Source organism: Anomaloglossus baeobatrachus, chromosome 8 (genome assembly GCF_048569485.1).
Source record: "Anomaloglossus baeobatrachus isolate aAnoBae1 chromosome 8, aAnoBae1.hap1, whole genome shotgun sequence".
NCBI lineage: Eukaryota > Metazoa > Chordata > Amphibia > Anura > Aromobatidae > Anomaloglossus > Anomaloglossus baeobatrachus.
The window spans coordinates 59,407,430-59,541,039 of NC_134360.1; the positions used below are offsets into that span (position 1 = coordinate 59,407,430).

General features: G+C 50.2%; 6 protein-coding genes across 8 annotated transcripts in view; 3 read left to right on the forward strand and 3 right to left on the reverse strand.

The window, feature by feature from the left end:
- Positions 1-9,453: 9,453 nt before the first annotated feature.
- On the forward strand, positions 9,454-18,603 carry GMPPB (GDP-mannose pyrophosphorylase B). Its single transcript, XM_075320811.1, has 10 exons — positions 9,454-9,779; positions 11,578-11,711; positions 11,785-11,865; positions 11,939-11,987; positions 12,121-12,263; positions 13,968-14,126; positions 14,603-14,681; positions 14,762-14,889; positions 16,525-16,707; positions 18,083-18,603. Exons 2-10 carry the CDS (start codon positions 11,583-11,585, stop codon positions 18,212-18,214), a joined length of 1,083 nt encoding a protein of 360 aa, XP_075176926.1. The 5' UTR covers positions 9,454-9,779; positions 11,578-11,582; the 3' UTR covers positions 18,215-18,603.
- Positions 18,604-22,122: 3,519 nt separating this feature from the next.
- On the reverse strand, positions 22,123-64,980 carry RNF123 (ring finger protein 123). Its single transcript, XM_075321698.1, has 39 exons — positions 64,893-64,980; positions 64,114-64,199; positions 62,598-62,682; positions 61,940-62,016; positions 49,725-49,822; positions 49,591-49,645; positions 49,366-49,451; positions 49,196-49,282; positions 49,049-49,116; positions 48,844-48,976; positions 48,017-48,124; positions 46,887-46,991; positions 46,661-46,786; positions 46,503-46,595; positions 46,169-46,242; positions 45,914-46,031; positions 45,700-45,799; positions 45,544-45,605; positions 45,303-45,374; positions 45,065-45,185; positions 44,880-44,981; positions 44,699-44,805; positions 44,425-44,617; positions 43,808-43,953; positions 43,629-43,712; positions 43,446-43,553; positions 42,974-43,151; positions 32,210-32,284; positions 32,048-32,135; positions 31,847-31,934; positions 31,687-31,771; positions 31,462-31,601; positions 31,170-31,358; positions 28,607-28,682; positions 28,447-28,531; positions 24,014-24,147; positions 23,269-23,363; positions 22,885-22,970; positions 22,123-22,413 (listed from the first exon to the last, which is right to left on the reverse strand). The coding sequence occupies exons 2-39, from the start codon at positions 64,193-64,195 to the stop codon at positions 22,314-22,316; spliced, it is 3,909 nt and encodes a 1,302-aa protein (XP_075177813.1). The 5' UTR covers positions 64,196-64,199; positions 64,893-64,980; the 3' UTR covers positions 22,123-22,313.
- AMIGO3 (adhesion molecule with Ig like domain 3) lies at positions 24,568-26,769 on the forward strand. The gene has a single exon (XM_075321699.1). The coding sequence runs from the start codon at positions 25,128-25,130 to the stop codon at positions 26,586-26,588; it is 1,461 nt and encodes a 486-aa protein (XP_075177814.1). The 5' UTR covers positions 24,568-25,127; the 3' UTR covers positions 26,589-26,769.
- A 7,085-nt stretch (positions 64,981-72,065) lies between the features above and the next one.
- Positions 72,066-91,305, reverse strand: TERF2IP (TERF2 interacting protein). The gene is made up of 3 exons (XM_075321700.1): positions 89,863-91,305; positions 89,394-89,506; positions 72,066-72,769 (listed from the first exon to the last, which is right to left on the reverse strand). The coding sequence occupies exons 1-3, from the start codon at positions 91,211-91,213 to the stop codon at positions 72,368-72,370; spliced, it is 1,866 nt and encodes a 621-aa protein (XP_075177815.1). The 5' UTR covers positions 91,214-91,305; the 3' UTR covers positions 72,066-72,367.
- A 29,059-nt stretch (positions 91,306-120,364) lies between these two features.
- MST1 (macrophage stimulating 1) lies at positions 120,365-128,604 on the forward strand. Of its 3 annotated transcripts, none has more exons than XM_075321701.1 (19): positions 120,365-120,641; positions 121,703-121,850; positions 122,081-122,219; positions 122,689-122,801; positions 123,150-123,264; positions 123,344-123,480; positions 124,171-124,291; positions 124,845-124,963; positions 125,386-125,554; positions 125,638-125,768; positions 126,147-126,246; positions 126,325-126,449; positions 126,905-126,937; positions 127,031-127,142; positions 127,222-127,296; positions 127,421-127,567; positions 127,652-127,758; positions 127,974-128,119; positions 128,204-128,604. In XM_075321701.1, the coding sequence occupies exons 2-19, from the start codon at positions 121,796-121,798 to the stop codon at positions 128,363-128,365; spliced, it is 2,106 nt and encodes a 701-aa protein (XP_075177816.1). In that variant the 5' UTR covers positions 120,365-120,641; positions 121,703-121,795; the 3' UTR covers positions 128,366-128,604. The 3 variants fall into 3 exon arrangements, with proteins under 3 accessions (XP_075177816.1, XP_075177818.1, XP_075177817.1); XM_075321703.1 differs by having other exon boundaries at positions 125,389-125,554; XM_075321702.1 differs by lacking the exon at positions 120,365-120,641 and adding an exon at positions 120,645-120,695.
- Positions 128,605-128,609: 5 nt separating this feature from the next.
- The window catches only part of APEH (acylaminoacyl-peptide hydrolase), a 7,898-nt gene continuing 2,897 nt past the window's right edge, over positions 128,610-133,610 (reverse strand). Inside the window, 12 exon segments of the mRNA XM_075322080.1 lie at positions 128,610-129,216; positions 129,290-129,396; positions 130,808-130,910; positions 130,986-131,176; positions 131,251-131,339; positions 131,429-131,509; positions 131,762-131,845; positions 132,214-132,352; positions 132,429-132,517; positions 132,594-132,648; positions 132,749-132,846; positions 132,924-133,012. Of these exon segments, the coding sequence (XP_075178195.1) occupies positions 129,114-129,216; positions 129,290-129,396; positions 130,808-130,910; positions 130,986-131,176; positions 131,251-131,339; positions 131,429-131,509; positions 131,762-131,845; positions 132,214-132,352; positions 132,429-132,517; positions 132,594-132,648; positions 132,749-132,846; positions 132,924-133,012 (1,228 nt within the window). The 3' untranslated portion in view covers positions 128,610-129,113.

The window sequence follows — 133,610 nt, forward strand, 5'->3', positions numbered from 1 at the left end:
GGCTTTTTCATCCTATGCCATGTCTGCCATTCTGGAGGCTTCTCACCGCACGGTGGTGGCTTTCGCTAATTCCCTCGCGATCCGCAGGATCTTGTGGCTTCGAGAGTGGAAAGCAGACGCTTCTTCCAAGAAGTACCTTGCTGGGCTCCCCTTTGCTGGGTCCCGGCTGTTCGGTGAACAACTGGATGAAATTTTTAAGGAAGCTACTGGCGGGAAGAGTACTTCCTTGCCACAAACTAAAACCAGGAAACCTGTCCAGGGCAGGAACCAGTCGAGGTTTCGTTCCTTTTCGTTCCTCTAACTGGTCATCCTCTAAGCCCTCAGCCTCGTCCACTAACTCAGCCAAGGATCGAAAACCCAGCGGGCGCACGAAGCCGCGTCCTCAGAAGAACGGAGGAGCCGCTGCCACTAAGGCAGCCTCCTCTTGACTATCTGGCTGCGCCAGCAACGTCCTTGGTCGGTGGCAGGCTCTCCCACTTTGGTGACGTGTGGTTTCAACACGTCTCCGATCAGTGGGTGCGGGATATCATCTCCCACGGCTACAGGATAGAATTTTCTTCCAGCCCGCCAAACAGATTTTTTCTGTCCACTCCCCCCTGTTCCAAAGCCGCCGCCTTCTCTCAGGCCGTGGCATCCTTGCAGGCCAACGGAGTAATTGTACCGGTTCCCGCCCGGGAACAGTTCAGAGGTTTCTATTCAAACCTCTTTCTAGTCCCCAAGAAGGACGGTTCCTTCCGGTCCATTCTGGATCTCAAGCTTCTCAACAAGCATGTTCAGGTGCGGCACTTTCGCATGGAATCTCTGCGATCGGTCATTGCCTCAATGACCCAAGGAGATTTTCTAGCATCCATCGACATCAGAGATGCCTATCTGCATGTGCCAATTGCAGTTTCTCACCAGCGTTGGCTACATTTTGCAATCGGAGAGGAACATTTCCAATTTGTGGCTCTCCCCTTCGGGTTAGCCACGGCCCCTCGTGTATTCACCAAGGTCATGGCAGCAGTGGTTGCGGTTCTGCACCTCCAGGGGTTGGCAGTGATTCCTTACCTGGACGACCTTCTAGTCAAGGCTTCATCCAGTGCAGACTGTCAGCGGAGTGTCTCACTCACTCTCGCTACGCTTGTTCAATTCGGGTGGCTTGTCAATCTGCCCAAGTCCACTCTGTCCCCGACCCAGAAACTTACGTACCTGGGGATGCAATTCGAGACTCTGCCGGCACTTGTGAAGCTGCCCTTCGTCAAACAGCAGTCCCTTCATCTGGCGGTGCGTTCCCTGTTGAAGCCCAGTCGTCATTCCATCAGGCACCTCATGCAGGTGCTGGGTCAGATGGTGGCGTCAATGGAAGCGGTTCCCTTTGCCCAGTTCCATCTGCGTCCTCTGCAGCTGGACATTATCCGCTTTTGGGACAAGCGGACCTCTTCCTTGCACAGGCTAGTGGCTCTGTCGCCACAGACCAGGAGCTCTCTTCAGTGGTGGCTTCGGCCCCTCTCTCTGTCTCAGGGACGCTCCTTCCTGACTCCGTCCTGGGTGATCCTCACCACGGATGCCAGTCTCTCCGGTTGGGGAGCAGTATTTCTCCACCACCGAGCACAGGGCACTTGGTCCGAATCAGCCCTCTCGCTCAATGTGCTGGAAATCAGAGCTGTGCTCCTAGCTCTCGTAGCCTTTCACCACCTGTTGGCGGGCAAGCACATTCGAGTCCAGTCGGACAACGCGACAGCAGTTGCCTACATCAATCACCAGGGCGGGACTCGCAGCTACCTAGCAATGTTGGAAGTTCAACGTATCCTTCAGTGGACGGAGGACTCCAATTCCACCATATCCGCAGTCCACATCCCAGGCGTAGAAAACTGGGAGGCAGACTATCTCAGCCGTCAAACCGTGGACAGCAGCGAGTGGGCCCTGCATCCGGCAGTGTTCCGGTCAATCTGCCGCAAGTGGGGCACTCCGGAAGTGGATCTAATGGCATCCCGGCACAACAGCAAGGTCCCGGTTTACGTGGCTCGCTCCCACGATCCTCAGGCCTTGGCAGCGGACGCGCTGGTTCAGGATTGGTCCCAGTTCCGTCTGGCCTACGTGTTTCCCCCTCTAGCTCTCTTGCCCAGAGTCCTGCGCAAGATCAGAATGGAGGGCCGTCGGGTCATAATCATTGCTCCAGACTGGCCCAGGCGAGCTTGGTACCCAGACCTGCTCCGCCTGTCCGTAGAGGTGCCGTGGCATCTCCCGGACCGCCCAGACCTTCTCTCTCAAGGTCCGTTTTTCCGCCAGAATTCTGCGGCTCTCAGATTGACGGCGTGGCTCTTGAGTCCTGGATCCTGACGGCTTCAGGCATTCCTTCCGAGGTCATCTCCACTATGACTCAGGCTCGGAAGTCTTCCTCGGCCAGGATTTACCACAGGACTTGGAGAATTTTCCTGTCCTGGTGTCGCTCTTCCGGCCATGCTCCTTGGCCGTTTTCTTTGCCGACCATCCTGTCCTTTCTACAGTCCGGTCTTCAGCTGGGACTATCCCTCAATTCCCTCAAGGGACAGGTCTCGGCTCTGTCAGTGTTGTTCCAGCGGCGTATCGCCCGACTGGCCCAGGTGCGCACCTTCATGCAGGGCGCATCTCACATCATTCCTCCTTACCGGCGGCCTTTGGATCCCTGGGACCTTAATCTGGTCCTCACGGCCTTACAGAAGCCCCCCTTTGAGCCTCTTAGGGAGGTTCCTTTGTTTCGACTTTCACAGAAAGTGGTCTTTCTGGTGGCCATAACTTCTCTCAGGAGAGTCTCTGATTTGGCTGCGCTCTCTTCGGAGTCACCCTTTTTGGTTTTTCACCAAGACAAGGTGGTTCTCCGTCCGACTCCGGACTTTCTCCCTAAGGTGGTGTCTCCTTTCCACCTTAACCAGGACATTTCATTGCCTTCCCTTTGTATCGCTTTGAGAAAGCGTTGCATACTTTAGATCCGGTGCGGGCGCTCCGGATCTATGTGTCACGCACCGCCGCTCTTAGGCGGTGCACCTCTCTTTTTGTGCTAACCACGGGTCAGCGCAAGGGTCTCTCGGCTTCTAAACCGACCCTAGCTCGTTGGATTAGGTCGGCCATATCCGATGCCTACCAATGTTCTCAGGTGCCTCCACCGCCGGGGCTTAAGGCGCACTCGACCAGAGCTGTCGGTGCCTCTTGGGCTTTCAGGCACCAGGCTACGGCTCAGATCTGTCAGGCTGCCACTTGGTCTAGTCTGCACACCTTTTCGAAGCACTACCAAGTGCATGCTCATGCTTCGGCAGATGCGAGTTTGGGCAGACACATCCTTCAGGCGGCTGTCGCCCATTTGTGAAGTTAGGTTTTGCCTACTTCTCTGTTTCTGTTTATTTCCCACCCATGGACTGCTTTGAGACGTCCCATGGTCTGGGTCTCCCATAAGGAACGATGAAGAAAAAGAGAATTTTGTTTACTTACCGTAAATTCTTTTTCTTATAGTTCCGACATGGGAGACCCAGCACCCTCCCTGTTGCCTGTTGGCAGTTCTTGTTCCGTGTGTTTTCACCGGCTGTTGTTGTAGACAGAGATTCCGGTTTTTCCGGGTTTTACTCTATCTCTACTTGTGGGTGGATGTCCTCCTTCAGCTTTTGCACTAAACTGGTTGGATTTGTCATCCAGGGGGTGTATATGCTTGGAGGGAGGAGCTACACTTTTGGTGTAGTACTTTGTGTGTCCTCCGGAGGCAGAAGCTATACACCCATGGTCTGGGTCTCCCATGTCGGAACTATAAGAAAAAGAATTTACGGTAAGTAAACAAAATTCTCTTTTTTCCTTCCACTCAACTTCCCATTACTATGCTTGGATACAGCACTCTGAACAGCCAGCTTCTTTAGCAATGACCTTTTGTGGCTTAGCCTCCTTGTGGAGTGTGTCAATGACTTGGCATTTGTCAAGTCAGCATTCTTCCCCATGATTGTGTAACCTACTGAACCAGACTAAAGGACCATTTTGAATGCTTCGGAAACCTTTGCAGGTGTTCTGTGGTAATTATTCTAATTTTCTGAGATGACTGTGGTGTTTTCATTGGCTGTAAGCCATAATCATCAACATTAACAGAAGTAAACACTTGAAATAGATCCCTCTGTGTGTAATGACTCTATATAATATATGCATGTTAGTTTTTGTATTGTGTGGTGTCTAAGGGGAAAACTTTTCTCCTTGTGGAGACTGACAAACCAATCTGGCTGCCAGTGAGGAGTCTTATAGCTGCAATGCTCCTCTGGGAAATATTCAAATGGTCTCTTCAAGGAGGAAGGAGATGAACTCCCCACTATAGCTTCTCACACAGCCAGACAGATCTCATACTTTTGCACTGACGAGGGGCAATCACCTCGAAACACAGTATCTCCAAATTGGAGGTTCTTATATGGCATAAATCCTATGTCATATGAAAAGGCTTGTTAAAGGGATAGTTTTGACTTGTAGAATTAATACTTCCAATAGGTGGCACTAGAGTTAGTCTCCCTCCCTTTTCGTATTGAATTACTGAAATAAATTAACTTTTTGATGATATTCTAATTTATTGACATGCACCTGTATGTACACAGTGACTGCCCCAGTTTAACTCCAGATCAGTACAAAATAAGCAATGTATATACGCAGTGACTGCACCAGCAGAATCGAGAGTGCAGCTCTGGGGTATAATACAGGATGTGACTCGGGATCAGTACAGGATAATCATGAACTACGTTGAGTAGTTGCTGTATCATACAAGCAGGAGCTGTCACTCCAGAGAAGAGGTTTTGTGGGATTTGTGGAGCGTTTAATGCAGAATCTGAAGCGTATCAGCGTTATTTATTGAATTCCTGATGGAGGAGGCCATTACCTCTGAAATGCGCAGAATCACTCGCAACTTGTTTTTACCTACAGCGAACATTGGAGCAGGTGACTTCATATTTGGTGTTAGCTGCAGTCCCCCCCCCTTTTTTTTTCTTTTGTGTCCGCATTACCGGCCGGACCACTGAAAACGCTACACCACAAATCTCTGCACTACCCGATCTATCCTGGACTGCACAGCATCGTATTCGACAGTATTTTGGGCCTACCTCGGATCTGCGTGGGTTTCTTTTTACTGATAAAGGTTTTTTCTCATTTTGGCGGTTTGACACCTAGCCGCCAGTGCCACGTCTCATTCACACAGATAGGCATCCGTCAGCTGTGACCGTAAAAGCGCTTGTGCACAGTATATATTTATTGTGCTTGCTTATATAGCGCTATCATGTTCTGTAGCACTTTACAGGCCTCATCTCTGTCCCCATCAGGGATCACAATCTACATTCCCTATCAGTTTGTCTTTGACGTGTGGGAGGAAGTAGGGAGAACATACTAACTACTTGCAGATGGTGGGATTTCATCTGTATTGCTACACTCCTAAATACTGAGCACCTTGCCTAGCATTAGGTACCATCTTCTAGGAGAATCGGTCCTGGTTTCGGATATTGGAGTGATGTCACTGGTTGTGAGCAGGAGGCTCTAATTCACACACAGCAAGCAGAGATCTTGACAGGAGCAAAAGTGCAGAGTTTAAGGTAGAATTTCACTGATATGTTTGTAATCGTGAACTGGAAAGACGACAACTGAAACTACACCAAAGTGTGTGGTTGTCGGCCGACTCGCTGCCAATGCTAGCTGCTAGTTCGGATTAGTGATGTGTTGGTCGCGAACGATCCGACACAAAGATCCAGCTCCCTGCTGTGACTGACAGGAGCCGGATCACCAGTGTGAGCCACTCAAATCTCTAAACTGCTCTTTTCGCCGCCAAAACCCCGCCCACCCTCGGCTAAACTCCGCCTACTCAGCAATCTAATTGGCCGCTTGTAAGTGGGCAGGGTTTAGCTGGTGGGCGGGGCTTTGGCGGCGTTACTATAATCTTAAATATGTGTTCACTTGGGGTGAACACATATTTAATAAGGAGCCGAGAACGATCTGAAAGATCCGGGTCTTTTTGGTGAGTGGCGCCATGGGAACCGGATCACCAAAAAGAGCCAGACTGCCCATCACTAGTCCGGATGTGGAATCACAGTTCACACGCAGGAGAACATAGTATTTCAGGTAAAGTCCTCACGTCCTGATATAGAAACCCAAGCCATCTGCAGTTAGTCAATGTGAACCCAAGCAACTTGGTTAAGAGTTAGGCTATGTGCCCACGAGACTCTGTACCCGCGGATTTTGCCACGAAAAACCTGCGGATTTATCTGGATTTTCTAGATAAATCCGCAGGTTTGAGCAAGTACAAGCACACCCCATGTTATCCTATGGGACATCGGGAGTGTCTGTGTCCACACTGCGGTATGTGCGGCTGAAGAATATGCTGCGGATGTCCCACAGCCGCATATAACTGCATGTTCATTATTCATGCGGAATTACCTGTGGAAATCTTGCCTCTCCACTATGGAGATAGAGGCTGGGACTTCCGCTGGTAAGTCGCACGAATGTCCGGAGGTTTCCGCAGCCATTTTGCTGGAATCCTGAAGCAATGTATAGCTGCGGATTCCGGGGATCTGCTGAGGGAAACCTGTGTAGACTTAGGCTATGTGCGCACTAGGCCGTTTTACCCGCGGATTTGCTGCGGAAATTTCTTGAGTAATGTCTGCAATCTTTGTGCAGACATTTCTCAGCAAATCCTATGAGAAAAAAATAGCTGTGCGCACGCTGCGGATTTTTCTCAAGAAATTTCCTTGAGAAGATTTTCTTGAGAAAATTTCTTGAGAAAATGAGCATGTCAATTCTTTTCCGCAGGTAGCTGCGGATTTCGGCAGTACAGCCTGCAAAATCCGCAGGGAACAACCTGCGGGAAAATCGAGGCAAATTCGCATGCGGATTTACCGCAGATATGGTGCGGATTTTTTCCGGAGGTCCGGAAATCTTCCACTCCCAGAAGTTTCTCAAGAAATTTTCTTGAGAAACTTTACATTTCTAGTGCGCAAAGCCTGAATGCGGATATATCCACGGGTACATAGTCCCGTGGGCATATAGCCTTAGGAATTTTATCAACCATCAGCCAGATGGCGACCTTTTCTCTTGGTGTGCAGCCGGATGATTGAGGTCTATAACAGGAGAAATGTGGGAGTCTGCTAACCCAAAGGTTGGATTAATGGTGACAGATGAGCTCACGTCTTCATGTCGTCTACCTGCCGCCACCATGGAGCCCTCTTCTAGTTCTCATGTTTTACATTCATGGCCCCACAGTCGATATTACAGGTAACGGTGATCATAAATGCTGCGGACAAGTGCATATATCATTAGTACGAGTACTGGCGCCACATCCTCTGGCCTCCCAGCGGTCTACAGCATCGAGGACTGGCTGAGACGCTGGATGTGGGTGGAGGGATGAGCGTCTCACACATGAACAACATTTCAGGATCTGGGCATCAGAACTAGCATTAGAGTGGGCAGACAGATCACTTTCACAGATTCAAATAGGTAAGCAGTGTTTCATAGAGTTAAATGACCACTGATATCACACCACAAGGTTAGGATGTGGAGGGTATTACATTGGGCAAACAATGTTTCCAAATAAATAACTGGTGTCTAAGGCCCTTCTTTCACATAGGCAATAACACAATGTTCACTGGTCCCGTCTGAGCTTCCGACCGACCCCCCCCACCCCCTCCCCTTCGCAAAACGGGTTTCGGACACATGCACCGATGGGGCCATTGACTGTAATGGAGCAGATAGTCACCGTGTGCTTTGCCTTGCACCATTTTCGGGCGGGAGCGCTTTCTGCAGGCGAACACCCAGATGCAGTCTACAACGTCTGGATGTCCGCCTGCAGAAAGCGTATACACCCGAAAATGGTGCAAGACAGAGCACACGCTGACTGCGTCTGCTGCATTATAGTCAATGGCCCCGACAGTGCTGTGTTCAAAACCCGTTTTGTGGGGTGGGGGGGGGGGAGGTTGGACGGAAGCACCGACAGGACCAGTGAACATAGGCCCCTTCCACATTGCGTTTTTACCTAAGACCACTGGTACAACACAGACAGCGAGGCCCGGTACTAGGTCACCCCAACCCAGCCCAAACGGGATTGTGGCTTCAAGAACGGCAAGCGGCCATGGTTTCATGATTGGAATAATTAGCGTTTTGTTTTTTTTTAAAGGACTTCAAATCTATTCCCAAAATATTAAGGTATCCCCTATTTATAGAATAAGGAGTCAACTGTTGTCACTGGGGGTCCCACTGCTGGGACCTCTTCCCCCTCCCCCAACAGCGGGGTGCTATAGAGGCTATTAGGTTGACCTATGGGTCACAACTGTTGCCAGTGATGTCCGAATGCGGAGGGAGTCCCGGTCACCCCCCCCCCCGGCCTTAATGAGATTCAGACAAGAGACTGATATCTGCACATAAAGCGAGAGTGTGTGCTCTGGAACAACTAATTTGTTTTCACACATACAGGGTTTATCAAGCTAATTTGGGCGAAGGTATGTCGTATGCATAATCATTAGTTTCGATTCTCGTCACAAGCATGGATTTAACTTCTCAGCAAAAAACAAAACTTTCATTGTCCTTAGCTAGGCGCAAGTCTTATCTCTGTCCTTGGGAAGACATAACTTGATTCTTCTCAGCATTTGAAACGTAGCTGGGCCTGTATGTGCTTATTTTGCAAGCAGCATGAATTTCTGTGATTTTTCTATCCAACTAAAGTTAACTCTTTCCTCACAAGGCTGAACACTTCGATGTGAGGGCTCGCTCCCTGCTCCGTACCACCTGCGGAGCGCACAGGAAAGCCTGATGGGCCGACCAAGGCTCCGCCATGTTGGTTGGTTCTCTGTACATTGATGCCCAGCGCTCTGCATGTCTGACGGTGGTGGTGACAACATTACAGACCTCACATGGCCCTCGGGGGGCGGCTGACCACCGGTTACACCCCAGCGGATGCGCCTTCTGTATATATGGGCCATCAGGCCAATGCCGGCTCTGGTGCCCAGCATGTTTGGTGCCAGTCATCCCATCTTGTTTGTCCTGGGCTCAGGCTGCGGTGCCCACTGTGGCGCCATCTTGTGCCAGTTCTCGCTGTTATCAGTCGCCTCTGCGGCCGCCCCTTGTTGTTTCCATCATTTCTGCTTCTTATTGAACTTTGGGGTAAAAATGGAAATGTAAATAAACTGCGGACAAGAACTGACATCTGTCTCTTGAAAAAGACGAGCTCCCTGGACACTGTCACCTCTGCAGCCTCCTCCTCCCAGGCCGCCATTGCTGGCCCTAGGGGCTATGGCAGCTCCCGGGACTGACCCGCTGGGCACAGAATCACAGCTGCACGCTCATAAGCCTCATATGGATGATGAACTCTGATTCGAGGGTTTAGGTCATGTGATGCCACATGACGTAAACGGAGCGTGCCACGCTGCAAGTCGGTCACTGGCCACGCCCTTTGTTATCATTTCCGCGTTGCTGGAAGTGTCTCCATGGCAGCGAATCCCGGAAGTCCTATACAGTTTCAGCAGTGCGTCACTTGCTGATTGGCTCATAGGAGCTCAGCAGCTATTGGTTTAATCTGTTTCCATAGTAACTGAGATGCGGCCTATGGCCTAGCCGTAGCGCAGAGCGGAGCCTCAGGCGGCGGGGCGGTCAGTGGGTTCCCCTGAGAGTAGCGGCGACACTCGCCGAGGGCAGGAAACAGCGGGAGAGAGACACCCGGGCTCCACCGACAAGCTGAACGGGAGCTGGGGCCCCGCCCCCCGCCTTGGATGCTTCGCCTCTGACGTCAGAGGTTTGAATGGACTGAGAGGCAGGAAGTGAAGAGCCCGAATCTGGTGAGTCCGGGATTGTCAGTGTCCGCAGGTGACCCCCAACCCTCCCCCGTGCCTCAGCCTTCATCGCCCCCCGATGCCTGGGTCTCGGATTCCTCCTTCCCTCCAATCCCGGGGTCTCCTTTTTCTCCCCACCCTCTGAGTGTCAGCCCCCCCCCCCCCCAATCCTGCGATCTCAGCTGTTTCCTAATCCCCCTGGAGTCACGTTTGCCTCAGCCTTCACCTCACTCCCCCCCCAGGACCCAGGGGCCTCAGCCTTCACCTCACTCCCCCCCCCCAGGACCCAGGGGCCTCAGCCTTCACCTCACTCCCCCCCCAGGACCCAGGGGCCTCAGCCTTTTCCTCACTTCCCCCCCAGGACCCAGGGGCCTCAGCCTTCACCTCACACCCCCCCAGGACCCAGGGGCCTCAGCCTTCACCTCACTCCCCCCCAGGACCCAGGGGCCTCAGCCTTCACCTCACTCCCCCCCCAGGACCCAGGGGCCTCAGCCTTCTCCTCACTTCCCCCCAGGACCCAGGGGCCTCAGCCTTCACCTCACTCCCCCCCCAGGACCCAGGGGCCTCAGCCTTCACCTCACTCCCCCCCAGGACCCAGGGGCCTCAGCCTTTTCCTCACTTCCCCCCCAGGACCCAGGGGCCTCAGCCTTCACCTCACACCCCCCCAGGACCCAGGGGCCCCAGCCTTCACCTCACTCCCCCCCCCAGGACCCAGGGGCCTCAGCCTTCACCTCACTCCCCCCCCCCCCAGGACCCAGGGGCCTCAGCCTTCACCTCACTCCCCCCCCCCCAGGACCCAGGGGCCTCAGCCTTCACCTCACACCCCCCCAGGACCCAGGGGCCTCAGCCTTCACCTCACACCCCCCCAGGACCCAGGGGCCTCAGCCTTCACCTCACTCCCCCCCAGGACCCAGGGGCCTCAGCCTTCACCTCACACCCCCCCAGGACCCAGGGGCCTCAGCCTTCACCTCACACCCCCCCAGGACCCAGGGGCCTCAGCCTTCACCTCACACCCCCCCAGGACCCAGGGGCCTCAGCCTTCACCTCACACCCCCCCAGGACCCAGGGGCCTCAGCCTTCACCTCACTCCCCCCCCCCCCCCCAGGACCCAGGGGCCTCAGCCTTTCCCTCACTTCCCCCCAGGACCCAGGGGCCTCAGCCTTTTCCTCACTTCCCCCCAGGGGCCTCAGCCTTTTCCTCACTTTCCCCCCAGGACCCAGGGGCCTCAGCCTTCACCTCACTCCCCCCCAGGACCCAGGGGCCTCAGCCTTCACCTCACTCCCCCCCAGGACCCAGGGGCCTCAGCCTTCACCTCACTTCCCCCCCCAGGGGCCTCAGCCTTCACCTCACCCCCCCCCCCCAGGACCCAGGGGCCTCAGCCTTTTCCTCACTTCCCCCAGGATCCAGGGGCCTCAGCCTTTTCCTCACTCCCCCCCCAGGATCCAGGGGCCTCAGCCTTTTCCTCACTCCCCCCCCAGGATCCAGGGGCCTCAGCCTTTTCCTCACTCCCCCCCCAGGATCCAGGGGCCTCAGCCTTTTCCTCACTCCCCCCCCAGGATCCAGGGGCCTCAGCCTTTTCCTCACTCCCCCCCCAGGACCCAGGGGCCTCAGCCTTTTCCTCACTCCCCCCCCAGGACCCAGGGGCCTCAGCCTTTTCCTCACTCCCCCCCCAGGACCCAGGGGCCTCAGCCTTCACCTCCTCCCTTGTTTTGGGGTTTCAGTTCCCTCCACTTGTTCTGGGTCTCCTTTGGTCCTGAGTTTTGGAATACTCCGACCCTGGTGTGATTTTATGTCTCTCCCTCAGGGAACATGAAGGCCTTGATCCTGGTTGGCGGTTACGGTACGAGGTTACGACCTCTGACACTCAGTGTCCCTAAACCCATGGTGGATTTCTGCAATAAGCCCATTCTGCTGCACCAGGTGGAGGCGCTGGTGAAGGTAAGGAGCACAGCCGTGTGCCGTATATGACTGGTATACAGCGTAACAACAGTATCTTCTCTCCTGTGGATAGGCGGGGGTTAATCATGTCATTCTGGCCGTCAGCTACATGTCAGACATGTTAGAGAAGGAGATGAAGGAGCAGGAGAAACGGGTAAGAGCGCCTCATGTCTCATCATCATGTGTCACACCAGCTGCCATCTTACTATCCATTTATTTTTTGGCAGTTGGGAATCCGCATCTCCATGTCTCACGAGAAGGAGCCGCTGGGAACAGGTGAGCAGGTTGGGGGTCTGCCGGGGACAATATCATTATTGGGGACTGGAGAGCTAGAATGAGTCTGCAGGATCTGGGGTGTATGGTCAGCGTTCGGGGCCTGGTGACCTATAACCTTTCTTCTGATCGGCAGCGGGCCCCTTGGCTCTCGCCCGGCAGCTGCTAACAGAGAACCCAGAGCCGTTCTTCGTACTGAACAGTGACGTTATCTGTGACTTTCCCTTCGAAGACATGGTCCGATTCCATCAGCACCACGGCAAGGAGGGCACCATCGTGGTGAGACATGGCTCGTTGTTGGAGTGACGGGAGGATAGATGGGGAGTGATGCTGTTGTGTCACACCCAGGGTTGTATACCCTCAGATGTCTTAGGCAGGTATGAAAAACTGCTGCAGAGTAAGATGCTTCAGACACAGATGGGTTAATCATTTATTTTTAGCAATTGACAAGATGCAAAGTGACTGAAAAAAAGAGATGTAAATCTCCTCAGTATTTGGTGACTGCCCATCGCCTCCATCACTTCTTGCCCTCAAATGTACTTAGGTTATGAAGGAATCCAGCAAGAGATTGTCCCAAACATCTTGGAGAGCTGATCCCCGATGCTCTGTGTATGAGGCTTGTGTGGATCCTTCTGTCTCTTGATCCCAAACAGATGGATGATTTGAGATCAGGGCTCCGTGGGGTTCGGCTCAGCACCTCCAGGACTCCTTGTTCCTAATGACCTTGGCTGGATGTTTGTGGTCGTTCTCCAGCTGCAGATGAAATTTTGAGCCAAGAAGTCGACTCCCTGATGGTCTTACATGATGGATAAGTATCTGCCTGGATTTCTCAGCAGTGAGGACATCCTTAATCCTGACCAAATCCTCAACTCCATCTGCTGGAATGGAGTCACAAACCTGCCGGACCCTCCACCACACGTCCTTGCTCTTGCAGACCCTCATTGTTGGTCCGCTCTTCTGACCTTCAGGGACAATCTGCGTCTGTTACAGCTGAATATTTCACACTTTACTCTTCAGACCAAAGACCTTCGGACTTCTTCTATTCCTAGTTCCTGTTTTCCTGCATAGTTGCATGCTCGTTTCCATTTAGAAGGTCTGGGGTTTTCGCCATCTATGAAGATGAGTTTTGGATGGACTCCTCTGAACAGTAGAGGGGTGTAGCTGGTCCCACTGGTTGCTGCCATCTGGAAGCTGATGACAACGCTGGAATGCCTCTGAACAGTAGATGGGTGTAACTGGTCCCACTGGTTGCTGTCAGTTCTGGGCTGATAACAATGCTGGATATCTAGTAATATCAAAGGGAAGTAACCTGATCATCTGCAGCACTATTTCATTGGCCGATCACTCCATCTATGGTCCTCAGCATTGCCAAATTCTTGATGTTTCTTCAGAAGATCTTGGGCAGCACATCTGGAAACCTCAGTCTGCTGTGAAATCTTTGTCTTTTAGGAGAGATCTTAGCAGTGCACGTGACCTGTTTCTTCTTGCTGTCTTGCCTTGGTGTATAACTCTGGTATGAAAATGACTTCCACCATCTCACCTTTGTGGCAGAGTTTGGTTGTTCCTCACCAAGTTTAGCTTCCAACACAGCTGTTTCTGTTTCAGTTAATGACTGTTTCCACCTCCATATGAAAACTTTGATCATTTTCACCTGTCTGTTTAGACTTGGTTACTCATACACCAAAGGATAATCTACAAGATCCCTGACTGTACAAGTGATGAGAAGAAGTGATGGAGATGATGGGCGGTCATCAAATACTGAGAGGGTTTATATTTCTCTTTTCTTCACTTAGTTTGGATTTTTTTCATTTGATAATAGATTATTTTTATCACTTCTATGTATGAAGCTTCTTACTTTGCCGCAGTTCTTCCACACATGCCTAAAATTATGGCACTGTGCTGTATATGGGGGAGTGATACTGTTAGATTATACATAAACCAATTGACATAAATTATAATCTGTAATCTCTGCTTCTTGTGTAGGTCACAAAGGTGGAGGAGCCCTCTAAATATGGGGTAGTCGTGTATGATGCAGAGTCCAGTCAGATCCAGAGGTTTGTGGAGAAACCTCAAGTGTTTGTATCCAACAAGATAAATTCTGGATTATACATCTTTTGCCCGTCCATGCTGGACCGAATTCAGGTGCCTACATTGATATGACCTGTACGATGCCCCGCGCCGTGGTCACACGATGTGTGTACGATGCCCCGCGCCGTGGTCACACGATGTGTGTACGATGCCCCGCGCCGTGGTCACACGATGTGTGTACGATGCCCCGCGCCGTGGTCACACGATGTGTGTACGATGCCCCGCACCGTGGTCACACGATGTGTGTACGATGCCCCGCGCCGTGGTCACACGATGTGTGTACGATGCCCCGCGCCGTGGTCACACGATGTGTGTACGATGCCCCGCACCGTGGTCACACGATGTGTGTACGATGCCCCGCGCCGTGGTCACACGATGTGTGTACGATGCCCCGCGCCGTGGTCACACGATGTGTGTACGATGCCACATTTTACATATTACCAGTCTGAGCTTGGTCCGATTCTGAGAGTTTTGGGGTGGGTGGACTTTGCCGCCAGTCTGTGCTGATTCTCTTCTGCTTCTCTTCACAGTTGCGCCCAACATCTATAGAGAAGGAGATCTTCCCGGTGATGGCACAAGATGGGCAGCTTTTCGCCATGGAGCTGCAGGGTGAGGACTCTTCTTCTAGGTATTGATGCCAAAATCAGTGTTTCCTCCTCTTCCCGTCCTTCATGTCTGTTGTCTTTCAGGGTTCTGGATGGACATCGGGCAGCCCAAGGACTTCCTCACCGGGATGTGCCTGTACCTGCAGTCCGTGAAGATGAAGTACCCGGAGTGGCTGCACGCAGGACCTGGCATCGTGGGTAATGTGCTGGTGGTGAGTAAAGGGATAGATGATTGCATATCCATCATGTATCCCAGACACATGTATATTCCCTGGTAAAAATGAGATACCCCACACATAGAGGAGGTCACCCCATTAAAAAAAAAAAAAAATGAAATCTTTATTTTTATATAGCGCTAACATATTCCGCAGCGCTTTACATACATCAGGAACACTGTCCCCATTGGGGCTCATAATCTATATTCCCTATCTGTATGTCTTTGGAGTGTGGGAGGAAACCAGAGAACCTGAAGGAAACCCACGTAAACACGGGGAGAACATAACCACTGAGCCACCGTGCTGCCCTGTTACATTACAGTACTCTCCTGCAGCAGATTGAACCTGTAATTTGCCTTCATTCTGTTGAGATTTTCTTACCTCACAGTGGATACAAGGGAAGATCCGGTGTCCATCTTTTCTTAGTCTTTACATGATGCTTCAACGCAGGGAAGGTTTTCAGCACAAATCTAGCTACCTGCTCCGTGCCACAGAAACCCTTCTTGCCTCTCACTAGACAGTGTTGAAAAGTCACAATAAGGGGCATGTAGTCTCAGCCCTAGTGGCTTTTGGGCACTGTCCAGATGTAGTCCCTGAGCCAGATGCCTTGGGGTGCTGTCCACATGTAGTCGCCATCCTAGTCATCTTGGGGCACCATCCATATGCTGTCGCCGCTCTGGACTCTTTGGGACACCGTCAACATGTAATCGCCAATCCAGAGGCCTTGGGGCACCATCCACAGGTGGTCACCGTGCCAGATTCCTTGGGGCACCATCCACAGTTGGTCACCGCGCCAGATGCCTTGGGGCACCATCCACAGGTGGTCACCGCGCCAGATGCCTTGGGGCACCATCCACAGGTGGTCACCGCGCCAGATGCCTTGGGGCACCATCCACAGGTGGTCACCGCGCCAGATGCCTTGGGGCACCATCCACAGGTGGTCACCGCGCCAGATGCCTTGGGGCACCATCCACAGGTGGTCACTGCGCCAGATGCCTTGGGGCACCATCCACAGGTGGTCACTGCGCCAGATGCCTTGGGGCACCATCCACAGGTGGTCACTGCGCCAGATGCCTTGGGGCACCATCCACAGGTGGTCACTGCGCCAGATGCCTTGGGGCACCATCCACAGGTGGTCACTGCGCCAGATGCCTTGGGGCACCATCCACAGGTGGTCACTGCGCCAGATGCCTTGGGGCACCATCCACAGGTGGTCACTGCGCCAGATGCCTTGGGGCACCATCCACAGGTGGTCACTGCGCCAGATGCCTTGGGGCACCATCCACAGGTGGTCACTGCGCCAGATGCCTTGGGGCACCATCCACAGGTGGTCACTGCGCCAGATGCCTTGGGGCACCATCCACAGGTGGTCACTGCGCCAGATGCCTTGGGGCACCATCCACAGGTGGTCACCGCGCCAGATGCCTTGGGGCACCATCCACAGGTGGTCACCGCATCAAATTCCTTGGGGCACCTTAAACATGTGGTCACCACGCCAGATGTCTTGGGGCACCATCCACATGTTGTTGCTGCGCTTGACGCCTTAGGATATTATATATGAGATCAGGGTACAGTCGCCCTCAGGGTTCACCTGCTTTACATCCTCCTATTTTTTTTTTTTTTGTTTTTTAGGATCCATCGGCCAAGATCGGTGACAACTGCTGCATTGGCCCTAATGTGATTATCGGCCCAGGGGTGACAGTGGAGGACGGAGCGCGAATAAAGCGCTGCACAGTCATGAAGGGTTCTAGAATTCGCTCCCATTCGTGGCTGGAGTCCTCAATAGTCGGCTGGAGCTCAACTGTTGGACAGTGGGTGAGGAGAACGTGGAGGTCGGGAATAATGCACCCGCAATAGACCGATCGACAACAGGGCACTGAACCCTCCTGAAAGTAGGACTGTCGTTGTGCAGTTAGACTGAGAGTCAACATTTATTAGGAAGCAAAAATTCTTTTTACTCAGTACACAGTTAGTTGTCGGGGGGGGTCATTGAAATTCCTTCCTGTTGGTGGGTGGTTAGTTGATATTCTGGGGGTACTTGGGATTCTACTATGTCAGTGCGCAGTTAGTTTGAGGGATAGGTTTATGCTCTGTCTGAGAGGGATGTTGGGAATGGGGCAGGGGATTGTGTGTGTTGTTGCTGTTGTTGTGTGTCTTTTTTTGTTTTCTTTTTTTCTGCCAGAGTGGGAGGAGTGGATTTTTTACTGTTGGTGCACGGTTAGTCCAAGGAATAAGTGATGGGCAGGATTCTTTCCTGCTTGGTTGGGATTATTTCCTATTGGTGCATGGTTAGACCAGGGGAGGGGTTGTAATGCTTTCTTGTCTGTGTGCAGTTCATCCAGAGAGGCATTATTTTCCTACTGGTACATGGTTAGATCAGGGGAGAGGGTGGGCTTCTTTTCGGTTAGTGCACAATTTGTCAGGAGCTGGGATTCTTCCTTGAGGGAGCTCAGTTAGTTGGAGAGGGGAGAGGGGGGAGGGGGGGGGGAAGGGGGGGAATTGATTCTTTCATATCAGTGCGTGACTAGTCTGGGTTGGGGGGTGCTTTGGTGCGTATTTTCTGTTACTCTGCTAGGGGGATGGGGTATTCGTGACTGCTGGAGGGGGGGGGGTGTCAGAATTATCCCCTGTCTGAAATTAGGCTAGGATTTGGGGATTTTTTTCCTGTTGGTGTATATATAGTCCATTCTTTAACGCCCGTGTATGATTGGCTGGGTGGGAAGGTTGAGGGGGGAGGAAATAGAACATGTACAAATGGCCGTCTTCCCCCATTTCTGCCCGCTGCCCCTCTTCCGGCCTGTGTGACCTAACCTCGGTGTTGTGTGTGGCGCAGAAGTTGCTTTCCCTGTGTAAGTCTATAGAGCCTTGTTTGAACTCTGACTTACACTGGGAAAGCTGTAGAGCGGTCACGTAGCTAGAGGAGGTCTGGAGCGGTGTTGGAGGGGGTGATCCTAAGTATTTTCTGCACTTACATCATTTGGCCAGGGTGCAGAATACTTTGAGGCTTCCTCAGCTGTTCGATGACAGATCAGGGCAGAAGCAATTTTGGGCTTTTCCAAGGCATCTTGAGTCAGGTCTCATAGCTTCTCACTCTGTTGGTGCCTCCATCTACGTTTTGCTTAGTACTGGAGGGGTGAGGACTTGTTACAGTGCGTCAGTGTGTGATGTTCCTGGCTCTTTTTCATCGCAGGTGCGGATGGAGAACGTGACTGTTCTGGGAGAAGATGTCATTGTGAACGATGAGCTTTACCTCAATGGAGCCAATGTCTTACCCCACAAATGTATTGCCGAGTCAGTGCCGGAGCCGCGGATCATCATGTAGAGGACACGACGGCTGCTGTGTCGGGACTGTGGACTGAGATTGTTCCTGTGCTCGTCCTGAGGAAGGAGTGAAATCTCCCCCCGATGCCAAACTGTGTGGTCTCCAGTGGTGCCATGTGCGTACCAATCCCGTGCCTTCTCTCCTGGTGACGTCATGAAGGTCTGGTGGGTCACCCATGCTGCTTTGTGATAATAAATGGGGCATTTTCTCCTCCGAACGGGGGAGGACAAAAGACTGCAGTAAATAATCGGGAACCTGTTGCGCCAGCATGCGGAGGGTTAATCACACTACTGATGCCTGGCTGGAGGAGCCACTCCGGCCCTTCTGTTACTGAAGTCCTGTGCGTTTACTGATGGGAATTTTCTTATAAAGAATTTTTTTTCTGGGTATCTCTGCTGTTTAATCTGGGCCCTTGACCTCCGCCGAGTAATCTGTGGCCTGCCCTGCCAGTTCGTCTGTAGGTGATGGGGGCTCCTATCCCTTGGTGGTGGGAAGGGGGAGAGGTGCCTCTACTGTTCCATCTGTGATGACCACCCCTGCCCCCCACAGGTTCTGTCTGAGTTACCCCCCCCCCCCTCCCTCCCTCAATTCGTTTGAGGGAAGGGGTGGGGAGGGGACCACCTGTTCCAGACTTTGTTCGGTCTAGGGTATAGCTCAGTTGCCAGTCATTTCACCAAAACTACACGGATAATTCATTTTATTCATTGCCCTGCAGGAGAAGTCTTGACTGCTGATCTATCAGGAAAATGCCTCGCAAGAAAATGAGGTGTGAGAGATTACCCAGACATCTAGTTTTCTACAGGGCACCGTGATGTAAAATCAGTAATTGCCCATAGCGACCAATCAGCACTCAGCTGTCAATGCCAATAACCAATCAGAGCTCTAGTTTTGCTTTACCTCAGCAGTGCAATAAGGCTTTTTTGAATAGGGCGGTAGTGATGTGTGTGATAGGCGGTCTATGTGATAGGTGAGGCTGACAGTGATATGTGCTGTAAGCGCTAGTGCTTGTGTGATATGTGCTGTAGGTGGTAGCAATGCGTTTGATAGGCGGTGAACGTGATAGTGGAGGGGGTAGCGATGGGACTGATATGGTGTATTTGATAGAGGGCGGTAGTACGGTGCGTGATACGCGGTGAATATGATAGTGGAGCGTGGTAGTGATGTATATTACACAATGTATGCTGTGGTGATACGCAGTGTAGGGAGGTAATGATATATGTGATAGTGGAGGGTGGTAGTGATATGCGGTGTAAGCACTAGGGATGGTTGTGATTCGTGGGGTATGTGATAGTGTTGTATGTTACACCGCATTTCATTATCATACACTATATGTGATAGTGGAGGGCGGTAGTGATGGATGTGATATGCTGTGTATATGATTGTGGAGGGTGGTAGTTATATGTATATATCTGCAGTGTATGATAGTGGATGGAGGTGATGATATGCATGATACGCGGTGCATGTGATAGTGGAGGGTAGTAGTGATATATGCATGATATGCGGTGGCAGAGGCACCGTATTCACGTGGTCAGACTCAGATACATCATAGGCAGTATATCCTGAGGTAACAACACAGGACCTTGTCCAACTTTTTCTAGAGGATTATGAGCAAGTGGATGTGGAATAAGCAGAGGAGCCACAGAACGTAGTCACCATGCTGTGAACTCGCCTCACCTCGGAGTGCCAGCAATGCAGGGGATAACTGAAGTGCTTGGTACATTGTGCTCCATATACCCCAGAATGGAAAAAAAAAAGTCATCCTCCGAGAGCCAAGATGGACGTGTGCAGTGACCTTCTGCCATTATTCTGTAAGGACAGGGCTCCCAGGAGTGACCACCAGAGGGCACTACTCCAGAAGGATGAACCCTATGTGTCATGTGCTGCCTCTGACCACCTATAATCCACGGTGTGGCAGTGACAGTCTGGTGATTTATCACTGTTGGATACACGGTATTTCTGGTGACTATTTGGAGGGAAACTTTACCTCCACAATGTGTATTTGCTGACACAGAGTACAGGTGCCATCTTCCATCGTTTCACCCCTCAGATAATAAATGGTGCGTTTAAAGGGAACCAATCATCAGGATTTTTGTGTATAAGCTGCAGCCAGTGCAGTACTGGCACTATCAGGCACAGTGTGTACATACCATTGGGGTGCAGCTCGGGTGTTTAGGCAGTGAAATTCATCTTTATAAAGTTTGAAATTTCGTGCACTTTTTGATTGACGTGTGCACCTCTGCAGATAATGTCCGGGCGGGTTATGCAGGAGTTCCCCGCCCCCCCTCCAGCCTGTTCCTCCCTCTCTCATGATGCCCGGGCGGGTTATGCAGGAGTTCCCCGCCCCCCCGCGCTGCCTGTTCCTCCCTCCCTTCCTCTGGCTGTATGTAAATATCTAATCTTCAGAAACATGGCGCATAGCGCTTATCTCAGGCGCCATGTTTCTGAAGCCCCCACATTACACAACTTGGTGTCTGAGAGGGCGGCGCCACAGCGATGTCACCGGCTGGTGTGTTGGCCCGGTGTCCTGGGGCGGCACGATACAGGAGCAGCAGGTGATCGCGTCCTCCGATCACCTGTTCTGCAGTCCTGTTGTGATCGCGCTCGCTCCTGCGGTCACAACGGGATCTGAAGGAGCGAGGGCGCATGCGCCACCCTCTAACACCAAGCTGTGTGATGCGGGCTTCAGAAACACGGCGCCGGAGATAAGCGCTGTGCGCAGAGGCCCACTCCGGCGCCATGTTTCTGAAGATTAGATATTTACATACAGCCAGAGGGAGGGAGGGAGGAACAGGCAGCGCGGGGGGGCGGGGAACACGTGCATAACCCGCCCGGGCATCATGAGAGAGGGAGGAACAGGCTGGAGGGGGGGCGGGGAACTCCTGCATAACACGCCCAGATATTATCTGCAGAGGTGCACACGTCAATCAAAAAGTGCACGAAATTTAAAACTTTATAAAGATGAATTTCACTGCCTAAACACCCGAGCTGCACCCTAATGGTATGTACACAATGTGCCTGATAGTGCCAGTACTGCACTGGCTGCAGCTTATACACAAAAATCCTGATGATTGGTTCCCTTTAAGGCTTTGCTTATTGATTTATACATAGGGTCCGGATGTATTGCGAACCATCTCTGCTGTACTGTCACCTCTGCAGTCTGTGCTTAGGCCTCATCCCCGGGGCCCTGTACTACTCCGTTCTGGGAGTGTGCTCGTAAACCAAGTTACTTGTCTAGCAAAGCAAAATTTCCTATAGGAAATAATGGAAGCTCAGACAATTCGTTCCACAACTTGTGCAATGTCACATCCTAGTCCCCTATTGTACCATTCCAGACACACGCACAAACACATATTATGCTCACCATACCCTCGGCTGCCTCCTGGTTTTTGTAGTCCGAAGGTATGTGTATGCAGTAACCATCGCGACGATGCAGGAGCTTCCGCTGTCAACGTCATTCGCAAGAGCCGCTTGCCTCTGATTGGTCAGCGTGCTGCGTTTAAGCACTGAAAGCGAAAGTTCCTCCATCGTCACGATGGTTACCCGATACACATACTGTACCTGCGGACTACAAGTACCAGGAAGCTGCCGAGGTAACGGAGGGTAAGGTGAGCATAATATGTGTGTGCGCGTGTGTTTGTGCGGACTGCAAGAGCGGGTCAGAGCACGGTGAAAGTAAGGAACCGGAAGTGTGTGCGGTGAGTATTTGCTCGTACGGCAAAGCTTGCTCGTAAACAAAGTTACAAGTTTACAGCAAGTTTTGCTCGTATAGCGAAATTCTCGCACTCGTAAACCGAGGTTCCACTGTACTTTTACTTTTCTTTTTTTTCCCTATGGAGAATATTCATTGTGAAGCGCTCCTGCCACATGTGATATACGCCAAATACAAGTATGACGCAGCAGACACAATGGGTGGATAAATAATTTACTCTTCAGGTTTGTGTCACTTTACACAGAATTCATAAAAACATATGGCGCAAATCTCCCAGCATCCCCCTCGGGAGGGACAGCGGGGTCTGTGCTAGATGATACTGCATGGCACGCCTCGCCACAAAGAAGACAGCTGTAAACTCATTCCCCCATCTGAGGGGCTTTACAGGTGCTATGTGGTGGGGGGCTTCTCGTAGTCCTCCACCCCCGTGATGGTAGCTTTACAGAAGAAACAGTCCTTGTTATTCATCAGATGCTGATTTATGCAGGCCCTACAAAGGGTTAAACCAATACCACATTAAAGGGAGTCAGCAGGGTTTTGTGGCGCCATCTAAAAAACAGCATGATGTAGGGGCAGAGGGCCTGATTCCAGCGATGTCTCTTACTGGGCTGCTGGTTATAGTTTTGATAAAATCCATTTTATCTGCTGCAGAGCTACAGTTTCTCTGAATGCTGAGCTCCGTATAACCCTGCCCCATCACTGATTGGCCGTTCTCTGCATATGCACAGTGCACATAGCTGTCACTCAGTGGTGGGGCTCATGAATATGGAGGACTACACGAGCAGCAAATTTACTAGTCCTCTAGTGGTAATCTGCTGAATAAACTACAGCAGGCAGCCCAGTGACACAGAGCAGCATGATGTAGGCGCAGAAACCCTGATCCCAGCGCTCAGATGAGATGGCAAAAGCCTGGTGACAAATTCCCTTAGACTGGGGGAGGCGGGGGAGGAATCATACTCACTTGCAGGACTTGTGGGAGCAGGGTCTGAATAGGGCAGAGATGGGGTGAGCGTAGCAGATGGGGCACAGGTCCTCCTCGCTGGTCGGCTGCAACATATAAGAAAAACAAAAGGCTAGGTCTGCGCTTTAGGGGTGCCAAAGTTTAGGGGCGCAGCCAGTCACAGGCTCGGTACAGGCAGAGGCAGGGAGCAATGCAGATGGACATTAATAATGCAGCAGTCGCTCCCATGTGAGGATCACATTCTGGACAGAAAACTATTTTTATGTCGATCTGCAGTAAACTGATCGCTTCATCAGCAAGAAAGGTCAGTGTGTCTCCGAGACGCATCCGCCCCTGACACGTTACATAAGAAGAGCGCCCGGTGGTGGGGCCCGGGGCACTGACCTGAGAGCTCGCTGCGGCCTGCTTGGACTCCTCGTTCAGGTGGCTCAGCATCTTCTCCACTTTCCCCAGCTCTTCTGCATTAATGTAATCAGTGTCTGTAAAACAGGGAGCGTCTGATAACCAGTATACAAGCGGGCCCACACCTTGTGGGGGGGCGGGAGGCTTTGAGCTGCCTATCGGTCCAGGGATTGCTCTGCATAGTCAGGTCATTCACTCTCCAAAAAAACAGTTCTAGAAATCCCCCCCCCCACATTAATAACACCTGAGCAAATCACAATGTATTCAATATGGATACCAAGGCAAGAAGGTGCCCCCCAATCTAAGAAATCAATGGCCAAGTAACAGACTTGAAAATCAGATACCCCTTTGTACATAATTACTGCCCCCCTCCATTCTATATTACCCCAGGTAAATACTCTGCACCTCAACATTCCGTATTCTCCCCCCCCTCGTATATCTCTACATCCAATAAACCCCCCCCCCCAGTGTATTTAATATTCTGCACCCCTACTTTATCTTCTGTCCTGATTACCATCTGCATCACCCCACAGCCCCGCTCCTGACCCCCTTCCACCCGTCCGTATTTGTAGCTGACACCTTCACGCTCATGTCCTGCAGATTACTTTGGTATCAACTCTTGATTCCTGTGTTGCTTGGGTATTTGACCTGCACCCCATCCTTCATGTTTGGGAGAAGGGGGGGGGGGGGGGCACAACTATAGGTAATATAGTGGCCGGCTACGTACAAGCCTGCAGGGAGAAATGCTTCTTGTCAGCCGCAGGCAACGGCGCGCTGCCTTCACTCTGTCCCAGAAGGTAGTGGATGGAGCGCAGCTGGAAGCAGGGATCGGCCAGTAAGACGCTCGTTGCTCGCTGGATCCTGAGGAAAACAAAGTGATGGGATAAGAATGAGGAGGATGGGAGTAGCAGTACTTACAGGATGGAGTGCTCAACAGGAGGGTCGGATGCTGCAGAGAGGGAATGCTGAAATTACAGAACGGCAGCGAGGAGCCGGCGCCGAGAGATTGGATCAGATTTCCTGCTCTGGGTCTTTCTCCTGCAGCAGAAGTGAAGAAAATGGCGCCCTGGGGACCACGGCTCCGATCTCCGTCCATTATCTGCTGTGAGAGTCCGTGACTCGCATTACAGCACAGCGCCTTAACCCCTTGCATGCTGCAGCCCTTATACAAATGGGTAGTTTTAACATACTATACCACACCGTCTCATCATTAACACCTCCCCCACTAGCAGCTCTGGTTCATCCTCATAGATCAGTTTTCCACCTGAATGACTAGTTTCTGCTGGACCCAGGAGCGGCGGCGGCGGCTCGGACTAATAATCTTTATTACATCTGTAATTGCTACAGGAAGAGATTCCACTCAGCAAACGTCCCAGGGCAGGAGATAACTGTCCGCAGCTGGGGCCAGCCTTCAGACCTGGGTAGCGTCCCTTGCCTCTGGCTTCATTCCCGCCCTGGACCCTGGCTTCTGGAAGAGATGAAGTAGCCATTAAGAGCAGTGATCAGAGAGCAACTCCTCCCGGACATCAGAGATGCAGCCAATGAGCGGCAGTGAGGGCGGCAGAGACACGAGAGCTGCCGGCAGCATCACAACTCTCCACAAAGTCCTTAGCTTCAGCAGCCGCCAGCACATCCTCAGCGCGTCTGACAACTTCATGTTCTCCATGGGAATCGGGAGAATCTCAGGAAGCCGCCGCTGCTGCCTCTGATCACGACTTCATCAGAGCTGTGGAGAACCCTGGAGCAGTCTTCTTGCCCAAGACATGACCACCAGTGCGGCCGCAGCTCCTCCAGCACGGGAGTGACCATCCCTGCTGGCCACATTAAGGTAACCGGACACCATGGTAACGAACTGCTGCCTGTGGGGATGGGTACTGATCCTGGTGACTCTGCTGCTCCAAAGACCCTTTACTTCTGGCTGCCCCTCCGGATGTATCTGTGCATCGGACCTCCTGAGCTGCAGCAGGTCGGCTCTGACCCAGGTGCCTGACAACCTGCCTCCCTCATCTGTATCTTTGGACTTGAGTCACAACAGCCTCAGCATTCTGCCTAGTAACTGGCTGTCGGGGGTCCCCTATATCGTCATTTTACGTCTTAATCACAACGAGCTGAAACGGCTGCAGGTGGGCTCCCTCCACAATGCCACCAACCTGAGGCACCTGGACCTCTCCTCCAACAAGCTGCAGAGCATCCAGGGGGCACCTTTCCATCACCTCCCCAGCCTGGAAGAACTCCTGCTCTACAACAACCACATCTCAAGGGTAGAGGAGGTGGCATTTACCAGACTCAGCAACATCCAGAAGATCTACTTGAGCTGGAACCACCTGAGCAGCTTCTCCTTCACCTCCCTCCACAACCTGACGCTGCCCAACCTCCGCACCCTGGACCTGTCCTCCAACAGGTTCCCAGAACTGCCACTGGAGGAGATGGCCACCTTACCCGCCTTCATCAAGAATGGCCTGTACCTACACAACAACCCGCTGACCTGCAGTTGTGCCCTCTACACCCTTTTCACCCACTGGAGGCAACGCGGCTTCCTGTCTGTCCTCCATTTCTCCGGGAACCACACCTGCCGGTTCATGGGGCAGCCTCGGGGTGTGGTGCTGATACTGGAGTCCCAGAAAGCACTTGACAATTGCTCTATGGGACTTGGGCAGGAACTTGCAGACACTGGACTGAAAGTTCTTGTAGGACGGAAGCTCCTGGTGACCTGTAATACAAGCCTACCCCGGGAGAACACTACCTACCTCTGGATCTCGCCTGCCTACGACTTTATCCTCCCACCAGGAACCAGTAACCATAGTTTTAGGATCCATCCAAATGGCAGCTTAGAGATCCACAAGGCGCAGCCCTGGCACTCTGGGATTTATCTGTGCATCGCAGTCAACAGGCGGCTCAGCTACAATGCGACACACGAGGTGAATGTGACCGTCCATTACCCCAAGCATGAAGCGGAGTCCTTCAACACGGGCCTCACCACCCTCCTGGGCTGTGTGGTCACCCTGGTCTTGGTCTTCATTTACCTCTACATGACTCCCTGTCGATGTTTCCACTGCTGCTCTAAGCCCCCACAGACCCCTAGCCCTCCGCAGGAAAGCAGCGCTCAGTCCTCCATACTCTGTGGGACTCCTCCAGTCTGTGAGGGACTCAACAGTCGTAAGGTGGGAGCCAGCCGCCATGTTGTCTTCTTGGAACCAATCAAAGAAGGGAGGACTGAAAAGAACGTCAAGGTCCTCCAGCTGCGTTCAGACTCTGACTCAGCCAGCTCAGTCTTCTCAGACTGTCTGATCGTGCAGACGTAGAGGCTGCCGGGGTCTGCTGCATGACGGGGCGCGGGAATCTCCTCTCTGTAATGTAATGTCCCGCATGTCTTAAGGGAGAAGCCGCTATCGATCCCAGCAATGCCCCGGAGGATACTGACTGCCACAGCCCCAGGAGCCACGCTGCTCAACTTGTCACACTAATAAAAGGTTTTGCAGTCTTTCAGCAGAGACGTCTCTAGATTCATGAGTCTGAAGGTGATGTCATCTTGCAGGAGTGGTGACCTCATATCACCAAGGCGGTGATATGAGGTCACCACTCCTGCAAGATGACATCGCTGCTCGGCTGAAGTGATGTCACTGCTTTAGCAGATTGGCAATGGTTTGGATAATGAGGTGTAGGGCTCAGTAACCTGATGATATACTGCCCCAAGTTATGTGTCTCCTCCCCATGATTTATGGGTTTGGCGTCTCTTAAACATGATATACAGCACCAAGAGGTATACGGTCTCAAGGTAGGCTGGTTTCACACATCCGGCTTTTCGCTTGTTTGCCGGATCCGGCGCTCTCCCGTACAGACAATACAGTACAGTGACAGCGCTGTAACTTCCGGGTCACATGCGCCGGTCACATGACAGCATGTGACCGGCGCTTGTTGCGCTGTCACTGTACTGTAGTCACTGTATGGGAGAGCGCCGGATCCGAAAAGCCGGATGTGTGAAACCGGCCGTAACGTGATGAGTCTCCTTCCCGGGGGTATATTTGGCTCTGAGGTGATGGGTGATACGTCTCCTCACTGGAGATATACAGCCTCGAGGTGATGGGTGATGCGTCTCCTTCCCGATGATATACGGCCTTTAGGTAACAGGTGATACGTCTCCTTCTCAGTGTTATAAGGCCCTGAGGTGATGGGTGATGTGTCTCATTCCCGATGATATATGGCCCCGAGGTGACGGGTGATGCATTGCCTCTCCAGAGATGCACAGTCCAGTGGTGACAAATGATACATTGCCTCTCCAGTAATATACAGCCCCATGGTGATTGGTGATGCGTCTTTCCCGGTGATATACCGCACCATGGTGACTGGTGATATGTCTCTTTCCCAGTGATATACCGCCCCATGGTGACTGCTGAGGAGTCTCTTCCCCAGTGATATACGGCTCTGTGGTGACTGGCGATGAGCCTCCTCCCTGGTGACATACGACCCCCCCACGGTGATGTGTCTCCTCCACAGCGATATAAGGCCCCAGGGTCATGGGTTATGCGTCCTCTCCTCTAATATACAGCCCCCATGGTAATGGATTGTGTCTCCCTCTTCAGTGATATACGCCTCGTGGTGACGCGTGAGTAATGTGTCTCCTCCCCAGTGATATACAGCCTCTATGGTGACAGGTTATGTAATTCCACCTCGATGACATACTGCCCCCGGTGGTGATGGGTTACATGTGCTGTAGGGGCCCTGTGTACCCATTATTACATGCACATCCCACGGCACTGGGTTGGTATCTCGCAGGCCCCTGTACAAGGCGGTGGCCCGGGCGGTGGCGGTTTGACGGCCTCCCTACGCTCATCCTCCAGATCTAAGTGCTAAAGTGTTTTGTAAATTAAGAACGAATCCCTGGGGGTCCGCAACCGCCATCCAGGAGACACACACCAGCAACGCCCAGCATGCACTGAAAACCATAAAGGATGCTGAGGGTAGTAGTGTAGGCAAAGTCAGTGAATACAGACCCCTAGGAATATTATATTCTGCAGCCTTCACCTTCTATGACAACGGAGCAGTTGTCACAGCAGATAATGGGGCTGCAGGGCCCCCGACATTGTAAAGTGGAGGCTGCCGTCCATCATTGCATAGATAAGAAACCTCCGTACCCCTCAGGTCAAGGAGGTCAGTACTCACCCCTGAGGTTCACCATCGACCAGCAGACGTACGAGAATACCGGTCACTGCTACTAGAATTGGGTAATGGTCCACGCTCTCCAGACCTGGCAGAGAGGGAGGACACAGCATTAGTGGAGAGTGCAGGGTTAATGGGGGCTTGAGTTAGGGTCTTCACTGACCAGGTAGTCGGAGAGTGACCACTCTGTCAAACAGGTTCCTCTCGGCCGTCACTCGGTTCAAGACTTGATTCAAAAGCTGCAAAAGAATGAAAAAAACCCACTAAAATCACAAATCTAAAAGCCTCAGTGCAAAGTCAAAACCTTACACCAGGGGTTAAAAAGAATCTGTCAACAGGTTTTTGCTCCCCCATCTGACATCAGCATAATGTAGAGACAAAGACCCTGATTCCAGTGATGTGTCACTTACTGAGCTGTTTGCTGTCTTGTTGATTAAATCGATGTTTTCTCTGCTGCAGATCTAGCAGTTATACAGAGCTCATGAATATGCTGGACTACCTGCAGCACGGTAAGTAGTCCTGTAATGATAATCTACTGCTAATTAAACAGGGACTATATCAAAACTACACTAAGCAGCCCAGTAAGTGACACATTGCTGGAATCAGGATCTCTGAACCTACATTATGCTGCTCTCAAATTAGGTGGCAAAAACCTGGTGACAGATTCCCTTTAATAGGGCGAGCAGTCCTAGATAAATGGATCCTTACACCAGGATTAACGGGCCGAGAAGTCCTATGTAAACAGATCCTCACAGCAATGGTTAACAGATATAACAGTCCTACTGTAAATAATTACACCAAGGGTTAATTGGTCAAGCAGTTCTATGTAAATTAAGCTTCATCGGAGAACCATAAATTCTGCTTCATGTCAGTGAATGTAACACTATACAAACATTCTGCTGCATGTTCCAAATACAATACATAGGATCTATTTCTCCCTGTTGTCAGCCATTACTGGGGAGAGGGAATGTAGGACCAGAGACTACAATCTATTACTCTCTGTTATCAGCCATTACTGGGGAGAAGCAACTTTATGACAGGTGAGTACAATCTATTGCTCCCTGTTATCAGCTATTACTGAGGGTAGGAGAATGTAGGCGAGTACAGTCTATTACTCATTGTTATCAGCCATAATTGGGGAGAGGTGACTGTAGGACAGAAGAGTACAATCTATTGCTCTCTGTTATCAGCCATTTCTGTAGGACAGGTGACAAATTTATTTCGCCCTGTTATCAGCCATAATTAGTGAGAAGTGACTGTAGGACAGGTGATTACAATCTATTATTCCCAGTTATCAGCCATTACTGGGGAGAGGCAACTGTAGGACAGGTGACTACAGTCTATTACTCCATTTTATCAACCATTACTGTCAAGAGGTGACTGTAGGACAGGTGACTACAATCTATTACTCCCTGTTATCAGCCATTACTGAGGAGAGGCGACTGTAAAGCTGGGTTCACACATAGCGACAGCGACATCGCTGTTACGTCACCATTTTCTGTGAGGTAACAGCGACCTTGTAAGTCGCTGTTATGATCGCTGCTTAGCTGTCAAACACAGCGACGCAGCAGCGATCATAACGTCGCTACATGTACAGAGAGCAGGGAGCCGCGCACACTGCTTAGCGCTGGCTCCTTGCTCTCCTAGCTACAGTACACATAGGGTTAATTACCTGATGTGTACTGCAGCTACATGTGCAGAGAGCAGGAGCCGGCACTAGCAGCAAGAGCGGCGGAGGCTTGTAATGAAGGTAAATATCGGGTAACCAGGGAAAGGTCTTCCCTTGGTTACCCGATGTTTACCCTGGTTACAGCTTACCGCAGCTGCCAGACACCGGCTCCTGCTCCCTGCTCGCTTCATTTCGTCGCTCTCTTGCTGTCACACACAGCGATGTGTATGTCACAGCGGGAGAGTGACGACCAAAAAATGAAGCTGGACATTCAGCAACGAGCAACGACCTCACAGCAGGGGCCAGCTCGTTACTGGATGTCACACACAGCGACAGCGACGGGACGTCGCTGCAACGTCACAGAAAATGGTGACGTAGCAGCGACGTCGTTGTGTGTGACACCACCTTAAGACAGGTGACTACAATCTATTACTCGCTGTTATCAGCCATTACTGAGGAGAGGCGACTGTAAGACAGGTGACTACAATCTATTACTCCCTGTTATCAGCCATTACTGAGGAGAGGCGACTGTAAAGGTACCGTCACACAGCAAGATCGCTAGAGAGATCGCTGCTGAGTCACGGTTTCTGTGACGCAGTAGCGATCCCGTTAGCGATCTCGTTATGTGTGACATCTACCAGCGATCAGGCCCCTGCTGTGAGATCGTTAGTCGTTGCTGAATGGTCCAGGCCATTTTCTTCAAAAGGCGATGTCCTGCTAGGCAGGACCCATCGCTGTGTTTGACACTGTGTGACAGGGTCACAGTGACTGCTGAGATCGTTATACAGGTCGCTACTGTGACCTGTATTGTTCCTGCATCGATGGTAAGATCTGACTGTGTGACATCTCACCTGCGACCTCCCAGCGACTTACCTGCGATCCCTATCAGGTCGCATCGTTTTCGGGATCGCTGGTAAGTCGTTGTGTGTGACTGGGCCTTTACTCTGTGTTATCAATCATTACTGATGTGAGGCGACTGTAGGACAGGTGGGTACAATCTATTGCTCCCTGTGATCAGCCACTGCACATTGTTATGGGGGTGATATTTCCATCATACCTGAGCTAAGCGGCGGAGGAGAAGTTCTGAGGACGAGCGGCTCCAGTCTAGAAAGATATCTGGGATCAGTGTGACCGTCATCTCCAGGACCCGCAGGAGGCTGACAGACAGATCGAAGCAAGTGGCGCAAACCTTCAGCTGGCGGCTGTCCACAAAGTTCCTCTCTAACCGCTCGGCCGCCTGCTGGATCTGCGCAGAAGGGAAGAGTTAAGACACGTCGTACCAGAGGAACCGAGAAAACCAACATCTCCAGACATCACTCCCCCCGGCCTATGCGCTCCAACGTCCTCACCTCCTGAATCATCCCAATGAACTCGGAAAAGGCCCAGTTTAGTTGGTTCAGGACACTGTTCAGGAAACTGGATGCCAGTTCTGGATCCCCGCGGAGCAGCTCTGCCATGTGGCTCTGCAGCAGAGTGGATGGGCACGGCTCTACAACACACAGTGTAACATGAAAGACACCGTGCACACAGGTCAGACCAGACCCATCACACGGGGCACAGACCGGCACACGTACTCTGCAGACTCGGGAGGTTCGCATCCTCTGGTTTGGTTTTCAGCAAATGTGGAAGTCTCGTGTATCTATAACCAAAACCGCAGCCCTGGGGGAGAGAACGTGGAGGTCACACAGAGAGGAAGGGAGATTCAAACCACCCCACTCTATAAGACAGTCTCACCCTCCAGAGTCGGACTAGGATCCAGTTGGTTTGAGCCCACGGCCGCTGCTCGTACGGCGCCAGTAAGTTCTTCATCATGCTGATCTGCCTGAGATGAAGCCAGTCACTAAGGAGTACATGCAGGACCGGAGAAGGGAAAGGACCCGACTCACAGGGGGATCAACCCAAACCCGTGACCAGACCCGCCATAAACAGACTCACTGCTCCTCGGAGATCCGCTCCACAGCCCGCAGGGAGTGCGGGTAGCACACGTAGCTCGCCAGCGCCTGCATCAGGGAGTCCTTAATGTCTGATATGAGAAGTCAAAGAATTAGGGTCAGGCGGGGGAGGGGTAGCTAATCATTCGCACGCAGCGGTACTCACCTGTCCCCACAATACGTGCATCAGCAAAGTGTTTGGCTAAAATGGCTGCCAGACACGTCAGGGTGTCCTCATAACCTTCAGATAGTGAAAAAAAGACATGATGGAAACACAGAAACCAAACAATCCAGGTGAACAGCTATAGGTCTATATGAAAGGGATGGATAGGAAAATGCTCCCAGAAACTGGAGGGACCTCAACAGCCAGGAGTGCACCCACTACCCAATGTGTAAAAGCATAGAGGGGGTGGCCTACAAATAAACACTGATACCGATCCACAACCTATGCTTAATATATGGAACCGACGGAGAAGAAGGGAATTTTGTTTACTTACCGTAAATTCCTTTTCTTCTAGCTCTAATTGGGAGACCCAGACAATTGGGTGTATAGGCTATGCCTCCGGAGGCCGCACAAAGTACTACACTTAAAAGTGTTAGGCCCCTCCCCTTCTGCCAATACACTCCCCGTGCTCCCACGGGCTGCTCAGTTTTGGTGCAAAAGCAAGAAGGAGGAAAAAATAATTATAAACTGGTTTAACCTCAATCCGAAGGAAACTCGGAGAACTGAAACCATTCAACATGAACAACATGTGTACACAAAAAAAACAGGGGCGGGTGCTGGGTCTCCCAATTAGAGCTAGAAGAAAAGGAATTTACGGTAAGTAAACAAAATTCCCTTCTTTTTCGCTCTATTGGGAGACCCAGACAATTGGGACGTCCAAAAGCAGTCCCTGGGTGGGTAAAATAATACCTCGTAAGAGAGCCGTAAAACGGCCCTTTCCTACAGGTGGGCAACCGCCGCCTGAAGGACTCGCCCACCTAGGCTGGCATCCGCCGCAGCATAGGTATGCACCTGATAGTGCTTCGTGAAAGTGTGCAGGCTCGACCAGGTAGCCGCCTGACACACCTGTTGAGCCGCAGCCTGGTGCCTCAAAGCCCAGGACGCTCCCACGGCTCTGGTAGAATGGGCCTTCAGCCCTGAGGGAACCGGAAGCCCAGCCGAACGGTAAGCTTCGATAATTGGCTCCTTGATCCACCGAGCCAGGGTTGATTTGGAAGCCTGTGACCCTTTACGCTGGCCAGCGACAAGGACAAAGAGTGCATCCGAGCGGCGCAGGGGCGCCGTACGAGAAATGTAGAGTCTGAGTGCTCTCACCAGATCTAACAAATGCAAATCCTTTTCACCTTGGTGAACTGGATGAGGATAAATAGAGGGTAAGGAAATATCCTGATTGAGATGAAAGGGGGATACCACCTTAGGGAGAAACTCCGGAACCGGACGTAGAACCACCTTGTCCTGGTGAAAAACCAGAAAAGGGGCTTTGCACGGCAACGCTGCTAGCTCAGACACTCTCCGAAGTGAAGTGACTGCTACTAGAAAAACCACTTTCTGCGAAAGGCGTGAGAGAGAAATATCTCTCATTGGCTCGAATGGTGGTTTCTGAAGAACCATCAGCACCCTGTTTAGATCCCAGGGTTCTAACGGCCGCTTGTAAGGTGGAACGATGTGACAAACACCCTGCAGGAACGTGCGTACCTGTGGAAGTCTAGCTAGGCGCTTCTGGAAAAACACAGAGAGCGCTGAAACTTGTCCCTTAAGGGAACCGAGCGACAAACCCTTTTCCCGTCCAGATTGAAGGAAGGACAGAAAAGTAGGTAATGCAAATGGCCAGGGAGAAAAACCCTGAGCAGAGCACCACGACAGGAAAATTTTACACGTCCTGTGATAAATCTTGGCAGACGTTGGTTTCCTAGCCTGTCTCATAGTGGCAATGACTTCTTGAGATAACCCTGAAGACGCTAGGATCCAGGACTCAATGGCCACACAGTCAGGTTGAGGGCCGCAGAATTCAGATGGAAAAACGGCCCTTGAGACAGCAAGTCTGGTCGGTCTGGTAGTGCCCACGGATGGCCGACCGTGAGATGCCACAGATCCGGGTACCACGACCTCCTCGGCCAGTCTGGAGCGACGAGGATGGCGCGGCGGCAGTCGGCCCTGATCTTGCGTAACACTCTGGGCAACAGTGCCAGCGGAGGAAACACATAAGGGAGCTGAAACTGCGACCAATCCTGAACTAAGGCGTCTGCCGCCAGAGCTCTGGGATCTTGAGACCGTGCCATGAACGTTGGTACCTTGTTGTTGTGCCGGGACGCCATGAGGTCGACGTCCGGCACCCCCCAGCGGCAACAGATCTCCTGAAACACGTCCGGGTGAAGGGACCATTCCCCTGCGTCCATGCCCTGGCGACTGAGATAATCTGCTTCCCAGTTTTCCACGCCTGGGATGTGAACTGCGGATATGGTGGAGGCCGTGGCTTCCACCCACATCAAAATCCGCCGGACTTCCTGGAAGGCTTGTCGACTGCGTGTGCCGCCTTGGTGGTTGATGTATGCCACCGCTGTAGAATTGTCCGACTGAATTCGGATCTGCTTGCCTTCCAGCCACTGCTGGAACGCTTTCAGGGCAAGATACACTGCCCGAATTTCCAGAACATTGATCTGAAGCGAGGACTCTTGCCGGGTCCACGTACCCTGAGTCCTGTGGTGGAGAAAAAAACGCTCCCCACCCTGACAGACTTGCGTCCGTCGTGACTACTTCCCAGGATGGGGGTAGGAAGGATTTCCCCTTCGACAATGAAGTGGGAAGAAGCCACCACCGAAGGGAAGCTTTGGTAGCCTGAGAGAGGGAGACGGTCCTGTCGAGGGACGTCGGCTTCCTGTCCCATTTGCGTAGGATGTCCCATTGAAGAGGACGCAGGTGAAACTGCACGAAAGGGACTGCTTCCATTGCTGCCACCATCTTCCCCAGGAAGTGCATGAGGCGCCTCAAGGGGTGTGACTGGCCTTGAAGGAGAGATTGTACCCCTGTCTGTAGTGACCGCTGCTTGATCAGCGGAAGCTTCACTATCGCTGAGAGGGTATGAAACTCCATGCCAAGGTATGTGAGCGATTGGGCCGGTGTCAGATTTGACTTTGGAAAATTGATGATCCACCCGAAACTCTGGAGAGTCTCCAGTGTAGCGTCGAGGCTGTGTTGGCATGCCTCTAGAGAGGGTGCCTTGATCAACAGATCGTCCAAGTACGGGATCACCGAGTGACCCTGAGAATGGAGGACCGCTACTACAGTAGCCATAACCTTGGTGAAAACCCGTGGGGCTGTTGCCAGGCCGAATGGCAGTGCCACGAACTGCAGGTGTTCGTTTCCTATGGCGAAGCGCAAGAAGCGCTGGTGCTCTGGGGCAATCGGAACGTGGAGATAAGCATCTTTGATATCGATCGATGCAAGGAAATCTCCTTGGGACATTGAGGCGATGACGGAGCGAAGGGATTCCATCCGGAACCGCCTGGTCTTTACGTGTTTGTTGAGAAGTTTCAGGTCTAGGACAGGACGGAAAGACCCGTCCTTCTTTGGGACCACAAACAAGTTGGAGTAAAAACCGTGGCCCTGTTGATGAAGAGGAACAGGGACCACCACTCCTTCTGCCTTCAGAGTGCCCAGCGCCTGCAGAAGAGCCTCGGCTCTCTCGTGAGGCGGAGAAGACCTGAAGAATCGAGTCGGGGGACGAGAGATGAACTCTATCTTGTAACCGTGAGACAGAATGTCTCTCACCCAGCGGTCTTTTATTTGTGGCAGCCAGGTGTCGCAAAAGCGGGAGAGCCTGCCACCGACCGAGGATGCTACTAGAGGAGGTAGAAGTCATGAGGCAGCCGCTTTGTTAGCGGTGCTCCCAATGGCCTTTTTAGGACGTGACTTAGACCGCCATGCATCAGAGTTCCTTTGTTCTTTCTGAGACCTTTTGGACGAGGAGAATTGGGACCTGCCCGCGCCCCGAAAGGACCGAAACCTCGACTGCCCTCTCCTCTGTTGGGAGAGGTTCTGCTTGGGCTGGGGTAAGGATGTATCCTTTCCCTTGGATTGTTTGATGATTTCAACCAGGCGCTCGCCAAAGAGCCTGTCGCCAGAAATTGGCAAACCGGTTAAACGCTTTTTTGGAAGCGGAATCTGCCTTCCACTCCCGTAGCCACAAGGCCCTGCGGACTACTACCGAATTGGCGGTCGCAACTGCCGTACGGCTCACAGAGTCCAGGACAGCATTCATAGCGTAAGACGCAATTGCCGAGGTCTGGGAGGTAATGGAAGCCACTTGTGGCGCGGCCGCTTCAATTTTCGCTTGACCTGCTGATATAGCTTGTAGCGCCCATACGGCTGCGAATGCTGGGGCAAAAGAAGCTCCGATAGCTTCATAGATGGATTTCATCCAGAGCTCCATCTGCCTGTCAGTGGCATCTTTAAGCGAGGCCCCATCTTCCACTGCAAGTATGGATCTAGCCGCCAGTCTGGAGATTGGAGGATCCACTTTGGGACATTGAATCCAACCTTTAACCACTTCCGGGGGAAAAGGATAACGTGTATCCTTAAGGCGCTTAGAGAAACGCTTATCCGGACAAGCATGGTGATTCTGGATTGCCTCTCTGAAATCAGAGTGGTCTAGAAACATACTCTGTGTACGCTTGGGGAACCTGAAGCGAAATTTCTCCTGCTGAGAATCTGACTCCTCCGCCGGAGGGGCTGAGGGAAGAATATCCAGCAACTGATGAATGGATGCAATAAGATCATTCACTATGGCGTCCCCGTCTGGAGAATTAAGATTGAGAGCGCTCCCAGGATCAGAATCCTGATCAGCTGTTTCCGCATCATCAACCAGAGAATCCCCCCGCTGAGACCCTAAACAATATGATGTCGAGGGAAATTCTAAGCGGGCTCGCTTAGACGATCTGGGGCTAGGTTCTAAGTCCGAACCCTCCGTCTGGGATGTATGAGATACCCCGTGAGGACATTGTTGGTCCAACTGAGGGGGGTCAGGGAACAATGATTCAACAGAGTCCCTTTGCTGAGATACCGGCCTGGACTGCAAGGCTTCTAGTATCTTAGCCATAGTCTCAGAGAGTTGATCCTTAAAGGCTGCAAACTCAGTCCCCGTCACCTGGACAGTGTCAACAGGTGGCTCCCCCTGGGCCCCTCTTAGCAGAGGATCCGGCTGAGGAAGTGTCACAGGGGTCGAACACTGTACACAATGAGGGTCAGTGGAACCTGCCTGTAGCTGGGTCTTACATGCGGCGCAGGCAACATAATAAGCCTGTGTTTTGGCACCCCTGCCGTTTATGGGCGCCATGCTATAGTTTTCCCTGAGTAACACAATAGGGTATATAGCCAGAAAGAACTGTGCTCATACAGTGTAAATTATATACAGTACACAAACAATGTACCCATACAATACAGCACCATGGGGCTAGCACCACATGTGCTGTTTACCAGCCGCCTAAGCGGTTGTGAGGCCACCAGAGACCGTGTCTGGGTCTCCCATGAATATGTCCCTCTCTGCAGCGTCGGTGGAGCTGACAGGAATGGCTGCGGCGTCCTGACGAGCTGAGGAAGCTGTGGGCGTGGCCTAGAAAGAGCGCGAAACGGGCGCTCATACTGTGTACAGTGAGGGGAGTGGAGCATGTAAATCATACTCCAGCCCTCATTGCTGCTCGCTCCGTGCAGCGTCCCGCCCTTCCCCTGCCTGTCAGGGCTGAGGGCGGGAGAAAAAAAGGGAAACTAGGCCGCAATGAAGCCGGGGACTGTAGTAATAAACGCGGCCGCCGTAAAAGCGCGGTCGCGTGAAAGTCCCCGGCGAACTACAAGTCCCAGCCGCGCCGCAGTGTCCCGTGGCAACGGCGGTCAGTGCGGTAGCCCTTACATATAAACACACTCAGCGACGCTGAGTGTGTAATGGCACATATAGACCCGGTCAGCGCCGCGGTCCCCGGTGCACTAGCACACCCAGCAAAGCTGAGGTGATGCCGTGCGCGGTCCCCATAGGGATACAGAGTACCTTTAAGATGCAGGGCCATGTCCCTGAACGGTATCGGCTCCTATCCATCAGGCTCCACAGGAGTTGTGGATGAAGCCCGGTCTCAGTGCCTGGAGACCGATAAGATCCCACTTCACCCAGAGCCCTAAGGGGGATGGGGAAGGAAAAACAGCATGTGGGCTCCAGCCGCCGTACCCGCAATGGATACCTCAACCTTAACAACACCGCCGACAAAAGTGGGGTGAGAAGGGAGCATGCTGGGGGCCCTATATGGGCCCACTTTTCTTCCATCCGACCTAGTCAGCAGCTGCTGCTGACTAATCTGTGGAGCTGTGCTGTGCGTGTCTGACCTCCTTCGCACAAAGCAAAAAACTGAGCAGCCCGTGGGAGCACGGGGGGTGTATTGGCAGAAGGGGAGGGGCCTAACACTTTTAAGTGTAGTACTTTGTGCGGCCTCCGGAGGCATAGCCTATACACCCAATTGTCTGGGTCTCCCAATAGAGCGAAAAAGAAACAGGCGTACAGCACTACTATTATACTTCAGAGCTGCACTCACTATTCTGCTGCTGCACTCACTGTGTACATACATTACTTATCCTGCACTGATCCTGAGAGTCTGTATTATACTCCACAGCTGCACTCACTATTCTGTTGGTGCAATCTTTGTGTACATACATTACATTACTTGTTCTGTGTTATACTCCAGAGCTGCAATCAGTGACTGCACCAACTGCACCAGCAGAATAGTGTGTATATACAGTACAGACCAAAAGTTTGGACACACCTTCTCATTCAAAGAGTTTTCTTTATTTTCATGACTCTGAAAATTGTAGATTCACATTGAAGGCATCAGAACTATGAATTAACACATGTGGAATGAAATACTGAAAAAAGTGTGAAACAACTGAAAATATGTCTTATATTCTAGGTTCTGCAAAGTAGCCACCTTTTGCTTTGATTACTACTTTGCACACTCTTGGCATTCTCTTGATGAGCTTCAAGAGGTAGTCACCGGAAATGGTTTTCGCTTCACAGGTGTGCCCTGTCAGGTTTAATAAGTGGGGTTTCTTGCCTTATAAATGGGGTTGGGACCATCAGTTGTGTTGTGCAGAGGTCTGGTGGATACACAGCTGATAGTCCTACTGAATAGACTGTTAGAATTTGTATTATGGCAAGAAAAAAGCAGCTAAGTAAAGAAAAATGAGTGGCCATCATTACTTTAAGAAATAAAGGTCAGTCAACCCAAAAAATTGTGAAAACTTTGAAAGTGTCCCCAAGTGCAGTGGCAAAAACCATCAAATGCTACAAAGAAACTGGCTGACATGAGGACCGCCCCAGGAAAGGAAGACCAAGAGTCACCTCTGCTGCGGAGGATAAGTTTATCTGAGTCACCAGCCTGAGAAATTGCAGGTTAACAGCAGCTCAGATTAGAGACCAGGTCAATGCCACACAGAGTTCTAGCAGCAGACACATCTCTAGGACAACTGTTAAGAAGAGACTTTGTGCAGCAGGCTTTCATGGTAAAATAGCTGCTAGGAAACCACTGCTAAGGACAGGCAACAAGCAGAAGAGACTTGTTTGGGCTAAAGAACACAAGGAATGGACATTAGACCAGTGGAAATCTGTGCTTTGGTCTGATGAGTCCAAATTTGAGATTTTTGGATCCAACCACCGTGTCTTTGTGCGACGCTGAAAAGGTGAACGGATGGACTCTACATGCCTGGTTCCCACCGTGAAGCATGGAGGAAGAGGTGTGACGGTGTAGGCGTGCTTTGCTGGTGACACTGTTGGGGATTTATTCAAAATTGAAGGCATACTGAACCGGCATGGCTACCACAGCATCTTGCAGCGGCATGCTATTCCATCCGGTTTGCGTTTAGTTGGACCATCATATATTTTTCAACAGGACAATGACCCCAAACACAGCTCCAGGCTGTGTAAGGGCTATTTGACTAAGGCCTCTGCCACACTCACGTGAAATTCACGCACGTGCCGAGAGACATGTATTTCCCCTGCGTGTTGCGTGCAGGCAAGTACGTGTCTCTGGTACGTGCGGGCCACGTGTGTTCTACGTGTGCTATCCGCAATAGCACACGTAGAATCGGTAATTTACATACTCACCTGGTCCTTCCTGCTGTCCGCGCTGCTGTCCGTGGTGCTGATCCTCGGTCTCCAGCCCTCCCGTCTCCCCGCTGCTGCTGCTGCCAGGCAGTGAAGTGAATATTAAATGAGAATAATGAGCGGCGGTCGGCAGCAAGAGGCAGCAGCGGCAGAAACAGGAGGGATGGAGAATGTGAGTTAAGGTTTTGGTTTTTTTTTCACTGACACGTGTGTGTTCTCCAGTGCGTGTCACACGGGACCGCATCCACACTACACCCGTGTGGTACGGGTGCGGGCCGTGTGACACCCGTGCTGCGGGAGAAAACACTGACATGTCAGCGCTTTGAAAAACGCACACACATACAAACGCACACGGACACACGTTCCGTATGGTTTTACGTGTGTGTGCCTGCTACAATAGGGTCGCATTGCTTAACGTGTCTCCGTGCCGCCGGTACGTGTAAAAAATGACAAACACGTGCCGGCGGCACGGATGTGTGTCGCAGGCCTAATAAGGAGAGTGATGGGGTGCTATGCCAGAGGACCTGGCCTCCACAGTCACCAGACCTGAACCCAATCGAGATGATTTGGGGTGAGCTGGACCGCAGAGTGAAGGCAAAAGGGCCAACAAGTGCTAAGCATCTCTGGGAACTCCTTCAAGACTGTTGGAAAACCATTTCCGGTGACTACCTCTTGAAGCTCATCAAGAGAATGCCAAGAGTGTGCAAAGCAGTAATCAAAGCAAAAGGTGGCTACTTTGAAGAACCTAGAATATAAGACATATTTTCAGTTGTTTCACACTTTTTAGTTAAGTATTTCATTCCACATGTGTTAATTCATAGTTCTGATGCCTTCAATGTGAATCTACAATTTTCAGAGTCATGAAAATAAAGAAAACTCTTTGAATGAGAAGGTGTGTCCAAACGTTTGGTCTGTACTTACTGTACATTACATTACTTATCCTGTACTGATCCTGTGTTACATCCTCTATCATACTACATAGCTGTACTCACTATTCTGCTGGTGCAGTCACTGTGTACAGTGGCATGCACAAGTTTGGGCACCCCTGGTCAAAATTACTGTTATTGTGAACAGTTAAGCAAGGTGAAGATAAAATGATTTCTAAAAAGGAAAAAAATAAAGAGGACACATTTCCTTTCTATTTTAGACAACAACAAAAAAATATTTAAAAAATTACAAAAAAAGAAAAATGGGAAGATGCAAAAGTTTGGGCACCCTTAGAGATTTGTGTGCTCAGATAACTTTGATCAAGGTTTCAGACCTTAATTATCCTGTTAAGGTTATGGCTTGTTCACTATCATCGTTAGGAAAGGCCAGGTGATGGAAACTGCATCTTTATAAAAGCCCAGCCTCCTCTAATTTTGAGACAAAAAACAGCAGCCATGGGTTCTTCTAAGCAGCTGCCTAGCACTCTGAAAATGATGAATTTCCACAAAGCAGCAGAAGGCAATAAGGAGATAGCAAAGCGTTTTCAAGTTGCTATTTCCTCAGTTAGAAATGTAATTAAGAAATGGTGGTTACCAGGAATAGTGGAGGTCAAGATAAGGTCTGGAAGAGCAAGCAAAATTTCTGTGAGAGCTGCTGGTAGGATTGATAGAGAGGCAAATCAGAACCCCCGCCTGACTGCAAAAGACCTTCAGGAAAATTTAGCAGACTCTGTAGTTGTGGTACCTTGTTTTACTGTTAAGAGACACCTGCACAAATATGACCTTCATGGGACAGTCATCAAAAGAAAACCTCTCCTGTGTCCTCACCATAAAATTCAGGGTCAGAAGTATGCAAAAGAACATCTAAACAGGCCTGATGCATTTTGGAAACAAGTCCTGTGAACCGATAAGGTTACAATAGAACTCTCTGGCCGCAATGATCAAAAGGTATGTGTGGAGAAAAAAGGGCACAGAATTTCAGAAAAAGAACATCTCGCCAACCATAATGTATGAGGGTGGCTCAGTCATGCTTTGGGGTTGTGTTGCAACCAATGGCAAGAGGAACATTTCACAGGTAGAGGGAAGAACGGATTCAATGAAAATTCAATTAAATTCTTGATGCAAACATATCATCTGTGAAAAAGCTGAAGCTGAAAGGAGGAGAAAAAGAAGGAGAAAAAGGAGAAAAAAAAAAAAAAAAAGAGGATGGCTTCTACAAATGGATAATGATCCTAAGCACAAGGCAAAATCCACAAGAGATGGATTTAAAAGGCGCACGCTGAAGGTTTTACAATGGCTCTTGATCTGAAAATGATTGAAAATCATGTTAGATCTCAAAAGAGCAGTGTATGCAAGACGAGCCAGGAATCTCACAGAACTGGAAGACGTCTACAAGGAAGAATGGATGAAAGACTCTTGGCTGCTACAAAAAGCATTTACAAGTGATACTTGCAAAATGGTGTTACTAGGTACCAACCATGCAGGGTCCCCAAACCTTTGCATCGGCCAATTTTCCTTTTTTGTTAATTTTAAAATGTAAAAGATTTTTTTTGTGCCTAAAATACAAAGAAAATGCGTCATTTTTAACTTTATGCCTTTTAAAGATCAGTTCATCTTCAACTTGTATAATGGTTTACAATAACAGTAATTTTGACCAGGGGTGCCCAAACATTTGCATGCCACTGTACATACATTACGTTACCTATCCCAAGCTACATCCTGTATTATACTCCAGAGCTGCACTCACTATTCTGCTGCTGGAATCACTTTGTACATACATTACATTACTTATCCTGTACTGATCGTGAGTCAACTGTTGTATAATACTCCAGAGCTGCACTCACTATTCTGCTGCATACATACCAGGAAGCTCCTCCATGCTGCTGACAGGGCTAAAGTAATTCTTCAGGGAGTTGTAGCTGTTCATGGCAACATTCAGGTAGAACTCTGGCATAAAGGAGAAGAGGGATCCGGTGCGGTCGGAGTGCTGGATGCTCCGCAGACAGACCTGCAGTAACCAGTAAATATCCTGCATCTTCTCCTGGGGGTGGAGGACATGGATCAGTGAAAATAATAGCAGAGAGACATTGGGGATGGTGAATACAGGCAGAGCGGTGACTGGACACATTGGTTTTCTATTGCCCATCTGCTCACGTGCTGTCTCCCCTTCCCGTGAATGATGAGAGGGTCTCAGGCCCGGCCCCTCAGCAGATCGGTATATTGTGCCCCTTTGCTCTAATGTCAATGTGTGATACACCCTGGGAATAGTCAGACGTAGCTGGTGGGATCAGGGAGGATAACCCAGGGGTGGGGTGCACATTGTGGGGGCTGGTACCTTGGAGTAGATGGTGACGTTGATCCAGGCCAGCCGCCGGCTTAGGTGGTTAAGCTTCTCCAGGAAGACTTGCTGGCTCTTTATTAGCTCCTCCAGTATGTCCGGCCTCTGCTCAGACCACATAGCATTAGAAATGGCAGCGGTGCCTCCCTACAGACACAGCCGAGAGCGGCCTCTACTCACCCTCTGGGGGCAGCGCTTTATCTTCTCTTCTGTGTCTTTAAGGGCCAAAGCATATTCATTCACATCATCTGAGACCCCGACCATCTGGAAGAAAACACGATGTAGAGAACAATGGATGGGATGTGCTTGTGGTGGAACGGGCAGTGGACGGGATATGCACATTGTGGGACGGAGCTCACCTTCCCCAGCTGCTGGTGCACGCTCAGATTATACATCATTACTGCTCCATCTAGGATCTCCAACAGTGAATTCTCAGTGATGGGCAGTTCAACCTCTTCCGGGGGTCTTCCTAGCAGCAGGCCATCATTCCCATGATGCCCTTCAACTAAAAAGGAAGAAAACATGGCTACCTTTACTGTCAGCAGTGATATAATCCCCAACTCTACGGCCGGCGCCGCATATCATCCTACCATATGGTATGGCTAGCGGGTTTTCCTCTGAAAAATCCTCCTAATGTCAGCCTCAGACCTCCAATATATTTCCAGGGGGCTTATAGACATGAGTTGAGGGGCAAAGTTCTAAAACGTCCAGCAGCAGGTGAGCCAGATCCCCCTGTCCCAGACCCCCCTGCCGCAGTGGAGCCAGACCCCCCTGCCCCAGTGGAGCCAGACCCACCCTGCCCCAGAGGAGCCAGATTCCCCCCCCCCCCCTTCCCCAGTGGAGCCAGACCCACCCTGCCGCAAAGGAGCCAGACCCCCCCCCTGCCCCAGTGAAGCAAGACCCCCCTCCCCTGCCCCAGTGAAGCCAGATTTCCCCCCATAACAGAGGTGCCAAATTGCATAGCATCATCACTTACTATCGTCTTCAGTTCGCTGCTCAACACTCAGGCTCCGCACTTTCACTTTTTCCAGGGCCCCCAGGGGGCGGCGTGGGTTCATCAGACTAACCGCAGCAGTGCTCAGGAAGCGATTAGCTCTACCCAGGGTTGGGGAACTCAGCCAGCTTGGCCTGGCCAGTGCTCCCCCAATGGCCAGAGCTGCTGAGGTCCGCTGAATAGAGAGGGGGCAGAGTCAGTGTGGATGGCTGAGACGGACATGCTGTGCCCTCAGCTATATAAGCCCCTCACCCACCTGGGCCGTGGTGCTGGCAGACTCATCCTCTTCCTCCAGGTCATCCATAGTGACGGCCTGTAACTCCGACGGGTCGATGACTATATTGGCTTTGGATGCGAGGTCATCTGGGAAGGAAACATAAGCCCATCAGGACCACCGCACCTCCCATCCCCCCTTCTGCCCCGTCCTGAGCTCTAACCTTTCAACATCTTCCGTAGATGAGAGAGAAGCCCCCCGAGCCTCTGCAGATCGAAGTAATCCACCTTCCCATTGTAGAAGAGCTGGGGTGGCACATAGGCATCTGGGGCACAGAGCAAAATCAGGACACAAAAAAAGAACAAACCGACCCCAAAACCAAAAGGAGCCCCACAAGTCTCACCGCACCATCACTGCAGAGCGCCGATGGACTTCGGGCCTGGAACTCGTCCCAGCAGCACCGCAGAGCAGTCACCAGGCGATGCAGAAAGCAAACCATGTACTCCGGGGGGCACAGCACGGTCGGGTTCTGAGGGAAAGATGGTAATGAGAAGAAAGTGCCCCAAGAACTCCCCCCATCAGGCAGGGTAAGACATGCAGACATCACCCACTGATGATGGACAGACAAGACATCTCTGGAGCTCACCCCACGGTTACTTGCGTTCTCCTGTAGAAACTTCCTAAACTTATTAAGGAAAATATAACGAGACGCTTCACCCTGTGGAGAGAGACCTTCAGTGTCATAAGTATAGGGGAGGGGTGTCAGGAGGGCATAGATATGGAGGTGGCCCAAGGGCACAGATATGGGAAGGAGGGGTCAAGAAGACACAGATATGGGAGGGGGGGGGGGGGTACAGATATAAGACCTCGTGCACAGTCACACTCACTGCTCCTTTGTCCTTGTTGTTCAGCAGGAGTCTCAGGATTTGCACCTGGAGCTCTTCCACCACTGAAAGCAGTAATAGAAATCAGTGTCCCCGGGCACATATCAATGTCCCCCGGGCACATATCAATGTCCCCGGACATCTCTGCAGTTCGGGTACCTTCTATGCGCTTCTTCAGCCTGGTGCAGCCCCGCTCATACGCTCGCCTCCGCAGCCGTTCCTCGCCGCTCTCCTCCGTTGGTTCCTTTATTTCTTTTCCCTTAAAAAGTGACAAGAATTTCCATGAATGCCAACAATCTGTGGCACAACTCTCCGAAAACTCCACACAAGCACAAACAACCCTAGTTTTCTCCATTATCGTGGCTCCTCTCACCTCCTTGTTGAAGCGGTGGGGCCACCAGGTGGTGGGGATGAGCTCCTGCAGTCCGGCCTCCTCCACCCGCAGTGGGCTCTTAATGAAAAAGAAGACGACCGATCGCAGAACATCAAATCTATGACACCTGCTAAGGAAAAACCAATATGGCGGACAGCGGAGAACACGCAGATGCACACAGAGCTCGCCCATGCTGCACCGTGGCTCTGTAGATCCCGGGCCCTCGGCGCACATATTACACTGGCCTCAGGATACAGGACATTGCTCAGCAGATATTTGCGGGACTTCTCGTGCCGGAGGATGGCGATGGTCAGACGCAGGTAGTGGATCTGAGGATACAAGGTGCTGGTTGTCACAAGGGAGGACAGGCACACGATTGAAGTTGGCCCCAAATGCTGTAAAATACTTAAAATAACACACAGCAGCCTCCCCAGCTATCCAAGGTTGGGCCCACCAGCCAATGACTTAAGTGATCAGCTGCTGCGGTGATGCGAACTGCCAATGTAACATCACTGCTACAGTCAAAACAGTGAGCCTTTATGATCCTGTAAAAGGAAAACCTCTTTAACCTATTGTGTACGGGACGTACCTGTAGCCCCAGATCGGGTACTATAGGAGAGAAGCGATAGGCGCGGAGCAGTGACATCATCAGCTGCTTCAGAAACTCGTGGATTTCATAGTCCTGCCAGAACATTAGAGGTTAAAGAGCATCCTCTGCTCTCCCGCCACTAGAGGGCGTACACCTACCTCCATAAGAAGCCACATGAGGTCCAGGAGATGCTGGATGAGGGGGTGTTCTCCCACCGCGCCGCCGCCCTCTAGAATTCCCAGAAGGAAGTTCATGAGGACGTCCTCTACCAGATACACCTTACACTATGGAGAAAGCGAGGACAGATGATGCCCGGGAGCTCATAGAACAGAATTGCCACCTAAGAGGATAATGCGATGGCCCCCGTGGACCAAGTGCACTTACCATCAATGGAGCAAAGTGGTTGAATATGTGCGCCAGTGTGATGAGGGAGGTGGGCTCTCCCTGCAGCTGCCACATTGCGGGTTCCATGTCCATCAATCGTCCCTCCTGTCAGGAAAATGGTAGTAGATTAGACCCTAGAAAGCACTATGAGGCCAGTGGGGTGGCCCAGAAGTTAGGGTGGAGATCGGGTAGTAGCTCAGCAGTCATGACGGTGGCCGAGCGGTTAGAGCAGAGAACAGGGTGCGGCTCAGAAGTCAGGGCAAAGATCAGGACACTGGCTGAGCGGTCAGGGCAGAGATCAGGGTGGCGGCTCAGAGGTCGGGGCAGAGATCAAGGTGGTGGCTGAGCGGCGAGAACAGAGATCAGGTCAGTGGCTGAGCGGTCAGGGTAAAGATCAGGGTGGTGGCTCAGAGATCAGAGCAGAGATAAGGGCGGTGGCTGAGCGATCAGGGCAGAGATCAGGGCTGTGGCTCAGAGGTCAAGGCAGAGATCAGAACACTGGCTGAGTGGTTAGAGCAGAGATCAGGGTTTTAGCTCAGAGGTCAGTGCAGAGATCAGAGCGGTGGCTGAGCAGTCAGGGCAGAGATCAGAGCGGTGGCTGAGCTGTCAGGGCAGAGATCAGAGCGATGGCTGAGCTGTCAGGGCAGAGATCAGAGCGATGGCTGAGCTGTCAGGGCAGAGATCAGAGCGGTGGCTGAGCTGTCAGGGCAGAGATCAGAGCGGTGGCTGAGCAGTCAGGGCAGAGATCAGAGCGGTGGCTGAGCTGTCAGGGCAGAGATCAGAGCGGTGGCTGAGCTGTCAGGGCAGAGATCAGAGCGGTGGCTGAGCTGTCAGGGCAGAGATCAGAGCGGTGGCTGAGCTGTCAGGGCAGAGATCAGAGCGGTGGCTGAGCTGTCAGGGCAGAGATCAGAGCGGTGGCTGAGCTGTCAGGGCAGAGATCAGAGCGGTGGCTGAGCAGTCAGGGCAGAGATCAGAGCGGTGGCTCAGCAGTCAGGGCAGAGATCAGAGCGGTGGCTCAGCAGTCAGGGCAGAGATCAGAGCGGTGGCTGAGCTGTCAGGGCAGAGATCAGGCTGGCGGTTCAGTGGTCAGGGAGGAGGCTCAGGATAGTATTATCGGGCAGTACATTTACCTGCACATCAATCCCAGTGCTCAGGACATTCTTCAGATATCCCAGCAGCCTCTGGGCCTTCAAGAGATCGACTGCAGGGGGATCCTGCAGGGGGCGGTATCCATCCACAGGATATGTGATGGGACATTAAGGAAAAATTAAAGAAATTAAAGGGCCTGAGTCCTGCCCTGAGATTGAAGCCCAATCACTACGATGTTCTCCTGGGTCTATTAGCGTTTGTTGGTCAATTTCTTTACAACATGCAAAATCTTTGCTTGCTGTCACTAAAAAGCTTTTGCTTTCTTTCTGCCACCCATTCTGACCTAAGGGTACGTGCCCACGATCAGTGTTTGCTGCGTTTTGGACAGAGCATGCTTCAGCTGCATCCAAAACGCAGCGTTGTACAGTACAAGCACAGTGGATGGGATTTCTTGAATTTCTTGATTTCTTTCGTGCCCACTGTGCTTCTTTTTTCCGCAGCAAACACTGACGTGCGGTGCATCTTTCCAGACCGCAGCATGTCAATTGTTTGTTGCGGAATCACATTCGACCTCCGTAGGGAGAACACAAGCGAGAGACCACGCACTGAACCCTGATCGTGGGTACAAGCAGCTGCGGTCTCCTGCGGAGGAGACGCGTGGCCCCGCAGGTCAGGACCCGCTGCATCCAGAACGCAGTGGGTCCTGATCGTGGGCACATGCCCTAAAGCTTCTCACAGCTGAGGACTTTTTACAGTGTATCAGACAAGACAATCCACTGTGAGGTGAACACATCAGTAGCACAAGCTTCTCTCCTTTATTACTGCCCACCCCGATACATTGTAACACCGCTACAGCCGTGCAAGGGGAAGGATATCTTAGAGGACGGGACCCGAAGTTAAACGCCACCGACTCCTTGAAGGAAAGGCTGATCGCTGGGAAGTACGCCATACCAGCCCCCCGGGAGATGTCGCTGAATGCGGTGCCGAGACTCACGCCGTTCCTGCAGAGAGAAGAAGGCGGTGAGGGGGAGCACGGATATTAGCAAGGGTCTCATCAGATAGTGAGGTCTTACAAGCAGAACGAGATGCATCCTTCATCCAGGTCTATGAGACAGCTGACGATGTCCCCGGCCGCCCAGGACTGGGAAGAAACAGACAAAGGTCACACAGGGTTGTGGAGCGTCCATGGAGCCCCCCCTATAACTCCGCTGAGTGCTCACCTTCCCGTAGTTGGTAGTGGTCACATTCCATTTACGGACCCTATTCCCATCGTAGGCGTAAGAATCAGGAGTGTCCCCCACACCCTCCTATGAGATAAGAAAAGGGACATGGTCAGTGGCCTGCCCCTTATCGCCATCTTTACTGCCGGCCATGCAGCCCCAGTACTCACCTCCTGGTTGAAGCGGCAGCTGAGGGTGCACCATCCAATCTGCATCAGGCCCTGGGAGGAGATCAGCACCTCGTACAACCACTGCCCTGCAGCAAAGGAGGATCAAGACATGACGGCTATGCAGTCCTCACCATGTACTCCCCATGCAGGAAGCAGAACCAAAAATGACGGAGGCTGCTAGATCACACATCGCTCTATCAACCCAACCAGGACCACCGGACTCACCTGTAAACACGCAGGTGGTGGCTCTGATGGAGCTGAAGTTACTGTGACCAATCACCTGCAGGCAGAGATCAGTGTCAGCGTCAAAGATCAGCGAGACACTGCAGCCAATGTCCAACCAGACCACGACTACTCACCCCAAGGAGATCGTCATCAACCAGAAGCAAGCCTTCAAAGCCACTGGTGTGATCCAAGACCACTGGGGAGGGTCCCAGACGCCCGTCCGCAACTGGATCTGAGACAGAGAGAATAGAAGCTGAGTGCAACATCAACCAATCAGGGAAAGTAGAATCAAGAGGCTTCTCCCGCTGTCCATCCTCTAATGAGGACCGTACATATACACACCTGTATGTGAGAGCTCCCTCTAGTGGTCTCTGTGTGTGTATATATTTATATATAATATACACTTCTCAGGAAAAGTTAGGGATGATTGGCTTTCGAGTGAAATTTATGTAAACTGTAAAAAGTTCATGCTACAATGATATATTATCATGAAAGTCGGGCATTTAAGTATAAGCAGCAATGGGGATTTCTCATCTCAAGCAATTTATTGAAACAAAATCCAACAACAGTGGTGGGTATACCCCACAAAAATGTCTTAATAACTTGTCCTGTGGCCTTGAGCATCAATTACAGCTGACAACAACACCTCCTGCTGGTCACAACTGGAGTTATTGTCTGCGCAGTCATGGCGTCCCCCTCTTCTTGAAATGCGGCCCTCAGGTCATTGAGGTTCTGGGGTACAGAGTTACGGCCCCGCCACGGCTACTCCACTATTTCCATAGGTTTTCTATGGGATTCAGATCTGGAGAAAGTGCAGCTGCTCCATTTGAGGTTCCCCAGTCTCCAGTAGCCATTCCCTAATGATGCGACCTTAATGAGCTGAAGCATTGTCATCCATGAAGATGAAATTAGGCCGGTGTTGTTCAGGCAGAAGCACAATGACTGGAATAATTATGTTATTCAAGTAGTAGGGGCTGTCACTGTCCCATGCACAAAGTGTAGGGCAGTTCTGTATTGACTAAACACACCTACCCACACTGTAACACTGCCACCACCAAAGGCTCGTCTGGTGACAGCAGTGACTGATGCAGAGCGCTCTCCTTGAGGTCTTCAACATCATTGGCGACTGTCACAAACCACCGGGGGGGTCACTCAGAAATCCCCCGCGCTGGCTACCAGTACGTCACAATCGGGGGGTAACAAGTGGGGGTCACCCCTCCTTTATACCTCCCGACCGACAGACAGAGCACGTGACGCGCTCTCTAGCGCCCCTCTTATAGTCAGGCCAATTATGGAATTGCCCGACAATAAGCAAGGAGGCCGCTATACTACTTATGCCGATTATTGAAGGGTCCCCAGTGAGAGTAGGGTATATATTCCCCCGACCTCCGCGGGCGGAATATATAAAACCTCCCCGGATCTCACTGGCCTCCCCACAATAATCCTTGGCACAACTCGCTGCCACCAACCGCTTCACGGTAACTATTAGCCGAACACACAGACGTGGGATTCAAGATCGAGATAACAGAACAGCCCAAGATTAATTATATAATTTAATCAGCCTAAAGCACACTAGAAACTACAATATATACAATAGGGAATCTACAGAATATACATATGTCAGAGTACAGTTACAGATAAAGCATGGTTTACAAACAGGTATGCAATTCAATCAGTTACCTTGTGCGTCTGGCCACAGGGGGGCGCTGTAGACCAGGTTTCCAGGAACTCCCACAGATGTTTCCTACACGTGACCCCCAGCGAAAGAACACTGGAAAATGGCCGAAGTAGGGTTATCAACCTGGGCAAATCCAGGTCCCCTCCTACCTTAGTGACCTCAGAGGGAGCACTGCTCCACCCCTGGCTGGAGTTATGGACAAAATCCACAACATGGAATATGGCCATAACTTGGCCTGGGAGCGTCGTAGGCGGACGCCAATGCTCTCATTGTGACAGTTATGAATTTAGCTACAGAATGAGAGGACTCATGACTTGTCTACTAGTTCCCCATTGGCTGATATCACGCCTGGGGTATTTCCCAAGCTCCCGCTCCCATAAAAAGGGTGTGCCAGCATCGTCCGCATGCGGAGACACCATTTTTATGGTTGCCATATTTATCGGAAATATGGCTTGCGAGATATGAACCATTTTTTACTGGAGTCGTTCTGTCTGGATACTCCCAAGCTTGCTAATTAGATAGCAGCTCCTACCACAGGGTCACGGCAGGGAGTCATCCTGTGTCCATTGTTCCCACATCACCTAATTTCCATATCATAGGAGATGGCCATGGGATGTGACACCTTCACAGATGCTGGACATTGAGGACAAGAAGGGAGGGGGGCACTGCCAGGGAGTGATGAGCGATTATGACTGGAAGTTATAATTCATCTTCATATCCCGGGATTTGCCTCACACCTCCCCCCTTTTGAGGGCGCTAGGGGGCAGCACACTCCGGTGTTCCCCCGTGCGCCCGTCCGCGACCTCTCCTTGTCGGGACAGCCCGTCTGCGTTACCGTGGTCACGGCCCCTTTTGTGGCGAATGGTGAAGTTGTATTGCTGGAGCGCAAGGCTCCATCGCAACAATCGCCCATTCGTCCCAGAGACGGTGTGCAACCAGCTGAGGGGATTGTGGTCCGTCTCCACGATGAAGTGGCGCCCGTATAGATAGGGTTGCAGACGCTGCAGGGCCCACACTATGGCCAGGCACTCCTTCTCCATCGTGGAATAGGCCACTTCCCTTGGTAACAGCTTCCTGCTCAGGTACAAGACTGGGTGCTCTTGGCTCGCAGAGTCCACCTGGCTGAGCACCGCACCGAGGCCGAAGTCACTGGCGTCGGTCTGTACTACAAACGGCCGCGTGAAGTCGGCTGCCTGTAGCACGGGCGGGCTGGACAGGGCGTCCTTTAGGGCCTGGAAGGCTGTCTCGCAGTCCATTGTCCAATCGACTGCAGAGGGCAGCTTCTTCTTGGTGAGGTCCGTCAAGGGCTTTGCCAGGCTACTATAGCGTGGAACAAACCTCCTATAGTACCCGGCGGTCCCTAAGAAGGACATCACCTGCTTCTTGGTCCTGGGGGTGGGCCAGGATGCGATGGCCTCCACTTTCTCAGGCTCGGGCTTCAGTGTTCTCCCGCCTACCCGGTGACCGAGGTACTGGACCTCGCTCATGGCCAGCTGACACTTTCCCGGCTTGATGGTCAAACCTGCCCGGTGGATCCGCCTGAGCACCTGTGCTAGATGCTCTAGGTGGTCCTCCCAGGTGGGACTGAAGACGGCAATGTCATCCAGGTACGCGGCCGCGTACCCTTCAAGTCCCTTGAGCAGGGTGTTGACCATCCGCTGGAAAGTGGCAGGGGCATTCCTCATCCCGAATGGCATCACCGTGGACTCGTATAGTCCAAATGGGGTAATAAAGGCAGAGCGTTCCCTGGCCTTGCGAGTCAGGGGGATCTGCCAATATCCCCGGCTCAGGTCCATGATGGTCAGGTACTGAGCCCCGGCCAACTGATCGAGCAGGTCATCGATGCGTGGCATTGGGTACGCATCGGCGACCGTGACAGCATTGAGCCCCCTGTAGTCCACGCAGAACCGAGTGGTTCGGTCCTTCTTAGGGACGAGGACTACAGGCGAGGCCCAAGCGCTGTTGGATGCCTGGATCACCCCCAGCTTCAGCATCTCGTCAATCTCCTGGCGCATGTGTTGCTGCACCTCCAGGGAGACCCGATATGCTGAACGCCGGATCGGGGGATGATCCCCAGTGTCCACGTGATGGACAGCCAAGTCAGTCCTTCCGGGCTGGTTGGTAAACAACCCCCGGAAGGGGAGGAGGGTGGCCCACAGCTGGGACCGTTGGTCCTCCAAGAGCTGGTGGCCAACCTCCACATCCTCAATGGATCCGCCTGCCCTAACCTGGGCTAGCATATCCAAGAGGGTTTCCGCTTCTCCCTCCTCGGGCAGGTTGCACACGGGGAGCGCACATGCCTCCCGCTCATGATGTGCCTTCATCATGTTCACATGGAAGGGCTTCCGCCTTCCACGGGCAGGGTCCAGGGTGACCAGGTACGTCACAGGGTTGAGCTGCTGGTACACGAGGTATGGGCCTTCCCAGGCTGCCTGAAGCTTGTCCTGTGGTACGGGGACCAGTACCCACACCTTTTGACCCACTTGGTAGGTCCTCTCACAAGCGTTCTGGTCGTACCAACGCTTCTGATCGGCCTGGGCTTGAGCCATATTGTCGTGTACCAGTTGCGTCAAGGCCTGCATTTTGTCCCGGAAGCGCATGACATACTCGATAACCGACACTCCAGGGGTGGCCAAATCCCCTTCCCAAGCCTCTTTCACCAGAGCCAGGGGGCCCCGCACACGTCGCCCGTACAGGAGCTCAAACGGTGAGAATCCTGTTGAGGCCTGTGGAACCTCCCGGTAAGCAAATAACAGGTGTGGGAGATACCGCTCCCAGTCACGCCCATGGGAGTCGACCAACATCTTAAGCATCTGCTTTAAGGTGCCATTGAACCGCTCGCACAGGCCATTAGTCTGTGGATGGTACGGGCTGGCCACCAGATGTCGCACCTGGACTTGCTTACAGAGGGCCTCCATCAGCTGGGACATGAATTGGGTCCCCCGGTCAGTGAGCATTTCCTGGGGAAAACCCACTCGGGAGAAAATCTCCAGCAATGCGGTGGCCACCTTGTCAGCCCGAATGGACGACAAGGCCACTGCTTCTGGGTACCGGGTGGCATAGTCCACTACCGTCAGTATGAAGCGTTTCCCGGAGCTGCTGGGGATGGCCAGCGGGCCGACCAGATCCACAGCCACCCTCCTGAAAGGCTCATCGATGATGGGCAGAGATACCAGTGGGGCTTTGGGGCGTGGCCCCGCCTTCCCCACTCTCTGACAGGTTTCACACGAACGGCAGTAGGCAGCCACATCGGCCCCCATTTTTGGCCAGTAGAAATGCTGGTTTAACCTGGCCTTGGTCTTAGCGATCCCTAGGTGTCCGGCCATCGGAATCTCATGTGCGATCTGCAACAACTCCGTCCGGAACGGATAGGGTACCACCAACTGTCGGTCCCTGGGCCACGCCTCCGGTGAACCCTGCTGGACCGTGGCCCGGTACAGCCGTCCTTGGTCCCAGACCACTCGCTCCGGGTCCGAGTCCGAGGGAGGCTGTGCCGCCTGCTCCTTTAGAGCTTTCAGGCTGTCGTCAGCTTCTAACGCTGCCTGAAACCCCTGACTAGATGTGGCCAGAATCGACGAGACTGTCACATCTTCGGTCAGTACCCCGGGACCTGTGTCCTGGCCTCCACCTGACTCGGCTGCCACTTGGTCAGAAGGGGAAGAGCTATCGGACCTCCGGGAGGCCCCTTGGCTTCCAGCACTCCCACTGCGGGTGACAGCGGCCACAGCCGCTGCGACCGTGGGTCGTGCCTGCTCCTCCTCCGTTCCTGACCAAGTCGCCGGTTCAGGCAGACCTACCTGGCTTCCTGACACCCCGGTTGTGGGGGAACCATGCACCGAGATCTTACCTGGGAGCACTTCCGCTCCTGGACCGGCCCCAATCTCACCTGCCTGTTCCCCTCCTGCAGCAACAGAACCCCGCTGTGAAATCTCTGGGGACCCCACATTTGCTGTGGTAGCCCCCACCCCACACACTGGTCCTCCCCCTGCAGCACCCTGCTCTCTGCTTATCCCTGCAGAGGGCAACAGATCCCAGCTCACAGGCTGATTACTTGTAGAGGCATTGTCACACCTTTCTCTGACCCCCTCCCCTGTCACAGCTGCAGCTGTGTGTGTGTCTATGGTGTCTGTGCAAGCAGAAATATCAGAGTTCACTCCCCCCTCTCTCACATCATTCATAGATAACACATTAACATTGTCAGGAGTCATGTCCGTACTGGCTGAAGGTTCAGCCCTTGGTGGGGGCCCAAACTGGGAGGTTATCTGCCCCAAATCTGTCCCAAGTAGCACGTTTGCGGGGATCCGATCAGTTACCCCCACCTCCCTCACCCCTCGCCCTGCGCCCCAGTCCACATAAATGTCAGCAACAGGCAGCGCCGGGTCAATGCCTCCAATCCCGGAGACAGCGAGGGTTTTTCCAGGGATCAAGTCTTGGGGGGACACCATCTCAGGCCGCACCAGAGTCACCTCCGAGGCGCTGTCTCGCAGTCCTATGGTCACAGACCGGCCGACGGTGACAGGTTGGAAGCTGTCCAGGGACCTACCACCACCCCCACCCACACAATACACCTTGGGCGGCCCTTGGGACGGGGACGGAGCCGGGGCCTTGGGACGCTGAGGGCACATGGCCTTGAAGTGTCCAGGTAGGTTGCACTGGTGGCACCGTCTTGGCTCTGCCACGGGCCTGGAGAGGGGAGTTGAGGGGGACACCCCCTGCAGTCTAGGGGCAGGTGGGGCAGTCGCAGAGTTCATCTTACCCCCTCTCCAGGTGCTGCTGGTGGCTGCTCTCCTGGCCTCAGGAGCCCGATAGTTGATGTAGTCATCGGCCAGGGCAGCTGTAGCCGTGGACCCCTTTGGCTTCTGGTCTCGGATGAACTGGCGGAGATCCTCAGGGCAGTTCCACAAGAGTTGCTCCGTGATGACCAAGTCCAGGATCTCTGGTCCGGTGGAAAGCTGCAGGCCTTGGGTCCAGTGGTCGGCAGCTCGGGCAAGTGCCCGCCGGTGGTCAGCCCAGGAGTCCTTTGGTCCCTTCTGCAGGGTCCGGAACTTCTTGCGGTAGGACTCTGGAGTGAGGTTGTACTGTTGGATCAGGGCCCGCGTGATGGTGTCGTAGCCCTGATCTGCCTCAGCAGGCAAGTCCCCAAGGATTTCCAGGGCCTTACCCCTTAAACGGGGGGTCAGGTATTTGGCCCACTGGTCCTTGTCCAGATGGTGCTGCAAGCAAGTCCGTTCAAAAGCAGTCAAGAAAGAGTCCAAGTCTCCATCCTTCTCCAGCACTGGGAAGTCCTCAACACGGACCTTTGGAAGTTTGGTGTCTTGAAGGTCACGTGTGGCTGATGAGGGCCGGAGCTGAGCTAGCTGCAGCTGGTGGTCACGGTCTGCCTGTTGCCGTCGCTCCGCAGCCTCACGCTCTGCCTGGCGCTCTTCACGCGCTGCCTGCCGCTCTGCCTGCCGCTCTCGCTCCGCAGCCTCACGCTCTGCCTGCCGCTCCGCAGCCTCAGCCTCACACACTGCCCTGCGCTCTGCCATGAGTTCCTGGTAGCCCTCCCGGTCTCCAGCCTGGAGTAGGGCCATAGCCATTTGAAGAAGGCTATCCGAGCCTCCCAGGCTCGGTGGAATGGCACGTGGTGATCTGCGGCCCGCTGCGGAGCCTGGTGATTCACTGTCCATTGCAGAGCGGAGGGCTGGCATCTGGCTCGTTGAGGACCCTTGGGTGAGCTGCTCCTCATCTTGTCCAGCAGTGCCAGGTTGTGCAATGTCCTCTGCAGAGCTGTTTTCTGGCGTCGAGCTCCTGGAGGACTCGTGGGCAACCTCCTCATTACTGTCCACAGCACCGTCCTCCCTCTCTTCGGCTCCTGCTTTAGCATTGGCCAGTTGCATAGCTCTGCTCCTGGTGCCATCAGCCATTCTTGCAGACTTTTGGTCACTGACACAGAACTGACACCTGATGCCTCCACACACCTTACAGTATCTGCACTCTGACACTCTAGTGTTGAGCTAGTCTGAAGACCCCAGCAGCCACAGCTGCTGCAGGCAGTCTTTAGTGTCTGGGAGTATGGGTCTCACACTCACACACACTATTATCTCGATCCCACCGCTATGCCACCAATATGTCACAAACCACCGGGGGGGTCACTCAGAAATCCCCCGCGCTGGCTACCAGTACGTCACAATCGGGGGGTAACAAGTGGGGGTCACCCCTCCTTTATACCTCCCGACCGACAGACAGAGCACGTGACGCGCTCTCTAGCGCCCCTCTTATAGTCAGGCCAATTATGGAATTGCCCGACAATAAGCAAGGAGGCCGCTATACTACTTATGCCGATTATTGAAGGGTCCCCAGTGAGAGTAGGGTATATATTCCCCCGACCTCCGCGGGCGGAATATATAAAACCTCCCCGGATCTCACTGGCCTCCCCACAATAATCCTTGGCACAACTCGCTGCCACCAACCGCTTCACGGTAACTATTAGCCGAACACACAGACGTGGGATTCAAGATCGAGATAACAGAACAGCCCAAGATTAATTATATAATTTAATCAGCCTAAAGCACACTAGAAACTACAATATATACAATAGGGAATCTACAGAATATACATATGTCAGAGTACAGTTACAGATAAAGCATGGTTTACAAACAGGTATGCAATTCAATCAGTTACCTTGTGCGTCTGGCCACAGGGGGGCGCTGTAGACCAGGTTTCCAGGAACTCCCACAGATGTTTCCTACACGTGACCCCCAGCGAAAGAACACTGGAAAATGGCCGAAGTAGGGTTATCAACCTGGGCAAATCCAGGTCCCCTCCTACCTTAGTGACCTCAGAGGGAGCACTGCTCCACCCCTGGCTGGAGTTATGGACAAAATCCACAACATGGAATATGGCCATAACTTGGCCTGGGAGCGTCGTAGGCGGACGCCAATGCTCTCATTGTGACAGTTATGAATTTAGCTACAGAATGAGAGGACTCATGACTTGTCTACTAGTTCCCCATTGGCTGATATCACACCTGGGGTATTTCCCAAGCTCCCGCTCCCATAAAAAGGGTGTGCCAGCATCGTCCGCATGCGGAGACACCATTTTTATGGTTGCCATATTTATCGGAAATATGGCTTGCGAGATATGAACCATTTTTTACTGGAGTCGTTCTGTCTGGATACTCCCAAGCTTGCTAATTAGATAGCAGCTCCTACCACAGGGTCACGGCAGGGAGTCATCCTGTGTCCATTGTTCCCACATCACCTAATTTCCATATCATAGGAGATGGCCATGGGATGTGACACCTTCACAGATGCTGGACATTGAGGACAAGAAGGGAGGGGGGCACTGCCAGGGAGTGATGAGCGATTATGACTGGAAGTCATAATTCATCTTCATATCCCGGGATTTGCCTCACAGCGACCATCATTTCTGCTCAGCATGAATCAACTTTCATCAGTGAACAGCATTGAGTCCACTGGTAGATGACGTCTGTGCTTGGTTGTGTGGTCAGGTACCTTGCAGGTCACCTAGCACAGAGACCATATTGATCTAAATGGTTTTGAATGGTCTGATGTGACACTTTGGGGCCTCTCACCTCTCTTAAATGTGCCTGGAGTTGTGGCATTCATCATCCGGTTCCGAAGAGCATTGTTCACAATGTAGCAGTCATCAGTGTGGAATGTGGCCAAAGGACGTCCACTTCTCTGCCTTTCTGTGACTCTTCCAGTCTCTCTGTATTTCTATTGCAACCGGCTGGTGACACTCTACGCTCAGTGGCCGAGAACATCCTGCTTGAAGCCTTGCAATGGCCCAGCACTGCTAGGTGTCATCTTGGTTTCATGGTTTCAAAATATGAACAGCCCGATGAGGAAGACTGTTTAAGGCTGCTTTCACACCTCCGGTTTCTGCAATGCGGCACAATCCGGCACTTTGCAGGAAAATCGCAACCGTTTTTTTTTGCTGCCGGTTGCGATTTTCCTGCATAGACTTTAATTAGTGGCGCATTGTGCCGCATGGCCTTGCGTTCCATCCGGTTTTTGCCTCATGCGGCAGATTTAGCCGATGCGGCGGCCGGATGGAACGTTGCATGGCACGGTTTTTCGTGCGGCAAAAAAAAAAAAAACGCATCGCGCAGCATCCTACCGATGCGGCGCAGTTTTCAATGCATGCCTATGGCGGCCGGATGCGGCAAAAACCGCATCCGGCCGCCGCATGCGGTTTTTGCCACTGCGCATGCTCAGTAGCATGCCGCAAGCGGCAAAAACCGGACGGGCCACATGGGAAAAACTTATGCAAAGGATGCGGTGTTTTCACCGCATCCGTTGCATAGCTTGCACAGCCGGATTGAGCCGCACTGCTCAAGCCGGATGTGTGAAAGCAGCCTAATACCAATTCTAAGTCAACTCCAAAACTTATTGGGCGATTCATGGATTAAATACCTGTTGTGAATTTTTCCCTTACGCTCCTTGTTCGAGAACAGCAAGTTGTGCAAAAAGTACTGAAACATTGAACAGTTTGACATGTGCATTCAAAAGATTAGAGAAGGTCACAAGGATCACCTGAAAAGATTAGGAGGGCATTTTAGCACCTTCCTGAAACTTCACTCAAAAACCAAATATCAATAACTTTTTGTGAGGAGTGTATGTAGAGTATATCACAATAGTGAGTACACCCCTCACATTTGTAAATATTTTATATCTTTTCATGGGACAATGTTGAAGATATAACACTATGATACAATGTACAGTAGTCAGTGTACAGCTTGTATAACAGCGTAAACTTGGTGTCCTCTAAATAACTCACACAGCCATTAATATCTAAACTGCAGGCAACAAGTGAGTACACCTATTCTGTCTCTTCCTGGTAGCTGTAAATCCCAACTGCTCTAATTATCAGTCCCTTAGATAACTGTATGATTGTACTCACACTACCGGCATCAACAGATCGTTTTAACTCAGCCCAACGATGACTTGTAGGAAGACCAGGTGAAACACTGTAGTTTTCTTCTAGAATCTTGTATTAAGTACATAGTAAAGGCAGGTGAAAAGGAATAATCTGTACAGGGTTGTAGACATGTCTTCAGCAATGGTTCCTCTCTAGACTAAACTGAGGAACAAAGGGAGGAGCATTCTATACAGAAGCCAACTAAGGGAGGCAGATAGGGACAAACTTCATACAGTGTAACAATAAGGAATTTCCTGATAGGAGGAAAAATATGCAATACAAGAAATATATACAACACGTTGTCCCATTCATGGGACACAACAACACCCCTAAGTGAAAACAGCCAAATTGTGCTCAAAGTGTCAATATTTTATGGCCACCATTATTGTCAAGCACTGCCTTAACTCTCAGGTGCATGGAGTGCACTAGAGCTTCACAGGAGCCGCTGGATCCTCTTCCCTCCTCCATAACGACATCACGGAGCTGGTGGATGTTACAGACCTCGCGCTCGTGCATATTCTGGATGCCCCAGAGATGCTCAATAGGGTTTAGGTCATGGAGGAGGGAAGAGGATCCAGCGGCTCCTGTGAAGCTCTAGTGACTTCCATGCCAAAGAGACTTAAGGCAGTGCTTGGAAACAATGGTGGCCACACAAAATATTCACACTTTCAGCACAATTTGGCTGTTTTACTTATGGGTGTACTCACTTGTTCCTGCAGTTTAGGCATTAATGACTGTGTGTTGAGTTATTTAGAGGGCACCAAATTTTCACTGTTATACAAACTACACACTGACACTGTACATTGTATCACAGGGTCAGATCTTCAGTGTTGTCTCATGAAAAGATAGAATAAAACATTTTCAAAAATGTCAGGGGTGTACTCACTTGTGATACACTGCAATATATATATTATACATACATAGGTGTGTGGTGTGCCCTTTGGTGATGACTATACACACACACATCCTCTGGTGGTAAGATGTGTACATAGTGTGGTGGGTGGAGGACTCCCATTTGTACAGATATTTTAAAGGGAGCCAATCACCAGGATTTTAGTATATAACCTAAAGCCAGTGCTATAGAGGCTGATTCTATACAAACCTTTAGTGGTCAGCTCGGATGTTTAGGTTTTGAAATATAAGAAAGTAAAGTTTATAAAATCAGCAGCTTCTTGAGTGACAGCAGCTGAGGATCAGATGATAATAGCTGGGGGGGGGATTCATGGCTATCGTCTTCCCCTGTTAGAATTAGCATAAGTATTATATCATCGATTTAACTTTTCACTAGCAGGACCTGTGTGAGGTCATACCCATGTGACCAGAAGGGGCGGGGCCTCAGCCAACAAAGCTGATACCAGGAAGCAACATTTTTCTGTTGGCTGTGGCCCCGCCTCTTCTGGTCACATGGGAATGACGTCACACAGGTCCTGCAAGTAAAAAATTAAATCGATTGGATAATACTTATGCTAATTCTAATAGGGGGAAGGGATAACTATGAATACACCCCCCAGATATTATCTGATCCTCAGCTGCTGTCACTCAAGAAGCTGCTGATTTTATAAACTTTACTTTCTTGGATTTCAAAACCTAAACATCTGAGCTGACCACTAAAGGTATGTAGAGAATCAGCCGGATAGTGCCAGTATAGCCCTGGATTTAGGTTGTATAGGAAAATCCTGGTGATTGGTTCCCTTTAAGGATAGATTGCCACTGACCCCTATTTCTGTGTGGTTCTGTGGTTCTCACCTGCGCCCTCGTCCGTCTGTGCAGCGGACAGTAGTCGGTCGAGCCGCTCATCAAGATTTTGGAAGGTGAGAGGTTTCCTGTGGAGAGCAGTATACAGTCACCGTGTGCGGAGAGCGGCGCCTCTCCTCGTATACCGGCAGAGGAGACAATCGCAGATGGACAGACGATGGATTGGAGACTCCCCCATAATGTAACATATGGGACTACTACAGAACTCAGCACACTCCGATGTGTGGAAGGCTGTCTGACAACCAACATGGCCACCATGAACACCTCCAGAGTTGTCACCCAGCCTTCAAGAAGTCGAATGAGTCCTAGATGGAAGGTGTGGAGTCCATGAGACCCTGGGAGGCAGCAGTGATGGCAGCCATACTGCTTGTCACTCAGTTTTCCCAGAATCCAGTGCAACAGGCAGAGGAGGATGATGGGAGTCACATCCAGCAGCAGAAGAATGCAGAGAGGAAGGGGTTACCAGGAGGAAGGAGCGCCACTGTAACCGGAGGAGGGGACCGAGGCTGCGGCTATTTATAGAGGAGATGACAGAGCAGGACTATTATAGGCTTATAATGTACAGGCGCAGCAGCCGTCACTCCATGCAAACACACAGGGCCTGATAGAGGGGGCTCGGGTACTCGGAGGTGACAGGGGGTCCCGTTACCTGTAGTTGGTGCCATGTTGCGCCCCATCACTGCCTGGGAATACTCTGTGCAGGTACTGGCTCAGGAGCCGCTCATTCACAATGCCTGCAACACAGGAGAAAGATAGGAGAAGTGGCCACCTTCCAGGAGGAGTTATCTGAGGGTCGGGCCGATGACACCTCCTGGACAAATTAATACATTTCTGACAATTTTTAGGGGACTTTGTGTTTCTATTCATCCCTAGTTTCAAGATTTCTGGTGCCTGTCAGTGAATGAATATCCTTTCCCTGTGTACACCAAGCTCATGGTATTCACACCTCTGAAGGTTTGCTACAATGTATGAGTGCAGATAAGAGCTGTCAGTGCAAAGGCTTCTAGTGCTGCAGCATGTAGCTTTCACCTGCACTGATACAATGTAGCAAACTTTCAGCTTTGTGAAAGGAAATAAACACTGACAGCAAAAGAGATCTTGGAATTTGGGAGGAGTTGAAATACCAATTCTATTACAGCCTTATTATAATAGGACCGAGGGGTCGCCATTACCATCCATCCCATAATGCCAGGGGGCCGGCGTCACCATCCATCCCATAATATTAGGTGGCCGGCGTCACCATCCATCCCAAAATATCATGCAGCCGTCCTATACCAGGCTGCTGGCATCACCATCCATCCCATACCAGGCAGCCGGCGTCACCATCCATCCCATAATGCCAGGCGGCCGGCGTCACCATCCATCCCATAATACCTGGCGTCACCATCCATCCCATAATGCCAGGCAGCCAGCATCACCATCCATCCCATAATGCCAGGCGGCCGGCGTCACCATCCATCCCATAATACCTGGCGTCACCATCCATCCCATAATGCCAGGCAGCCAGCATCACCATCCATCCCATAATATCAGGCTGCTGGCATCACCATCCATCCCATAATGCCAGGCAGCCAGCATCACCATCCATCCCATAATGCCAGGCGGCCGGCGTCACCATCCATCCCATAATACCTGGCGTCACCATCCATCCCATAATGCCAGGCAGCCAGCATCACCATCCATCCCATAATATCAGGCGGCCGGCGTCACCATCCATCCCATAATATCAGGCGGCCGGCGTCACCATCCATCCCATAATACCAGCAATCACCATTTGTCCCATAATACCAGGCTGCCGGCGTCACCATCCATCCCATAATACCCGGCATCACCATCCATCCCATAATGCCAGGCGGCCAGCATCACCATCCATCCCATAATATCAGGCGGACGGCGTCACCATCCCCCCCATAATATCAGGCGGCCGGTGTTACCATCCATCCTATAATACCAGGCTGCGGGCATCACCATCCATCCCATACCAGGCAGCCGGCATCACCATCTGTCCCACCCATAATACCAGGCGGCCGGCATCACCATCCATCCCATAATACCCGGTATTACCATCTGTCCCATAATACCAGGCAGCCGGCATCACCATCCATTCCATAATACCAGGAGGCCGCAGTCACAGATGACTGTCAGACGCACACATCATGTTTTACCTGTGACCTTTGTCTTCTCCGGTTCGGTGGACAGGCGGTAGCTCCTCTTGGTAAATGGCGCGCCGGAGCCTCTGGAAGCCATGACCCTGGGGAGAATGTCACCATGACAACCGACTGGTCACATGACCCAGAGGAGAGCGTCAACATGACAACCTACTGGTCACATGACCCAGAGGAGAGCGTCAACATGACAACCTACTGGTCACATGACCCAGAGGAGAGCGTCAACATGACAACCTACTGGTCACATGACCCAGAGGAGAGCGTCAACATGACAACCTACTGGTCACATGACCCAGAGGAGAGCGTCAACATGACAACCTGCCTGTCACATGACCCCGACGAGAGGGTCAACTTGTCAATCTGGCGGTCACATGACCCCCAGGAGAGCATCAATATGAAAACATGCTGGTCATATGGCCCGAGGAAAGCGTCAACATGACAACCTGTTAGTCACATGACCCCATGGGAGAGCGCCATCAGCATGTAGGCTGCTGGTCAGGGTGGTTGGGGAAAGCGTGGACATGGCAGGGTGGGTGTTGCACTGGGGGGTGCGGAGCCTCCTCCTCGGTGACGTCAGTGATTGCGCATGGGAGGAGCCTACGTGCTGGCTTTCAGGACATCTGTTTAAGAACCGGAGCGGAGTCACCAGGACCAGTGCGGTCCCAGCCTGGAGCCACCGGGGCGGCGGAGTGTGCGGTGACGTCCCCACACTGCCCTGACCACCCGGCCTGCACATGGCTGCCTCCGTCTCCATAGTGATGGCGGCCTGTACTCACCTCCCCGGGCTCAGACTGCGCTCTGCGCTCCCGGCAGCGCTGACTCCTCCCCCTCCACCAGTTCCCGCCCCTCAGACCGCTTCCTGTTTCTTCTTGTTTTCAATAAAGCTTTATTCAGCATGACAAACCGCGCATACTCCAAACCCAGCGTACTACGGCTCGCAACATGCCGCTCCACCCGGGGCCGTGCCTTGGTGTGCTGGGACTTGTAGTGCAGTGACTCTGGGGAGCAGGTGAGAAGCTATAGATGGCCCCTAATAAGAGGTCATATCCCCCCTGACAGCGAATACCCGGTCATATCCCACCCCCGACACTCCATACTCGGTCATGTAATTCCTGATACCCAATATCCCGTCGTATCCCCCCCCACACCCAATATCCTCTCATATTCCCCCGATAACCAATGCTCGGCCATATCCCTCCCGACACCAAATACCCAGTCATATCTGCCCCTAATACCCAGACATTTCCCCCCTTGACACCTGATTCATGGAAATATCCCCCCGACCCCTAATACATGGTTATATTCCCTCCGGCACCCAATACTCAGTCGTATTCCTCCCCCCCAACACCTAATACCCGGTCATATCCCCCCATCACTCAGTACCCGGTCATATTGCCCCTGAACCCCCAATGCCCGGTCATTTCCCCTCTCCCCGACACCCAATATTCGATCACATACTCCATCCAAGACCCAGTCATATCTCCCAGACATGCAATATCTGTCATATATTCCCCCTGACACGTAATACTCGGTCATATCTCCCCAACACCTAATACATGGTCTCTTATTAGTGAATATTTTTCATATACTGTACTTATACAGGTGTCCACCAGATGACAGTGTAGGCACAAATTATGTATCATAATTATAAGGCTATGTCCGCACGCTGCGTTTTAGGTTTGACAATAAAACTGCACCCACTGGCAGACTTTGACAACTGTAAACACTGCGTTTGACAAAAAAAAGTGGCAAAAACCCATGTGTTTTTACTGCGTTTTTGTTAATATGTTTTTTAAAGGAGAAAAGAAAATATGATGGGATAGGATAACTGAAAGATAGCTGGAATAGATGGATAGAGAGAAAATTAGATAAAGAATAGGTAGAACATATAGAATAGATATAATATCTCCATAGAGGGGTAGCTAGCTTGGACAGCAGCTTTTATTATTTTCTTTTTTTTAGGAAGGGGGGGTAAAAAAAATGATGTGGGGTCCCCATCCCATTTTTCAGATCCAGCACAGGAACAGCAGCTGCAGGCTGCAACCCTCAGCTGTCTGCTGTACCTTGGCTAATTGTGAAAAATAGAGGGGATTCCATCCTTTTTTTTTTTTTTATTTTATTTTTTTTAATTTGATATTTGTTTGTAAATGTGGGGTCCCCCCCATTTTTCTAAAATCCACCAAGGTACAGCAGACAACTGGGGGCTGATATTATTAGGGCGTGAAAGGCCATTGTTATTTGGCCCTTTCCAGCCTAACAATAGAAGAACACACCCGCCCCAGAAGTGGCGCATCCATAAGATGCGCCAATTTTGGCGCTGGGCCTGGCTATTCCCGTTGCCCTGGTGCGGTGGCAATTAAGGTAATAAGGAGTTAATAACAGCCCACAGCTGCTACTAAGCCCTAGCTTAGTGATGGCAGGCGTCTATGAAATACCCCCATCGCTAATCTGTAAGGCCTGTTTCACATGTCAGTGAAAAACATGTTTTTCACTGACATGTTAAAAATTCATATGTCCCTCTGTGTGCCATGATTCACGGCACACGTAGGTTGCCTACCATGTGTTAACCGTGATCTGTCATCCGTGATCAGTGATAGCACATGGAATTATACTCACCTGTTCCCCGCTCCTGCTATCCATGGTGCTGAACTCTCGGCTTTGCTGTGTTTCCTGCCGCCACTAACCCCCACTGCAGCTGCTTCCGGGTCGTCTGATCCGTGCATAAATGAATATGCATGAGAATAAGTAGCTGGGCTGGAAGGAGGAGGCAGCAGAGGCTGAAGACAGCGTCGCTGGAGAAGGTGAAAACAGACATGTCTCCGTGCCAGAGCACACAGACACGCATGTACGCTGCACAGAGACACGGTCAGTGAAAAATCACTGATGTGTGCACAGATCCACTGATTTTTAACGGGTCTGCATATGTCTGTGATTCTGGTACGTATAACAACTAGCACATAAGTATCAGAATCACTGACATTTGAATGAATCAATAAATAACATCTGGAACACCATTCTGAGTCTGAACTGGGTGTAAAAACCTAAAAAATCTACCCTATATGGAGAGAAGGTATGCACACCAGTGACTATGTAAGGGGAATATTTGAAAAGCAGAAACTGCTGTGTGAATACTGACATGAGAAATCCAATAGCTATATGCAAGAATGAAAATGTGAAAATGGAACCTGCATTACTGCCATGAACATATGAATAAAGAAAAATGTATCTATTGAATTGATCAATGCAACAGAGCCCCAACACTACGCCAAAGTATTTCTCTACGTTGATTGATTGATTTGTAGTCTTTCGTTTGTGAACCCGGCCCCACCACACCTATTGCCAGTCCACATCATACATAAATAGCCTGGGTCTCAGCTTCCCATACACAGTAAGTTTTTTAACTGTATGAGAGGACACACACAAGCTAGGGACCCCAACGTAGAGAAATACTTTGGCGTAGTGTTGGGGCTCTATTGCATTGATCAATTCAATACCTAAATTTCTCTTTATTCATATGTTCATGGCAGTAATGCAGATTCCATTTTTCATATTGTCATTCTGACATTTGAATGAGGCCTAAGTGAAAGTAAATAAACACAAACTCCCAAAAAATCCTTTTTTTTTTTTTTTGAAATAAGACAAAAAAAAGCTCCTTCTTTCACCACTTTATTAACCTTCCAAACACCGCTCCAGGTCCGACGTAATCTACACGAGGTCCCTCGATGCTTCCAGCTCTGCTACATCTGACGCTCACAGCGAGCGCCATAGAACAAGACTGCCCACTGTGAGCTCCACGCAGCAACTGAAGTGAGCCGCGCTATCAGCGGTGACGAATCTCAGGTTAGCCACAGCTTGAGTTCTCCACGTGTGACCACAAATCCCCGAGTGACTAAAGTGAGCTGCGCGACCAGCGGTGCTGTCAGGTAATTTGCGGTCACAGGTGAGTCCTGCACCTTTGACCACAAATCAGACCGCGACTGAAGTGAGAGAGCCGCAGGTGGAGGACTCACCTTAGTAACGTCACCGCTGATGGCGCGGCTCACTTCAGTCGCGGCCTGAACCTCACAGCGGTGAACCTGTGACATCACTGCCGCGACACGCCATACTGTGGGGCCCGCAGTTGTGACGTCAGAGGTTCATACAAGCTAATGCTGATCGCTGCGGCTCTGTCTGCACTCACAGCTGGCAGTCTCTATGACGCTCGCAGAGCTGAATCGCCATGGGACCTCGTGTGGATTACTTCGGACCTGCAGGGGTGTTTAAGGGTTAATAAAGTGGTGAAAGAGGAGGCTTTTTATTTTATTTCAAATAAAGGATTTTTTGGCTGTTTGTGGTTATTTACTTTCATTTACAGATTAGTAATGTGGGGTGTCTCATAGATGCCTGACATCAATAAACTAGGGCTTAGTGGCAGCTATGAGTTGCCATTAACATCTTATTACCCCAATTGCCACCGCACCAAGGTAATCAGGATGAATCGGGTAAAGTCCCAGTACAGTTGCATCTTATGGCAGCTGTGATTGGTTGTATTCAGACAACTGTCACTCAGCTTGAGGTCACGTCTGATGGCAACCAATCACAGACAGGGAAAGCAGGAATATATATGAGGCAAATGAGTGGGTGCAGAGTGAATATGTAATGAGGCTAATGAGCTGGTCGAAAAGAAATACAAGAGGCTGGAGGAGCAGTGTGACAGCCGCGTCGGTGAGTATGAAGCGGAGAGACAGAGATTTTCACTGCTACAGTGTTTTGTTTTTTTTATCCTGGAACAAAGTGGGTGACCAGTGTTTGTTGTGACAAGAACACAGGTACAACGCATACAAAATGCAAAACATTTCTTACCATGCGTTTTGCCATCCATTTTTTATCCCTATTGAGTTCTATGGGTGACAAAACGTGACCAAAACGCAAAAAGAATGAATGTTGCGCTTTTTTTGTCAAAGATTTTGACAAACCACTCACAAAAAAAACTGCAACGTGCGCATGGAAATTCTGATTTGCTGGGGAAGCAAAAGCATGCAGTTTGTCATTGAAACGGTGCAGTTTATAACGCGAAAAAAAAAATGCACCGTGTGTACATAGCCTAAAGTGCATAGTTCACCTGACACAAACCTGGGTTAGGCCGGTTTCACACATCCGGCTTTTCTCCACTTTGTCGGATCTGGCGCTCCAGTACAGTGTATACAGTACAATGGCCGCGCAACAAGCTCCAGTCACATGCTGTCATGTGACCGGAGCATGTGACCAGGAAGTTGTAGCGCGGCAATTGTAATGTATACACTGTATGGGAGTGCGCCGGAGCCGATAAAGTGGAGAAAAGCCGGATGTGTGAAACCGGCCTTATTGGAATTTACCAGCAATCCCAATTAGAATGGATTATGTCTCCATACTTAGTGAGTGGTTCACACGTCTATGAACTCATCATTTATTGCATGAGAGAGCAAGTATCAACATGGTCATACAGGGTGGACAGTATGTATAATAGGGTTATCGAACATGGTGTAAAGTGAAACTGACTCAATTGCCCTTAGCAACCAATCAGATTCCACCTTTAATTTTCTAGTCTGAAGAATGAAAAGTCGAATCTGGTTGCTAAGGGCAACTGAGTCAGTTTCACTTTACACCATGTTTGATAACCCTATTACACATACTGTCCACCTACTTTTGGACCACCCTGTATACTGATCTCCTATAAGGAGTATTTACCCATTGTCAGTCAGAGCAATATATCAGCATGTGTCCCTGACACACGTTTCGCTCATAATGCTTTCTCAAGGGACGCCCCTAGTGCACACCTATATATTAAATATATTTACTAATAGACCATGCACTAGTCAATATAGGCCTGTATATTTGAGACAGTACCTTATGTATAATGGAGCTATAGGATTAGTACATTTGTAAGGTGTGTACCCATTTATTGATCCTTTGTACTGGGATTATCTAAACTTTAATATTAAAGATATGTAATTGTTATTAAAATGTATGTTTCAATAAACTGATTTTATGATCACAGCTCTGACTGTTTGTCATAATGATTTTTTTTTTTTTTTATTAAGAGTCTCTACGTTCTAATATTTTGAGAAATTCTTTGTAAAATGAATGTCTGCAACTATTTAGCAATAAAAACATTTCCCTCATGTCTGCTTTACGTCAGCACCATCTGTAACATTCTTTTATTTTGTTAAAGCTTTAAAAAAAAAAAAAAAAAAAATTATTGCTACAATTTTAAAGGAAATTTACAACTTATTTTTAGGGACCTATTCATTTTTTTAAGTGACTTTGGGGGACCTATGTTTCAGAAAAACCCTAAGGCCCTGTGCATACGCTGCGGATTTAGCCGTAGAAAATGTGTCTAACATTGCTGCAGTCAATTCCCCAGCAAAACGTATGGGTTTTTAAAAATGCTGTGTGCACATTGCGTTCTTTTATACCCGTGGATTTTCCGCTGCGGAATTTTTAAAAATCTGCAGGGACCAACTTGCGGAAAATCCGCGGCAAAAAACGCGGGTGTGGTTTTTGCCGCGGGATTCTTTCAGAGGGTCCATTTTTTTTCTTCAGAAAGTGTCACTTTTTAGTGCGCACATAGCCTAAAAGTGATACCATTTTAAAATCAGTGCCCCTTGACATATTCAGAACTAATGTTGGGTAGTTAATTAACCCTCAGTTGCTTTTTTAAGAATTAATGCAATGTGGCAATGACAGGAGGGAAAAATGTTATTTGGCCCTGAATTGCCATCAGGACCACAAAATCATAATCTTAGGGTGCCTATGAGATTAAATAGGGAGACTCCCACACTCTAACCATCTAGATGCTGTAGTCACCATTCATTGCATGTAAGGGGTTAAACGGCCATGGTTGGTGCCAACACTTTGTAATGGATGCAGAAGGGTGTCGGCTGTAGTATCTAGCCAACACCTGCTGCATTTACACCTGTTGGGGGATGCTATTCACTTATCTCAGGTCAGTTTTAAGACATATTAGTGGTCACTAAAGGGGTTAATAACGAAAGCACCAAAGGATTCACACCAGAGAAAGATTAATATATACAATATGTACGTTGTTTCTCCAGCTGGGCATTCCCTAATGCACATACATATTGGCTGTAGAGGCTTCCCAAAAATAAAATTTCTGCACTCCACTGTATTTCTGCAGCAGTAGTGATGTAGCAGAGCTCAGTAGCAAAGCAGAGTCGGAGATGACTTTTGTGATGTAGCAGAACTCAGGAATATCAGTTGATAATTGTGGTGATGTAGCAGAAACCAGTGGCACAGCAGACTGGAATGTCTGATCACGATTATGGTGATGTAGCAGAGTGAGGAATATGAGATGAATCTTGTGACGTAGCAGAGCCAAGCTTGGGATGAAGCAAGGCACAACACTTGATGTTTGATCACGCAGGAATATCACTTGATAATTGTGGTGATGTAGTAGAAACCAGTGGCACAGCAGCAACAGGAATGTCTGATCACAATTATGGTGAGGTAGCAGAGTCAGGGATATCTGAGAAAGATTATGGTATTGTAGCAGAGTCAGGGATGTTTGATCACAATTATGGTGGTGAGGTAGCAGAGTCAGGGATGCCTGATCACAAGTATGGTGAAGTAGCAGTCAGGGATGCCTGATCACAATTATGGTGAGGTAGCAGAGTCAGGGATATCTGAGGACGATTATGGTATTGTAGCAGAGTCAGGGATGTTTGATCACAATTATGGTGAGGTAGCAGAGTGAGGAATATCAGATGCGTCTTGGGACGTAGCAGAGCCAAGCTTGCGATGAAGCAAGGCACAAGAGTCTGTATTGTTCAAACACTATTGTGGTGGCTTTAATGCCAGTAACATGCTGTGTGTTACATATGGTGGGGGAGGGGCAGTAATATATATTTGGACAAGTTAGTTGGGGAGCTGTGCTACTATATTCAGTGGTTTCTTTTTATTATAAGAAAACGTTGAGAAATTAGTTACTTTAATAAAATATCATACAGCAATATACACAGATAAGCAGAAACTGAACATATGACTGTGGAAACATGGTCCGGAGAGACAGCAGAGCGATGCAGCGCACCGGGAGAGGAAGGAGCTAAGAGCATATCCACTTAAAACAGCTAATATCACACTTTCCTTCCTTACATTTTTAAGAAATTTGGGGTCCATTATTATGTACAGACGCCCAGTCACGTCTCCCAGCTTTCTCAGAGTCAGATACAAGTGGTCAGGGGCCGATGCTACAGCATCAGATGATGATCAGCTTCTAACTTGCCAGGAAGGCCACTCTTTTGGCCACATTATCCGCCCCGTATTTCTTCACCAGCTGGACCTGCAGAGCTGGATCATTCTCCTTTAACACCACATCATCTTTATACTCCCAGGCAGAGAAACCGTCCGGCCGCCGGCCTGTCTGCAGGAAGTGCCTGGTGCTGCCGACCTCCCCATTGTTCTTGAGTAGGGCCTGAGTGACCTGGGAGATGTCCAGCCTGAACTCGCTCATCAGGTCGGTCAGAGCGTCCTGCAGACCCTGGCTGTCAGACACGTCCGGGCTTGAGGTCACACCATTCACCTGCGAGTTCGAACTCAGCGAGTCCTCACCCATCACAAAGTCTTTCAGGCTGATGGCCGGGACCTTCACTTTGCAGCCGGACTCCTCATCATCCAACTGTCAGGAGAAAGAGAGAGGCGATGAGAGTAAAGCCTGAAATCAGTCATACAACACAGAAGAGATGATGGCTGAGCAGCCAAGTTACTATACTCCAGAGCTGCACTCACTATTCTGCTGGTGGAGTCAAGGTGTGCAAACATTATATTACTTATCCTGAACTGAATCTGAGTTACATCTTGTATTATCCTCCAGAGCTGCACTTACTGTGGACATAGTAATTTTATTTTGTATAGTGCCAATATATTCAGCAGCACTTTACAATGAATCCCTTCACAACATATTACATATATTTAAGTCATAGGTTGTGTCCCTGCCTTTGATGGGGCTTGCACGGCGATCCCACATCTTTTGGCTGATCTAATCAGTCATCGTGCCTCAAACAGCCGTGGGTGAATTGGAGATCAACCCGCAGCTGTCAACCAGTTAAATCCCACTGTCAATCTCGGACAGCGGGATTTAAACACACGCCAGTAAAAGAGGGGGGCCCCTCATTCCCCGCTCCCCTCTGCACGCCTGTGACATAACTGTGGGTTGTCACGACAGCTAGGGGTCAGCGGATGACCTCTGTTCTGTCACGATCCTCCTGTGAACTCCAGCTGCGAGCGGCATTCATAGGAGACATGATTTCACCTGTACAGAGCGGTGCCGATGCCCTGCTCCGTATAGCCAAAGCAAATCGGATAACGCAGCTTAAAGGGAACCTGTCACCAGTTTTTTGCCCAATAAGCTGCGGCCACCACCACTGGGCTCTTATAGACAGCATTCTAACAGTGTATATATACAAGAGCCCAGGCCGCTGGGTATAACATAAAAAACACTTTATAATACTCACCTAGAAGATCGCTCCGGTGCACAACTGTCGGATGGGTGACGTTTTCTGGGACCGGTGCCTCCCCTTTCAGTCTTTACTCTAACAATAAAGATTAAAAAGGAGTATCCCCATCTCAAAGATCCTATCCCAATATGTAGTAGGTGTAATATTTTTTTATTATTATTAATAATAATAAGAATAATAATAGCAAATACCTCCAATTGGAATTGTAGTATAGTTCTCATAATTCACTAGGTTGCTTACCTCATGCTCAGGGCATTGCAGGACCGACCACAAACAGTTAGTTGCTAGTGGTCTTAACCATGGATACCTAAGCTCCTGCACATGAGGTAAGCGACAAACAGAAGAACTATACTATATTTCTAAATGGAGTTGTTACTACTGTTACTACTACTACTAGGGATAGGATCTTAGAGACGGGAATCTCTTAGGCTAGTTTCACACATCCGCCTTTTTGCCGGATTTGGCGTACGCCAGTACAGTGTATACAGTACAGTCGCAGCACTAACTTCCGGGTCACATGCTCCAGTCACATGACAGCATGTGACCGGAGCTTGTCACACTGCCACTGTACTGTATACACTGCACTGGCGTGCGCCGCATCCAGCAAACCGGCGAAAAGCCGGATGTGTGAAACTAGCCTTAGAGTGAGTGTGTTTGTTTAACTCTACTAGCTGACAACAACCCCACAAGTGTTACCCTTATATCCTGATTGCTCTGGTGTGGCGGCAGAGTCAAGAAAGTTATTCTGGCACATGAAATTGATGCGCTACTTCTGGGGCGGCTGTGGGCTATTTTTAGGCTGGGAAGGGGCCAAATAGTCATAGGCCTGCAGATAGGATGAGCGGCTACAGGACTGCCAAGAGCTAGACGACTTGGATCCTGCCAGTACTACTGCTGCTGTATCTTCAGACTCATCAGAGGAGTTTAATTTTGAAGAAGGGAATTTTGTTTACTTACCGTAAATTCCTTTTCTTCTAGCTCCAATTGGGAGACCCAGACAATTGGGTGTATAGCTTCTGCCTCCGGAGGCCACACAAAGTATTACACTTTAAAAAGTGTAAAGCCCCTCCCCTTCTGCCTATACACCCCCCCGTGCATCACGGGTTCCTCAGTTTTAGTGCAAAAGCAAGAAGGAGGAAAGCTAATAAATTGGTTTAAAGTAACTTCAATCCGAAGAAATTTCGGAGAACTGAAACCATTCAACATGAACAACATGTGTACACAAAAAAACAACAGCCCGAAGGGAACAGGGCGGGTGCTGGGTCTCCCAATTGGAGCTAGAAGAAAAGGAATTTACGGTAAGTAAACAAAATTCCCTTCTTTGTCGCTCCATTGGGAGACCCAGACAATTGGGACGTCCAAAAGCTGTCCCTGGGTGTGTAAAATAATACCTCGTAATAGAGCCGTAAAAACGGCCCGTTCCTACAGGTGGGCAACCGCCACCTGAAGGACTCGTCTACCTAGGCTGGCATCCGCCGAAGCATAGGTATGCACCTGATAGTGTTTGGTGAACGTGTGCAGGCTCGACCAGGTAGCCGCCTGGCACACCTGCTGAGCCGTAGCCTGGTGCCGTAAAGCCCAGGACGCACCCACGGCTCTGGTAGAATGGGCCTTTAGCCCTGAGGGAACCGGAAGTCCAGAAGAACGGTAGGCTTCGAGAATTGGTTCCTTGATCCACCGAGCCAGGGTGGATTTGGAAGCCTGTGACCCCTTACGCTGACCAGCGACAAGGACAAAGAGTGCCTCCGAGCGGCGCAGGGGCGCCGTACGGGAAATGTAGATTCTGAGCGCTCTCACCAGATCTAACAAATGCAAATCCCTTTCACATTGATGAACTGGATGAGGACAAAAAGAAGGTAAGGAGATATCCTGATTGAGATGAAAGGTGGATACCACCTTAGGAAGAAATTCCGGAACCGGGCGCAGCACCACCTTGTCCTGGTGAAACACCAGGAAAGGAGCCTTGCATGACAACGCTGCTAGCTCAGACACTCTCCGAAGTGATGTGACTGCTACTAGGAAGACCACCTTCTGCGAAAGGCGAGAAAGAGAAATATCCTTCAAGGGCTCAAAGGGTGCCTTCTGAAGGGCCATCAGAACCCTGTTCAGATCCCAGGGTTCTAACGGCCGCCTGTAAGGAGGGACAATGTGACAAACCCCCTGCAGGAACGTGCGTACCTGAGAAAGCCTGGCAAGACGCTTCTGAAAGAACACAGAGAGCGCTGAGACTTGTCCCTTAAGAGAGCCGAGTGACAAACCTTTTTCCAATCCTGATTGAAGAAAGGAAAGAAAAGTGGGCAATGCAAACGGCCAGGGAGAAAACCCCCGATCAGAGCACCAAGATAGGAATATCTTCCACGTCCTGTGGTAGATCTTGGCAGACGTAGGTTTCCTGGCCTGTCTCATAGTGGCAATGACCTCTTGAGATAACCCTGAAGACGCTAGGATCCAGGACTCAATGGCCACACAGTCAGGTTGAGGGCCGCAGAATTCAGATGGAAAAACGGCCCTTGAGACAGCAAGTCTGGTCGGTCTGGTAGTGCCCACGGTTGGCCCACCGTGAGATGCCACAGATCCGGGTACCACGACCTCCTCGGCCAGTCTGGAGCGACGAGAATGGCGCGACGGCAGTCTGACCTGATCTTGCGTAACACTCTGGGCAACAGTGCCAGAGGTGGAAACACATAAGGGAGTTGAAACTGCGACCAATCCTGAACTAAGGCGTCTGCCGCCAGAGCTCTGTGATCGTGAGATCGTGCCATGAATGTCGTGACCTTGTTGTTGTGCCGGGACGTCATTAGGTCGACGTCCGGCATCCCCCAGCGGCAACAGATCTCCTGAAACACGTCCGGGTGAAGGGACCATTCCCCTGCGTCCATGCCCTGGCGACTGAGATAATCTGCTTCCCAGTTTTCCACGCCTGGGATGTGAACTGCGGATATGGTGGAGGCCGTGGCTTCCACCCACATCAAAATCCGCCGGACTTCCTGGAAGGTTTGCCGACTGCGTGTGCCGCCTTGGTGGTTGATGTATGCCACCGCTGTGGAATTGTCCGACTGAATTCGGATCTGCTTGCCTTCCAGCCACTGCTGGAACGCTTTCAGGGCAAGATACACTGCCCGAATTTCCAGAACATTGATCTGAAGCGAGGACTCTTGCTGGGTCCACGTACCCTGAGCCCTGTGGTGGAGAAAGACTGCTCCCCACCCTGACAGACTCGCGTCCGTCGTGACCACCGCCCAGGATGGGGGTAGGAAGGATTTCCCCTTCGACAATGAAGTGGGAAGAAGCCACCACCGAAGGGAAGCTTTGGCTGCCTGAGAAAGGGAGACGTTCCTGTCGAGGGACGTCGACTTCCTGTCCCATTTGCGTAGGATGTCCCATTGAAGAGGACGCAGGTGAAACTGCGTGAAAGGGACTGCCTCCATTGCTGCCACCATCTTCCCTAGGAAGTGCATGAGGCGCCTCAAGGGGTGTGACCGACCTTGAAGGAGAGATTGCAACCCTGTCTGCAGTGACCGCTGTTTGTTCAGCGGAAGCATCACCATCGCTGAGAGGGTATGAAACTCCATGCCAAGATATGTCAGCGATTGGGCCGGTGTCAGATTTGACTTTGGAAAATTGATGATCCACCCGAAACTCTGGAGAGTCTCCAGAGTAGCGTCGAGGCTGTGTTGGCATGCCTCTTGAGAGGGTGCCTTGACCAGCAGATCGTCCAAGTAAGGGATCACCGAGTGACCCTGAGAGTGGAGGACCGCTACTACTGTAGCCATGACCTTGGTGAAAACCCGTGGGGCTGTCGCCAGACCGAACGGCAGTGCCACGAACTGAAGGTGTTCGTCTCCTATGGCGAAGCGCAGGAAGCGCTGATGCTCTGGAGCAATCGGTACGTGGAGATATCTTTGATATCGATCGATGCAAGGAAATCTCCTTGGGACATTGAGGCGATGACGGAGCGAAGTGATTCCATCCGGAACCGCCTGGTCTTTACGTGTTTGTTGAGCAGTTTTAGGTCCAGGACAGGACGGAAAGACCTGTCCTTCTTTGGAACCACAAACAGGTTGGAGTAAAAACCGTGACCCTGTTGCTGAAGAGGAACAGGGACCACCACTCCTTCTGCCTTCAGAGTGCCCAGCGCCTGCAGAAGAGCATCGGCCCGCTCGGGAGGCGGAGATGTTCTGAAGAATCGAGACGGCGGACGAGAGGTGAACTCTATCTTGTAACCGTGAGACAGAATGTCTCTCACCCAACGGTCTTTTACCTGTGGCAGCCAGGTGTCGCAAAAGCGGGAGAGCCTGCCACCGACCGAGGATGCGGTATGAGGAGGCCGAAAGTCATGAGGAAGCTGCCTTAGTAGCGGCACCTCCGGCGGTCTTTTTAGGACGTGACTTAGACCGCCATGAATCGGAGTTCCTCTGATCCTTCTGAGGCCTTTTGGACGAGGAGAATGGGACCTGCCCACGCCCCGAAAGGACCGAAACCTCGACTGTCCCCTCCTCTGTTGGGGTATGTTTGGTTTGGCCTGGGGTAAGGATGTATCCTTTCCCTTGGATTGTTTGATGATTTCATCCAATCGCTCACCAAACAAACGGTCGCCAGAAAGTGGCAAACTGGTTAAGCGCTTTTTGGAAGCCGAATCTGCCTTCCATTCCCGTAGCCACAAGGCCCTGCGTATTGCCACCGAATTGGCGGATGCAACCGCCGTACGGCTCACAGAGTCCAGGACAGCATTAATAGCGTAGGACGCAAATGCCGACGTCTGAGAGGTTATGGACGCCACTTGCGGCGCAGACGTACGTGTGACTGCGTCAATTTGCGCTTGACCCGCTGAGATAGCTTGGAGTGCCCATACGGCTGCGAATGCTGGAGCAAAAGACGCGCCGATAGCTTCATAGATGGATTTCAACCAGAGCTCCATCTGTCTGTCAGTGGCATCTTTGAGTGAAGCCCCATCTTCCACTGCAAGTATGGATCTAGCCGCCAGTCTGGAGATTGGAGGATCCACCTTGGGACACTGAGTCCAGCCCTTGACCACGTCAGGGGGGAAGGGATAACGTGTATCCTTAAGGCGCTTGGAAAAACGCTTATCTGGACAAGCTCGGTGTTTCTGGACTGCCTCCCTGAAGTCAGAGTGGTCCAGAAACATACTCGTTGTACGCTTGGGAAACCTGAAACGGAATTTCTCCTGCTGAGAAGCTGACTCCTCCACTGGAGGAGCTGAGGGAGAAATATCCAACATTTGATTGATGGACGCGATAAGATCATTCACTATGGCGTCCCCATCAGGAGTATCAAGGTTGAGTGCGGCCTCAGGATCAGAATCCTGATCAGCTACCTCCGCTTCATCATATAGAGAGTCCTCCCGCTGAGACCCTGAACAATGTGATGATGTCGAGGGAATTTCCCAGCGAGCTCGCTTAGTCGGTCTGGGGCTGCGGTCCGTGTCAGAGACCTCACCCTGGGATCTATGAGACACCCCGGGAGGACATTGTTGTTCCAACTGAGGGGGACCAGGGGGCAATGATTCAACAGTGCCCATGGTCTGAGATACCGGTCTGGACTGCAAGACTTCTAGTATCTTAGCCATAGTCTCAGAGAGTCTATCAGTAAAAACTGCAAACTCCGTCCCCGTCACCTGGACAGTGTTAGCAGGTGGTTCCCCCTGGGCCACCCTTAGCAGAGGCTCCGGCTGAGAAAGTGCCACAGGGGCCGAGCATTGCACACAATGAGGGTCAGTGGAACCTGCCGGTAGTACAGCCGTACATGCGGCGCAGGCAGCATAGTAAGCCTGTGCTTTGGCACCCTTGCTTTTTGCGGACGACATGCTGTTGTCTCCTCTGAGCAATCCAGGAGGGTATATAGCCAAAAATCAACCGTGCACCATACAGTGTAAAGTATAGCCTATAAGCATATAAATCTATATGTACACTTCTGCACTAGTGGGGCCAGCACCTCAGGTGCTGCTTACCGCCCGCTCAAAGCGGTTGTGTGATCACCAGAATCCCTGCCTGGGTCTCCCAGAGCTTGTCTCCCCTCTCCAGCGTCAGAAGAGCTGACAGGAATGGCTGCCGGCGTCCTGAGGATAGGAGGGGGCCGTGGGCGTGCCCTAGAAAGTGCGGGAATCTGGTGCCCCACTGTGCACAGTGAGGGGGGTGGAGTATGCAAAGCATGTTGCAGCCCTCGTCGCTGACGTCCTGTACAGCGTCCCGCCCTTCCCCTGACTGGCAGGCCTGGGGGCGGGAAAAGAGTGAGACTAGGCCGCAAAAGCCGGGGACTAAAGTTATAAGCGCGGCCGCCGTACAAGCGCGGTCGGCGCGGTAGTCCCCGGCGAACTAACACTCCCAGCCGCGCTGCAGTGTGAAATGGCAGCGCGCGGTCAGCGCGGTAGTCCCCAGTAAACTAACACACCCAGCCACGCTGGAGTGTGTGATGGCACAAGCGCGGTCAGCGCTGCGGTCCCCGGCGCACTAACACACCCAGCAATGCTGGAGTGTTTCTGTGCGCGGTCCCCACGGGGACACAGAGTACCTCAACGTAGCAGGGCCTTGTCCCTGACGATACTCGGCTCCTTGTCCAGCAGAGTCCCCAGGGGCTGTGGATGGAGCACGGTCTCAGTGCCTGGAGACCGATTAGGATCCCACTTCACCCAGAGCCCTAAAGGGATGGGGAAGGAAAACAGCATGTGGGCTCCAGCCTCCGTACCCGCAATGGATACCTCAACCTTAACAACACCGCCGACAAGAGTGGGGTGAGAAGGGAGCATGCTGGGGGCCCTGTTATGGGCCCTCTTTTCTTCCATCCGACATAGTCAGCAGCTGCTGCTGACTAAGCTGTGGAGCTATGCGTGGATGTCTGCCTCCTTCGCACAAAGCATGAAAACTGAGGAACCCGTGATGCACGGGGGGGGGTGTATAGGCAGAAGGGGAGGGGCTTTACACTTTTTAGTGTAATACTTTGTGTGGCCTCCGGAGGCAGAAGCAATACACCCAATTGTCTGGGTCTCCCAATGGAGCGACAAAGAAAAGTAAATTTTCTAAGTAAATATTGACATTAATTTCTCACTATGTCGGTAACAATCCATCCAATCCACACAGTCAAAGAAATCAAACCATATATGTCCATAAATTAAGTTGTGTGAAATAATGAGAAATGACAGTGAAAAAATATTGAACAAGTGAAGAAAAGGTGCAAAAAAACATGGAAAGTCATGACACCAGCTAAAATCTATCAGTAATTAGTGAAAAATAAGTGGCAGGATTGCTTTCCATGAGCTGGTTCAACTAATGGCCTATAAAAAGTTGTCATTACCAAAGTGCCACACAAGAAACTTCTCATGATTGGTAAAACCAGTGAGTTGTCTCAAGACCTTTGCAACTTTATCGTTGCAAAACACATTGATGGCATTTGTTACAGAAGACTTTCTAAAGTGCTGGGGCCATAATCCAGAAGTGCAAAGAACATAATTTATCAATAAATCAGCCAAGACCAGGGGCTCCCTGCAAGATTCCAGAAATTGTAATGAAAAGAATTAGAAGATAAGTGCAAAACCATCTGTGTAGAGCTCCAAAAAGACCTGGAATTAGCAGTTCCAATTGTTTCCATGACCTGTATGCACGCTTACTACGCATGACTCCATTGCTAAACAAAAAGCAGGTTCAAGCGCATTTAAAGTTTGCACAACAAAATTTAGACAAGCCTGTGAAATATAGAGAATATAGTCTGGTCAGATGAGACCAAAATTAAACTCTTAGGCTATGTGCCCACGGGTGCTCGTACGTGCGGATATATCCGCTGGTTCGAGCGCATGTTTCCCGCTGCTGCCCGCCGGCGTCCGCAGCTATTTTTAGCTGCGAGATTACAGCGGAATAGCTGCGGGAAACATGCGGACATTCATGCAAATTACCTGCGGACGTCCCGGCCTCTATCTCCATAGCGGAGGGCCGGGACATCTGCAGGTAATTCCACATGAATAATTGACATGCAATTATACGTGCAGATGCGGACATCCGCAGCATGTTCGGCAGCCGCACTTTCCGCAGCGTGGACACAGCACTCCCCATATCCCATAGGATAACATGGGGAGTGACTGTACATGCTAAAACCTGCGGATTTATCTGGAAAATCCAGAAAAATATGCAGGTTTTCTGCGGCAAAATCCGCACAAACAAGCTCCCGTGGGCACATAGCCTTAGGATGCTATAAAACACACCATGTTAGGAGGCCAAAAGGCAAATCACCCCAAAAATACCAACAACAGTGAAGTTTGGAGGTGGGAACATCATGGTGTGGGGCTATTTTTCAGCATATGGCACTAGCGAACTTCATATCATTGAAGGCAGGATGAATGGACAAATCTACCGAGATATTCTTGATAAAAATCTGTCATCTAACAGGATGATAAAGATGAAACGAGGGTGAACATTTCAGCAACACAATGATCCCAAACACATATCCAAGGAAACTCAATTGGTTTCAGAGAAAAACAAATAAAGCTGCTAGAATGGCCGAGCCGATCACCGGACCTGAATCTAACAGAAAATGTATGGAAGGAACAAAAAGCTCAAAGTTCAAAGAAGGCATCCACAGGACCTTCAGGTTTTGAAGAGCGTTTGTATGGAAGAATGGCCCGAAATCGCACCTGAGCAATGCATGCGACTAGTTTTTCCAAACAGAAGGCATCTTGAAGCTGTTATCACCCACAAAAGCTTTTGTACGAAGTATTAAATAAACTTCAGTAAGCGTGTTCAATCATTTTTCCCTGTGTCAACCATCAATAAATTTATGGATATCTATAGTTGGATTTCTTTATCTATGTGGATTGGATGAGCTGTCACCGACACCTGGTGAGAAATTCATATCAATAGCACCTTTAGAAATATATTAGACACTTTGTGACGTTTTCAATACTTATTTCACCTACTGTATATTACCGTAGTTAGTGTGCTTAGTGACAACCAGGGAGGAGGTGAGAGATAATAGGGTCTCTCGTGCAGGTTGTAGGGCGGGAAGAAGCGAGGAGCCGGATAGCTGTCTTCTGTAACAGGTTCAAAGGTGGAACGTAAACTTAATTTGCGGGAGGGAAAGTGGTCCAAACTGTGAGGGCGTGGGGTGAAAGGATCCTAAAGGATATGGTAGATTTTTTTCTTTCAAATGTGACCAGATAGTCAGCGCTGAGGTTGGTAACTAGGGCCTGTTTAGTGCTCAGAAGAGTGTGGAAAGTTTTGAAGAGTGTTTTGGATTTTCGGATAGCGAGGTGAGGAGCATGGTGAAGTTGCTTGTTAGGAGAGGTGAAGGGCAGAGTTATATGTTTTGAGCACAAACGTATAGTGAATGGAGTCTTCTGACTTATGAGATTTTCTCCTCTAATTGGCACCTGGAGAAGACGTGTTTGTTACGTATGCGAGAGCTGCCATATTCTGCGCCGATGCGTTCTGAGTTTAGCAGATGCTTCATCCAAGGCATTTACCAATGTCTTATTATACTGTGACAATGCTGAGTGTGGACTGAAAAGGGAGGAGATCGGAGTAAAGGATGGCTATAGATTGTCCATAAGCTGCTGGGTACTGATGACATAGATTTCTGTATGTGCGGAAAGTGGTTGTGTCCTGAGAGGGGCAACATTTGTTGAGGAGAGCCATTAGATCAAATACTTAATTAACCTCTGGATATAGAGCACTGTGAGAAGTGTGTTCAATGAAATCGATTCTTTATACATAAGCCAGTCAGTCTTCAGAGAACACAAGATGGCCCCCCGATGACATCATATACCTGCCCGTCAGCATCATCACAGAGGACGTCATAGACCCGCCCATCAGCATCACCGCAGATCCACTCAGATGACATCATAGACCCGCCTATGATGATGCCCACCAATCAGCTCATGGACTAACACATTGTTCCACCCACTGACCAATGAACACATCCGGGCATGCCCACTGTAGAGCCGACCATGCCCCTATCCTAGTTTATATAAAGGCATGTTCTTGGAATAAATCTCTCAGTTCTAAGCCAACCTCAATCGAGGAAAGATGAATATCCGACAGTGTGTGTCTGATGTCATTTTTCAAGCATGCCCTTGATCCAACAATACTCAGAATCAGGCAGTAGGCAACGAGTGAACCCTGGTTAAGTGTTCACCTTAACACAGTTCTTGACAGAAAAAGAAAGAAGGTTGTGGTAAGAGAGAGGGAGAGGGGGGTAAATAACATCTTGTACTGAGCAGAGGCAGGATAAGATCAGATCCAGTGGATTTCCATCTTCACAAGTAGAACAGTTTGTTAGCTGTCAAAGGCAGAGAGAGGATTTTATAGAAAGAATGAATAGCAGATGCAGAGAGTACATATCAATTGGGATGTTAAAGTCTCCCAAGATGAGAGTGGGAATGTCACAGGATAGAAGGTGTGGAAGCCAGGGGGCAAAGTGATCCAGAAACTGGTGGGATTGACCTGGACAGCAATACACAACCACTACTCGAATGGAGAAGATTTGACAGTATGGACCTCAAAAGGAAAGAAACATAAGCGAGGGTATCGGGGGTGACAACCTGGTAAGCACATTACTGATTCTTAAGCCTGCTTTACACGAGACGATAGATTGTGCGATAGCACAATCGATCGTACCCGCCCCCGTCGTTTTTGCGTCACGGGCAATTAGTTGCCAATGGCACACAAACTCGTTTAACCCCCGTCACACGCACTTACCTTCCGGACGACCTCGCTGTGGGCGACGAACGTCCACTTCCTGGAGTGGGAGGGACGTTCGGCGTCACAGCGACGTCACACAGCAGGCGGCCAATAGAAGCGGAGGGGCGGAGATGAGCGGGATGTAAACATCCGCCCACCTCCTTCCTTCCATTAAGCCGTCGGGTGCCGCGGGAGGCAGGTAAAGCTGTTGTTCATCGTTCCCGTGGTGTCACACAGAGCAACGTGTGATGCCACGGAAACGATGAACAACCGCCGCCATTTTAATTAAACAATTTTATGAAACCTAGCGACGAGTACACGACTCACGATTTGTGAGCGATGCTGCTAGGAGGTGTCACACGAGACGACGTCGTGCGGTATGCCGGATGTGCGTCACGAAAACCGTGACCCCGACGACATATCACACAATCTATCGTCTCGTGTAAAGCCCGCATTAGTTACAGATGCATCTCAACAAATTAGAATATCAAAGTTAATTTATTTCAATAATTCAATACAAAAAGGGAAATGCATATATTATATAGAGTCATTACACACAGAGGGATCTATTCCTATATATTATATAGAGTCATTACACACAGAGGGATCTATTCCTATATATTATATAGACTCATTACACACAGAGGGATCTATTCCTATATATTATATAGAGTCATTACACACAGAGGGATCTATTCCTATTATATAGAGTCATTACACACAGAGGGATCTATTCCTATATATTATATAGAGTCATTACACACAGAGGGATCTATTCCTATATATTATATAGAGTCATTACACACAGATGATCTATTCCTATATATTATATAGAGTCATTACACACAGAGGGATCTATTTCAAGTGTTTGTTTCTGTTATGTTGATGATTATGACTTACAGCCAATGAACACCCAGAAGTCATTATCTCAGAAAATTAGAATAACCACAAAACACCTGCAAAGCCTTCCTAAGCATTTAAAATTGTCCTTTAGTCTGGTTCGATAGGCTACACAATCATGTGGAAGACTGCTGACTTGACAGATGTCCAGAAGGTGGTCATTGACACACTCCACAAGGAGGGTAAGCCATAAAAGATCATTGTTAAAGAAGCTGGCTGTTCACAAAGTGCTGTATCCAAGCATATTAAGGGAGGGTTGAGTGGAAGGAAAAAGAGTGGTAAAAAAAAAAAAAAAGCACAAGCAACTGTGATAACCGCAGCCTTGATAGGCTTAAGAAATGGCCATTCAAAAATTTGGGGGAGATTCACAAGTAGTGGACGCTGCTGGAGTCAATGCTTCAAGAGCCACCACACACAGATGTATCCAGGACATGGGCTACAAGTGTCACATTCCTTGTGTCAAGCCACTCATGACCAATAGACAACACCAGGAGCGTCTTATCTGGGCCAAGGAGAAAAAGAACTGGACTGTTCTCAGTGTCCAAGGTGTTGTTTTCAGATGAAAGTAAGTTTTGCATTTCATTAGGAAATTGCGGTCCCAGAGTCTGGAGGAAGAGTGGAGAGGCCACAATCCAAGCTGCTGAGGTCTAGTGTGAAGTGTCCACAATCAGTGATGGTTTGGAGAGCCATGTCATCTGCTTGTGTAGGTCTGTAGCGCCCCTGACTATCAGGGTGCTACAGGGAACTGCATCCTGTCCCCCAGGGTGCAGGACCTACCCCCCATGGTTCCAGGTTCCCAACAGCCGGTGTCACCTCCATCAGCACCACAAATCCCAACCACACCTCACATCAAACCTGTCAGACACACCAGTGGGTTGGTCAAGCTGGAATAGGGCCACCCATCTAGGGGTTAGGCAGACTGGTGGGAGGGAGGAAGTCCATTTAGAGTCAGCTCTCAAAGTGAGGAGAACAGTGAGAGCCCTCAAAGAGTAAGGAGCTGGGAGTAGGAGCTCCCGGGGAGCGAGACCTAGGTTGGGTCGCAGACGGTGGTCCGGGACTACAGGAGTCGGGGACTGGTAGCAATGACATTGGAAATGTCTGCAACGGACATTGTCTTGGAGGACTGTCGGCATCAGAAGCCCATTAAACGGACCGGTACCGAGCACGACGGGGTACAGGACCCTAGGTCAGGAACAGAGTCAACGTCCTGATACTCTCTCTCCCAGGTTAATTATCTTCACAAAATTCCCTAAGAGCTCAGAGATTGAAGGCTTCAGCACAACGCGGGGGATAGGGTTTTCCAGATAAAGCAACCCACTGAAATCCCAAGTGCCAGCCATCAACAGCAAAGCTACACTACACGTGGGTAGCGGGGCCCCAACTGCTTCAAGCCAAGGGGTCACAACAGACAACTAAATTGTGCACGGAGACAGGGTCCCGGATTACCAAGTGACACCGGTGGGAGCGGACACCTGGACGGGCTCCCCGCAGTGGCAGGACAGCGGTGCACAGAGACTTTGGTTTACCACAGTGTGTGCATCTACTTTATAATCCTCATCCAGCACCACGACTACCACAGTGAGTACTCTGATCCCTGCACCCTATCCTCCCAAAAAACCACCACAAGCACCAAAAACCCTGAGTACGGGGCCTTCCCTACCTGCGGAGGGACTGACACCTTGCTGCCCCACACCATCTGCCTCGGTATTCCCTCCAGCAGTGGCGGTACTCCCATTACCGCAACCCGCAGGTGGCATCACAAACTTCTCTCCTGTAATTAGACCAACTTTCTAAAGATCAAAGTGTCCACCAAGCCGGGTTCAGAACCCCACTCGAGCCACGATCCCGGATCCGAGCAGCCCGACCAACACCGGGGCGGTACAGGTCCACTGTGTTTTATCAAGACTAAAGTCAGCGCAGCCGTCTACCAGGAAATTTTAGAGCACTTCAAGATTCCCTCTGCCGACAAGCTTTTTAGAGATGGAAATTTAATTTTCCAGCAGGACTTGGTCCCTGTCCACACTGCCAAAAGTAGCAATACCTGGTTTACTAACCACAGTACCACTGTGCTTGATTGGCCAGCAAACTCGCCTGACCTAAACCCCATAGAGAATCTATGAGAGACACCAGAGCCAACAATGCAGACGAGCTGAAGGCGGCTATCAAACCATCAAGGCTGCTATCAAACCATGAAGGCTGCTATCAATCCATCCTGGGCTTCCATTAGGTTATGTGCCCACGCTGCGGACATTCCGCAATAAAACTGCACCACAAAACAGACAAAGTTGTGCTGCGGTTTTCTGGGAGCTCCTGCGGAATGTCCTGCAGATATATCCGCAGGACACTTTACCCGTGGGCACATAGCCTAACACCTCAGCAGTGCCAGAGGCTGATCGCCTCCATGCCACATTGCCGCATTGATGCAGTAATTCCTGCAAAAGGAGCCCGACCAAGTATTGAGGCATTTACTGTACAGACTTTTCAGTAGACGCCAACATTTGAGTGTAAAATCATTTTTTCAGTTGGTCTTATATAATATTCTAATTTTCTGAGATCATGACTTTTGGTTTTTCATTGGCTGTAAGCCATAATCATCAACATTAACAGAAATAAAGACGTGACACAGATCCCTCTGTGTGTAATGACTCTATATAGTATATAGGAATAGATCCCTCTGTGTGTAATGACTCTATATAGTACCGTATTTTTCGGACTATAAGACGCACCGGACTATAAGACGCACCCTGGTTTTAGAGGAGGAAAATGGGAAAATAAAACTAAGCAAAAAATGTGGTCATGGCACACTGTTATGGGGCGAGGATCTGCTGCTGACACTGTTATGGGAGTAATGTCCCCAAATTCTCTACTAAGGTACCCCATCCTGGTAATGATCCTCCTGCCTTGTATATGATCCTGCTATAAACCCCCATCCAGCCTGTTCACATACCCCCCCCCCCCATCCAGCCTGTTCATATACTCCCATCCTGCTATATGCCCCCATCGTGCTCATATACCATCCTGGTATATGGCCTGTATCCTATAGCACAGAGAAAAAAATAAACGTTTATACTCACCTTTTCCTCACTCCCTGCAGCACCGATCATCTTCCTCTCTGGCACGCTGACCTGTGTGTGTGGAGCCGTTCCCCTGCAGCACGCGATGTCTTCCTGTCTGTGCCGATCAGCTGACCAGCTCAGCACAGATCAGCTGACCGGCACAGACAGGAAGACATCGCGTGCAGCAGGGGGGCGGCTCCACACACGGGGACGGGTGAGTGTACTGATTCACTGCACCCCGCGCTGGTAATGACGCGCGGGGAGCAGTGAATACAGCCGCACATGATCACTCCTGGCTGTAATTGCCAGGGGTGATCATGCGGCCGGCTCTTTGCTATGCGCGCGTCCCCGCTCGTCCTCCCGCCCACCTGTCAGTGCCGGCTTCTGCGCTGAGAGATGGGCGGGAGGATGGGCGTGCATATGTAATGAGCGGGCCCACGTGGTCACGGCAGGCGCTGCTGCTGCCTGCTCGTGCCCCCGATGACCTGCAGCACCCTCATTCCCGGCCGCAGCCCTATAGTCAGACCATAAGACGCACCCCCAACTTTCCCCCAACATTTGGGGGAAAAAAAGTGCGTCTTATGGTCCGAAAAATACGGTATATAGGAATAGATCCCTCTGTGTGTAATGACTATATAATATATGTGTTTCCCTTTTTGTATTGAATGACTGAAATAAATTAACTTGATATTCTAATTTATTGAGATGCACCTGTACATGCTGTATTATACTTCAGAGCTGCACTCGCTATTTTGCTGGTGCACTCACTGTGCACCATAATTAGGTATCTTGTTCTGATCATGAGTTACTATGCTGTTGTGTATCACTCCAAATTAGTTTTCCCAGGAAAAGGGTTCCCAATAAACTCCAGAGCTGCTCTCACCGTTCTTCAGTTTCAGAGCTGACATCTCCCAGCATGCCTTGCATGTTCAAGGTCTGCCTACAGTTTTAGGTTATGATTTGCATTCTGGGAAAGATCATCATTATAGGAGGGGTTCGTTCAGCCATCTTTTGTCTGAAGACCTATATCTGCCCCCTCTGTGGATTACAGGGACTCAGCTGTAGTGAGAAGAGGTGACAAATTTGCTGACTATTTCCAATAATGGCTGTAATGTTATATTGCTGAATTCTGTTTTCACCAATTGTACCTCAAACTCCATGTTGGCAATTTCGAATATTTGCAGCTCCTCCGAGTGATCGCTATCCTGATTCTCAACAGGGACGGGCAGCGGTTTATTTGCAGATACAGATTGCTTCTTCTCTAAAGAAAAAACAAAAACGGGAGATCATCAACCATGGAGCCGCACACAAGGACCTGAGAGCAGGGGCGTATGAATTTTGCGCTACATCAAAGATGCTCTTTTTTTCTTGGCTTTTACCATTTTTTCCACATTTTTATAGCAAAAAAAGGGACAGAGTCTTAGAAAATGCTATAAGAAATGTTCAGCTGCGCAGAAGTAGGAGACAGATTTTGTCTATCGCACAAAGAAAGAAAAGCGCTAGAATGATGAGTGCAGCCTCTGCCACGTGCGCTCGGCATGTGACCCACCCTATGCAGTCCTCTCTGGTGGTCTCTTACCTAGGATTATGACCCATACCCAAGCGACAAGTACCCACCTTTTCCCCTTCTGGATGTGGCATCTGTACTGCTTCTCAGTCTTAGAGTCATCATGTGTCTTTCTGAAGGGCTGCCATCGTCATCAGTAGACAGATCTGTACATAATGCCCCGCCTCTGGTGCCCCCTGAACCTGCAGTAGTAGGAGAGGCACTTCTCAGGGCGACGTCAGCAGGTGGCGGGTCAGGATTCGGAGCAGTAAGGTCTCCAGTGATTCCTGCACTGGATGGGTTTCTGCAGTGGTCAACACTGGTCCAAGGGGTCTTGGTGGTTCCTCGGTCCCGCGGGGGTAGTTTGTACTTGTGCTTGCACCGCATAATATGCTTTTTGTAGCGACTTTTCATGGTTTGCCATGTCCTCTGCACCAACTGCTTCTTCTCCAGCTCCTGCCACAAGAGGTTCCCAGTTGCCAACTTCTTGGGTCCCTCATTCTCCTGGACATACTGCAATATGACAATGTCTTCCTGCTCACAGAACGGCATCCGACCTGATGCCCTCGATTTTAGCACAGTGCACGCCTTGGCACACCTGGTCTGGTGGTCTTCTGTGGCACTGTGCCCCCAGTGGGTCCCTGTACCTATGGGGTCATCCCCATGTCCTCTACTTTCCAGCTGCTTAGCTCCTGAATCCTTCATAACAGAGCCCCCTGCTTTCAGCCTGGGGTCACATGGCCTGGGGGTCACAGTGCTTGGCCCAGGGTCACATGGCGCGGGGGTCCCGGTGTTAAGCCCAGGGTGAGATGAACGGTGGTCAATTGGCGCAGGCGTTCCATTGCCTGGCCCGGGATCACATGGCACGGGGTTCCCAGTGGTAGGCTCAGGGTCACATGGTACAGGTATCCCATTGCTTGTCCTTGGGTCACATAGTCTATGGGTCCCTGTGCTCGGCCCGGGGTCACACGGTCCAGGGGTCCCTGGGGTGCAGACAGTAATATTAGGGTTGGGATTCCTCCCCCCTGTGCTGTCACTCTGGTGGGTCCCCGCCCGCGCTCTGTGTGGCCCCTCTGGGCTCAGAGTCCCCCTGTGTCCCTGCTGTAGGGCCCCTGCTCTGGGCTGGACCGGACCCGCATCTCTCCGGTTTTGCATGCGGTAGGCCCGGGGGGAGAGTCTCCGGTTGCTGCGCACACAGTCAGTGATGTATGTGCTGGACATGTACTGGATGCCGTGACCCTGGCCGGGGTTTGCGAGGAGAAAAGCCCCGGGCTCCTGCACACGGCACATGATTCCGCCACCGTAAGTGATGAGCTGAGACAGCTGCTTCTTCAAGGGCCCCGGCCTCACGTAGAACCGCATTGGACCGAGGTCCGTAATAAACAGAGACCGGGAGTGTGAGAACCGCCCCGGCACCGCCATGTTACTGCACCCGCAGATGATGCCACCGCGCTGCGAGTGTCATTACCTCACGCCTCCACAGCAGCAGGGTCATGTGACTGACAAACGTCACTCCCGTCGATACAGTGTTGGACAGCCCCGCCTCCAACGTAACGGCGAAGCCCCCACGTGATTTTCTGCCGCCCCACGTGATCCTCAGTTGACCCCAGCGTGACCCACGTCCCGCAGGCGCTCCTCGTCCACCTATCATGCTACACCCATACTTGCCCCATCTCCTCACAGACAACACCTATGTATGCCCTGCATGACACCAGACCACGCCCACATGACTCCTCCACAAGACCACAACCATAGTTAATCAACCTCCTCACATGAGCACACCCATAGTTAACCCTCCTCCACAAGACCACACCCCCATGCCCCCCACGTTTGGTCACAGGATGTTTTGTGGCGGTTTTGCTAACACTTTACCTCAGCATCTCGCCCTTTACCTCTGCGTTTTGTACTTTACCCTGTTGCCTCCCCCTTTACCTCGGTGTCTCGCCCTTTACCTCAATGTCTCTCATTTTACCTCAGCGTCTCGCCCTTTACAGATGCGTCTCGCCCTTTACGGCGGCGTCTCACCCTTTACCGCGGCGTCTCGCCCTTTACCCTCAGCGTCTCGCCCTTTACCTCAATGTCTCTCATTTTACCTCAGCTTCTCGCCCTTTACAGATGCGTCTCACCCTTTACCTCAGCGTCTCGCCCTTTACAGATGCGTCTCACCCTTTACAGATGCGTCTCACCCTTTACGGCGGCGTCTCGCCCTTTACCGCGGCGTCTCGCCCTTTACCTCAGCGTCTCGCCCTTTACCTCAATGTCTCTCATTGTACCTCGGTGTCTCGCCCTTTACCTCAATGTCTCTCATTTTACCTCAGCGTCTCGCCCTTTACAGATGCGTCTCACCCTTTACAGATGCGTCTCACCCTTTACCTCAGCGTCTCGCCCTTTACCTCAATGTCTCTCATTGTACCTCGGCGTCTCTCCCTTTACCTCAATGTCTCTCATTGTACCTCGGCGTCTCGCCCTTTACCCTCAGCGTCTCGCCCTTTACCTCAATGTCTCTCATTGTACCTCGGCATCTCGCCCTTTACCTCAATGTCTCTCATTGTACCTCGGCGTCTTTCCCTTTACCTCAGCGTCTCGTCCTTTACCTCAGCGTCTCGCCCTTTACCTCGGCGTCTCGCCCTTTACCGCGGCGTCTCGCCCTTTACCTCGGCGTTCCGCCCTTTACCTCGGCGTCTCGCCCTTTACCTCAATGTCTCTCATTGTACCTCGGCGTCTCGCCCTTTACCTCAGCGTCTCGCCCTTTACCTCAATGTCTCTCATTGTACCTCGGCGTCTCGCCCTTTACCGCGGCGTCTCGCCCTTTACCTCGGCGTTCCGCCCTTTACCTCAGCGTCTCGCCCTTTACCTCAATGTTTCTCATTGTACCTCGGCGTCTCGCCCTTTACCTCAGCGTCTCGCCCTTTACCTCAATGTCTCTCATTGTACCTCGGCGTCTCGCCCTTTACCTCAATGTCTCTCATTGTACCTCGGCGTCTTTCCCTTTACCTCAGCGTCTCGTCCTTTACCTCAGCGTCTCGCCCTTTACCTCGGCGTCTCGCCCTTTACCTCGGCGTCTCGCACTTTACCTCGGCGTTCCACCCTTTACCTCAGCGTCTCACACTTTACCTCAATGTCTCTCATTGTACCTCGGCGTCTCGCCCTTTACCTCAGCATCTCGCCCTTTACCTCAGCGTCTCGCCCTTTACCTCAGCGTCTAGCCCTTTACCTCAGCGTCTAGCCCTTTACCTCAGCGTCTCGCCCTTTACCTCTGTGTATTGCTTTTTAGAGGGCCGGATCTTTCTAATCAATGAAATGGTGGCTCTTCCTTGATCATGATTTGCTTCAGCTGACAATCAGTGAAGTATCAAACCTCAGGGAACACAGAGAGATGGCAGAAGTGATCTTCTGGGGAGAAGGTGGTAGCTCACGTAAGTAGGCGATTTGTGTAATCTAACTCCATACAGCTGGAACAGTTCTGGACTCTTCTGTCAACACCCATGACGAATCTGGGTGACAAAAGGTGGGCTAGAAGGAAGACTGCCAGGAAGGCTGGTCCTAATCCCACACACCCCAACAAGTTTGCTAAGCTGGCAGATGAGGGGGGTATCAGTACAGGGGTAGCACTGCTGCAGCAAGACACATCCTCTGAAAGATAGTGTAATGTCTGCTCCAGTAAAGGGGGAAATCAAAGTGCAGGACACACAGGTGCTGATAGTGGGGAACTCCATTATTAGTGGAATAGGGCAATCTGTCACAAAGATAGGGATCGCTGAACAGTGTGTTGTCTTCTTGGCGCTCGAGCTCGGCACATCACTGATCGGGTTGACAGGTTATTGGGAGTGGCTGGGGAGGACTCAGCGGTCATGGTGCACATCCGCATCAATGACAAAGTTAGAGGTAGGTGGAAGGTCCCTAAAAATTGATTTTAGTGAATTAGGCTGTAAGTTTAACACTAGAAGTCCCAGAAATTTCTAGCTCCTCCTTGAAGTCCTGAAAGAGGGTCAAATGACCCTTAGTCAATTATATTAGGCTACTTTCACACATCCGGTTTGAGCAGTGCGGCTCAATCCGGCTGGGAAACCTATGCAATGGATGCGGCGAAAACACTGCATCCTTTGCATAAGTTTTTACATGCGGCCCGTCCGTTTTTTCCGGTTGCGGCATGCTACTGAGCATGCGCAGTGGAAGAAACCTCATGCGGCGGCCGGATACGTTTTTTTCCGCACCGCGCCGCATCCGGCGTCCATAGGCATGCATTGAAAAATGCGCCGCAGCGGCCAGATGCGGTGCAATGCGTTTTTTTGCCGGAGCAAAAAACGTTCCAGGCAACGTTCCATCCTGCCGCGGCATCGGCTAAATCTGCCGCATGCGGCAAAAACCGGACCGAACGCAAGCCCATGCGGCACAATACGGCACTAATGTAAGTCTATGCAAAAAAAACGCAACCGGCAGCAAAAAAAACGGTTGCGGTTTTTCTGCAGAGCGCCGTATTGTGCCGCAGAGCAAAAACCGGATGTGTGAAAGTAGCCTTATTAAATACAATAAACTGAATAGAATTAACTAGAAACTAAATGGCTAAACTCAATGGAAAACAACAACCTCCTGTGGTGCGACAGTAATGGCCTTAATTACAGAACAAAAGACTGTGATTATAGGATGTTAGCTAAAATCCTTCAGGTCATTCGACCCGTCTCTGGGTTCCAAAGGTAGAAATGTTAAATGACCCCTCTCTGGGACTTCTAGTGTTAAAGTAAGGAACTCTTTCTGAAATACTGCCTGAATCACGTGACACCCCAGAGAGGCGGCTGGAGATTAGGGAACATAATAAGTGACTCTGGAATTGGTGTTGGAAGGAGGGTTTTAGGTTTCTATAGAACTGGACCAACTTCTCTGTTGGCTACAGGCTCTACGCTAGGGATGGGCTGCACCTCAATAGGAACAGCTGTGCTGGGGAAAAAAATGCCTTGAAGATTGGAGGAGTATTTAAACTAGAGATTGGGGGCAAGGCAATTACTGTACAGGATATGAAGATGTAAATAGTGACCGGGACATAAGTAATAAAATGGGTGGTAGCATGGGGGAAGGGGTTAAGACAATCAATATATTAACTAGGAATAGTGGTACAGAAAAATACTTAAAGTGCATGTACACTAATGCCAGAAGCCTCACCAACAAGATGAAGGAATTATTAGAATTAATATTGTTGGAAGAAAATTATGATATGGAGGGGATATCGGAGTCATGGCTAAACAAGAGCTATGACTGTATGACTGGGCTGTTAATTGACAGGGCTATAGTCTATGCAGGAATGGCTGCACAAATAAGCTAGTCGTAGGTGTTTGTTTATACAGTGGAACCTTGGTTAACTAGAACAATCCGTTCTGGGACTGTGCTTGTTAACCAAGTTACTCGTTCAGCAAAGCAAGATTTCCCATAGGAAATCATTGCAATGCAGAGAATTCGTTCCACAACTTGTTAAATGTCCCATCCTGGTGCCATATTGTGCCATTCCAAAGACGTACAAACACACACACACACACACACAAACAAGCACGAGCACGCACACACATATTATTCTCACCTTACCTTCCGTTCCATCGCCAGCCTCATGGTTCTTGTAGTTCACCGGTACAGGATGTGTATCAGTAACCATCGCGACGAAAGAGGAACTTCCGCTGCCAGAGCGCCGACGTCAAAGGCAGAAGCTGCTTGCCTCTGATTGGCAGCTCGCTGTCGTTGAGTAGCGGCTGACAGCGGAAGTTCCTCCATCGTCACGATGGTACCCGATACACATCATGTAGCGGCGAACTACAAGAACCATGAGGCCGGCGATGGAACGGAAGGTAAGATGAGCACAATATGTGTGTGTGTGTGCGTGTTTGTGTGTGTTTGTGCGGACTGCAAGAGTGGGTTAGAGCGCGGTGGATGTACGGAACCGGAAGTGTGTGCGGTGAGTATTTTGCTCATATGGCAAAGCTTGCTCGTAAACTGAGTTACAAATTTACAGCAAGCTTTGCTCGTTAAGTAAAGCACTGGCTAACTGGGTTACTCGTTAAGCGAGGTTCCATTGTATGTAAAATCATCCATAAAACCCATTCTTCGTTTATTATATACACACGTGGTCAAAATTGTTGGTCCCCCTCGTTTAATGAAAGAAAAACCAACAATGGTCACAGAAATAACTTGAATCTGCCAAAAGTAATAATAAATCTCTGAAAATGAACAAATGAAAGTCAGACATTGCTACTTTTCCAGCCGTGCTTCCACAGAATTTTTTTAAAAAATAAAACTCATGAAATAGCCCTGGACAGAAATGATAGTACCCTCCTTAGCTTAATATTTTGTTGCACAACCATTTCAGGCAAACGATTCCTGTAACTGTCAATGAGACTTCTGCGCCTCTTGTCAGGTATTTTGCCCCACTCCTCAAGAGCAAACAGCTCCAGTTGTCTTGCGTTTGAAGGTTGCCATTTCCAGATGGCATGTGTGACGACATGGACTCTCATGGGTTAAAGTTTCTTAAAATCCAGCCAGACAGCATGATAGATTGTCTATAGACGGGGGAGAAGTCCCTCATTGTTTTTACAAGACTCTTGTTGACTCAATGTAATTGTGTTGGCCACTGAAAGCTAGACGTATTGTTCTCCAGACATTTCCAGTAACCATTGTATTGTAGTTGTGTATTGATAATGTAATTACCTTAGTAGCCATTGTCTAGTCGGTGACTCCCAGTTTACATGTACACCCTCAGTCTTTCTACCCATATCATTTAAATGAACATTGTCTATGCAGCTTGAGATTCATCCAATGGGAGAGGTGATCTTGTCCAACCAATCGATGAGGACGCAGTGTATCTAAGTGGAAGGCTGTGGCTATAAAAGGGATTTCTTTAAGCCACCAGGGCTTGTTGATGATGGTTGATGGATCCAGTCTAAGCTCTTTGGAGCTGACTGGAGGATCAGGACATCTTATGGCTTCAATCTAGGGACTCCGGATCCGGTTGGAGACCATATCCACAGCCTAGGGATTTCGACTCCGGCTGCCAGGATTGTAACATCAAACCAGGACTACCTAAGGAGGACACTCAGGTTCGGACAGTTCAGTCACCTGTTACAGACTTTGCAGACCTCAGACAGCGTGGAACCTGTGAGGCATGGACATTCTAATCCCTGGTGAGCCAGCAGAAGGGTGAGACTCTGTTGCCTGTTACATTTGTGTGTTTTGCTGATTATGTGTTATGTGCCGTTAATTGTTTGGGGATCCAATAAAGTCTAATTATTGTGGTTCCCTCATCCTGTGTTGTCTGAGTAGTGTTACGCCCACGGTTAAGGAGGCCGGCGTTCAGTTGGGATGAGCCCTGAGCCACGCTGTCTTTCTAAAGGCGGCGGGTTTTAGTGGACGAGAGCACCCACTGAGCCCCGTGTCTCCACAATTGGTGGCAGCAGTGGGATACTTTCAATGGCCAACACAATTACATTGAGTCAACAAGAGTCTTGTAAAAACAATGAGGGACTTCTCCCCCATCTATAGACAATCTATCATGCTGTCTGGCTGGATTTTAAGAAACTTTAACCCATGAGAGTCCATGTCGTCACATTCCTCCCCCTTCTTAATATTAGCCAGACATGATAGGCTTCCGATCATCCTTCTCCTCTTGACGGCATTGTCTTTTTTAATGGTGAGGTCAGCAACAGAGGCTTGCATCTATACACCTCCCCCTGATTACCTCCCCCAAGTTGAGCAGCCATATTGCGGACAAGCACTAAGGTGGGGTCCATGAGTTGGGCCTGCACAAATCTCCCACTATCAATCCTCCCCCAGTCAATAGCCACAGTGTGGTTAGGCTTACTCACGGTTCTTGGCTCAGAAGTGGATGATGGAGACCGGGAATGCAAACCATCCCTGGAAAAGATGTTAGAAAGATCCACATCAGGGTCCTGCTTGGCTTGGAGGTGGGTGATGGCTTCTTCAAACTGACTGGCTAGTCCTTGTCCTAGGTCATTCTCCAAAATGACTGGTGTGAGCAGGTAATTCACAAGCCCCACTTTCACTTCCCTTTGAGTGGTATCCGAAACAACAGGCTTGGTGGGGCCATCTATGAACCCCACTTCAACTTCCTCCTGGCTAGTCCCCGAAACAACAGGTGTGTGGACGGTGTCCATAAGCTCCACATCAGCCTTGCTCTGGTCAGTCTCCACAATGTCAGGAATGGGGAGGCTGTTCACAATTCCCACATCGATCACTTCCTGGATGGTCCCCAAAATACCAGGTGTGGGGAGGCTATCCACAAGCTCCACCTCGACCTCTCCCTGGTCGGTTTTTAGGTCCATCTGCACACATGCCAGAGGGACGTCTGAGCGCTGGCCCTCAGCCAGGGAGATGGATAATTGGGAATCTGGTACAGGGTCTTCTGGAGAAACAATAACTGGGCTTACCAGAGTGATGGAAGATCCAATGTCTCGAAGTCCCTGAGCCTGTATATCACCGACCTTGACCGTCTGGATGTGGGGATGGAGGTTGGCTGGTGTACGGTGTCCGGCCTGCCGTAGGGTGTGGACTGGATAAACCACTTCCTCAGCTATTGGTGTTTCTTGGGAGTAGCATTCCTCAGGTCTCGTTGGTTCATCTCGGCATATGTTGACTGGTTGGAGTGGCAGACGGGCTCCAAGCATGCGGCCTCGGTTTTGGAGACAATCTTTATCTAGATGTCCATTGCGCCCACATGTATAACAGCACCATAGATTGGGCAAGTCACAGGCCCTGTCTGTAGTCCTTTGTTTTGGCGCAGCTTCTGCTGGGTAGCGGGACCATCCTTCTCGACCGGCTGGTGTTAGCAGTACTGCAGCTGGAATCCCATAAATATTTTCCAGAACATAAGCCCTCTCTTCTCTTGAGGATCTAGGCCCCAATGCATCCAACAACGCTGTGGCTTGGGCCATTTTGGACAAAGTTGATTCCCAATTGTCACTAGATCCATGATGTGGCACATAGTCTACATCCTCTGGGTCAATATCGGCGGGATCCTCATCGTCCTCTGCATCATTCTGGGCATCCCAACGGACTAATTTCCGGATCAAGTCCGACCGAGTCTCAGCGCTCCAGCAGACAATCTCTCGCCTCCGGCACAGATCCTGCAGCATCCATTTACTGCAGCGGTCGTAACTCCTCTCTTGTCCTTGTCCCATGGCTGAGCTGGTGGGGTTGGACATGGCAGCGTCTGAAACCTGAATGCCTCCCCTATGGCCTGCTGGGTATGCTTATGTGCCTCCCTGGTTGTTGAGCCCTGGACGGTGTCCGAAAACACCAGTCCGCTGCAGCTCCCCTGGGTAAACCAGGCTGAGTAGTATCCCACTGCTGCCACCAATTGTGGAGACACGGGGCTCAGTGGGTGCTCTCGTCCACTAAAACCCGCCGCCTTTAGAAAGACAGCGTGGCTCAGGGCTCATCCCAACTGAACGCCGGCCTCCTTAACCGTGGGCGTAACACTACTCAGACAACACAGGGTGAGGGAACCACAATAATTAGACTTTATTGGATCCCCAACCAATTAACAGCACATAACACATAACCAGCAAAACACACAAATGTAACAGGCAACAGAGTCTCACCCTTCCGCTGGCTCACCAGGGATTTAGAATGTCCATGCCTCACAGGTTCCAAGCTGTCTGAGGTCTGCAAAGTCTGTAATAGGTGACTGAACTGTCCCAACCTGCGTGTCCTCCTTAGGTAGTCCTGGTTTGATGATAAAATCCTGGCAGCCGGAGTCGAAATCCCTAGGCTGTGGATATGGTCTCCAACCGGGTCCGAAGTCCCTAGATTGAAGCCATAAGATATCCTGATCCTCTAGTCAGCTCCAAAGAGCTTAGACTGGATCCATCAGCATCCATCAACAACCCCTGGTGGCTTAAAGAAGTCCTTTTTATAGCCACAACCTTCCACTTGGATACACTGCGTCCTCATCGATTGGTTGGACAAGATTGCTTCTCCCATTGGAGGAATTTCAAGCTGCATGGACAATGTTCATTTAGATGATGTGCATAGAAAGACTGAGGGTGTACATGTAAACTGGGAGTCACCGACTAGACAATGGCTACTAAGGTAATTACATTATCAATACACAACTACAATACAATGGTTACTGGAAATGTCTGGAGAACAATACCTCTGGCTTTCAATGGCCAACACAATTACATTGAGTCAACAAGAGTCTTGTAAAAACAATGAGGGACTTCTCCCCCATCTATAGACAATCTATCATGCTGTCTGGCTGGATTTTAAGAAACTTTAACCCATGAGAGTCCATGTCGTCATAGCATGTTTCAGCTTTTTCCAAAGATTCTCAATAAGATTTAGGTCAGGATTCATAGAAGTCACTTCACAATAGTCCAATGTTTTCCTCTTAGCCACTCCTGGGTGTTTTTAGCTGTGTGTTTTGGGTCATTATCCTATTGCAAGACCCATGACCTGCGATTGAGACCAAGCCTTCTGACACTGGGCAGCACATTTCTCTCTAGAATCCCTTCATAGTCTTGAGATTTCAATATACCCTGCACAGATTCAAGACCCCCTGTGCCAGATGCAGCAAAGCAGCCCCAGAACATAACAGAGCTTCCTCCATGTTTCACAGTAGGGACAGTATTTTTTTCTTGATATGCTTAATTTTTCTGTCTGTGAACATAGAGCTGATGTGCCTTGCCATTAAGTTCCATTTTTGTCTGATTTGTCCATAGGACATTCTCTCAGAAGCTTTGTGGTTTGTCAAATTCCAGTCTGGCTTTTTTTATGTTTTATTTTTTTTTTTCAACAATGGTGTCCTCCTTGGTCGTCTCCCATGAAATCCACTTTGGCTCAAACAACGATGGATTGTGAGATCTGATACTGATGTTCCTTGAGCTTGAAGTTCACCTTTAACACTAGAACTACTGGACCCGTGACACCTACTAGAACTACATAGTGCGAAGTAGTCAAAATGACTACCTCAGTAGTTCTAGTGTTAATCTCTTTAGACGTTTTTCTGGGCTCTTTTTTTTACCATTCGTATTATCCGTCTCATTGATTTGTCATCAATTTTCCTCCTGCAGCCACGTCCAGGGAGGTTGGATGTGATCCCATGGATCTTACATTTCTGAATAATAATACACTACAGTTGAAAAGTTTGGGGTCACCCAGACAATTTTGTCTTCTCCGTGAAAAATCATACTTTTATTTATCAAAAGAGTTGCATAATGAATAGAGAATATAGTCCAGACATTGACGAGGTTAGAAATAATGATTTTTACTTGAAATAATTTTCTCCTTCAAACTTTGCTTTCATCCAAGAATGCTCCCTTTGCAGCAATCACAGCTTTGTAGACCTTTGGCAATCTGGAGGTAATCTGGAGATATTTCACCCCATGCTTCCCCTTTCCCACAAGTTGGATTGGCTTGATGGGCACGTTTTGCGCACCATACGGTCAAGCTGCTCCCACAACATCTTAATTGGGTTGAGATCTGGTGACTGGGCTGGCCACTCCATTACAGATAGAATATCAGCTGCCTGCTTCTTCCCTAAATAGTTCATGCATAAATTGGAGGTGTGCTTTGGGGCATTGTCCTGTTGTAGGGTGAAATTGGCTCCAATCAAGCGTTATCCACAGGGTATGGCATGGCATTTCAAAATGGAGTGATAGCCTTCCTTATTCAAAATCCCTTTTACCTTGTACAAATCTCCCACTTTACCAGCACCAAAGCAACCCCAGACCATCACATTACCTCCACCATGCTTGACAGATGGTGTCAGGCACTCTTCCAGCATCTTTTCAGTTGTTCTGCGTCTCACAAATGTTCTTCTGTGTGATCCAAACACCTCAAACTTCCATTCATCTGTCCATAACACTTTTTTCCAATCTTCCTCTGTCCAATGTCTGTGTTCTTTTGCCCATATTACTCTTTTTATTAGCCAGTCTCAGATATGGCTTTCTCTTTGCCACTCTGCCCTGAAGGCCAGCATCCTGGAGTCACTTCTTCACTGTAGACGTTGACACTAGCGTTTTGCGGATACTATTTAAAGAAGCTGCCAGTTGAGGACCTGTGAGGCGTCGATTTCTCAAACTAGAGACTCTAATGTACTTGTCTTGTTGCTCAGTTGTGCAGCGCGGCCTCCCACTTCCTTTCTACTCTGGTTCTAGAGCCTTTTTGTGCTCTCCTCTGAAGGGAATAGTACATACCATTGTAGGAAATCTTCCGTTTCTTAGCAATTTCTTGCATGGAATATCCTTTGTTTCTAAGAACAAGAATAGACTGTCGAGTTTCGCATGAAAGTTCTCTTTCTTGCCATTTTGAGAGTTTAATAGAACCAACAAATGTAATGCTCCAGATTCTCAACTAGCTCAAAGGAAGATCAGTTTTATAGCTTCTCCAATCAGCAAAACTGTTTTCAGCTGTGCTAACATACTTGCACAAGGGTTTTCAAGGAATTTCTAAAAATCTATTAGCCTTCTAACACAGGTAGCAAACACAATGTACAATTAGAACAAAGGAGTGGTGATTGTTGGAAATGGGCCTCTATACACCTATGTAGATATTGCATTAAAAAACAGACGTTTGCAGCTAGAATAGTCATTTACCACATTAACAATGTATAGAGGGGATTTCTGTTTAATTTAATGTTAACTTCACTAAAAAATGTGCTTTTTTTCAAAAATAAGGAAATATCTAAGTGACCCTAAACTTTTGAACTGTAGTGTATATATATATATAATCAATGGAGTACAAGTCTATGGGATCTAGTTGTGGTTAAAAAAAAAAAAACAACAAAAAAGCCCTATAATGTGAAATTGTGTTTGGTAATTATTATTTATGGCCAACAGGCATGTCCATACAGAGGTGGAATATATTGTTTTAGTGACTTGCATGGGCCTATGATGAGCCAATAGAAGGATTTTGGGTTTGCCTTGCCAACGGTGTACATGCTGGAGGTTGAGGAGATATCCATTCAATGAGGAATTATAGTGACACCGAAGGTGCAGCAATATGCATCAAAGGTCCAATGGGGTAGAGATACAGTCAGAGGAGGTTGCATCATGTAGGTACATGTTACTAAGGGAATTGACACCAGAACCCAAAACCAATAGGTCCAAATACAGGGGTACTGTTAAACTCCTCCCCCATATAAGCCATGTCCATTCGTTCTCAACATCAGCAACAACCATATCCCCAAGACTATTGCCCCCTCATATCCCTTCTTAGTCACAATAATTCCCCCCAATTTTATTTTATTTTTGGAGGTGTGGGCAGCTTGAGCTCCCATAGCGAGGATAAGTCGCAGGGATTATATACCAGTAGGAATCGTCATGTCATATGTTGAATATATGTTAGTGACCGACAGCGTTTTAATAAACAGAAAAGCTCAAAGTATCTATTATATGAAAAGAGGAGGTTATCCAGATAAAACCCCCACCCATGCAAAGGGTGGCTGCTATCAATATTGAGAAATATCAGATTGTTCATTGGGCGATTTGGGCCAAAATTGTCCCATTTTAATTCCCCATCAGTGATGCATGTGGTCCTTGAGAAATCAGGTAAGTTGATAAGGTCCATGATCCATTTCTCTTTGAGGATGCTTGTGAACCTAAAAAAAAGGGAATGTCACCTAGCATCAAGCCCAACGGTTTGTGATGTCACAGCGTCTATCAGATACCCAGCATCACTTACTGTCAGTAATAAAAAAAAATAAACGACAAAAAAAAAATGTATTAAAAACGCTCCCCAACACATTCCCTCTTTCATTAATTTATAGACAAGAAAAAAAATCCGGTCCTCTGTAATCCATTTTGAAGGTCCCACGACGACTCTTTGTTCCAGGACACGGGGAGCACGCTCAGGGAACATATCCCCCATTTTCTAGGAGTGCAGACCCTCCATGTGATGGGTGTGGGTGCAGTGATCTGAGTGAGAATACTGCACTCGCACTACCTTGGTCCAACCGAGGGCAGAGTGACCTGCAGTAACCTCATTCCAGAATAAGGGGGGGCACGCTCTGGGAACGCTTCCACCATTTTCTGGAAGTGCAGATCCTTCATGTGAGAAATATGGGTGCAGTAACCTGAAAATACTGCACCCACTTTCCCCGAGTCCACAGCACGACAGTATGAGCTGCAGTAAGCTCAGTGTCACTACTTGTAGGGAGCCGGCTGATAGCCGCTCTGCTCATACAGTCACCATCTTTTGAGAACGAGGAGGAGAGATTGTTGGTGATTGACGCTGCAAAAAGTACTGGGAACACCGGGCGGGTTATAGGGAGTGACCTAGGTGGACCTGGGGACGACTTTTCTGTTGCATCTGACATGTAACATGTGACAGAAATGGGTGGAGGAGGATGAATACTGCCGGCACGCCACTAGTGCGGCTGCCATCTTGGAAGATCGAGAGGGGGTTGTGGGTCGGGGGGCACTTTGACGTGACCAGAGGGGACCGAGCGAGGATATTTATCTCCCATCTGACATGTTTGATCTTACCAGGTGGAATATAAATGATTGTTTACCGACGCTGTAATTTACTGTAACGTGATCATCTTTATACGGTGTATACCAATGATCACGTGACCAAGGAAAAAACTGTCGGAAACGTGATCTCCAGGGTCTCAGCTACCCCTGGTAGCTGAAACCCCGGAGATTTTCCACCGCTTGGGGGCGCTATTCCCTTTTTTTGCCGCAGTTTATGAATGGCGGATCAGAATAAGTAACCTTTTTGCCGCCGTTTATATCTATAAGGCTGTCGTAATGGGGGTTAAGACTAGATCTGTCCAATATTCTGGACCTTCAATAACAAAGAGAATTTACACAAAGACATCTTTAACAGAGACAACACCCAGTATTATTGCTTTTATGAATAACGCTTATACAGCTAATACAAAAATATCTAACTTATCAAATATATTTAGAAGTATAAATTGCTTAAATAATAAAGCAGCGCAAAGTGTAAACATTTTTACCATAACATGCTCCCTTATCTCTATAGTAAGCTCAATTCTGCTCCCTTATCTCTGTAGTAAGCTCTGTTCTGATCTATCTCTGTAGTAAGCTCAGTTCTGATCCCTTATCTCTATAGTAAGCTCAATTCTGCTCCCTTATCTCTGTAGTAAGCTCTGTTCTGATCCCTTATCTCTGTAGTAAGCTCTGTTCTGCTTCCTTATCTCTGTAGTAAGCTGGATTCTGCTCCCTTATCTCTGTAGTAAGCTCAGTTCTGATCCCTTATCTCTGTAGTAAGCTCTGTTCTGATCCCTTATCTCTGTAGTAAGCTGTGTTCTGCTCCCTTTTCTCTGTAGTAAGCTCTGTTCTGATCCCTTATCTCTGTAGTAAGCTCTGTTCTGCTCCCTTATCTCTGTAGTAAGCTCTGTTCTGCTCCCTTATCTCTGTAGTAAGCTCAGTTCTGCTCCCTTATCTCTGTAGTAAGCTCTGTTCTGCTCCCTTATCTCTGTAGTAAGCTGGGTTCTGCTCCCTTATCTCTGTAGTAAGCTTGGTTCTGATCCCTTATCTCTGTAGTAAGCTCAGTTCTGCTCCCATATCTCTGTAATAAGCTTCTTGCAGTTCCCTTATCTATGTAGTCATCTTGGTTCTGTTGCAGTATCTAAGTATGCAGTAAGGCTATGTGCGCACACAGCGTTTTATTGATGCTGTGTTTTTGTGCGTTTTTGGCCACAAAAATGCATTGGTAAAAACCGCATGCGTTTTTACCACGTTTCGGTGTGTTTTTGGCTGCGTTTTTGATCAGTACGTTTTGCTGCGTTTTTCCAATGCATTGCATGGGTGAAAAACGCAGTAAAACGAAGGAAAGAATTGACTTTTTTTTTTAGCTCAAAAACGCAGCTAAAAAAAGTTGTGTGTGGACAGCAAAAATTAAAACTCATTAGACTTTGCTGGGGAAGTGAAGTCATGCAGTTTTGAGCCCAGAAACGCGCAAAAACGCAGCGGAAAAACCCACAGTGCGCACATAGCCTAAGCTTGGTTCTGTTCCCATATACTGTATATGGGAACTGTATATATATATATATATATATATATTATATATATATATATATATATATACTGTATATATATAATGTACACCCTGTTCATAAAGCCTGTTACCACTGCTGCTTTAACACTAGAAGTCCCAGAGAGGGGTCATTTAACATTTCTACCTTTGGAACCCAGAGACGGGTCGAATGACCTGAAAGATTTTAGCTAACATCCTATAATCTCCGTCTTTTCTTCTGTAATTAAGGCCAGTACTGTCGCACCACAGGAGGTTGTTGTTTTCTATTGAGTTTAGCCATTTTTGGCCCTGTCACACACAATGAGATCGCTAACGAGATCGCTAATGAGATCGTTGCCGCAGGAGCGATCTCTTTATGTGTGACACCTACCTGCGATCAGGCCCCTGTTGTGAGATCGCTAGTCATTGCTGAATGGTTGGGACCATTTTCTTCAAAGGCGATGTCCTGCTGGGCAGGACACATCGCTGTGTTTGACGCCTTGTAACAGGGTTCCAATGACAGCAGAGATCGTTATACAGGTCGCTACTGCGACCTGTATTGTTCCTGCATCATTGCTAAGATCTGACTGTGTGACATCTCACCAGCGACCTCCCAGCGACTTACCAGCGATCTTTATCAGGTCGCATCGATTTCGGATCGCTGGTAAGTCGCTAAATGTGACAGGAGCTTTAGTTTCTAGTTAGTTCTATTCAGTTTATTGTATAGTGTCACTTGACCCTCTTTCGGGACTTCAGGGGGGAGCTCGAAATTTCTGGGACTTCTAGTGTTAATGCAGCGGTCAGATATAAACAGGCCAAAGGTGGACCACGGCAACTGGAGGGCCACTGCCTTGTGATTGCCCCCAGGCGAAATTGTACCAGCCAGTCCCTGCTCAGTCCAGTTGTAGGGGCCATCCAGTCTTCTGCTATCAGTCTATGAGACTGCTGACTTCAGAATCCTCACAGCATGTACTCAATATCCAGTACTTAGATATTGATGGTGGAACCTTATCCTTTAAGTCATCTATATCAGATGGCTTGGGGACTGATACCCCTATGTTAAGCTATACGCAGATCTCTGAATCCATAAGTAAAGTAGAGCAGATCACAGCTCCATATACAGTGTAGGGGTTCATCTCATATAGAAACATAATACCAATTCACATAAACGAATCAGGGAGCAAATAAGTAAAAGGTAAATCTTTATTGAAACCAAAATAAAAACAAAGAAGGGGGTGTAATTACATGACAGTGCACAAGGTGGCGTACATAAGCGGTGAACAAAATCCTAGTGTCTGGTAAATAAACAGTAAGCTCACTACAGCCTCAGGAAAACCCAATACACAGGAATAAGTTAGAATATACACCCCGTGGTGGGTAGTAACGCTCAGAGAGACTGTATAAAAAGAGAGGTGTAAAACCGGAGATCACTTAAACTCACCGCTGAAATGACGCCAGGTCCCGCCTACGCACGTTTCGGCGCTAGCCTTCGTCAGGGCCTTCTTTGTTTTTATTTTGGTTTCAATAAAGATTTACCTTTTACTTATTTGCTCCCTGATTCGTTTATGTGAATTGGTATTATATTTATCTTTGAATCAGTTGTATATCCATTCATTATAATCATGGGGTGGTGGTACTATCTTTCAATTTGATTGACCACAGAACTTTCTCCTTTTGGTTATTAAATTGTTGGTTGTAAATTTGTTTGTCATATAGAAACATGTACGCTCATGAATTCTAAGTGGACCGCCAACGATCAAAATTACTCACCAAATCGTTGATCGTTGACACGTCGTTCTAATCCCAGTTATCGTTGCTGTTGCAGGACTCAGGTTGTTCGTCGTTCCCGAGGCAGCACACATCGCTATGTGTGACACCCCAGGAACGAGGAACAACACCGTACCTGCGTCCTCCAGCAACGAGGTGGGTGTCACTTACTTTCGGCTGCTTCTCCGCCCCGCTGCTTCTATTGGACGGCTGCCGTGTGACGTCGTGACGCTGCACGAACCGCCCCCCTTAGAAAGTAGGCTGTTCGCCGTCCACAGCGACGTCGCTAGGTAGGCAAGTCCGTGTGACGGGTCCGAGTGATGTTGTGCGCCACAGGCAGCGATTTGCCCATGATGCACAATCGACGGGCGGCGGGTGCTTTCACTAGCGATGTCGCTGCGTGTAAAGCCGCCTGTAGTGTTAGTGAGATCTGTGATGTTATGCAAATCAGTAATACATGCTATAGGTATTCAGCTATAGATGACAAGACAAATTAACTAAACATATTGTTTTTTATTCTCGTAGCCACACAGCATCAAAAGATCCTGGAGAAAGCGTACCTCCTATGTTCTTATCTGCTGGGCTGTAGGTAGGGACATAGATGAACTAAGAGAAGACTTGTGCCCCTAAAGCTTGTCCAGAAAGATATCCCAGGTCTCTGTTGTCAGTGAATTGGGTTACAGGACACTCGGCCGCCTCTAGGAGATCAATCCTCCACAGGGAGTTTTATGTACAGTTTACAACCTGTAAGTGGAAAGTTTATGTCAGCAGGAGAGAAATTCTTAAACAAGAAGCCACAATAGTTATGTCTGATTGCTGGGAGGGAAAAGCCTAATGACCTCCGAGAGGAACGACCTGCTGGGTACCAGATAATAGACTCAGCTGGAACAAAGCTGGACTTCAGATGCACAGAGGCACGTACGGCAATCATGGGGATGCACTCCTCATTGAATTAGGGCAGTGAAGGAGGAAATTACTGTAGTAGTTCCTGAAACCTGAAAATCTTTTACTTTTCTAATCCCTGGGCAAACATAAGTATCTCACCCAGTTCTATCAGAAAATATTGGTGCGGGCTATAGTGAATGCTTCCACTACAAAGTGCTGTAAGATCATAGGAGCACGGCAAAGTCCATATAGAGTGTTAGCAATGCTTCTCCAAGATATTGGGAACTGCCTTCTGACTGTTACCCTCTTTGTTTTGGATCTAGTTGTCGGCTCCTTGAGGATTGAATTTGGAGAAAAAAACACCCCCATAGAAAAGATCCAACTGTAAAACCCTGGGGTCAAGGGGGTTTTACCCGACTCGTCGCCGGGCAGGGGGTGCAGATCCTCTGCGTCGTCACGGGCTGGCCTAGCCCAGTTTCATGACCCCGTGGCGTACAGGTGGGAGGGTATGCGGTGTACAGGATGGAGGATGGGGGTAGTGACGGTGAGGAAAGTCTTTTTAGATAGTGATGCCACCTGTGGTCCGCGGCCAGAAATGGTCTGCCGCTGCGGGTGCTGCTCTCCGGGGCTGATGTTGAAGGTCGCAGCCAGTATGGTGTCTCTCCCCACAGGCGGAGCGGGGTTACCCCGGGGAGGATGATGGAGGACGGACGGGGTGATGGTAGTCCCCGTTGGCGCCGCAGCGCTGGGCAGCGGCAATTGAGAGGCAGGGGCTGCGATTCCAGGTCTTTTACTCACTGGTAGTTCAGGTGCTGCCCCAGAGTACCAGTCTCTGCCACAATGGGCTCCAGCCGATCCCGGATAGTCGGCGGTCACCGCCAGTGCCCGTGGAAGTCTTTCTAGTGAAGTGTCCCTCGGTTGCTATCCGGAATCTGGGCTGAGCCTCCTGCTCCAAGCCACGGGCCCCACGAAGAAGAGAAACAAACTCCTGTTGTCTGTGCGAGATGTTATCCCAAGCTGTGCCCGGGAAAGTCTGCTCTAGTGAGATGGTTACGCCTGCTTCTTACCCCAAGTGGTGCCCTCCCCCAGTGGTTGTCCTAGGGACTGGGAAAGTCCTATGCTTCATGATGGCTAACCTCCCTGTCTGCCCTAGTCCAACCCCCTGTGGGAAAGCACCTTATTGTTTTATGTGTGTGGTTTTGTGAAGGCGCCGGCAGTTAACACCCTTCTAACCCGGGTGGATATTACCCCTTAAAGGGGGTGTAATACCCTGTGGCACCTGAAGCCTCAGGGGCGCTACACAACCACTTCACAAAGAGGATCGTCATCAGAACCAGGTCTTAGTAAACTTTGTTTTTTACATTAAAGAGGTGGTACAGTAGAAAGCAAAGTGGCCACATCGATGTAAAGCTGAAACAGATGGCTTTTTCTAAATACCATCTGTTGTCAATTCTTTGTGTGAGCGGCGCTATCGCTGTCCGCTCATCCCAATCACGTGACCCCGGCTGCAGTGACAGCTGATGTCCGGGGATGTTACGTCAACTTTCGGAATTGGAAGTTGACCCGACATCAACAAGGCGGGACCCAGTCTCCATTAGTGACTGGGCTGTGAGCAGAGTTTCATCGCATGTCACAACCCATCATCTCACGCGTTCTTTCCTTCAACGCGTGTTGCTGGGCTGTGATGTGCAGTGAAACTCAGTCCACAGCCCAGTTACTCATTGAGACTGGGTCCCACCTCGGTGATGCCGGGTCAACTTCCAATTCTATGATAGAGATGAGCAGACAGCGATTGCGCCGTTCACAGCCTGAATTGACAAAAGAGGGTGTTTAGAAAAAGCCTTCTGTCTCAGCTTTACATCGATGTGACTATTATGCTTTGTAATGGACCACCTCTTTAATGATAAAGAGAATAAGAAGGCAAGGATGAGTTCCCCATCAAACCTCTTGTGAGATTTTCTTAACCGTATTGAGGTCCTGCGCAGGTGCACTTTGATCTGCCCTGAGTAGGGAAGATCAACATATTGTAGTGCGCCTGCGCGGGACCTCAATGCCTACGCGTGTGCATGACGTAGAACGCGTCATGCACCCAGGCTTCAGAAGAAGGAGGACAAAGATAATCGAAAGAGGAGGCGCCGGACCCAGAGATCGGAGACACCCATCCGACTGGTCTGCACCGCTCCGCCCGTTTAGGTGAGTATTATAAAGTGATTTTTACGTTCTATACATCGGCCTGGGCTCTTATATACAACATGTTAAAATACTGTATATAGAACAAGATGTATACGTCATGTTGATGATACTGATGATCTTTTTCTCTTTCTGTTCTTTGTCTTTTTGTTGTGAATTATTCAATAAAGAAAGATTAAACAAAAAAAAAAAAATACTGTATATAGCAACCCACTGGTGGTAGTCGCAGCTTATAGTCCCCAAATCTGGAGACAGGTTCCATTTAAGAGCTTTAGCAGTTCCATTAATTTAATATACTTGCATTTTTCAACACTTGCAGATCAGACATGCCCTCTCAGTCCAGTTAAACGTAGACCTAACTATTCAACATAATTTCATAATATATTCCTTTATATTGCCTCTGCAATAGGGTCTGAGCTCCACTATCTATAAGAACATGTTTGAATCTCAGACAAGGGGACAAATATTATAGCCCATTCTAGATGGATAGGGGATGTGGGCCGTATACTGCTGGAACAATGGGGTGAAATCTTAGAAAATACACCTAAACCATCACTGTGTGAGGCTGAAAGACTTTCCCACATATATGTTATCCATTGAATTTATAAGACCACAAGCTTTTTGCATAAGATTAGACTGCACATGGGTGCAAGGTGTCCCAGATGTGGAATAAAAAAAGTGCACCTGCTACATATGTTCTGGGAAGCTGGTTGATTTCTTTGGCACTCCATGGTAAGAAATTAGTGAAACGTACGTTGGGGGTCTTTCTTACTGAGGGGGTGGTATTCAGCTCCATCTAATATGCCTCTTTTTCCCAGGTTTTGTTACCTCTAATGTGGGCTATGACAATTAATCTTGTAATCCATTTAATATAGTCTTTACTTCCCTGATTTTTTGCCTACCAGATTATACAACATTGGTACTCTCCTTCTCATTTTTTGAGACATGCACTTGCACTTTATATAAGGAAGTTTAGTGGTATATTTATTTATATTTATATATTTCTTATATCCCCCTACCCCATTATCCACTATTAGCCATGACCATGAATTTTACATGTTCACTGTCCCTTTTTTATATGTATGTCTGATCCTTTTGCTATTTTTCACTGTAAATGAAAATTGATGAAAACACTTTTTATACATCATCAAATAAAAATATATTGCATGATATACTCCTTGTTCTCCTGTTTTTTTTCTCCATGTATTATGGAGTTATGCATCATCCCTTAGACCTATTGATATAGGTTGTTAGGGATTAATTTAAGATGGTTCCATTTGGAATTCGGTTGTTAATGTGTTCTGGGAAGGCAGAAGTTTGGGAACCTTTTGGAAGGGCGTCCTTTCCTTAGTGGAGCGGGTGCATGGAGTGAGACTATTGACAGACACTCGTATATGTCTTTTGGGAGTTGAGGATGGAAGTGACCCGGATGCGCCTATGTCCTTGGCTATTGGACGCATCCTATATCAGATTCATAAACTCCTGGCATTCGACTGGTTAGATGCACAGTCTCCTAGTATAGCCAAATTGAAATGCACGATACATAACATACTTTGGATAGAGAAGGGTGTCTATGCCAAACGGAACTCGTTAAGTAACTTTGAGAAAATGTGGGGTCCTTGGTTGGACACTTAAGGGTTGCCATCTAACCTATTACTTAAGAGACAGAATAGATATATTATTGTCTTCTGCTTGAGGTCACGTGTCAATAATGATACTCTCTGTGTGGTTGAATAGATCTAGTTGTATCAGATTTTTATAAAGGTGGGATTCAGTGTTATATATTCATGGAGACTATAAGTAATATATATCTTAAATTCTGACTTCTGATTTAATTCTGTAAGGATACATTTTACAATGGAAAATGGCTGATGTTTATTTTTCAATAAAAAATAATGTGATTTAAAAAAAAAGATGTTTCTTGGATAAGGTATAATGCAAGAAATGCTACATTTTCTCCATCCCCAGAATCCACAAAAAAAACCCAAACCAGATTCTTTCTCCTGAGATTTCTCCTGGAAACACAGATCCATCCTGGTGACTAAGGAGATCTGGTGGCACAGTGTACAAGAATGATCATGACCTAACAGCTCTTATCTTCAATATACAAGCCTTAAAGGGAAGGTGTTGTCCAAAAAAAATAATTTTTCAATAAATGAAAAAATATAAAGTATTAATAGTTTTAATGTTTTGTTTAAATATTATTTGTTTTTAATTGAGCGAAATATAAAAAAAAAAAAAATTAAAAAGTTTTATTTTCCACTCTTAAACACTAGGGGGAGCAGCTGCTGAAATCCTACTGTAGAAATAGCTCACATTACAGCTGCAGTAAAAGTGGGTGGAGTCTGCTCTCCCGTGTGTGATCTCACACCTCCCCCTTCCATTCAGGGTGTTTCCAAAAAGATAAGGGAAAATGAAGTTTAGGGACACAGTGCGGAGCCATTTTGATGGTGACTGCAAATGAGCCTAATGTCTAAAGTGTTACCAAGGACAGCTGCATAGTGCTCCCCACATAGCGCTCTGCACGCCCTGATCCAGCAATGCTCTGCCGCATGTACGCCCGCAATCATCTGCCACACGCACGCATGCAATGCTCTGCCGCCCGCAATGCTCTGCCACACGCACAATGCTCTGCGACACTTATGCCCGCCCGCAATGCTCTGCCACATGCATGCCCGCAAGCTCTGCCACATGCACGCCCACAATGTTTTGCCACATGCACGCCCACCCGCAATACCCTGCCACATGCACGCCAGCAATGCTCTGCCACACGCTCACACACACAATGCCCTGCTGCATGCATGCCCGCAGCGGCGCGGAGAGCGGGTAGCGGCATCGGGGGGATTTCATTGGAGACGGTAGCGGCTGCGCCCAGTGCCGGAACTCACACAGGCCGAACGGATGACAGGGGGAAAGTGCAGCACACAGCATACGCTGTGAGCTCCACAGAGATGACGCTGATCTCCTCCCTCTGCTGTGATCTGGACAGCGCAGGGGGCGTGCTTCTCAGCAGTGTGAGTCCTGATTACACAGCAGAGCACAGTAATCAATGTGCACTGAGTGATCTGTAATTAATCGCTCAGTGCACACAAGCTGCCATGGTTCTCAGCAGTGTGAGTGTGATTACATAGCACACTGCGGTAAATGTTACGCACAGAGCCATCTCTAGTAGGTCTGTAATAGATTGGTGCACACAGGCTGCCATGGTTGTGTTTACACATTATTATTATTATTATTTATTATTATAGCGCCATTTATTCCATTATTTTTACAAGTGAAAGAGGGTATACGTACAACAATCATTAACAGTACAAAACAGACTGGTATAGGAGGAGAGAGGAACCTGCCCGCTAGGGTTCACAGTCTACAGGGAATTGGTGAGGGTACAATAGGTGAGGACAGAGCTGGTTGCGTAGTGGTCTACTGGACTGAGGGTTAGCCTGGACTCACACTAACGTATGGCATCCGATGCGAGAGCATCGGATGCGATATGCTAATGTACCCCGGCTCAGGCTCTGCTGCGAGCGTGAGCCGAGTGTCATGTGACTGTAACCCGATCTTGCAATCGGGTCACAGCTGTGAAGCTGAGTGCAGGTGTCGCGGGCGGGGAGGATGACGCTGCGCTCACCACGCTCGGGTACGGCACTGCTGCTGCTTGCTGCTCGGTGGCTCGAGCGGTGGGCCGGATCCCGGGGACTCGAGCGTCGCTCCTCGCCCGTGAGTGAAAGGGGGGTGGTTTGGGTTAGGGATATTGTCCGTGATGCCACCCACGGTTGTGGTGAGGTTGTGACACCACCGCTGCTCTGGACGGGGATCCCGGGAGCGATGACAGGGAGCAGCTTGGATGTTAGTTCTCCCCTCCGTGGGTAGGGGGTTGGTTGTCCCGGGGCCCCGGTGAGGGTTAGGGGTGACAGGCGGGTTACGGGGCCTGGTGAGGTACAGGGTCGCGGGGGCAGCGCTGTGCCGCACGTCACGGTGGTGGTACTCACTCAGCCAGTAATCCACACAGAGTCTCTGGTCAAACAAACGGCTGGATGGACGGGTCCCACAGACGGCTGCTGTTGTTCTCCTCCCGGCAGGTTGATGGTGACTGCCTTTCCCTGCACCTGTGTCGTGTTTACGGTTCCAATGGTTTCCCACCAGTAACCCGCTCCCCAGCTTGGATGGATGCTGAGGGAGCCCATTTTGCCCGCAGGCTCTGGCCCTGGGAACTGTAGCCTTGGCGGTGACTGTGTTTCCCTTTACGGTGTGAGCTGTTGCCTTCTATCGGGTCTTGATTGCTGGGAAACCCCGGAGGTTCCCTTCGCAAACGGATTTGACCGGTTTTACGGCGACCCCAAGCCTGGTCGGGGTCCGTAGGCCCTGCCGTACGGTGCTGGCTTCTCTATACTCCCCGATCCGGTACCGCCGGGCCACCGCCCGGCCACGGGCCATACGGTTTGCTCCAATTAGCCTCTCCTGCAGATGGTCACCACCGTCTGCCAACCTTGCTGTAAGTGTCCGGGCCACGCACCCGGACACGGTCAGTCTGCTCCTTTACTCCTTCTCACTCTCAACTCCTCAACTACACTGACTCTCCTTTTCCCGTCTCCAGGACTGTGAACTCCTCGGTGGGTGGGGCCAACCACCTGGCTCCACCCCCTGGTGTGGACATCAGCCCTGGAGGGAGGCAACAAGGATTTGTGTTTGACTTAGGTGTGCCTAGCCGGGGTGTGTTGTTGCAGTACCTATGACGACCTGGCTTGTCCAGGGCGCCACATTCCCCCTTAGTAAAATGCAGACCGTCCGCGGGCTGCCCGTCCATCACCGGTTTTATTTTCACAACTGAAAAAGATAAGAAAACGGTAAAACATGTAAACACATAAGCATTTTTGTAATGACACTTGAACGTTGCAAACGGTAACGGCTTCCGCTCTCTCCCACCCAAACAACCTGGCCCTGATGCTGCCCCTAAGAAGTGGGCAGCACCCCTTGACCCCAGTCCTGAACCAAGTTGCCCGAGCGGGTTCTGTCTCTTTCAGGGGACCCGCGTCCATGGGGACCCCTGAACCCCCAGAGGATCGCCACCGGTTACGGTAGTGGCGGGCCTGGGCCATCCCTTTCCTCCAGGCCCATCCTCCCAAATCTGCCTCTCCGGAGGCGGTAACGGTATCAAGCCAACAAACATATTTATTTACATGCCACTAAGTTTGTGGTTGCCCTGCCAGTTCTCGGGCTTGTCCGTAGCAGTTTCTACGCAACAGTTGCAGAAAGTCCCTACGGGGACTAGTTGCCGGCAACGGCAGGTTCAATCACGGTACAATCAGGTAAACTTCATCGGTTGATTTTTCTTATCATTCACAACTTTTAACTGTACTGGTGGTCCCACCGGGGACAACTTGCAGCAGGGCTCCACTGCCATCACTGCTCGCTCTCGTCCTCCTCACCCGGTCCCGGGTGGAAGACCACAGGCACCAGCCCCTCCAGCGCATAACAGGCGCGACGAGGAAGGGCCGCCCGGTATCCATTATTCCCGCTTCGGGGGATTTAAGTGGCCTCCGCGCCATACAGGGCGACGACTCCCTCGTCCTCCTCTGAAACAGGTTCTGTGTCAGGTCCGGAGTCACTATCATCTGTCCCTGCGCCAGGCGGGTTGCCGCCAGCTGCCGCAGTCTCCGGGCTCGCCACTCCTTCAGCTACCGTTACGAGGTGATGTACGCCAGACGGACCAGCAGCAGCGGGGCGCACGGGCAGGGAAGACGGAGGTCGGCATGAGGGCCAGGGGCAGACCGGGTCCCTCAGCCGCAGCGGCCGGTCCCTCGGGGACACAGGGGTGTGGGTCACTCACCAGCTCCTCTATCATGGCCTCCATTCCGTACACCCGGGCGACCGCAGCTACCTCTTCCACCTCCGCGGTCCACTGCTCCATCAGCAGGCATATCTGACTACGGTAGCGCCGGCAGATCCCCGCCGTTCGAGCCCTGAGCCACGCCGCTGTCCCGGGCACCGGCTCCGTAACCTCTGCGTAGCTGCGCGGGGCGGACATGTTGGTAGCGGTACTTTCCAGGAACCACAAAATAGCAGAGTCCCGACGTCCCTGCTTCCACAGCCGCGGCTACATGCGGCCAGACGCCATTCGTCCCCCTTAGTCTTTTTCCGGCTCCTCCTCTACAGGGGCGGGGTTTCAGCTTTCGCGCCTCCACTGCTCGAGGAGACGCTCGAGCGGGGACTTTTCGCGCCCAAAATGGCGGCTTCTCAAAATTTTCGGCCGGACACCTCCGGCGGTCACAAGGCGCACCTCTACCAGACGGCAGAGCGGTAAGATCCTGTTTGTGACGCCAAGTTGTCGCGGGCGGGGAGGATGACGCTGCGATCACCACGCTCGGGTCCGGCACTGCTGCTGCTTGCTGCTTGGTGGCTCGAGTGGTGGGCCGGATCCCGGGCCCTCGAGCGTCGCTCCTCGCCCGTGAGTGAAAGGGGGGTGGTTTGGGTTAGGGATATTGTCCGTGACGCCACCCACGGTTGTGGTGAGGTTATGACACCACCGCTACTCTGGACGGGGATCCCGGGAGCGATGACAGGGAGCAGCTTGGATGTTAGTTCTCCCCTCCGTGGGTAGGGGGTTGGTTGTCCCGGGGCCCCAGTGAGGGTTAGGGGTGACAGGCGGCTTACAGGGCCTGGTGAGGTGCAGGGTCGCGGGGGCAGCGCTGTGCCGCACGGCACGGTGGTACTCACTCAGCCAGTAATCCACACAGAGTCTCTGGTCAAACAAACGGCTGGATGGACGGGTCCCACAGACGGCTGCTGTTGTTCTCCTCCCGGCAGGTTGATGGTGACTGCCTTTCCCTGCACCTGTGTCGTGTTTACGGTTCCAATGGTTTCCCACCGGTAACCTGCTCCCCAGCTTGGATGGATGCTGAGGGAGCCCCTTTTGCCCGCAGGCTCTGGCCCTGGGAACTGTAGCCTTGGCGGTGACTGTGTTTCCCTTTACGGTGTGAGCTGTTGCCTTCTATCGGGTCTTGATTGCGAAGGGAACCTCCGGGGTTTCCCAGCAAACGGATTTGACCGGTTTTACGGCGACTCCAAGCCTGGTCGGGGTCCGTAGGCCCTGCCGAACGGTGCTGGCTTCTCTTTACTCTCCGATCCGGTACCGCCGGGCCACCGCCCGTCCACGGTCCATACGGTTTGCTCCAATTAGCCTCTCCTGCAGACGGTCACCACCGTCTGCCAACCTTGCTGTAAGTGTCCGGGCCACGCACCCGGACATGGTCAGTCTGCTCCTTTACGCCTTGTCACTCTCAACTCCTCAACTACACTGACTCTCCTTTTCCCGCCTCCAGGACTGTGAACTCCTCGGTAGGTGGGGCCAACCGCCTGGCTCCACCCCCTGGTGTGGACATCAGCCCCTGGAGGGAGGCAGCAAGGATTTGTGTTTGACTTCGGTGTGCCTAGCCGGGGTGTGGGGTGTGTTGTTGCAGTACCTGTGACGACCTGGCTTGTCCAGGGCGCCACACAGGCGCTGTGGAGGAGAGGGAGGGGTTAATCCTCCCATCTCCTCCACTGTCAGCCTGTGCGTATATCGCACTGCACTGGGATAACATCCGAGTGCAGTCCGATGTATCTCTCGCATCCATTCACTTGAATGGGTGCGAGAGATACGGCGGTAGCAGCAAAATGCAGCATGCTGCCGCTTTTCTCGCATCCAGAATCTGGATGCGAGAAAAGCTGACCAATAGCTCGCACTCATAGAATAACATTGGTTCGAGTGTAATGTGAGAATTTCTCGCCTTGCTCTTGTCCGTATTTGTCGCTCGTGTGAGCGTACCTTTATTGTAGGTTGTAGGCTTGTTGGAAGAGGTGGGTCTTGAGGTTCCTCTTGAAGCTTTCCACAGTAGGGGAAGAGTCTGATATGCTGAGGTAGAGCGTTTCAGAGTATGGGGGATGCACGGGAGAAATCTTATACACGATGGTGGGAAGAGGAGATAAGAGAGGAGTAGAGAAGGAGATCTTGTGAGGATCTGAGGTTGCGTACAGGTAGGTACCGGGAGACTAAGGCTACTTTCACACATCCGGCTTGAGCTCTGCGGCTCAATCCGGCTGTGCAAGCTATGCAACGGATGCGGTGAAAACACCGCATCCTTTGCATACGTTTTTCCTTTGCGGCCAGTCCGTTTTTTGCCGCTTGCGGCATGCTACTGAGCATGCGCAGTGGCAAAAACCGCATGCGGCGGCCGGATGCGGTTATTGCCGCATCGCGCCGCATCCGGCCGCCATAGGCATGCATTGAAAAATGCGCCGCATCGGCCGAATGCGGCGCGATGCAGTTTTTTTTTTGCCGCGCGAAAAAACGTGCCAGGCAACGTTCCATCCGGCCGCCGCATCGGCTAAATCTGCCGCATGCGGCAAAAACCGGACGGAACGCAAGGCCATGCGGCACAATGCGGCACTAATTAAAGTCTATGCAAGAAAATCGCAACCGGCAGCAAAAAAAACCGGTTGCGATTTTCCTGCAAAGTGCCGGATTGTGCCGCATAGCAAAAACCGGAGGTGTGAAAGCAGCCTAAGTCACAGATGAGGGGAGGAGACAGGTTGTGGATGGCTTTGTATGTCATGGTTAATGTTTTGAACTGGAGTTGTTGGGCGATGATGATGACTTGCTGCATAGAGTGATAAATGTTTTCACCGCACTGAAGAACCATTTCATCCGATGACTGAGGAATGGGCAAGATAATCATGAAATGAGCAGAACTCTTGCTTTAGAATAGCCTTATAACGAGAGTTAGATGAAACTTAGAGGATAGTGGTTGTATGATCACACAGGACAATAGCCGGAATGTAGGAGCGGCGGGTGGAGCGGAGACAAGTTGTTGCAGGGCATCCAAATGTGTCATATGATCTACTGGCATGTGCCAAGTTGGGTCACTTACTTGGCCGGGACGAATCCCAATCCTCAGAATAGTCAAAGATTGGTGACTGTATCAGTATTGTCATGAGGTGTGGTCAGATATAGTCGTCATTCAGACGTCCATTTTTTCACATGTAGAACCCAAAGCCATTAAAGTCTATGATGATGTTCACATATCCATACTTTTTGTTTGTAAACTGTGTGTCTGTGAACATCATGTACAGCACTGGGGGCGTTAGTGCGCAGTCACACGACCATTTTGTTTCTGCAAAAAATTGTCCTGTTTTTTTCACTGATGCATTCGTGTGGCATCCTTCCCATTCCGTATACGGTCCGTGTAACTTCCGTCTTATTTTTTGTGGACCACAAAAAAAACGGAAGGAGAGTTACATACAGTCCGGGGTATCTGGCCAGATGCTGGTCCCCATATAAAGTCTATAGGGAACAGAATCTGGCGCAAAGGGGTAGGCGCAAGCGATGCATACTCACCGATCACCGGGGCGGCTGTCACACTGCTCCCGCGGCAGTTCAGCTTTGTTATTTATTTTTTTTCATATGTAAAAATCATGAAACTGATGAAAATCAGAACCAGAACTGTGAAGAAACTTGGACGTTTCTTGCAAATACGATAAATGAAAGACATTTGAATGAGGCTGAAGAAAAGCCACCAAGAGACCAGACCAGGTGTGAGAAGCCAAGGACGTAACAAGGGGAAGCCTGGAGTCACACCACAAGTACCAGCTGCTCAAAGTAATAGGCAGGGCAGAGATCAAGTCCAGAACAGCCCATTACTGCCTGCTTCCTGCTGCGGCTGCCTTTTCCTGGGGCTGCCTACCACCTTATTTTTGTGGGATTGCCTGTTGCTGACTGCTCTTGGCCTGTGGCTGCCTTTTACTGACCGCATTTACTTGGTTGCCACTTGCCCCACTTTACCAGCCACTCTTTGCTTTGGATTGCAGGATCATCCAATTTTCTGATTAGTCACCTGATCCTGATCACAGCTGGAAATGAGAGGAAAGAGAGGAACAACAAGATTTCTGGGAGGACTCCTCCTCCTCCCCCTCCCCGCTGAGACCCAACAAACAGCTGCTCCCCCATCATCCCATCCATCAGCTTTGGCCAGGACAGAGGCGTCACACTGAGGTATGAGGCTGTGCATGGTTCCTGGGGACAATGCAATTGTAACTTCTGACAGAGGTAATACCGGTAGTACGGTGTGTTAGGTTTACTGTGTGCGGTATGTTGTACATCGTTCCGTGTCCTTGCCGTGTGCCGCGCATCGTTCCGTGTGGGGTCACACTGAGGTATGAGGCTGTGCGTGGCTCCTGGGGACAATGCATTTGTACCTTCTGACAGAGGTGTGTTAAGTTTTACTGTGTAGCACATGCATAGAGGAGAGTCCTGCACCACTCAACCACCTTAGTTACCTTGTGCAATTAACCCACGTGCGTGGAATCCAGCTCCAGTGTTAGAAATTACCTGGTCTCAGTGTGCTGGTCAGGAAGAGAAAAACGTGTCCAACTGAGTCCATGAAAGAAAGAAACCTGACCGCAATCAGCTTCAATGCCGGGGATACTTTGGTGGACCCGTGGAAGCCTGATTGGCAGGCGAAACGGCCGTCGTCCTCAGGTGAGGGACCCCGCATCCAGGTCTCCTCTCGCCTCTTTTACTCTGCACCTATGAACTTCAAATAAAGTTTCCCGGCACTGAAGCTGATTGCGGTCAGGTTTCTTTCTTTCATGGGCTAAGCTTTACTGTGTGCGACATGTTGTCCCGTGTACTATCATGTGCCGCAGATCATACATTGTTCTGTGTCCTTGTGCCACGCATTGTTCCGTATCTTTTCCGTATCGTCGCTGCTGCCATGTTCCATGCTCCGTGTGCTGGTATCACTGCCGTGTGCCATAATGTCTTACCGCCACCACACAACACATAGTCTTCTATTTCAAAAGACTGAGCCACCACCACGTCCTCTGCCCGGAATCCTTTTGTGTACAAATTGATTTGGGCAATGACAGAAGGTCAGAGTCCAGCGTCCACCCACGACATAATCTCTTCTCCGTGGTAGAACGACAAGGCCCAGCTCCATAGTGTCCCTCTCCTCAATGTGCAGGAACATTGGCTTGGACTGGACTGTTCACCTGCAGTTTGCGAAATCCTAAGAGAACTTTTTTTCCTTTTTATTTCCGGTCCTCGTGGAGCAGAGCGGTCCACCGACGGTTATTGTGTCATCTGGGCAAATATTTGTGAAGTGGAGTTTGAGGTTCAGTGACTGGAGCAGAGCTCCATACTGAGCCATGCTGCTGGGTCTGTCCACGCTCGTCCTGCACGCCGCCGTCGTCGTTACAGCAGGTAAAGTATTGTGCGATTCTGCTGCTTGGACCGAGTGTAGACAGATGTATACAGTGTATCCTATTGTATGTCTCCCAGGAAAGGGTTAACAACCCCCCCCCCCTCCCGCAGACAGATGTATACAGCTCCCATTCATCTCAATGATAAATCCCCATGCAGGGAGCGCTCTCTAGTGGCCGCAGGTAGAATGAGAGCAGTATTATTCTACAATCCTGACTCTGTACCCCTAGTTCAGCGCAGTGCGATCAACGACTACCAGCGATCTAAGGCGACTGAACTCGTCCATCTGAACGACGGGAAAGTCAAAGAAGAAATCACCGGTGACGTTCACGTCTGTGCCAAGAAGTGCTCGGAGCTCCTGGACTGCAGGTGGGTACTGCCAACCTGTAATGGGGAGTAATGTCTGTGTATTATTGGTGGTAAATAAAGCCAAATACACAAGATGTGACTCCTGAATCTCACCGATCACTGGCGCAGCCAAGCAGATCCTGATATGTCAGAAAAACACTATCTTATGTATTCCATAAAAATAGTATGTTAGGGCGAAACAAGTATATTGATAGGGAAGTCAAGATAATGGCTGTTATAACCTAAATATAATATACAGCGGAGTCACTATGTATATTACATTACTGATCCTGAGTTACATCCTGTATTATCCTCCAGAGCTGCACTCACTATTCTGCTGGTGGCGTCACTGTGTACATACACTGCGTTACTTATCCTATATGATACTCCAGAGCTGCACTCACTATTCTGCCACTGTGTTACATACAATACTTATTATGGTATTATACTCCAGATCTGTGCACACTATCTTTCTGGTGGATGTTTTTAGGTCTTTTGATTATAATCTGAAGTCGCTGAGTTGTCGGCTGCTCCCGTGGACTCAGAATTCTCTCCATGTTACACTGCAGAAAAACATCAACTATGACGTGTACCAGAAGAAAGGTGAGCGCCTCATTGCCACGCTCCCAGAGACAGGTAGAAGAGGATACATACAATTCTCTAAATCTGTGGCCACATCTGCTCCCTCCTGACTCAGCCTCTTTCATAATTATTCTATCTTATGGTGTTATCCTCTGACTTTGCTCTGATCTTCTCATTTTTTGACTATTTTTACCTTTTTGATTCCACAACTAATAATTAGAATCCCCCACCTCTGATCCTCTCTCGATAGTATTGTCTCCTCCCCTGATTCACTCCGCTCCTCTTCTCTCCTGATTTGCTCCTCATCTCCTCTCCTGATCTCTTCCTCTTCCGCTTCCTCCGCTCCTGATCGTCTCCATCTCCCCTAAGACTATGTCCGTGACTGCATCGTGGGTGACGGGGCGTCTTATCGTGGAAAAGTGTCCAAAACTAACAAAGGAAAGACGTGTCAGCACTGGAGGCTGAAGTTCCCCCATGACCATAAGTAAGCGCCCCCTGTAGTGAGCCGTATTCTGTATTAAACTAGTAAGTTGTGATGTCATTGTGTGACTCTCTCTTCTCAGATATTCGCCATCTGCTCAGAATGGCCTGGATGAGAACTATTGCCGAAACCCGGATCGTGACAGTGGAGGACCCTGGTGCTACACCACCGACAAGAACACCCGGCACCAGCTGTGCGGCATCAAGAAGTGTGAGGATGGTGAGTGCTCCCCATATCACGTGACTTGTTGGGGCGCACTCCACATTACAAAACGATCCAGTGCAGTCCTATGTAAATGAGGTCTCTGTATAAGGATTTTTGTATTCCTCATTTATTCTAAGATCTGTTTGCTGTCAGTGAAATGTTTGCATCCAGAGGCTGAAGCTCGTTCTGACCTTGCCCTGCTCACAGAGCATAGGGTTTGTTACAGTGTATAAGTGCAAATAAGAGCCATCAGCCTGGAGACATTGCAGGTCACCGCTTGTTGCTGAAGCTCACAGAGGATTGTTCTCACTGATACATTGTCACAGATGTGAGGATGTCCGAATGTTCAAGCGGAGATTTTACATTGCTGAGGAATGGAAATACAATCCTAGAATAGTAGTAGAACCTCTCATTACATTGATAAAGCAGTGCCGGCCCGATAATCAAAATGCAGTAGTTGGAGCTTTCTGCATTGGACGGAGCAGCTTGAGGCCTGCTGGTGCTCTGTTTGGCGGGCTGGTGCTCTGTTTGGCGGGCTGGTGCTCTGTTTGGCGGGCTGGTGCTCTGTTTGGCGGGCTGGTGCTCTGTTTGGCGGGCTGGTGCTCTGTTTGGCGGGCTGGTGCTCTGTTTGGCGGGCTGGTGCTCTCTTCCGGTGGCCGTAGTCCAATGTTCTGGCCCTCATGTCTTGTTTTATTCTCTCTGCAGCTGTCTGCCTGAACTGCAATGGTGAGGATTACCGTGGATCGTTGGACCACACCGAGACGGGCAGAGAGTGCCAGCGATGGGACCTGCAAAGCCCACACACTCACCCATACAATCCGGAGAAGTAATTACAGGACTGGGACTCCGAGGGCTGGGGTGCAGGGACGCCTTTTACATGCATGTCTTCCCAGAAGGGCCACAATTTCTTGCCATGGTGTTATAGGACAGTTCAGGGTAATGGGCACTGGTACACTCATCCAGGTACACCCCCCCCCCCCCCCTATATTCCTACAATCTAAAGACTGGCTTATGCCAGACGAGGGCACCATCCCCTGATAGTATAATATATAAGGCTATTCTCTGGGTGGCGCCTGGCGGTGTGCGTGGGTGGCGCCTGGCGGTGTGCGTGGGTGGTGCCTGGCGCATTATGGAGTTAGACTGGTATGTTATGTAATAAGGGCACAGTAGGATAAATTTGCATTCTATTTTCACTCTTTTTGGGGTGCCAGTGGCGCCTCATATACTAGATTGTCACCAGTCGATTTTCATCCCCCTTCTGTGACTCTGGTTCTGTCACTTCTGCAGTTATCGATGATGTCCCCTCTTTATGATTTATATTTCCCCCTTGAATTTCTGCTCTGAAGTCACAGGATAATATAACTCCTCCATTTCTTTAGATATCCGGACAAACACCTGGATGATAACTACTGTCGGAACCCGGACAACTCGGAGCGGCCCTGGTGCTACACCACAGACCCCAGCATGCAGAGAGAGTACTGCAGCATCACCAAGTGCAGTAAGGCCGGCACATGAGGGGGGAGCACTAACAATGGGGGCAGAGTGTAACCGCAGAAGACTGACTGCAGCTCCGGAGGATAAGACATGATGGTAGAATAGTGACTGCAGCTCTGGAGGTGACTGAAGGATAAGACCTAATGTAATAACAGAATAGTGAGCGCAGCTCTGGAGGATAAGACATGATGGTAGAATAGTGACTGCAGCTCTGGAGGTGACTGAAGGATAAGACATGATGTAAGAACAGAATAGTGACTGCATATATAGTGATACCCTGCACAGTGAAGGTCTCTATGTGAAAGTGTATATATACATTTATATACATATCAGTGACTATGCACTTTCTTTGGGTTTGTGCAGCTGGTAACGCTTTGCTGAGCTGATGCTTCGTGTCTTTGTCCTGTCTTTCTCCATCTTGTAAAGCAGAGAAGCAGCGTCAGCACAGCGTCCCCATCATCAGTAGCTGCTTCTCTGGTAAGGGCGAGGGTTACCGCGGGAAGGCTGCTCTCACCACTTACGGGATCCCTTGCCAGAGATGGGACTTGCAGACACCACACAAGCATCGCTTTCTGCCCGAGAAATACCCTTGCAAGTGAGTGACACCCCAGACTACGACTCTCAGCTGTGCCTGCAGGATGGTGGGAGAGTAGTCTGACCTTGCGTGTTTCCTTGTAGGGGTCTGGAGGAGAATTACTGCCGGAATCCGGATGGTTCAGAAGCCCCCTGGTGTTTCACTTCAGACCCCAAGATGAGAATGGCGTACTGCTTCCAGATCAAGCGCTGTCCTGACGAGGTTGCAGATGTGGGTGAGTAGTGGACTGACCGCAGCTGATCAGCGGCACCAGTACTGTATATTGCCACTGATCTCAATCGCCATAGCTGTAAACCAAGCCTCCCCCCGCCTACTGTAATGGCACTTCATCACTGTCTGTTCCTCGCCATTTCTAAGATCTCCGCTTGCTGCCGGTGAATGAAGACTGTTTTTTTATATTTTTATCGTAATTCTACTCACATAGGTGGAGGTTTGTTACAATGTATCAGTGTTGACAATCCTCTTTGAGCTAAACACAGTAGGTGCTCAGATCTCTCCCCTATCCTCTTTTCACTCACACAGCTGGAGGTCTGTTACAGTGTATCAGTGTAGATGTTCCTATGATTATTTTTTTTTTTTTCTTTCTGTGCAGGCTGTTTCTTTGGGAATGGTGAGACTTACGATGGAAACGCCAATAAGACCCGGAAGGGGATCCCATGTCGCAGCTGGAGCGAGATGTCCAATGACCTTCCGTATGTGGCGACTCTGCGCCTCTTTGCCGTGTTCTGCAGAGAACTCTGATAATGAGACTCTCATTATTCTCTCTACAGATTTACTGCAACTGATTCCTTACAGGAAAACTACTGCCGGAACCCAGACGGTGACAGCCACGGCCCCTGGTGTTACACCAAGGACCCCAACATACCCTTCGACTACTGCGCAATCAAACCTTGTGGTAAGAAGGATAAACATGACCAGCACAATGGAGTGCAGCAGTCTGGTAGAGCTGATCCTCGTACTAGAAGGTGCAGATGTACTGACCACAACTAGAAAGTGGGTAGAGATAACAGCTCTGGATGTCACTAGGAATAAGTCATGATGTAAAAGCAGAATAATTACTGCAGCCTTGGAAGTGACTGGAGGAGAAGACACAATATAACAGCAGAATAGTGAGTGCAGCTCTGGAGGATAAGACATGATGTTACAGCAGAATAATGACTGCAGCATTGGAAGTGACTGGAGGATAAGACAAGACATGATTTAAGAGTAGAATAGTTAGTGCAGCTCTGGAGGTGGCTCGAGGATAAGACACTATGTAACAGCAGAATAGTAACTGAATGTTAAGACATTGATGTAAATCAGTTGCAGATGCCGGGGTCTATTCAAGTTGATTTTCATTTCTCTTTATAGATGGAGAGCTATCTCTCAGCCTTAAAGAAGCCGGTAAGACATGCTCTCTTGCTTTCCCATAGCAAACCCCCCCTTGACTCGTAGCCCAAATTCTTGCCTCATTTGGCATCATGGTTGTTGTTGCAGAAAAAATTGAATTTGATTCTTGTGGTAAAAGGATTGACCGAGCCGTGAATAAGGGGCGTATGGTGGGTGGAGTCCCTAAAAACTCACCGTGGACCGTCAGCTTACGTAATCGGTGAGAAGCCAGGCCCAACGTGGCACAAACTCAGCAGCGGTCTGACAGCATTAATCCATGTGTCCCTCTCTATCTGCAGAAAGGGCGACCACTTCTGCGGGGGGTCCCTGGTGAAGGAGGACTGGGTGATCAGCAACACACAATGCTTCTCCTGGTGAGATTGGGGGATATTGTTCTGCTTCTGTATGTGGATGATTTGGGGCTTAGTATGTGGATGGGGAGCCCTCTCCGTCCCCACATGGAACTATATGTAGAACGTTATGCTTGTATTTCCGCAGTGACGCTGATCTCTCCGGATATCGCGCCATGGTGGGAACACTCTACGCTAATCCCGGAATTAATGACCCTGAAGTGCAGTCAGTGGCTTTCAGTAAGATCATGTGTGGCCCGGCGGACTCCAGCCTCGTCATGTTAAAACTGGAGAGGTGAGAAGTGTGTGCAGACCCCCCACGGACACCAGAAATTCCTTATCACTCGGTATTCCGACTCTGCTCCTCTTACCGTTTCAGACCAGTGACCCTAAACGCCAGAGTGGCCCTCATCTGCCTTCCTCCTGAGCGATACATTGTCCCTCCAGAGACGAAGTGTGAGATTGCTGGGTGGGGAGACACCCGGGGTAAGTGCCATCAGGGACGCAGATTGTCATGTGATCAGGGCTGGAGATGGGCGCAAATTTCAAGAAGACCTGTGTGGTTAAGAAATGTTTTCTGTTCATCTGTAGTGCTTCATGTGGAGGTGGGTATGACCCCCCCCCCCCCCCCTCCTCCTCCTCCTGTGCATTGTATATTTTCAGTGGCCAATTCTGCCCACTCATGTCTCCTTCCCCCACAGGCACAGGCCACGAGGGTGTACTGAAGGTGGCAGACTTTACTGTGATGAGTAATGATGAGTGTAACACCTACAGTAAGAGCCGGAAGCTGGTGCTGGACCATGAGATCTGTACCAAGCCCTTGCCAGTGGAGCGGGGGGCCTGTGAGGTGAGTGACCCGGGAGGGGTGCAGAACATCCCACCAATGCTGAATACTGTACTCTGTAATTCTATAATGTCTCCACTTTTTTAGGGGGATTATGGGGGTCCGCTTGCCTGCCTGACCGATGAGTGCTGGGTACTGGAGGGGGTTATTATTCCTGCCCGTGGATGTGGGAAGATCAATGTACCGGGCGTGTTCACCAGGGTCTCCCTCTACGTGGACTGGATCAATAAGGTGATGAAGATGATATGAGGGACTGTGCTCCCTACAGACTGTGAATAGGACTGGACATTACAGGGGAGGACAATGGGGACTTGCAGTAATTATTTCAGTGTGTACAGCGGCTGCTCCATACCCCCCTTCTCCCCCCTGAGTTGCAGCTTGTCACCCTCATTATGTACACATCAGCAATACCATGATCATTTGTGTTGCCAATCAGTAGGAGGCACTGTATTTTACATTTTCAATAAAGTTTTATAATTACAATAAAATTCAGAAACATATGAATTCATCATTTAGCAACTGGAGCAATGGCTGACCCCTAAGTTATAGGGGGCAAAGCTCCCATCAGAGAGCTCCTATCCCCCTCCTCTCAGATTGGTGAGATAAGACAATGATGTAGCAGCTGCACTGGAAATACTTTATTGCTGTAGAAAAGTTAGAAAAATTTACAGAAAATGAGAAAAATACAGCGGCCTCCTTGCAAATGTCATCACGGGATGAAATTAGCACAGCGCTCTGGAGATGATGGGTGTGATCAAGTCTCCTGCCTGTGACCGCGGTCAGATAAGACTGCGGCTATTCCAAGGCTACAAACCTGCTGGGAGTTGTAGTTCTGCAGCAGCCACTGGTCAGTCTGTTATAAAGTATTAGGAATCCTTATAATTATACAGCAGGGCTTATATCTGGTCACTGCAGGAGAGGGGACCTTGCTCTGGCAGTGCATTAGTTAACCGTGGATGTGCTGGACAAGCCAGCCCTGTAGATTACTGGGGGTTCATTATTCCAGATGTTTGAGAATCCACAGCGCGATATTCATGAAGCCGTCAGATTCAGCATCGACTTTGGACAACGCATGATTGTTTCCAGGATACCAGAGTAACCTATGGAAGAAAAAGGTTCAATGCAGCACAGAGTATTTATAGCAGTGTAGAGTGAGTGGGTGACAGTACCTACCTCGCCTCCACCCCATGAGCTCTCAGAGCCTTATAGTACTCCAGACCCTGAGTATTCGGGACACGACGGTCCTCAGCTCCCAGCATCAACAGAACGGGGGTCTTCACCTGAGGACAGAACAGCTGTCAATGATTAAGTACAGCATAGCCCAACCCAAGTCATGTGCTCTCATTAACCCTCATCTGAGGGAGGAGGAAAGAGCGGCGCTTTTTCTACAGTCAGAATTGTGACGAGATGAGGCCCTGCCACCCGTACAGAACAGAAGAGCCCCTCGCGTCAGCACTCTCTCCTGTTAGCAAATGAAACCCTGCCTCCTGTCAGCAGATGTGGCCTCTCCATTGGTACAGACCAGCAGATTCCCCTCCTGTCAGCAGACAAGGCCTCTCCATTGGTACAGACCAGCAGATTCCCCTCCTGTCAGCAGACAAGGCCTCTCCATATGTAGACATGGCCTCTCCATTGGTACAGACCAGCAGATTCCCCTCCTGTCAGCAGACATGGCCTCTCCATCCATACAAACCAGCAGAGTCCCCTCCTGTCAGCAGACATGGCCTCTCCATCCGTACAGACCAGCAGATTCCCCCTCCTGTCAGCAGACATGGCCTCTCCATCCGTACAGACCAGCAGATTCCCCTCCTGTCAGCAGACATGGCCTCTCCATCCGTACAGACCAGCAGAATCCCCTCCTGTCAGCAGACATGGCCTCTCCATCCGTACAGACCAGCAGAATCCCCTCCTGTCAGCAGACATGGCCTCTCCATCCGTACAGACCAGCAGAGTCCCCTTCCTGTCAGCAGACATGGCCTCTCCATCCGTACAGACCAGCAGAATCCCCCTCCTGTCAGCAGACATGGCCTCTCCATCCGTACAGACCAGCAGATTCCCCCTCCTGTCAGCAGACATGGCCTCTCCATCCGTACAGACCAGCAGATTCCCCTCCTGTCAGCAGACATGGCCTCTCCATCCGTACAGACCAGCAGATTCCCCTTCCTGTCAGCAGACATAGCCTCTCCATCCGTACAGACCAGCAGATTCCCCTCCTGTCAGCAGACATGGCCTCTCCATCCGTACAGACCAGCAGATTCCCCTTCCTGTCAGCAGACATGGCCTCTCCATCCGTACAGACCAGCAGATTCCCCTCCTGTCAGCAGACATGGCCTCTCCATCCGTACAGACCAGCAGATTCCCCCTCCTGTCAGCAGACATGGCCTCTCCATCCGTACAGACCAGCAGATTCCCCTCCTGTCAGCAGACATGGCCTCTCCATCGGTATAGCACAGAAGAGCTTCTCCTGTTACCAGGTGAGGCCCTGACACTGCCCATGGAGACTAGACTAACCTTACTTCATTAACACCAAACCGGGTCCCCGGAATAACCCCCAATATTCCTACCACACTAATGACTTAGGATCTCAGACAGAAGAGCAGAAATCCAGAGACTGGTTCAAATACTGCACAGGGTTATGTGAAAAGCTGCTCCGGGGGCACATACTTCTGCCCATATACTTAACTCATGTACCTTAGAGATGTAGATTATGGGGGATTTATTCAACATGTCTCCCCACTGTTTGGCCTCTGGGAGCACCTCACAGGAGAATGTCAGGCCAGATTCCACATGACACCTAGGAGGCAGAAAGACTGAACATCATTGACAAGAAGTACGATGGGAGGTTCTGGATGGGCGGTGCGGCTCTCACCAGTCTGGTATGTCAGTAGATCCGGTCATAGCAGGGATGTTGGTCACTGGGTTTCGGACCACGCAGGCTTTGTAGAACTCTGGGTACTGTCCAATCAGATGGCAGGAGAGGAAACCTCCGTGAGAACCACCACAGAGTGCCACCTTGTTTGGATGAACAGGCTCGGACTGTAGGACCTGCATCACCGCCGTCTGGGGAGAGGGGCTGTAATCAGCAAGGCTAAATATGCAGCACCCCCCCCCATACCACCAGAAAGACCCTCTACCTGCATGTCTTTCACATCTTGATCTCCCACCTTTCCGAGCAGCGACATGACACTGTGCTGCCCGAAACCTAAAGACCCTCTGTAATTCACTGCAAAATACAGACAGAAGGGGAAGGTAAGGCCGGTAGCTGCATAACACGTACGAACCAGCACAGACCCACACCCGGCCCCATCTCACCTAACAGCACAGCGAAGCCCATCTTGCACAGCACGGCCGGGTACAGCATCCATTCACTGATGAACACTGAGTGCGGACCCCCTGTAAGAAAAAGACAGTGTGAGACAGAGACCCCCCAGATACAGAGACTGTTGCCCTGTGGGCAGAAAACAATACAAGATAGGAATGGGAACCCCAAAATAAGGACTATAGGCACAGTGTTGGGAAAGGACCCCCAGAAAATGAGTGGTCTTCTGCAGGGAGAAAACAGTTTGAAATAGGAGCAAAGGCCCCATAGAGTGAAAGGACCATGTTGGACTGGGACCAGGAAAAGGAGAAAACTCAACAACTCACCATGAGGGTAGACCACCAGAGGATGATGGCCCTCCAAGGGGATGGTGCTTGGCTTCAGAAGGACGGATTCAAAGTCTAGGCCGGCTATAAAACAAAAGGAGGAGGTCAGGATAACACGTGGCCTCACACAGAAGACTTCAGTGACTCCTCACAGATTCCACAAGTAACGGGACAGTGCTGCGACTTTTTGCCAGACCTTGTCCTGGATTCCTCATGAGTGAGCCACAATTCTGATGTAAAACACTTTCCAATGAACACAATGTTGCACAAAAATTTTGACGTCGGCTTGTCTGAGGCTATAGCCTGAAACCCTCCTGATTCAGTCCTGCTCAGACAGCGGAGTTTGCTACAATATATCCAGTCTAATATTCCTCATTGGCTTCATCGATAAATCTTAACGAGCTCTCAGCTGGGAGCAGGACCATGCCAGTAGTTTTCGCCTGGCTACGTACGATATTGGGGGTGTTCCTGCTCCAGCGGAGGCTGATGGCTCTTGTAGCTCCAGTCTATTTCAGCGATGCAATTCTCCTCCTCTAGAGACACCCACGTAATTTCCGCCTCTTTACCGGCCGGTGGCAGAAAGCCCACTTTCTGCAGAGAAGTGAGAAATCTCATAAGGAAAGGGGAGTGCGGAGGGGCACGAGAAGAGGGAGAAGCGAGGACTCACCACTGTCGGGGGGCAATTAGGAGAAGAAAATCTGACAACGAGGAGGTCGCGATCTACAGTCATTAACTTCCAGCTGCCGAGAGCAGCATCTGCAAAACAACCAGGAGACCTCAGTGACCAAACCTGTAAACACGGAGGCGGCACAAGATGCAGCGAGCGTCTCACCCTGGGTATGTAGAGCGGTTACCGTCCCAGTCATCGTGTCAACTACAAACAGGGCCTGAGTGAGAGAAGGACCACAAGTATATAAATGTGTCCTGCGGCCGTGTCCATGTCAAGCAAAAGAACAGCTGAGTGTGACGCCCCCTACAGTCCTGTACCTGGCGACTGCGCAGAGCCGTGTCAATGATGACCCTCTGACTGTCCGCTGACCAGCAGAATGGTGCCAGCAGAGATGTGTAAATGCCCCCGAACTGCCCTGGGGAACGAGAGAAGATCATGAGGGCGATTACAGATAGGCGAATGATTACGGGAGGGATGCAGGGAATCACTTACCATCTACGGATCTGGGGATGATGTCCACCACAGTGGAGGTGACTTTAGTGTACCAATCGTACTGGAAAAAAATTAGAGACTCCGTCATATTTTATTCTTATAATCTATGGCAGACCTGGTCAAAGTATCGCAGACCAGGACAGCCAAAGGGTAATGCCCTATACCATGCGGCTGCCACCCACCCGGCATCGCACTTGCACATTTATCTGCTTCCTCAGGATGCACATAGCAGTGAAAACAATGATGGAGCAGGGAGCCACCATCATGGAGAATGCGCACCTGACTGATGAAGTAACTACATCATCCACCTGTGCCTCCGTATACAGCTGACCCAAGGAGTGGTGAACGGGGTGAGGGAAGTACATTGTGGGAAATTGAGGTGACTCCGCGCTGTGTGTGGGAGCTTAATTCTGCTTAATATTAAAGGGAACCTGTCACCGGATGTTTATAATACTCACCTAACGGTCGGTGCGGAGCAGACTAGTCGGATGGGCGTCTCTGTTCTCCAGGTCCGCGCCTCCTCTTTCGGCCATCTTTGTCTGAAGCTAGTGTGGATGACGCGTTCTACGACATCCACACTAGCCGACATTGAGGTCCTGCGTATGCGCACTACAATACTTTTATCTGCCCTTTTCAGGGCGGATCAAGGTGTGCCTGCGCAGGACCTCAATGCTGGCGATGGTGTAT

Excerpts from the sequence above, each read along its gene's own strand:
- AMIGO3 (XM_075321699.1), top strand. The coding sequence starts at position 25,128 with ATGGTAACGAACTGCTGCCTGTGGGGATGGGTACTGATCCTGGTGACT.
- MST1 (XM_075321701.1), top strand. The coding sequence starts at position 121,796 with ATGCTGCTGGGTCTGTCCACGCTCGTCCTGCACGCCGCCGTCGTCGTT. Across the intron at positions 126,450-126,904 it reads CTGCGCAATCAAACCTTGTG|ATGGAGAGCTATCTCTCAGC; the intron begins GTAAGAAGGATA and ends TTCTCTTTATAG. Across the intron at positions 127,143-127,221 it reads ACCGTCAGCTTACGTAATCG|AAAGGGCGACCACTTCTGCG; the intron begins GTGAGAAGCCAG and ends CTCTATCTGCAG.
- TERF2IP (XM_075321700.1), bottom strand. The coding sequence starts at position 91,213 with ATGGCGGTGCCGGGGCGGTTCTCACACTCCCGGTCTCTGTTTATTACG. Across the intron at positions 89,507-89,862 it reads CACATCCAGAAGGGGAAAAG|AGAAGAAGCAATCTGTATCT; the intron begins GTGGGTACTTGT and ends TTTTTTCTTTAG. Across the intron at positions 72,770-89,393 it reads TTGCCAACATGGAGTTTGAG|TTGGATGATGAGGAGTCCGG; the intron begins GTACAATTGGTG and ends TTCTCCTGACAG.
- GMPPB (XM_075320811.1), top strand. The coding sequence starts at position 11,583 with ATGAAGGCCTTGATCCTGGTTGGCGGTTACGGTACGAGGTTACGACCT. Across the intron at positions 11,866-11,938 it reads TGAAGGAGCAGGAGAAACGG|TTGGGAATCCGCATCTCCAT; the intron begins GTAAGAGCGCCT and ends ATTTTTTGGCAG. Across the intron at positions 14,682-14,761 it reads TTTCGCCATGGAGCTGCAGG|GGTTCTGGATGGACATCGGG; the intron begins GTGAGGACTCTT and ends GTTGTCTTTCAG.
- RNF123 (XM_075321698.1), bottom strand. The coding sequence starts at position 64,195 with ATGGCTTCCAGAGGCTCCGGCGCGCCATTTACCAAGAGGAGCTACCGC. Across the intron at positions 49,283-49,365 it reads GCTGCCGCTTCAACCAGGAG|GAGGGTGTGGGGGACACTCC; the intron begins GTGAGTACTGGG and ends CTTATCTCATAG. Across the intron at positions 46,787-46,886 it reads ACCACTTTGCTCCATTGATG|TGTAAGGTGTATCTGGTAGA; the intron begins GTAAGTGCACTT and ends CTTTCTCCATAG.